The 109,113-nt window shown below is 36.5% G+C and overlaps 10 protein-coding genes and 1 long non-coding RNA gene across 19 annotated transcripts; 10 read left to right on the plus strand and 1 right to left on the minus strand.

Moving 5' to 3' along the window:
- Positions 1-14,349: 14,349 nt before the first annotated feature.
- On the plus strand, positions 14,350-16,705 carry LOC110734601. Its single transcript, XM_021914764.1, has 3 exons — positions 14,350-14,444; positions 15,234-15,905; positions 16,676-16,705. The coding sequence occupies exons 1-3, from the start codon at positions 14,376-14,378 to the stop codon at positions 16,703-16,705; spliced, it is 771 nt and encodes a 256-aa protein (XP_021770456.1). The 5' UTR covers positions 14,350-14,375.
- Positions 16,706-18,797: 2,092 nt separating this feature from the next.
- Positions 18,798-25,295, plus strand: LOC110734330 (mitochondrial inner membrane protease subunit 2-like). 2 transcript variants are annotated; one of them, XM_021914442.1, is made up of 5 exons: positions 18,798-19,046; positions 20,287-20,459; positions 23,653-23,836; positions 24,586-24,695; positions 24,797-25,295. In XM_021914442.1, exons 1-5 carry the CDS (start codon positions 18,975-18,977, stop codon positions 24,876-24,878), a joined length of 621 nt encoding a protein of 206 aa, XP_021770134.1. In that variant the 5' UTR covers positions 18,798-18,974; the 3' UTR covers positions 24,879-25,295. The 2 variants fall into 2 exon arrangements, with proteins under 2 accessions (XP_021770134.1, XP_021770135.1); XM_021914443.1 differs by having other exon boundaries at positions 24,589-24,695.
- Positions 25,296-26,299: 1,004 nt separating this feature from the next.
- Positions 26,300-29,258, plus strand: LOC110734331 (rho-N domain-containing protein 1, chloroplastic-like). Its single transcript, XM_021914444.1, has 2 exons — positions 26,300-26,516; positions 27,862-29,258. The coding sequence occupies exons 1-2, from the start codon at positions 26,477-26,479 to the stop codon at positions 28,995-28,997; spliced, it is 1,176 nt and encodes a 391-aa protein (XP_021770136.1). The 5' UTR covers positions 26,300-26,476; the 3' UTR covers positions 28,998-29,258.
- A 7,128-nt stretch (positions 29,259-36,386) lies between these two features.
- Positions 36,387-43,726, plus strand: LOC110734332 (transcription initiation factor TFIID subunit 4b-like). 3 transcript variants are annotated; one of them, XM_021914445.1, is made up of 15 exons: positions 36,387-36,527; positions 37,019-37,092; positions 37,192-37,297; positions 37,740-38,287; positions 38,397-38,492; positions 38,592-39,482; positions 41,297-41,427; positions 41,527-41,614; positions 41,724-41,859; positions 42,000-42,055; positions 42,127-42,183; positions 42,279-42,419; positions 42,518-42,586; positions 42,662-42,932; positions 43,099-43,726. In XM_021914445.1, the coding sequence occupies exons 2-15, from the start codon at positions 37,054-37,056 to the stop codon at positions 43,269-43,271; spliced, it is 2,802 nt and encodes a 933-aa protein (XP_021770137.1). In that variant the 5' UTR covers positions 36,387-36,527; positions 37,019-37,053; the 3' UTR covers positions 43,272-43,726. The 3 variants fall into 3 exon arrangements, with proteins under 3 accessions (XP_021770137.1, XP_021770139.1, XP_021770138.1); XM_021914447.1 differs by having other exon boundaries at positions 42,521-42,586; XM_021914446.1 differs by having other exon boundaries at positions 36,394-36,527; positions 37,016-37,092.
- A 419-nt stretch (positions 43,727-44,145) lies between these two features.
- Positions 44,146-49,939, plus strand: LOC110734333 (probable E3 ubiquitin-protein ligase XBOS34). Its single transcript, XM_021914448.1, has 9 exons — positions 44,146-44,686; positions 44,816-44,930; positions 45,732-45,812; positions 45,948-46,036; positions 46,159-46,259; positions 46,400-46,487; positions 46,854-46,956; positions 47,509-47,594; positions 49,285-49,939. Exons 1-9 carry the CDS (start codon positions 44,585-44,587, stop codon positions 49,684-49,686), a joined length of 1,167 nt encoding a protein of 388 aa, XP_021770140.1. The 5' UTR covers positions 44,146-44,584; the 3' UTR covers positions 49,687-49,939.
- A 915-nt stretch (positions 49,940-50,854) lies between these two features.
- LOC110734334 (putative E3 ubiquitin-protein ligase XBAT35) lies at positions 50,855-56,305 on the plus strand. The gene is made up of 9 exons (XM_021914449.1): positions 50,855-51,403; positions 51,543-51,657; positions 52,595-52,675; positions 52,805-52,893; positions 53,010-53,110; positions 53,251-53,338; positions 53,935-54,037; positions 54,223-54,308; positions 55,421-56,305. Exons 1-9 carry the CDS (start codon positions 51,302-51,304, stop codon positions 56,066-56,068), a joined length of 1,413 nt encoding a protein of 470 aa, XP_021770141.1. The 5' UTR covers positions 50,855-51,301; the 3' UTR covers positions 56,069-56,305.
- A 1,515-nt stretch (positions 56,306-57,820) lies between these two features.
- LOC110734337 (putative E3 ubiquitin-protein ligase XBAT35) lies at positions 57,821-61,602 on the plus strand. 2 transcript variants are annotated; one of them, XM_021914451.1, is made up of 10 exons: positions 57,821-58,013; positions 58,116-58,222; positions 58,588-58,699; positions 58,873-58,953; positions 59,262-59,350; positions 59,465-59,559; positions 59,664-59,745; positions 60,308-60,410; positions 60,542-60,621; positions 60,891-61,602. In XM_021914451.1, the coding sequence occupies exons 2-10, from the start codon at positions 58,121-58,123 to the stop codon at positions 61,428-61,430; spliced, it is 1,284 nt and encodes a 427-aa protein (XP_021770143.1). In that variant the 5' UTR covers positions 57,821-58,013; positions 58,116-58,120; the 3' UTR covers positions 61,431-61,602. The 2 variants fall into 2 exon arrangements, with proteins under 2 accessions (XP_021770143.1, XP_021770144.1); XM_021914452.1 differs by lacking the exons at positions 57,821-58,013; positions 58,116-58,222 and adding an exon at positions 58,249-58,455.
- Positions 61,603-62,100: 498 nt separating this feature from the next.
- On the minus strand, positions 62,101-75,114 carry LOC110734336 (protein OBERON 3-like). Its single transcript, XM_021914450.1, has 4 exons — positions 74,822-75,114; positions 72,080-73,810; positions 70,327-70,898; positions 62,101-62,340 (listed from the first exon to the last, which is right to left on the minus strand). Exons 2-4 carry the CDS (start codon positions 73,782-73,784, stop codon positions 62,335-62,337), a joined length of 2,283 nt encoding a protein of 760 aa, XP_021770142.1. The 5' UTR covers positions 73,785-73,810; positions 74,822-75,114; the 3' UTR covers positions 62,101-62,334.
- A 5,129-nt stretch (positions 75,115-80,243) lies between these two features.
- Positions 80,244-87,030, plus strand: LOC110734338 (U-box domain-containing protein 3-like). 5 transcript variants are annotated; one of them, XM_021914454.1, is made up of 6 exons: positions 80,244-80,485; positions 80,604-80,659; positions 82,791-83,074; positions 83,966-84,100; positions 84,185-86,023; positions 86,603-87,030. In XM_021914454.1, exons 3-6 carry the CDS (start codon positions 82,796-82,798, stop codon positions 86,666-86,668), a joined length of 2,319 nt encoding a protein of 772 aa, XP_021770146.1. In that variant the 5' UTR covers positions 80,244-80,485; positions 80,604-80,659; positions 82,791-82,795; the 3' UTR covers positions 86,669-87,030. The 5 variants fall into 5 exon arrangements, with proteins under 5 accessions (XP_021770146.1, XP_021770150.1, XP_021770147.1 ...); XM_021914458.1 differs by having other exon boundaries at positions 83,966-84,082; XM_021914455.1 differs by having other exon boundaries at positions 80,244-80,659.
- Positions 87,031-90,393: 3,363 nt separating this feature from the next.
- Positions 90,394-93,995, plus strand: LOC110734339. Its single transcript, XM_021914459.1, has 2 exons — positions 90,394-91,161; positions 92,558-93,995. Exons 1-2 carry the CDS (start codon positions 90,488-90,490, stop codon positions 93,642-93,644), a joined length of 1,761 nt encoding a protein of 586 aa, XP_021770151.1. The 5' UTR covers positions 90,394-90,487; the 3' UTR covers positions 93,645-93,995.
- Positions 93,996-104,911: 10,916 nt separating this feature from the next.
- LOC110734340 lies at positions 104,912-106,852 on the plus strand. The gene is made up of 2 exons (XR_002513794.1): positions 104,912-106,001; positions 106,121-106,852. It is a non-coding gene; the product is annotated as an uncharacterized LOC110734340 (long non-coding RNA).
- Positions 106,853-109,113: the final 2,261 nt, after the last annotated feature.

A 109,113-nucleotide genomic window follows, 5' to 3' on the forward strand; every position in this document is an offset into this window, starting at 1 on the left:
ATGGCCTTCAGCCCGGGAAGTTCCTAGACTTCATGGTCATGCATACCCCGCAGACCTTGGAGGAAGCTCTGAATGCCTCGGATAAGTTCATCCGAGCCGAAGAATGGAACAAAGCGAAAACCCAACCTCAATTCGGGGGAGGGAAACAAAGACAAATACCCTTGTCTGAAGGCCAAGGCCATAAGGCAAAGGGAAAGTCAAAGGCCTCGGAGCAATCTTCGGCCAGCGACCCAAAGAAGGAAAAATCTGCCTCATACACAGGCAGATACGAATCCTACACTCCGCTCTCTCTTCCACGCGCCAAAATTTACAGCGTGACGAAGGAGGAGCAGAGTTACCGAAGGCCGAGACCACTCCCAGAGTGGTATCAGCGAAGAAATAAAAATCAGTGGTGCGAGTTCCACGAGTCTTCGGGACACAACACTGAGGAGTGTATCCAACTGAAGGACCAGATAGAGGACATGGTCCGGAAGGGATACTTGAAAAAATACATCGCGGATCACCGCGAGAAAAAAGAATCCGAGAAGTCAGCAAAGGACTCTCGGCAAGACCTCGACTTCCCCCGGAAGAACAGTAAAAAGCCGGAGGGGAAATTCCCTCCGATCAATGTTATCTCGGGAGGAATATACTCTCGGAGGGAGCACAAGCGACACCTTAGAGCTTTGACTCACCAGGTGAACAACGCTGACATTCAATCTCCCCAGTCGCCGGTGTCAAACATGACGTTCACAGCCGCCGACTGCCGGGGGATAACGTTCCCTCACGAGGATCCGTTGGTGATCATCGCCACGGTGGCCAACCACGACGTCAGTAAGGTCCTTGTTGACGGTGGCAACGGAGAAAACATTCTGTTCCGAAAGGCCTACAATCAAATTAAGCTGAAGCCCAAGCACCTCACGCCGTTACCCTACCCGGTATCCGGGTTCAACGGGGCTTCAACTTATCCAGATGGGAAGGTGACACTTCCTATCACCATCGGCTGCGATAAGGCAGCCAGGAACGTCATGATTGAATTTTTGGTCATTGACGCTCCTTCAGTGTACAACGTGATTTTGGGGAGACCCATAATTCATGAGATCCAAGGGGTCGTCTCAACTTATCATCAGCTGATGATTTACGTCTCAGACGCCGGCTTCCCCGAAAGGATACAGGGCAACCAAAAGGACGCCCGAAGGTGCAACTACCTCAAGCCATCCAGTAGTCGCCCAGATTACGACAAGGATGAGGAGGAGAAAGAAAAAGAAAGAGAGCCAAGCACAAAAAGGCCGAAAGGCCTAAGTGCTTCGGCTCAAGGATCTGAACCCAGAGGTAAAGGGCCCAAAAGGGAAAAGGCTAGCTCTTCAGCTGAACCGCAAGACTCAGAGAGCCAGCCGAAGAATAAAAAGACTGGGACACCTGCTGACATAGGCAGCAGGCCAGATTATGAAGAGTCCAGTCCATCAGCAATGGACATGGACCAACAGACTGAAACAGTTGAGTTGGCCGAAGGAGACGTTGAGAAATGTGTAACAATCGGGATGGACCTTGATCCGAACACCCGTTGTGAACTTATTCAGCTCCTTCGGGACAACAGAGATGTGTTTGCTTTCTCGGCAACTGATATGCCCGGGATAAGTCCAAACCTCATCTCCCATAAGCTTAATGTTGACCCAACGTGTCGACCAATTAAGCAAAAGAAGCGGAATTACTCCGCTAATAAGAACCGAGACATCGCAGCCGAGGTCAAAAAATTGCTGGAGGCAGGCTTCATCGAGCCCTGCCAATATCCAGAATGGCTGGCAAATGTGGTGATGGTTCAGAAGGCAAATGGTACCTGGAGGATGTGCGTTGACTTCACGGACCTAAATAAGGCTTGTCCGAAGGATTTCTATCCCTTGCCGAGGATCGATCAGCTAGACGATTCGACAAGTGGCCATGCCTTGCTTAGTTTCATGGACGCATTCTCGGGGTATCATCAGATCTTCATGCACCCTGACGATCGAGCAAAGACAGCATTCGTCACGAACGCTGGGGTGTACAATTACAAAATGATGCCCTTCGGATTGAAAAATGCGGGGGCAACCTATCAAAGGCTGGTGGATCAAGTTTTTGCCGATCAAAAGGACTGAAACATGGAAGTCTATGTCGACGATTCGATCGTCAAAAGCAAAACACCTGAGGACCATGTTAAAGACCTGGCTGAAACTTTCGCCACCTTAAGAAAGCATCAAATGAAGCTGAATCCGAAGAAGTGTGTCTTCGGCGTGAAGTCAGGGAAATTCCTTGGGTTCATAGTCAGCAAAAGGGGGATTGATGCCAATCCCTCCAAAGTCAAAGCAGCGCTCGACCTTCCTGAGCCGAAAACAAAGCGGGATGTTCAGCGGCTCACCGGAAGAATGGCAGCCCTCTCGAGGTTCATTTCCAGAGCTTCGGATAAGGGGTTACCTTTCTTCAAAGCCCTGAAACTCCCGAAAACAAAAGAGCTCGTTTGGGAGGAAGAGCAAAAAGACGCCTTCAAACAGCTTCGGGAGCATCTGGCTCAACTCCCAACGCTGGCTAGCCCGGCTGAAGGAGAAACTTTGTACCTGTATGTGGCCGTTAGCCCAGCCACCATCAGCGCAATATTGCTGAAGGAAGAAAGTAAAAGTCAGCAACCGATCTATTTTGTCAGTCATACACTGACGGATGCCGAGACTCGCTACCCTCTACTCGAGAAAGTCGCTTTTGCGGTAGTAGTAGCTGCTCGGAAGCTGAGGCCCTATTTTGATTGCCATCAGATAGTGGTCTTAACTGATCAGTCGTTGGAAAAAGTTCTCGGCAAGGTTGAAAAATCTGGTAGGCTAGCCAAGTGGGCTTTTGAGCTCACCGAATTCAGCATCAGCTACCGTCCGAGGGCTGCCATTAAGGCTCAAGCTCTAGCGGATTTCTTGGCCGAATGCTCATACCAAGAAGCACTAGACAGTGAAAAGAAAGTCTGGACCGTGTTTACGGATGGATCTTCCACCGAAAACGGTTCGGGGGCAGGAGTGGTGATAACTTCTCCCGAAGGCAAATCCTTTGAGTATGCACTAAAATTTTCTTTTAAGGCCTCGAACAATGAAGTCGAATATGAAGCAGCAATCGCCGGCCTAGAATTGTGCATCTCCCTGGAAGCCGATCATGTCTGCCTGAAAACAAACTCTCAGCTAGTTGCATATCAGATCAGCGGCAGCTACGAGGCCAAAGAGCCCTCCATGATAGCTTATCTTGCCAAGATCAAGTCAGTCATTGCAGAGCTGAAAACTTTTGACGTTCAGCTGATCCCAAGGGGTCAGAATACTCAAGCCGATGCACTCTCCAAACTTGCCAGTTCATCTCTTGCCGAGCTGAACAGATCTGTATATGTAGAAGTGCGCCGAGAGAGAAGTGTCGACGAAGCACCTGAAGTGTGCTGCGCTGACCCAGAGCCTAGTTGGATGGACCCCATCCTAGCTTTCAAGCTTCGGGGAGAAACTCCCGAAGATAAAGCTTTGGCCTCCAAGATGAAGAGAACCAGCTCAAGGTTCATTGTCTTCAGGGGGGAACTTCTGAAAAAGTCCTTCTCAGCCCCATTGCTGAAATGCGTGGGACCAACAGATGCAGATTATATCCTACGGGAGATTCACCTCGGCATATGTGGGAACCACATTGGGGGAAGGACCTTAGCCCACAAGTCATTGAGGGCTGGATATTACTGGCCCACCATGATCGCAGATGCTAAGGAGCTGGTTCGGAAATGCGAAAAATGTCAAAAATACGCTACAGTTATCCATCAGCCAGCAAGGGATCTTCAGCCGATCCTTAATCCACTCTCGTTTGCCCAATGGGGACTGGATATACTGGGACCATTTCCAGAGGCTGTGTACCAGTAAAAATGGCTGATAGTTGGTGTCGACTACTTCAGTAAATGGATCGAGGCCGAAGCAGCCTCGAACATTACAGAGCAAACTGTCAGAAAATTTATCTGGCAGAATATCATCACTCGATTTGGCATCCCGAGAGTATTTGTCTTCGATCATGGGAGGCAATTTGATAACTTACCGCTGAAGCGGTATACAGATCAGTTCGACATCAAACTGGCATATTCAGCGGTATGCCACCCGCAAAGTAACGGACAAGCCGAAGCTGCAAATAAACAGATCCTAAATGCCCTCAAGAAGAGGGTGGAAGATCAAAAGTCCAAGTGGCTGGAGGAGCTCCCTGGAACCCTTTGGTCCCTTCGGACAACTGAAAAAGAGGCAACGGGCTATTCACCTTTTGAATTGGTGTATGGTGCCGAAGCCGTCCTTCCAGTGGAAGTTGGCTCTGAGAGCCTACGAGTGCACCACTTCTCGGCTGAGAATGAGCAACTGATGAGGGAATCTCTCGATTTCCTTGACGAAGTAAGAGACTCAGCCCGAGACAGAATGGCCGCTTATAAGCAGAGAATCAGCAAATTTTATAACCGAAGGGTCCATGCAAGGCCTCTTAGAATTGGAGACCTTGTCCTTCGGAATGATGCTGCAGTTCAGAAAGGCCGAATCCATGGGAAACTCTCAGCTGCATGGGAGGGACCTTATGAAATCTGTGATGAGCTTCAGCCAGGGACATACCGACTCCGGCAGTTGGATGGAACTGAGTTGAAAAATCACTGGAACGCTGATGTACTGAAAAAATATCATGTGTAAACCCTTCGGGGCAGAACAATCTTTGTAAGTACATTTTGAACTAATGAAAGGCCTTGGAGCCACCATTTATATAAATGTTTACAACTTTTTATCCTTTCGAAGTTTTCTTGGTTCTATCTACTCTTTAAGGGTTTTTTATTCAGCCTCGTCTGAAACCTTCGCCTTCGGGTAACTGGGTTTCAGATTGCTGACAAAATCCGTCTTTTTAAAGAACACTAGTCTTTCAGCTGAAGTCAAGCTTCAGTAAGACTTGTTCTCCAAAGACATGAGTCCATGGACAATTCTGGGATATTTCCTTAACTGAGCCTTGTATCCCAGAGAGCCATTATCCGAAACATTGCCTTCAGTTGGCCCTGTGTTTCGGATATCCATTTTTCAATGATAGACAGAAAATCAAGGATAACAGCAACAGTTGAAAATTGTTTATTCAGCCTCGTCTGAAACCTTCGCCTTCGGGTAACTGGGTTTCAGATTGCTGACAAAACTCGTCTTTTTAAAGAACACTGGTCTTTCAGCTGAAGTCAAACTTCAGTAAGACTTGTTCTCCAAAGACATGAGTCCATGGACAATTCTGGGGTATTGCCTTAACTGAGCCTTGTATCCCAGAAAGCTATTATCCGAAACATTGCCTTCAGTTGGCCCTGTGTTTCGGATATCCATTTTGAAGAAATAAAGAAATTATTTATTCAGCTGAAGCCATACTTCAATTTCTGGGGGGGCAAGAAGCACTACCAGTGCAAGTTTATGTTCAGCAGAATTGAAGAAACAAAAAAGCATTCAAAAACAAAGCAGCTGAAGAAAAGAACATCAAATTAATAATTTATGCTCAGAAATTGAGCTACAAGTTCAAATAAACTGTATCGGCAGCCGCCCACAAGCGGAAAATAACAGCTGCCGAAATACGTACAGAAGCAAAAAATAAACTGTTTTGTACGACAAGGCAAGCTGAAGCAAAAAACAAGGCAAAAAATTCAGAAAGCGGCAAGTCTAAAGTTGAGCGCATGATGAACCGCAAGATTCTGAAGACGACTGCCCGAGTTCCTATGCTTCAGCCCGAGGATCAGACTGGTAAGCATTGTTGAGCCCCATGGTGGTCTCAGCCCCAGCAGCAGAAGAAGCAGGCTTTGCACTCTGCCGAGCCTCCCTTTCCCTCTGTTCAGCCTCCAACTCCATTCTCTCAGCTTCTTCTTCGGCTTCCTCAGCCTTAAGAATTTCAGCTTCGACTGGAGTTGCATACTTCATATGAGGGTCTTCGGGATTCTGGATCCATTCAGCACATTTGGACCAGTCCAGCTTCGGCTCAGCATGAAGGCAGACTCTTCGGCATACTCTGAACCCGTTTCTGAAACCCATTTCATATTCTTCCTGGGTATAGACACGGACTTTGAGTAGAGCCTCAGCATCAGCCAACTTCTTCTGGGTCTCCTCCAAGTCTTCCTTGGATTTCTTTAGCTCATCGGCGAGCTTGGAGGAGGAACCTTTCAGTTCATTCAGCTCCTGCTGAACTTGGGAAGCCTCTGTCTGAGCCTAGGCCACTTCTTCCTTTTTGGCCATCAGCTGATCCTCAGCCTCTTGGAGCTTAGCTCTCTGAGCTTCAGCAGCAGCAGCAGCCTCTGAGAGTTGGACATCCCTGGCTTGGAGCAGCTCTTCAGCAGCCATTCTGCTGGCTTCAAGAGCTTCTAGCCGTTGCTGCACTTCAGCTTGTGCAGCAACTCCTTCCTGGATTCGGCTCTCAATGGCAGCCTTGAATTTGGAGACGTCCACTCCCATGTGCTCTTGGAGGAATTTTTCCCCTTCCATCAGTGGAGGAAAAACTTCCTTCTCCATAGCGTCGCAGAAGGTTCTGAAGGCTTCAGCAGCCTTTTTCTCGTATTCCTCACCCTTCTGCTGCTTCTCTTCAGCTGCTGCTTCTCTTCAGCTGCTGCTTGCTTCAGCTTAACAAGCTTTAACTCCTCTTCGGCTACCTTCTTGTCGTGCTCGGCAGCGTCTACCCTATCTTGTAGGGTATCTATCAGCTCTACAGTGAGATTCTGATTGTGCACGAACTGAAAACAGGAGCACAAGTTAAAAAAAATAAATAAAAATAGAGCTGAATTTTAGAGGAAATAAATGCAAGGAAAATCACTTGCATCATCAGCAGTTGGTTAGACCTGGCTGGGTCAGGAACTGATCTGCTGGATTCGCCCATCCCAGCAGTGGCCTTCAGCGACCAGATTCTTGCCCTATCTACTTCGGACATGCCAGCAAAATCGCCGAAGTAGGCTGCAGCACCTTCTCGGTTCTGACCCCATATGAGGTCCCAGATGTGATCTGGGATTGGAATTCGGGGGGCCGAGAAACCCATTTCTCCAGATTGCAGAGTCTGGAAGGAAGGAAAGGATGACGACGGAGCTTCTTTAGCTTTGGATGGCTCAGCATCATCCTTCTCAGAAGAGTCAATTATTATGACCTCTTCTTCTTCAGGGGTGAGGACGAAAGCCTCAACCTCTCTTCCAATGTCTGCCGTGAAACCCTCAGCACTGGGCATCACGGCATCCTTATTCTTGTGCTCAGCAGCACTCTCCTAAACTTCTTCTTGGACCCCTCCCTTAGACTCGGGAGTTTTATGATCCACCTCCATCTCAGGAGGTGGCGGAGGGGTCTTTTGAGGTGATTGAGGTTGTGGCCGGGGAACCCTCGGCGATCCATTGACTTCCTCGGGTTCCCTTATTTCAACGCGATGGTCATCGGCCTCCGCTGAAAGTCATGCGGGCCGATGATGGCCATTCTTCGGCGCCTTTTCTGAAGCGGCTGCTCGTCCATGTCTGAGTCTGAAGACTCTTCTTGTATCTGGTCTTCGGGACGAACAGGGGCTTTCCCTTCTCTGTGTCTGTTAATCTCTTCACACTGTAACAGACAGGGGGGAGGAAGAATGTGAGTACAAAAAAAAAAAAAAAAAAAAAAAAAGAGTTAAGTCTGAAAGCTCACCGAGGTCTTCAGCAAAGCCTCGTCTTCTTCAGCTGCCCTAGCTGCAGCTTCTTCTTCAGCAGCTCTAGAGGACCCTTCTCCTCCTTCGCAAGCTTCGATAACCCGTGCAACCTCTTCGGCCGTACGGGCAGCTTCAGCTTCTTCGTCCAGCAGCTGAAACCAGGGGTCTCTCTTCTTCCACCAAGGCTTCTGCCTCTGATACAGAGCAACAGCCTCAATTTGGAAGTGGGAAGAGTCTAGATGAACTTCCCTATGCCTCGGTTCAGTGATAGACGGGGCCCGATCAGTTACAACTCGTTCTCGGTTGACACTAAGACGAGCGTAGTTAATGCCGACGTTGGTCTCGTCCCGCTCTGAAAAAGAAAAGGGGAAAGGTCAGTTCAGTTAGGTTGGCACATCATAAAAAAGCGAAGTGAGAGGAGAAAAAGAGATAATTAAAAAGCCTCGGCCCCAGCCGAAGAAGCTTACCATCCTTAAACTTTCGGCTGAGGCCAACAGCTGCTAGCATGTTCTCTTGGAAAACATAATGCGTATCGGGGAGCCAAGTCTCCGGGATATGCTGCATTCAGCCGCTGCCCCCCCGATTCGGCAGCTTGCCGAAGATATTTTGTTGACTAAGATTTGGATCTGAGCCGTTATCTGCGGGGGGACCTAGACTTCCCATGTCGGGATCAGGCTCAGCAAGGTACTGGGGAGCGCTGAAGACGCAAGGGTGGCCCGGGTCCGTGGGTGCCCTAACCCAAATCCATTGACCTCTCCAGTCCTTTTCTGAAGAGTCGTTCGGCCACATGGTTAGGTACTGGGGCCGAGACTCAATTCGGTACCACCCAGAACCATGACTTCCGTGCCCACTTTGAATATTTGGCACTAGCCGATGAAGCTTTTTGAAGCAGTGCAGGTTCGGCACATACTTGAAGAACTTGCAGACCCATAAGTATGTCATCACCCTTCGGATGCTGGTGGGAGTTAGCTGACATAGGGAGATATTGTAATGGATCAGCAAGTCTCGGACGAATACGTCCAAAGGGAACCTCAGCCCATACTGAAGCTGTCTTGTGTACACCCCCACATACCCCGGGGGTGGACGATGGATTCTATCGGATGCCACGGGCATTCGGCACCAATACCCATCAGCTTCAAAAATGTCGTAATGCAACACAATTTGCTCGGCAAACCGATATTGTTCGGCATTCTCCACCCACCATGAGTAGGGGCGGTTCTTTATCATGGCCGAAGCTACTTCGGCATTCTCCCACTCTGAAAACCCGGGGAGGATATCCCAAAGGACAGCGGGAACTTCATCGTCCCGTCCAGAAGCGCTCGGCCCCTCCGTTCTCTGAGGAGGAGACGAGGAAATTGGAGTCGCCCTAATCCCTTCAGCAGGGTCAGACTCTGGCCTTTGTCCATTCCAGGTCCCAATCCTGTTCCTAGGATCGGGAATTGGCCTTGCTCTTCTTGGAGCACGGGCTCTACCCCTAACTCCTCTTGCCATTGATAATTTCGAAGAAAAAAGTCGAAAAAAAAGAGGGAAGGAGTTCGAATTCGAAGAGAAATAAACTGAAATCAAAGGAATTTACCTTAATCTGAAGCGAAAGTTGCCGATTTACGAGTTCGTAGTGGCAAGTCTCAGTTTCTAAGCTTAATGCTCGGGGAATTTGCGAAGTTTTGATGCGGGTTCTTGGGTTCTCTCGAGAATTCTGGGTTTGTGTTGGTGAATAAGTGAGGAGAGATGACGCGCCTCTGATTATATCTCCATAAATGGGAATACGGGGAGTCCGCGTTTCAATTTCTCTTAAATACCCCACTAAGTAACCGTTAAACACACGACCTTGCGATTAAACTGCCCATTATCCGCCCAACTTCCACAATCATCCGCCTTAACCGTTGTTATCTCATTAATTACGGTTTAAATTCAAATTTTTGGATTAATTAAATCATTCACTTCCCTCCTTTTCTGGTTAAATCAAACCCGACCCGTCATCCTTCCAAATCGGGTCTGGGGGGCAAGTTGTTTGGGTCCAATTTAGTCCAATTGGGCTTAGGCATTAAATGATCCAATTAAAAGCCCAATGTCAAGGTTCAACTCTCCAATTGTGCTAAAGTCAAAGATCAGCCCTCAAGGCAAGCCAATTGGGCTAGGCCCAACTTCTCCATGTATGAAGAGGTATAAAAGCCATCAATATTACATTTTTATGGAGATTCTCATAGATTCTGATATATTCTCATTAATTCAAGCAAAGCCTCAGGCAACAAATTCTCTTGCATAGTGTTCTCTTTCTACACATTGTACTGACTTTAGCATCGGAGGGGCCTTCCTCGGCAACACCCCCGAGGCTAGTTTACGTTTGTTTACTGTGCAGGAAACCTTCTACCCAACATTACTTGGACCGAATCTAGTCTTCTCCGTTTCATCGGACCTTCGGCAAGGTCCCATTGTTTTCACCCGAAACACTTGGTACTCCGTATCAAATAACAAAACTTTACTTCCGTTTCACAAATTTAAAAAAAAAAAAAAACTAGACTTTAGTTATTGGTGTTATTGGATTCTTCCCACTATTTAAATTCGACTGATATGTTATACTTTATACTTCCTATATCTTTATTTTCTTTGTCCTAATATATATTAGAAAAATTTATTAAAAGTTGATGTTATTTTATTAAAATAGTATGGGCTTCTGATGTTGGGCTAGCAGAATGCTGTGCGCAGGGCTACGTTGTAAGTTGGACTGCTATGGGATGATGACTTCAGTGGAACAACACTTTGCAACGTTGGTTTCTCTTGGCAATGGTCAAGCCACATTCTTTTCAACTTATTTTTACTATTTTTATTATTAATTAGGAATTATATTTTCAACTTATTTTTACTATTTTTATTATTAATTAGGAATTATTTTTCTTAAGGTGAAGCATATTGTACCACGTAGCTCGCTCCAAACTCGAACAATTGAATAAGCCAACATATATACACACTCAAACACTCGGCTTGCCTAGGCTTATTTGTGGCCAACGATTTTACGTCTACACCTAATTCCATATAAATGAACCCTTGCAATTAAAATCTTAATGTCTGAGTCAAAAAAATAAAAAAATAAAAAATCTTATGCTTTCATTTATACTTTATAGAGTTAAGATCTTGTAGATTTGTAGAGTATCAAATATGTCTACATTTCAAAGCTTATGCGTATACCATCTATCATATTCTTGATCCTTTGATTTGAGTAATTGGATTAGAATTTTATACTAGTAGGGAAAAAAAAAGAAAAAAAAAAGAAAAGAAATAGCTTCTCATAACCACATTTACAAATAACAAATGATGAATCGAATCAAATCGATTTTATAAGTGAAAGAAATTATACTAGTTACCTTTTAAAATCGATATACATACAAATGATGTTAATTTTTCTCACCATTTTTTTCGATGGTTCCGTTATTAATTAAATATACACAAACATCGCAAATAAGAAACAACAACTAATTATAACGGGGTAGTGATACCAAACTTGAAATCAAATTCTATCTGCATCGTCATTACCCTTGCGGTTTTCTTTAGACAAAACTAATGAGGATTAAAGAGAATTTCATCAAATCCCATAAACAAAAAGCTATCAAAAATTACAATTTTTGCATGATATTTCTCATATCACCCCCTCTACATTGTTATAATTTTCTCTCTCCTTTGACCACCATACAATCTCAAAACTTTCAGGTGCCATGAACAAAAGAAGACACTCTATTCTTAATCCAATTCAACCCTTTTCTAAAAGAAGCTTTGACTTTACCTTCCATTGCATAAACCTTATACTTTATAACTCGTTTCTTCCGTTTCACCTCCGGATTACTGAGTCGTTTACCCCATCTCTTCCCTTTCTTTGATACACGACTCGGCCGAGTCAACTGCACCGGATACGCCGTTAACTCGGATGATCCAGCAGCGTGGACTCGTCCACTCGTCACCATCATTTTATCTCCCCGGTTATCGAACCGATAACTTGCTCCTAACTCGCCCATATCCACCGTACAGAAGATTGTTTATTTCGACCGGAGAAAGAAAGAATAATAATATTCAAGAATTTTGATGCAATGGTGTGAAATGAGACGTGGAGGTTTGAGGGAAGGAGGTTTATAAACACAAAGAATGTAAATGTAACGTAGAAATTTATTTTAATATATAGTTTTTAATTTAATTTTATAACTGATTAATACAATATAGAATCTTGGTTAGAGCTCTGTTTGGCAGTTTGGGTAATGGTTTCTGAACAAATATGGTACGGTTTAATGTAATACAAAGTATTTAATTATGAAAATCATATTATTATAAAGATTAATGAGTCTAAGCTAGCTGGATCATTTGAGGATTACTGATGAAAATCAGAGAATGAGACAGCTTTTGATTTTGTCATTGTTTATGTACATTTGATCCAAAATTTCACATTTATGAAACTTTGGAATTTTTATATTTGTTTGGGTGTCTTTTTTATATTCATAGAATGATAGAATCTTATGTTGTAATCTATATAGCTCAATCTTAGTTTAGCTCAATCTTTTTGTCTATATTTTGAATTAATACAGCCTTATATGATGTGTACAAATGTACAAATGTCAGAGTCATTTGGACATTATTTTCGGCCGATCAACGCCCAATGTTATTATATGTATTAGAACTGTGAATGATATTCATGATTTAATTCTCGTATTTAAAACAATGGTGCATGACATTTATAATTCAATCAAACTTTTATTGATTTTTTTGTATATTATGTTGTTATATATTGATATATTTTTTGCAATTAAAGATAAGTAAGACATAGTTCAATGGTTAAGTTTGTTTTCTAAATTTTTTTAAGGAAAATGCTATACATAGCCTTAAGGGCTACATATAAGCATTTAATACACACTAGAAAATCGTATAAATTTAGGAATCATAAAAACATAAATACTACTCCGTAATTACACTGATTTACGCGTATTTTTGTCATGAATTCCTAATTTTATACAACCTTTTAAGAATGTATTTAATGCTTATATATAGTCCTAAGGGCTACATAAAACATTAACATTATCCATTTTTTAAAGTGTAATGACGTGGATGGAATAATAGCGAAAAAAAGAAAACCGGGAGAGTGTCATGTGACATGTGGATATTCTTATTAGTTACGGAGTACGTATAAGTTAACATGTATTGGGTTTAAACATTTTATACGATTTTTCTTTGTGGATTGGCTCGAAAGATTGATAAAGATAAAAGTAGACTTTTTTTCAGAGAAATTCCTACTACGAATTTATCTGATATATACATAGTTGTGTACTTGTATGGAGGAGTAATGGAGTATAACAATGATAAACTTGTTAATGATTTCAATGATTTTACTTAAGAGAAAAATATAAAAAAATTACATTGACTAATGTTAATGTATTATGCTATTCGAGTATTCCTATTTATTTTTCTCTTCTTCTCTCTTAAGTCTCAGAAACCAATTGTTTGGAAAATGAGAAAGTTTATCTACCCATTTTCTTGTATTCGTGGAAGCTTGTACCAAGTAGCACATATTTGATTTAATGGTAAGGATTGTTATCTCGTGGTTGTAAGATTAATACCACTAAAGACAACGTGATATTGGAGGTTTTGGTCAAAAACCACTTGTTTGGAAAACGAGAAAGTTTATTTATCCATCTTGTAATCATGGAAGCTCGTATGTTACTAATTCGGATGGGATGCTCTAGTCTGACGGTAGAGCGTCTTCTCTTTACCTACCAAAGATAAAAATCGAATTTTACTGTTGAAAGAATTACCATATTGCAACAAACTTTATTAAAACCATCTATTTCGTATTACAATTTATATACTTCATATGAGACATGACGAAGTATACAATGTGTATCCTTTTAAACTTTATTAAAACCATATACTCCATATTACAATTTATACATGAGACATGACGAAGTATATAATGTGTACCCTTTTAAACCTACTTTCTCTATTCTTTTAATACTAAGTATATACTTTTAAATATACTTAGACTTAACCAAAAAAAAGGAAAAAAAATAAAAACGACAAGTGAAAAGGAGAGTACCTTCTAACTATGAGGATGGAGGTTCAACCCCCACTAGTGACAATTTTGGGGGTGAGTTTCCCTTACCTTCCATCTAGAGGAGATCAAAGTTAGCCCGACCCGATTTTGGGCGGCTTTTGGACATAATTTTTCGTCCCAAAATCGGGTTGGGCTCGGCTCGGCCTGATTTTTTTTTGGGCGAATTTGGGAATGCGTTTTAATGCATTTTTAGTTAATTTTTTTGGTCCGGCCCAAAATGCCCGCACGGTCCGACCATTTTAGGCGGGTTTGGGCACATAAATTCCGGCTCGAGAAGTGGGCTGATTTTTTTGACTTCAGCCTGGCCCGAACCTGACCCGCCCCGCCTAATAATCACCTCTACTTCCACCACTCTATCAAATTGTCTAGCTCATAACCCGAGCCTTGTTAACCCATAAGGGTTCCAATCTTACCTACCAAAAAAAAAAAAAGTCCGAAGGGTTTAAACGGTGAAAATTTGACTGTTCCCTCTATCACCTTGGAGGTTTGGAATCGAAGGGTTTTAGGAACTCAATTGCTAATCATCGCCCGCGAATCTCCACATAAAGCCCACAAAATTAGAGTGAATTGTCACTTTTGCCCTCAAAGTAAAAAACACAATTTCTTCTCTCAATTCTCTACTTCCACTTTCTCTCTCTAAAAAACTTTCCGAGCGATGTCGAGGCGGCCCGGCAAGGAAGTGGCGGCACATGCGGCGGGTGGACAGCGGTTTTCCGGCGAGAAGGTATTTTTTATTAATTTTGTGTTTAAAAATTAAAAAAAAAAAGGTCGGAGGCGGTGGCGGCGCCTAGGCCAGACGCCACCACCACGGCGGCGGCGTCTAGCCCAGACGCCACTACCACGGCGGCGGCGCCTAGGCCAGACGCCGTGACGGTGGCGGTGGCGTCTGGCCCAGGCGCCAGAACCACGGCACCGACGTCTGGCCTAGGCGCCGCCGCCGTGGTAGTGGCGTCTGGGCTAGACGCCGCCGCCACCGTCACGGCGTCTGGCCTAGGCGCCGCCGCCTTTTTATTTTTTTTATTTAATTTTTTTTTGGTTTTAAATTTGAAATTTAATTTTCGAAAATAATTATTTTTTTTTTGATTTTTTTTTGAATTTGTTTTTCTTTTTTTTAATTTTATGTTCTTGTTTATTGTTCTTGTTTTTTTTTTTTTTTGAATTAGTTTTTTTACTTAAAAAAAATTTTATGTTCCCTTTTTTTTGTTATAATTTTTTTTTTAAAATTTTGATGTTCTTCTTTTTTTAAGTTTTTATAATTTTATATTTTTCACTTTGTTTTTTCCAATTTGTTTTTTTTGGGTAATTTTTTTTTTTGCTTTGTTTTTTCCAATTTTTTATTTATTTATTTATTAGGTTATTAATTTTTTTATTTTTAGGTTGTTAATATTTTGTAATGTTTTTAATTTATTTTCCATCATATGTATATTGTTTTATTTATTTATTTTAATTACTTTTTTTATGTTTATATTACATGTTTATATTGCATATTACATGTGTTGTTATTTTGTGTTAGGCATCGTATTTTCGTTCTGGGGCTGGGAAGAGTATGGACATTATGAGAAGTACGATGAACTCAATGGAGAGCTCGGGGCCCAGACACGTTAGATCCCGTGGTATTTCGGCCTCGGCTCGTAGAGAACGGGTGCACTATTCTGAGGATGATGAAGATGATGATGGTGATGAGGAGGAGGAGGAGGAGGATGCAGATGAGGATGTGGACGATCAGAGTGGACCATATGATGATTACGGTCCATTCAGTCATAGGCTTGATGATGTGTATGAGACGCGTAGGGTAGACGTGCGTAAGGGTAGAGATGGTAGATTTGTTAGTAGATCTGGCACATCATCTGCGTCCACTGTGTCTGCGGTTAGCAGAAAACGGTCGAGGGCCGTTAATGATTCTTGGGTGGTGAGGGGCGAGGTGGCTGGGGGACCTATAGACGGGAGTGTGATTCCTAGCTTTCTAGGACACATCGCTACCCGTATTTGGGAGGACCAAGAGCGGGCTTTGGATAGCGGCATTTTGAAATGCCAAACCCGGGAGAGGACTTGTAACTTCTTGTGTAGTTGGGCTGAGGCTTGGCCGGAGGAGAGCGAGATGGTCGGCCGATTGAGGGCCACTAGAGTGAGCCACCTTCCTGCCACCATGCATGAGAGAATTGACTCGACGCTGATCACGGCTTTCGTTGAGCGATGGCAGCCGGACACGAACTCTTTCCACCTTCCGTTCGGTGAGATGACGATCATGTTGCATGACGTCGAGGCCATCCTTGGGATTCCCGTAGAGGGAAACCGAGCATCTGTTGTCACAGATGCGGATCAGGCAGATTTATTGGCGGAGCTGTTGGCGGTGGATAGGGCTGCGCTGTACACAGCGGCACTTGGTGTGTGGGATCACGGCGGTGTTAAGATCGCAGCAGTTTTGCAGCGATGTTTGCACCCCACTTCACGTAGGACGCAGGACACACAGCTGGCTGCATATGTTTTTCTTCTTCTCGGGTGTACCTTGTTTCCGGATAAGAGCGGAAACAAGCTCAGGCCACGCGACATAGTTGACGCGTGTGAGCCCGACAGAGTAGGCCAGTTTTCTTGGGGGTCGGCTACATTAGCGTACATGTATCGCCAGTTAGGATTCTCGAGCCGGGCTGATGCGGCAGGTATCACTGGATGTATGACGTTGTTACAGACGTGGATATACGAGTATCGTGAGATCGTAGAGGCGTACATGCCGCAGCGCTGTCTTCGCCAGCTTGGATATGTCCAAGTTGTTCCTCCTCCACCAGCATGGCCCAGTAAGGCCGTCCGATCTGCGTCGTTGAAGGAGTACGTCGTCCAATGGCCGGCAAGATGGGAAAGATGACGCAGTTGGGACACAGACTTTTTGAGGAGAGGGACAACATGACGACTGCAACAGGCAGAGCTGTTATTGATGAACTGGAACGGGCCCTTGAGCAGTGGCAGTGGGCGTCACAGAGAGATTATTGATATGTCGGCAGTGCATTTATAAAACATTTTCCTAGTTGTTTGTAAAAGTTAACATTATCTGTTCTTATAATTATTATTTTAAGTTCTTAGAATTTGACATTATATTTTTAGTTTTTATAACTTTTATTTTAAGTTGTAATTAGTGGGCATACGAAAACTAAATACAGGTTCACATTTAAATGGGAAAACTAAATACGAAAATTAGAATCCGAAAATTAAATAAATGGGAAAAACATAGCAATAGCAATATTAGGTCACATAGAAAAGGCAACTAGATTGTTCCACTGCTGCACCCGGTCATGATATAACGCATCCCAGCCCTCTACGCTTGCTGTACGAATGGTGTACCACGTTGGTATAATCGGTGGGACCGGAAAATCGGGTGACAGGTCCAGTCGGATGAAATGTCTGTATGACGGCCCCAGAAATCCAATAGCAACCTCTCTTACCGGTCTGGTGACGGTCTCACGCGAACACCAAGGCAGAACCGTGGTACACGGATAGTAAGCTCGACCATGCAAACCAAGGCCGAAATGCATCACTGCACAAATGAGTCACCTCCGATGTGTCTTCATCAGATTCAAACCAGTACAGGTAACCACGTGCTTGTGCCTGGTGTAGAAGCTGCTGTATAGGGTTCCTTCCCTCTGACCGTTCAAACCTCAATTTATGTCTGACGTTGTAGATGTGTCTTCGGTTTGGCTGGTCTTCAGGAAATTTCTCCAACACAGATGCTAATATTTTAGCAGGCTTCACTTGAGCATCACTCATTTCTTTTACAATTAGTTTCGCAGCAGGACTTAGGCCACTTAACTGTCGATGACCCACTTCATATGCGATCATCTCATGGTTGTGATACCCCCATTTACCGTAACTCTTCACTTCCCAACCGTCACCCCTTTGCTGTTGTCGAACCTTTACTCTGAACTGACACCCACAACCTTTCCGCTTTGTATCAAACCGAATCGCTTGACTGAAATCTCGTTCCTCCCTTTTGCGATAACGGTCGCATCTCAAAATGCGATCCATTCTACCATCCCGTTGAGATTTATGAGTTGCTACTACTAAACAAAAACCTGATCTAATTGCAACCTGTTTCGCCCAATCAACCGCTTGTTGAGCATCTTCGAACAGACCATCGTGTACAAAAATCCCACTATAATCATTTCCGTCTCCACCATAATCCTGCAACAATAACATATAAATATAATCACATAAGAGTAGATTAAATTAATACATTTGACACAACATTAGCACAAAAGCAAAAACAATAATAAATTATAAACAACAAACAAAGAAATAAACAAAAAGTATTCAAAAAAAAAAAAAAAACAAAACACAAAAATAAAAAACATAAACAAAACTTTAGATTAAATAAATAAAAATAAACCAAAAAAAAAAAACAAAAAAAAACATAAAACGAAAAAAATTGTAAAAAAAAAAAATAAAAAATAAATAAATTAAAAACAAAAACAAATTAAAACAATTAAAAACAAAACAAAAAAAAAAAAACAAAAAAAAAAGAAAAAAATTGTAACACAAAAAAAAAAAAATAAACAAATTTTAAATTAAATTAAAAAAAAAAAAAAAAAAATAGTGGTGGCGCCTAGCCAGGACGCCGCCACCGTGGCGGTGGCGTCTAGCCAGGACGTCGCCACCGTGGCGGTAGCGCCTGGCCAGGACGCCGCCACCGTGGCGGCGGCTTCTTGGCCAGACGCCACGGCCACGGTGGCGGCGTCCTGGCCAGGCGCCAGAGTTACGGTGGCGGCGTCCTGGCTAGGCGCCACCACTACGGTCACGGCGTCCCGGCAGGACGCCAGCCGCCAATTCGTGGTTTTAGATGGCATCGTACCTCCTTTTCCGGCGTCAACGGCGTCTCTCCGGTGCATCTACCCGACGTTGAGGGCTCTTCGGTTTCACTCGGCGATCCAGTCCTGCTCCACATTTTTTATGACTGAAAAATTTTATTTTCGGTAAAAATTAAAACAAGGGCAATAATGTCAACATTTTTAAAAAATGTGGGCTTTATGTAGAAAAACGCGGGCGATGTTTAACAAATCCCTTTAGGAAACCCAAAAAGGACAAAGAAAGTAAAAAAAAAAAAAAAAAAAAAAAAAAAAAAAAAAAAGAAGAAAAGAAAGGAGATGGCAGCTGCTATTTCACCTTCACCATAATTATACGAGTAGTTGAAGAAATTTCTCGTGTAGTTGAAGCACAAGTATTGGATTAATCAGAGACCCCCCAAAAAAGCGAATAAAATTAAAAAGCAATGGTTTCTGTGTCAACATGGTGCCGCTACATCGCCCACAAGCTTGAATACTCCATGGCTGTCAGCTGGAAGGTTTCCATTTTCTCTCTCCTCTTTCTTTTAGTTATCCAAATTCAATCTTTAATTCAATATTTCATTGTTTTGTGATTTGGTTGTGTAATTTTTGAGTATTTTGTTAATGGGTAATTTTTTGATGTTGGGTTTTGCTTATTTTCTCGAAAAAGGGTGTTCTTGAACCTCAATTTGAACCTGGGATGAATATTTTTTTTAAAAATTTGGTGTCGTTTTAATGATTTTGCTCCTAAATTATCGGTAAATTGATGGGATTTTTACTTGATGTTTTTGGGGTTTAGGGTTTATGATCTATAATTATTTGTTTGATGTTAAAGGTTTGATCTTTTCACATTGCTCATTATAATTAGCTAGATATCTGTAATATTGCAGTAAATACTTTGTGAATTATTGGGTTCTTATGCCTGCATTGAGTATAAGAGCTATATTTCTACTGTGATTATCAGTATGACAATGAAATAAGGGTGTAATGAAAGAGTCTTTGATAGATATAACTTGCAAAATATATACGGAGTAGTACATTTTATCCTTGCTCAATTACCAACATTCATATTCAGGTTTGTAAGAAGCGTATATATTTGAGAAGCTGCCATGTTTAAATCTCTTTGTTCAATTTTGGATTATATGTGCATTACTCTTCTTCGCATTTACTCACTCTACCTGTTTGTTTACGATGTGTTTGCACCCGTGCTCTTTAAGGGAGGGGGGAATGGGATCATATACTCCATTTAACTTGTCTTTTGGGGTGCAATAGAATTTGATAGTAATGGAGTGGGAGGTGGCACATTTGTTTACTTGTGTGTCTTGGAATATTAGTTGATGATTTATAAGGAGTGATATCAAAATTATTGTCCGTTGCAAAATTTTAAGTTGTACTACCTCATCTTTCAGGAAGAACTTTCTATCTCTTATAAACATATGAATTCTGTGGAAGAAGTTTAAGTATGGCTTTTCTTTCATGAAAACAGCCTCTCTCTGTCTTCTACAGTTTGTTTAGGGATTAGGTTGTATACATCTTAACCATCTATGTTGCCTCTAGTGAACATTAATCAGAAGAATTTATGTTGGGTTGTTGTTACTGATTCTCTGCATCATCTTTTGATTCTTTGCCTTTTGTAAAGATGTGCAAATGCCATGTTATTTCAATTTCTTGCATTTATTATTGATAGTGTTTAGTTTTGAGGTTACCAGCCTTCTTAGGGTGCATCTTTTCTGATTGGAGTGTTTAATGTGTTTGAAGAACTATAAAGGAGGTCGGATAACTGAAGGTCAAATAGGAGACACCGTGTGGAAAAACCTATTTCAGGGCAAGGTAACTTTTTTACATTGGAATAAAGGAGAGGAGATGGCTCCTACAATAGGGTCCAAAGATGGAACTCTCTTAGTTAGAAAAATACCAGTTCCAGGCCCAAGGTAATTCCAAATTGTCTATTTTTATCGTTCTTTATTCTTTTGGAATGCTTATCAATTTCATACCCTTTTGCTTTCGCATACTAATATATTGGTATTGTTTAGTTCTCATTTGTATGTGGGATGTTATCACATGTCAACCATATCTTTCATGGAGACCAGTGGGGCATGTTAATGCTCTTTAGCTTTACATATTTATTAAGTAGGCCTGATGTGTGAATTTCTTAATTTGTTGTTGTTTGCCTGTTTAGAGGTGAATCTGGGTAGATTTTTATCCTATGAAATGGTGATATTTATTTCTTTTCCCATCACTTAATAGAACTTTCGCTTTCTAAGTGCATGGACATTAAGAAAAAATTTAGGAGGTTGTTGAATGAAGAGAGAAAACTATTAACGTATTGTAGATATGTAGTTGAATGATAATAAAGGGTTGATGTGATGGATGAAGAGAGTAAAGTTAAGGTAATAAAGAAATGGGAAATTATTTCTGGAATCATTCCAAATAGAAGACTGGGAAGTTAGATATGAGGCAGTGGGAGTGTTAGATAATCAAAGTTCTAGCAGGTTTTTGTATGTACTCCGTAATATTTACCTCAGATGTGTCATGCGCTTCCTTAAGGCAATGTTTAGATTTTGCTATTATTGCTGAAGGGGAAAGATAAGCATGCTGTAGTGGTTATTAAACCTTGTGCAAGCATATGCTTTTGGTTTTATGATGTTTGTAATTGGTTGGGTTTAATGTGGAAATGTGTAAGATACTAAGATGTATTGGTAGCTTGGAAGAGGAGGCTGACGGCAAACTGTATTGCTGAAATTTGGAAATTAATTTATTTAGCTAGTGGTGAATACATGGAAAGAAGATAGTGGGCGCATGTTTTAGGGAAAATTCTTGTTTTTCATGGTTTTAAGCTCTCAGTCTTAAGGCTACAGTTAAAGTGGAGCTCTCTATCATGAACCACAGTTGCAAGCTTTTCTCTCATTGGTAATATAGGCTTATATGTGATGTCAGGGACTAGTGTTTTTTATGGTTCTCTTTGTATGGCTATGTGCCTATGTGATATCCCATCTGAAGGCGTGGTTTATTGTGTCTTCTTTAATAAGGTTGGCTTCCCTTGGTATTTATTTGATAGGAAAATCTGTCAGTAAATATTTTTTTTAATCAAAATGTGTGAGATAGCACCCTCTAAAATTATTTGTGAGAAAGTATATAAATAGTTATAGATACAGAGTATTAAACTTGGCACATTTTGGCCAGAATCTGGCCAAAGGATCAAACTTCCAACTGTTGATCTCTATTAATTTTCTACTGTCTGTATGTTAAGTACAATTTTCCCCCTCAGACCGGCACACTCCTTTTAATCTCTCTTATCTTCTTCCTCGTGCACCTGATTTTCTTCTCTTCTTCTTTCTCCCTCTCATTCTGCTTTACTTAAATTAGCAATACTTCTTTTCCCTCAAACTTAATGCTACAAAGCCTTGCCAAATCATCAATATAGTACTCCAAAGTCCAACCATTCAAGAATATGGGACTACATAAATAAAATAAAAAACAGGAAGAATACTGTCATCAAACACTCCATAATATATACGCAAATTATTCGCACCAAGCAAAAATGTGAAATTTCTCACCCCTTTATCTTGCTTGATTCTCCTCAACCAAAATTTGAAAATCAAATTGGGGATGAATATTATTGATTTTTACTCAATCAATAGTGGTGGATACTGGACCAACTAATGGTGAATTTTTTTTATTGTCTAAGAAACACCATAAGGCCCATTATGCTGTAAAATATTTTCTATCTTTTGAATTTGGGCAGTTTTTCACTGATTGCTACAAAACCACAAAATTATTGGTAAAGGACTTGGAATTTATGTATGACGGAGATACATCTAGTAAAGGAGATCGTGTAGAGGTCAATATTTGGGGCAAATTTCTGTTGAAGGGTGCTTTTTTAGGCATTATGTTGGTCTATTGTGAGAACAAAATTCAGTGAAAGAGAGAGGCAGTGGAAACACACAAGAAACAATTTAGAGGGAGGAAAACGAGTGGATTTTCCATAATGTCATGAGAGAGACCGGAAGAAGATAAAAACAAGATCAGTGGGCTTATAGAAGATGAGAGGTGAATGGTGAGAGAGGAAGAAGATGAGAAGAGATAAAGAGGAAATAGAAGGAGCAAGATCAATGGGAGGAGATAGAAGCAGCATGTTTGAGGAGATATTACAGGAGTAACAAGATTATACTTCAAGTGTGGGAATAGAAGGAAAGGCCAAGGGTAAAACAACAAGAAGTTTGACTTTTAGATCAGATTCTAGCCAAAAGACACTATTATTTATAAACATGTTTTATAAAATGATTCCCCACAAAAATTAATTATAAAAGGTGCTATCTCACAAAGTTTTTGATTTGAAGATTATTATAACAAAATTTCCTCTTAAGATATAGTTCCTTGTGACTTAACCCCTTCACTCCAAAAAAGTGCACATAACCTTAAGAAATTGGGATGGAGCAGTTTGGTAACTGACTATCTTGATTAAGAAGCTATCATGATGTTGATTGAGATCAGTCTGGGCTTTGAATTTTTCTGTATCAACTCTAATGATGTTGGTCTTGGTCATTTAAGTTTTTCATTTAGTCTTGAGCATCGACATGTTAGAAGATGGTTGCTACTCTTTCTTCACAATCTGTACCCAATTTTGTGCTGTCCAATCCATTGCTCCCTTTATCAAATGTATTTCATTCTTGTGCATATTTTACCTGTCAAGTATCAATTCTAGACTTCTAGCAACTGTTTCGTTGCTTGAGGAAATTGATTAAGTGACCCTTTCTCAAGATATCGAACAGATTATTGTATATGTATGGTTTCTCTTCAAAACTAGCTTGAGAGTTATCGAAAACTTATCTACTTTACTCTTCACTTTACATTATCCCACTTTTTGGTCAATTGGACATGGTCACACAGCTAAAGGTCATATATGACTCAATTTGAGTATATGTTTGATTGCAAACTTACCATGGCTAAAAACTTAAGTGAGGAGGACGGTTTTATAAATTAGATAACTTGTGTGGGGATCTGGAATTCTGTGTAATTTGGTATAGACTGATTATATTAAGAAGTAAGAACAGATATTTCTGAAGTTTTTTGTTATTGTTGACTTCTGGTTCAGATTTTTAAATGTTTATTTTACCATGACAGTCGTGTTTTCATTGGAGATGTAGTGGTCCTGAAAGACCCTGAAAGCCCAAAGGACTATCTAGTCAGAAGACTAGCTGCCACTGAAGGATATGAAATGGTCTCGAAGGATGAAAAAGAGGAGCCTTTTATCCTAGACAAGGATGAATGCTGGGTTCTTGCGGACAATGAAGCTTTGAAGCCAAAGGTACTGTCTTTTGCCATGTCTTTTGTAACAAACTTTGGCACTCTGCTCATAAACCTGCATTAGCTTTTAACAGAACAGTGTTTGAATTTCGTAGCATACTATCTAAATGTTGTAAAATTCATGTTATATTTAACTTTCATATGAATATATTTTCAGCTTTTCTTTTGCCATTTTAACAGACCCTAATTTAATCATTTCATTCCATTAATCATTGCACAGTTTTTTGCCGCCTGTTCTTGTTCATTCTGGATTTTCCTCCTTTCTATAGACTCCATCTTATATTATACTTCAGACTTGTTTTTGGCATTGAAAGTAAGAATAGTGGTGAGAGTAAAAAAGAATAAGAAAAAGGGAGCGGTAAGGGAAAATATACTTGAAAAGACAAGTCTGCAATTAGCTTGGGATTGTCAATAATGGGTAGGGTGCTAAATAATATGGGACATTGGGAGTAATTATGAGTTTATGATTTAATCGGTTACTGTTCCTGACCTTCTGTACAAGTCCTTTCCATATTCATTCCCATGAAATAAGGATGTATCTGTGTACATAGGAATGGATGTGATGTGGAAGCTTGCTCTAGAATTTATGAAAGTCAGAAGAGGCTTGGACTGGAGTGAGTAGCATCCTAAATAGTATCGTTTGTGTTTACTATTACTGCAATTTTGATCAATTTACCATGTCCTCAGATGCTAAGCAATTTCTGACTTTTATTATCCACTCTCTCCTACCCCCACCCCAACCCCCTGAAGCAGGAAGCCAAGGACAGTAGAACTTTCGGCCCAGTTCACATGTCAGACATTATTGGTAGGGTTATATATTGTTTGCGCAATGCTGTTGATCATGGTCCTGTGCGAAACAGGTATGTGCATCCATTTACTTCATCGTGTTTTGTTTATTGTAAATTTACCCAAATACCTTTGTCAACTAGCTTAGTAATATGTTGAAATATTTTTTGCTCAGTGAGTTCAGTGTCAAGAAGGATTTGCCCGTATTAGAAGTTGAGCTTGATGTTGAAGAAATGGCTAAGAATCACAAAACTTAAGTTGAATCAGCCAATGTGTTAGAGTTCGTTGGATGGGGTTATGCATAACCAACCCCCTTATAATTCGTACATCCTGGCAAAATTAGGGCCTTGCTGAATTGTTTTGTATGTACCCTCTTTTTTTTTCTTTTTTTTTTTTTACTTTCCGATCACATCTTTGTGGCGAAAAATATTCATTGTTTAAAATTACTTTATGGAGAGAAGAAACTAAAATAATGAAGAGATGATTCTAAGTTGCTGATGAGATTGACACTTTTGGTTAATATGGTGTTTTCTTCTTGAAAATTTGAGGATGGCCAGTATCCGATTTTGGATTTTAAACTGTAATCTGTGCGATAATGTTCTGAACGTTTAAGCGCAGTTGATTATCCATTCAATTTAAAGAGCTATCATGTACTACATGTCTTACATACCTCACTTTCTATGAAGAATTTAATGGAGCGAAGTTTGTATGTGGTCGAAGAGGTTAATTTACTGTGAATTAACCTTGCACTTCATTTTTCATCTCCAATGTTTTCTGAGCCAAGCAGGGGGTAAAATTATTTCATCTATTATTGCTATATATTGGAATGCATATAGAAAGACATATCTCAGCCATAGATAATTAGATTTTACAAAATTCAACGAGTGAATCCTATTTGTAGTCTAGAGGTTTGGCTAAGAAAATAAGAATGAGAAGATTTGAAGATAAATCGTGGGACGTGGGTTGAAAGAGGAGTTGGTAATTTCTAGTAGTTATATTATTCAGACTTAGGTACTTGTGTCAGATATGGATACGTGTCCAAGTGTCTAATTTAGCAATATTGTGAAATTATTCCATGATTTTGGCCCAAAATGAAGTATTTAAGTGTATATTTACATCGAAATGTTAAGAATCCAACATGAATACTTGAGGTAATAATTTTGTGGCCCCTTTGTAGCCAATGGAGTATTGCAGACTCCAGAATAAACATACCATGTAGCTTCTGCTTGCATTGTATTGCTTCTTCCTACTGAGGCAGAAGCCTTTACTTAAGCTCGAAGGACCTCTTAGTAATGCCTATAAGCTTCAGAATATCCCTTTAAAGACACTATGATATGAACAAATTATTTTATTAACAGCTAATGAAATCAACTCCAAATGAATACCAACAATAATAATATGTGAAATTATATAGTGAAAACATAGAAATATAACTGATATTTTACCATAATAAAAGTAAATCACATGAGTTATTCCATACTCTACTATTTTAGGGGCGGCAACTTGGTTATTTCAAAAAAAAAATAAAATAAGGTAATACAATAAGTAATAATGAGTTAAAATATGGATATTTATACTCGTATTACATACTCCGTATGTGATTTGACTCGTAAGTCATAATGTCTTATATGTTCTTGAGAATGTTACACTTAATTTGAGGCAGACATTTTTTTTTTTTCCCTTCCTAATTACGCCAAATAGAAAATACAAATCAGATATATAGTTAATTTTGTTTTCTTTAATAACCGGATATATAGTTAGTTTATTCTGCCGTCAATTTGCTTTCAAGTGAAGCAGACCTCCTAATCGTATACAAATGCGAAAAAACCGCCATTGAAATACTCATTTCAAGGTCATGTCTCGAACCCTAAATATCATCTCCAACAACGTTCAAGGTATTTTCTTTATCTTTTCTAACAGTAAAATCACTTATCGACTCTATTTATTTAATTAATTTCACAATTTTCTGTCTAGTATCGCCTTTAAATTGCCTATTTTCATCGTCTATGATCATTAGCTTCAATTTTATTTCTAATTGTTTTAAAATATTTATATTCCCTCTTCTTCTTGTTTAAATTTTATGTTCTTGACAAAAAGCAAAAAAAAAACTGGTTTTTGTGTTATTTTCTGGGTTTTGTTTCTTTGTTAATGACTCAGTAGCTAGAATTTCGTCAAATGGGCATCTGGGTTTTCACATATTGGTTATCTGATTTGTGGGAAGGTGTTGTTTTTCGTTGAAATGTGGTTTTAGTAGTGAATTTAGGTGTGTTTGGGAGTTACAGATTTTGCCCACCAGGTGTTTGATGAAATGACATTAGATTAATTCCTGTTAAAGCAGGGCTCTTTGATAGTTTTTGGGGCCATTCTATCAATCTAGATAAAATTAGGTGTATTTAGGGCTGCTTAATTTGGTAAAGTAGAATTTGTTATGGCTCATACGGGGCTTATTGCAATGAGAAATATAATGAGCAAGGATGGCTTATTGCGACTGCGTTGGTGGAGATATGGCATCAATCGCTCAAAACTCAAAAGTAGTGTTTTTTGTAATGTAATAGCAGTTCTTAGATGGGTGTATGTGTGATTTCGACAAAATTTTGGAGATGACATTGCAAGTCTAAGACCTTATGCATTGATGAAGGAAGAGATGGGAGTGTTGTCAATGGAGAGATCTTTGACTCATAATTCTTAGAGTTTACCAATTCAAGAGGAAATGATGAAGAGAAAGATGAGAGTAATGCATCAGATTTAGATTTTAATTGTAATGGACAGAGAATTTATTACAAACAAATCAGCTTCTGTAATTATGCCATAGTTTAGCTTCCGTCTTCGTTTGAAGTGGTTGGAGCCATGGAGGTTAGGAGAAGGGGTTGGGAGGACGGAGGAACTTGTTGGGTTATTGGGGGTGCAAAAGGTTTTTGAAGATGCAGGTATGCCGTATACGCAGTAGACATTGTGCAAATGATGATTGATTAATTGGGCTAAAAGGGGAATTGTTTTGCTATAGATGTGTGGGAAAAGCCTTGAATGGAAAGGATTTAAATCATTAAGTGCTGTACGGGTAAATTTTTCTGGAGATACTAGTGAGTTTTGACCAGATTTGGTTTGAGCTTATGATCTGATTTTTGACTAACAATTTGTGCTATAGTGCTGGTTAATTATTAGGTTTCCTTTTACCTATGTCTGGTTAAAATTGGTGTACAGAACTCATGTGTTATTACCTCTCTTTTCTCCATTTTGTAGGCTATGGACCATCTGAGAGCACCTCTCTCCCGTGCTTGGGAGTTTCTGGAAGGGCAGTCAGTGTATCAACTTGTCCTCGAAATGAATATAAAATTTCTCAGGTGAAAATAATATCGTCAAAATGTTCTTTGAAACATAGGTCTTTTATCTGCCAGGCAAATAATGGTGGTTATAGAAGAAATCCAGACTTCCCTAGGCATAACAGGTCTGGATACTCCCGAAATAGGAACCGGTTGAATGAAGAGAAGGACAGCTCTGAGAACCTTGATGAATCTGAGTTCTTATCAACTAAAAATGGGCCGTTACTTTCTCTTTCTAATAGCCCAAAGTCCCAGGCTACTGCTACCCCAGGACCAAGAGAAAGGGAAATAGTTGAACTCTTTAAGAAGGTTCAGGCTCAACTTCGACAAAGAGCAGTTGTCAAGGAAGAGAAGAAGCTTGAAGCTGTCAAAGGGCAAAATAAAGAGAGCGAAACAGTTGATTCTTTACTTAAGCTTTTGAGGAAGCATTCAGTTGAGCAAGGTAAAAGAAAAGTGAATGGTGGTGGTGCAAATGATTTCAATTTTGATCATCCAAGACAGAGTGGGCAATCCAACGAGGAAAAGAGCAAAAGCTTTTTCAGTTCCAGTAGTATTGTTAGGGAAGAGCCTCAAGAAACTAATAAGCCTTCATTTACACGCCCACCATCTGAATTCCGGCGAAGGTCTCCAGTTCCTAGGATCAAGTATGAGCCAATTGTCTCACATTCAGATCTTGATGTAAGGACGGATGAAGAAACTCTTAGTGAACTTGACCCTGAGGCTGAATCAGATTCTGATCTGGAGCCGGATATGGATCTGGAGTCAGGGCTAGAGCTAGAACATGAAGAGGAGACAGAGGAGGAGGCTGAGGTAGATTTGGAGGTGGAAGCTGAATTTGTGGAAAGTCCTACAATAAGTAAATTGTCGGAGGCTGAGCTTTTAGATGCCGAAGAAGATTTTATTGACGAGGAAGATGCAGAAAAGGAGCATACTGAAGACTTGAATGCTATGAAGCTAACGGAGCTGAGGGCGCTTGCAAAATCTCGAGGCATGAAAGGGTTCTCGAAGTTGAAGAAGTCTGAGCTTGTTGGTTTGCTCAGTGACGATTCCATGTAATCCTTGATGAGTAATGCACTTGTACTCGTCTAGAGATCAATGAGATTTCTCCTTTTTGGCTTTGCATATCAGTGTTCAGTTAGGTGAAATGAGTTATTTGTTCTTTAGGATAGGCGCTGATAAATTATTTCCCTCCCTCCTGTCAAAATGTTTGAATCTGGATACCAATTTGTTGTCGGTAAACTTGCTATTTTAGTTGGTTTTCTGTTGGGCTAGGAAGGAAATTCAGGATTTGTGACTGGATTTTTCTTGTTTTGCATACTTGCTCCCAATCTGAACTTGTTAGAATTTATTAAAAGAATGCGATAGCCCTTGTCATAATTCAAATTTTTTGCAAGAAATGAGATCTTAACATGCCAAGCCCAATCTGTTCTTTCCTTGGCTCTGCTCACTATGTATAGTACACTAAAATAATCTATTATCTATATAAACCAAATAAGTCAAATTCAAAATAATAAACTTTCAAGATAATTATTAAAAAAAAACTAAAACAAATCAGTCGAACATGCTTACGAAACTAAATGAGTATAGACTGTAGAGTAGTATCCCAATTCCCAAGGCATTGTGTGGGTCAAATACTAATTAGTAGCTTAATTATTTACAGCCAAAAAGATTAGTAATAAAACAAGCTGGCTCGGGTTTGAATTCCTCTTAGTTCAAGTGATTTGGGATAAAATCAATTCAAGTCACTTTGAGTATCGAATTACTTTGATTTGAGCGCAATTGATTTGGGTCACTAAGTATCGAGTCATAAGATTGGAGTATATAATCTATCACCTTTGTAAAAAAGTAGTCATCAATGCAACTAAAAGGCTATAGAAGATATCAAGCATTATTTATAACATTATCATTCATAAAGTAAAAATACTTAAATAAATGTCAAAAAATTAAACTTATAATCTCAAATAATATGTGTCATTATGTGGTTATAGATTTTTCAACCTAAATATTTACGAGCCAGACACTCGAGAAGAAGATATGAGGTAAGAAGCTTACCAAATGAGCCAACACTTTATGGGTCCTTATAATCTAATTATTGGGCACCTAAGCTAGTTTTTCATAAAGTATAAATACAGTTCATTAGCATGAAAAAATTAGGGATTTGTTAAACATCGCCCACAAATTACTACATAAAGCCCACAAAATTCACTTGGTTTGCCAAAATTGCCCTTGACCTTAAAAAAAACACTCACACTCTCATCACTCACACTCTCATTGCTCATCTTCTTTCAACCTCTCTAAAAAAAAAAAAATTCAAATAACGGCAATGTCGAGGCGGCAAGGCAAGGAAGTGGCGGCGGCGGCGGAGGGAAGGATGTCCCAAGGAGGAAAGGTACATTTTGTTTAAAAAAAAAAAAAAAAAAAAAAGGGAAAAACCGCCGTGAACGCGGTGGGGCGCCCTGGCTGGACGCCCAGCCAGCGGTGGTGGCGCCAGATGCAGACGCCGCCACCAGTTGGCTGGCGCCTGGGCTGGACGCCATAGCCACGGTTGTGGCGTTTATTCTAGGCGCCGCAGCCGTGGCTATGGCGTCCAGCCCAGGCGCCAGCCAACTGGTGGCGGCGTCTGCATCTGGCGCCACCACCGCCGGCTGGGCGTCCAGCCAGGGCGCCCCCCCCCCCAATTTTTTTTTTTTTATTTTTTTTTTTTTTAAAAAATTGTTTTTAATTTAATTTTTTTTTTTTTGTAATATAATTTTGAATTGTTTTTATATTTTGTTGTTTATTTTTATAAATTTTTTCAATTTCGTTGTATTTTTTCTACGTTTATATTTTGTTTACAATTAATTGTATGTTTTTAGTTTATTTGATTTGCGATGATGATTATTTATCGTATAAATTTTTGTATGTTTATATATTTTAAAATTTTGTGTAGGGTCGTCATGGTGCGGGGAAGAATATAGAGCTTCTTAGTAGAAGTTATTCAGTGGAGAGGTCGGGGCATAGACATGTCAGATCCCGTGGTATTTCGGCCTCAGTTCGTAGAGAACGGATCCACCGTCGGGATGAGGATGACGATGACGATGATGATGCTGAGGAGGGTGACCAGGAGGAGGAGCAGGAGGAGGGCGCAGATGAGGATGAGGATGTGAACGATGGCAGTGGACCGTATGATGATTACGGTCCATTCAGTCAGAGAGTTGATGACATGTACGAGACGCATATGGTGGAGGTGCGTAAGGGTAGGGGTGGTAGGTTTGTTAGTAGATTTGGCACATCATCTGCGTCCACTGTATCTGGGGCAAGCAGGAAACGGTCGAGGGCCGGTAATGATTCTTGGGTTGTTAGGAGTGAGGTGCCCGGTGGGCCTGTTGACGGGAGTGTGATTCCTAGCTTTCTAGGACACATAGCTGCCCGTATTTGGGAGGACCAGGAGAGGCCTTCAGTTACGGGGTTGTTGAAATGTCATACCCGGGAAAAGACTTGTAGCTTTTTGCGTACATGGGCTGAGGCCTGGCCGGCGGAGAGCGAGATGTTCGAGCGACTGGAGGGCACTGGGGTGAAGCACGTTCCTGCCACCATGCACGATAAGATTGACAGTACGCTGATCACGGCTTTCATTGAGCGATGGCAGCCGGATACAAACTCTTTCCACCTTCCGTTCGGTGAGATGACGATCATGTTACATGACGTCGAGGCCATTCTGGGGATTCGTGTTGAGGGTAAACGACTTTGTGCTGTGGCTGATGCGGATCAGGCAGATTCGCTGGCGGAGTTGTTGGCGGTGGACAGGGCTGCACTGTACACCGAGGCGCTAGGTGTTTGGGAACACGGAGGTGTGAAGATCGCATCCGTGTTGCAGCGGTGTTTGTACCCGAGTGCACGTAGGACGCCCGACGCACAGCTGAGTGCTTATGTTTTTCTACTCCTCGGATGTACCTTGTTTCCGGATAAGAGCGGCGGAAACAAGCTCAGGCCACGCGACATCGTAGAGGCGTGTGACCCCGACAGTGTAGGCCATTTTTCCTGGGGATCGGCTACGTTGGCGTATTTGTATCGCCAACTAGGATTTGCGAGTCGGGCTGACGCGGCACGTATCACTGGGTGTCTGACTCTATTGCAGACCTGGATATACGAGTACTTTCCTGCATTGCGACCACATCGTGACCCAGTTCCTATTGATGAGGGGATGTCGCGTGCTTGTGCGTGGAGTCCGCGCTCGGAGAAGAAGTCCGTTGACCGCCTCCGATCGATACGGTTATTGCTGGACAGGCTGTCCCCCTTAGAGGTAACGTTTATTTATAGAGTCTACATTTTATTATTTGCACATATTATATTCATGTTATTAAATTTTATATGTTGTTATTGTACAGGTGAACTGGATGTCTTTCGGCCCGAACCCTAGTGTTAGGGTACCCAGGACCCTGTACACGGGACTCATTCAATATCGTGACATCGTCGAGGCGTACATGCCCCGGCGTTGTCTTCGCCAGCTTGGATTTGTCCAAGTTGTCCCTCCTCCCCCGGCGTGCCCGATGAAGGCGGTCCGACCTGCATCGTCGAGGGAGTACGTCGTGGAATGGCCGGATATCATGACCGGGACGTGGGACCAGTTTCCGATGGTGGCCCGCTTATGGACTGCGGAGTTGCAGCGGCCGCCCTCTGGGGTTACTCCCATGTGTGACCATTACTACATGGAATGGTTCAACCGGTATTCGCACCCGAGGTTGATCGCTGATCTCGACCGCAGCGATGATGATTATGTGCCACCACCTACTGCCACGGAAGCGGTATGTCTTTTATTATATTTATCGTTGTCTTTTAATTAAGTTTTATTTGTTGTTATTGTATTTCATCTTCTGTTTTTTGTTGTATGCAGTGGATGGGAAAGATAATGCAAGACGTACAGGAACTCTCTCTTGAGAAGGACAGCATGAGTGCAACATGGAGAGCTGTTGTTGATAGTCTGGAACAGACCCTTGCGCAGTGGGAGTCGTCGTCGAGGAGGGATTACTGATGGTTATTGTATTTTATTTATAGAGATGTTGGACATTATGTTGTAAAATTGTAACATTTTAGATTGTTCTTTTAGCTTCCAACTTAAACATATTATCAGTGCTGTTTTTAAATTTTGATATAACCGTTCGTGGATCCGCGCAACTTACCCATGCAACATATAGAATGCAGTAAGCAATACAATATAAAATATTAATGTTCTCATTAAAAGAGCAACGTACAAATAAGATTACAAATAAAGAATGTAAACATGAAAAACTAAAATGCAGCTAGGGTGTTCCATTCGTGGATCCGGTCATTATATAGCGCATCCCAACCCTCTACGCTCGCTGTGCGAATGTTGTACCACCGAGGTATAATCGGTGGCACCGGAAAATCAGTTGACATGTCTAGTCGGATGAAATGTCTGTATGACGACCCAAGAAACGCAATAGCTAGCTCTCTGACCGGTGTGGTGACAGTCTCACGCGACCGCCAAGGGAGAACCGTGGTACAAGGATAATAAGATTGACTATGCACTCCCAGGCCGAAATGCATGACTGCGCATTTGTAAATGTTTGCAACGGCAAACAGATCTAGGGGCGCGTCAAAATAATGATTTTCGCCGCAAGGTCCACCTCCCCACCGGATACGCCGCAGAGCGCCATCCAAGTCATCCTGGTACACATGACGATAAACATTTCGGTTAGAGGCAATTTCGCTGTGCATCAACTCACGCACCAAACCGTAGTTGTCTTCGCCCATTTGAAAAACATCAGCCACGACCCGGAATCCGCAGTTACCATCTCCGATTACATCATTCCACCCTTCCAAGTACGACATGATGATCGCAGGTATCCTTTCCTTGTACGGAAACTGATCAACATCGTTTCTTCCTATTCACCATATAATTAATTATAGACAGTTAAGAAGGCAGGAGTAACACTTTAAAACTATGTGCAATAAAAACAACCAAAACGTACCAGTTCTCAGGGGCATATTCACAGACGATGAAGATTGACTACGACTAGATGACGATGTCCGACCACGAGAACGACCACGACCAAGACCACGGATATACTCAAACGCACTCCTGTTCCGCCGTTGTCGACCTCGAGGACGGTCAACTCCTTCGGGTTCCTCATAATCTAAGTTAGACGGGTGGAACATGTCATGAAGTACATGAGTAGCGTCACGAATAATAAAAGGATGGCTGGAGGACACTCGGTCGTACATCGAACGGAATTGCTCCAACTCCTCCTGTTCACGGTCGGCCGTTTGATTGTCTGCATGCTCACCTGATGTCGTTCTTCTGAGTTTCAATTGACTTGTTCAGTCTAGCGAACAGTGTATCCAAAGCAGCGGTCGATGAATCAATCCAGTCCTTGGTAGCTCTATGAGCGCTCTCAACTCTACATGTTGTAGTGTTCCCAAAATGAAGTACCTGGTTTGTCCAATATTTGACAAACTTTTCCCTGTGAGGGACCCATTGATGCATCACATAGTCCACCAGTGCCGGACACCACTGGTACGAATCCCTGAAGTTAGCCAATGCTCGCTCATACGCTTCCTCTGTGGTAGCCTGTAGGATCTTCCGCCACTTACCATTCACCAATCTCTCTGCCATTTCCAAATTCTTCTTGAAAAGGTTGTAGGCTTTCACTTTCACGCAGTTGTTGATGTGCCATGTGCACAATAAGTGGTTCGATTCGGGAAACAGCTCTGCTATGGGGGCAAAGAGACCTCCCTCACAGTCGCTGACGATGGCTGCTGGATGAACATTAGGCCCGATGTAGTTTCTCAGCTTCTCCAACACCCAATAATAACTTGGAGCCGTCTCATCCCTGATGATTGCATGACCAATCAGAAAGTTCTGGTTCGTTGGAGCCATCCCAACCATCTCAACCAGAGGGAACTTGTACTTGTTTGTCTTGTACGTTGAGTCGATCAAAATCACAAATGGCCAAGACTTGATCATATCAGCACAATCAGGATGCACAAGGAAAAGATGAGTCACCTCCGCTGTATCTTCATCAGAATCAAACCAGAACAAGTAACCACGTGATTGTGCCTGGTGTAGCAGCTGCTGTATAGGGTTCCTTCCCTCCGACCGTTCAAACCTGAGTTGCTGTCTGACGTTGTAGATGTGTCTTCGGTTTGGATGGACTTCTGGAAATTTCTCTAACACAGATGCTAATATTTTAGCAGGCTTCACTTGAGCATCACTCATTTCTTTCACAACTAGTTTCGCAGCAGGACTTAAGCCGCTCAGTTGTCGATGACCCTCTTCATATACTATCATCTCATGGTTGTGATACCCCCATTTAGAGTAACCTATCACTTCCCAACCGTCACGACTCCGTAGTTGTCGAACCTTTACTCTGAACTCACACCCACAACCTTTCCGCTTTGTGTCAAACCGAGTGGCTGTACGAAAATCTCTTTCTTCTCTTTTGCGATAACGGTCACATCTCAAAATGCGATCCATTCTACCATCCCGTTGAGATTTATGAGTTGCTACTACCAAGCAAAATCCAGCTGCAATTGCAACCTGTTTTGCCCAATCAATCGCCTGTTGAGCTTCTTCGAATGGACCATCATGTCCAAATATCCCACTGTAATCATTTCCGTCTCCACCATATTCCTGCATCAATTATATATTACAATAAATACATTTAACGGATAATACATTTAATTTATATATTTCCACATAATTAACACAAAAAAAAACATAATTATATATAATCAAACTTAATTTTTATAAAAACCCAATTCGAATTTTCAAACTAAATTTAAAAATATACCATTTCGAATTTTCAAATTTAATTTTAAAAAAACCTATTTCGAATTTTCAAATTTAATTTACAAAAAACCCATTTCGAATTTTTTTAAAAAATCATTTTCGATTTTTTTTTTTACAAAAAAATTAAATAAAAAACAACAACAAAATCAAAAAAGAAAAAAAAAATAATTATTAAAGGTGGCGTCTGCCAGAGCCGCCACAGCCACTGGACTGGCGCCTGGCAGGGCCGCCTCACCCAGTGGAGTGGCGTCTGCCCAGGACGCCACTCTGGTGGTCTGGGCGTCTGGGCTGGACGCCACTCTGGTGGTTCTGGCGTCCGGCTTGGACGTCCAGGCTACGGTTTGGGCGTCCACCCTAGGCGCCGGAGCCACTCCGACGGTAAATCGTGAATTTTAACGGTGACTTACCTCGTTTTCCGTCGACGACGACGTACCTCCGGCGTCCCCCGCATCTCCGGCCTGCCATCCGGTCTCCCCCGGCGAGCCAGTACGGCTCCACATTTTTTACACCGAGATTATTTCAATTTTAGAAAAAGGGCATAATGGTCAAATCATATCATATTTGTGGACTTTATATGGTAAATTGCGGGCGATGTTTAGCGTTTCACAAAAATTACGGAGTTTTTAAAAAACTGAAAACTCCCCAAACAATTTCCATTAAATTACTCGTTCTGTACAAGTTTAGAGCTCGGCCAAAGGCGTCTTTCCTCCTTCGTCAGAGCTTAAGATCATATTCACAATTTTGTAGTAGCAAAATATTTAGGGCATATTCAGAAAAATCGAATCACACGCTAGGTAAATCATCGTTCTCCTATTTTCTTTCAAATTGCTCTATTTTTTCGTAGTTTAGTTGAATTTTATATAATTGTTTTTCCCTTGGCAAGCTCACTGAAATTTTCCGATTTGGTTGTTTTTAATTAGGCTGCTAATTGTAATTGGCGAAAATTTTTAATTTATGGTTGAGTGTGGTATCTAATTTGAACAGAATTAGGTTAAGAAATTTAGAATTGTTGATTTGCTGATTACGAATTTTTACTGATGAATTAGAAGTTATGAATTTATACCCGGATTTATTTTCGTGTTCTGAATCGAATAGGGGGTTAAATTGGTGAATTGGGTAGCCATGATTATCAAAGTAATCACCTTGTAGAACACTTGGGTGGGGAAGTTGAAATTATATGAGAGAAATCTAGGGATGCACCAATTTCAACTTATTATTGATTATTTGTTGGTTTATGACTCTTTGTTTGACTATTCGCTTTAATTCTTGGTATTTTGATCAGCAGTTTGTTGTAGTTTTGATTAAGTATATAGTTGTGCAATGGATCCTTCTATCATGAAGTTACTCGAAGAGGATGAGGTATTTTATCCTCTCTTGCCAGTGATTTCTAAGTATGTTACTTTGTGTTGTAAATTTCTAACGATTGTCGACATTATTATATGGGGGAATGAATACTAGGACGAATCGATGCATTCTGGAGCAGATGTTGAGGCATTTACTGCTGCTCTAAATAGAGATATAGAAGGTGACTCATCCAGTTCTCGGCCTGTACATTCAGATATTTGTAAGTCTTCCTCTTTCTTAAAATATGTGTTGGATATCTAGAATCTATGAATAATTGCAGGAAACCTACATGCTCGAGGTTTATTATTTGAATTTGTTTGGTTGTTTCTTGTAAATTTAATTGAAAACTGATCATTATTGTTTTCCATTATGTGAATTGTAAAAGGGAGAAATGTTCACGGATGTTAGTAACTTCTGTACATATGCTTCCTGTCTTACTTGTCCCTAGTTCTTCATGCTTTTCCTTACTTTGGAGAACTAATTAATATCATAACTAGATGATAGATTTTCATATATTATGTCGTGTTATTTTAATACTCCGTAATTGATATCCCTGCAAACTGTGTTTCTTGTATTTTCTTTAAATTATTTTTGAGCGTTGGTTATCTCTTCTTTTTGTCTTCATTTAAATACCACATTTATATATGGTGAAATGGCTGCAGCATTTTCTCAAGAGAACTGTCAAACTTCAAGTCAGATGTATACGCAGTGGCAGCCTTCTTGCCAAGATGAAAACAGTGGCAACCAATCCCAGCAGCAAGGTTTAAGGAGTCAAGAGCAACAGTCATCTGAAGTGGAGATGAAGGAACATGGATCTAATATGGAGATTCAGCAAGAAGTCAATGAAACTCAGGCACCTAGTGCTTCTCATTCGCAATTACATAGGCCTGTGCAAGTTGATGGTCAGGAACACCCTGTGGAACCTAAATCCGGAGAACATCCTCAGGCATCAACGCCAATGCAACCACAAGTATCTGGGTCAAGTCACACTCAGGCTCATGAAACAAGCAGAATGCTGAATTCAAATAGTGAATCTCAATTCTCAAATATGCAGAGATTTAGTAATCAGCCAGTTTCAGCACCAGAGCAGGCTGGCACCTCATCAAATCGGTCAAAGCAAATCCCTTTCGGCAGTTTGCTTCCGATCATTTTACCTGAATTAGACAAGGACAGGGCCATGCAACTCCAAACTCTGTACGGAAAATTACGGGTTTGCTTCTTCTGTCCATGATTTTTTTTTTCCTACTGTATCAGTGCATCAATGCTGTGTAAATTGTATCTTTTCTTGTTTATCTAAGCTTTTTTTGGATGATTACTAGAGAAATGAGATACCCAAGGACACATTTGTTAGGCTTATGAGAGGCATTGTGGGGGACCAAATGTTGAGGTTGGCTGTAGTAAAGATGCAGGCAAAGGTATGTTGACTTTTGATTCTACTGTCTGCTGCCAGCTTCTTGCTTCCAGAGAGGCAGTTATTATTCAGGGTATGAGGACCTAATTAAATTCAGCTGCAGTCTCAGAATCCCGGTCAGCAGCCACACTTGAGACCTCCTACTGGTACTGCAGCTCAGTTCTCTGATCCTTATTCATTTGGACAGCTACATCAGAAGAGCCATAGCACTCCTACTGTGACGCGAACTCCTGCTCCAGTCTTGCAACCAGTTAAAGATTCGGGACATCAAATAGCTGACAGCAATTCGCTCAAATCAAGAGAGATGGAACATTTGACAGATTCTCACGGAGTGCAAGCAAATCAAACATCTGACCGCTCAGCAATTTCAATACAGGGCCTTTCAAAGCAGCAACAACAGCATTTGCACTTTCCACAGAGTTCCTTTCCCATGTATGGAGCCAGTAGCTATCTTCCCTACACTAACACAAATGTCAGTACACCCTCAACATTAGCTAAACCTCAACCTCATGACCCCCAAGTAAAGCAAGGTCAGCTTCATCAAGGATTTGGTGCTGCTTATGGGGATGGTACCAGCCAGGCCATGAATGTGATGACTACTCCTAAAGTTGAGAGGCAGAACTCTTTTAATGACCCCAAAAAAGTTCCTGGTGTAACCACGGCCAACATGCCCACTTCTGTAACGCAACATACTTCCGTGCCATGGCAGGTAAGTAAAGAGCAGAAAATTGGAACTTCTCCAAACATAAGCTATGTGAAACAGGAGCCCTCTGAGCAGGCTCTCGAGAGACTACCAAAGCCCCAAGTTTCTTCATCCCAGGGGCCTACCTTTTCAGGCGCTGTACTAGTTGATCAAGGAGAATCACTTCCAGTGGGCGCAAATGATGAATCGTCAGAGAGACATAATTCTGGAATCGCCTTTCAATCTTCATTGAGGATCACAACTATGCCAACCATGAGTTCTGGTTCATCCCGCATGGATACTGACTTCCAGGTAAGTTTTGGCATGATTATAGTGGTTTGTAGATATACAATTACGGGCGAACGATGGAAAATTGAACCCGCGCATGGTGGATTCACAATCCACTGCCTTGATCCACTTGGCATTTTCCAATTAGGACTGCCATTACTGTTGTTAGGAATGCATGAGCTGATAGTATGATACGCTCATGAATTGCTTGTGAACTTGCTCAGTCGAAACATGCTTGTGCAATTGATAAACAGGGTCAAACAAAAATTTTAATCTTGTTGAGCCAAACTTGAACAAATAAGGAAGGAAAGGAACTGGAGGGGAGAGAAATTGAGGGATTATACTGTAAGCAATATGGAGAGATTTGGAAAGAAAATTCATCATTTTTCCCTCCCCTTCTTTATCCACACACACTTTTAGGGATGGGTAATGAAGGATTTCCTCATTACGATTGGATTGCACCAAGGATGGATTTACTTTTCTTCTTCTTTTTTTTTTTTTTTTTTTTGTTTTGTTTTTTGTTTGTTGTCTATGAGATGTTGTGGTATATGCTTTTTGTAGATGGTATTGTATTGAGACTAAAGCTGGGGTTATGCTAAGGTGGAGTGATGTAGACAAAAGATAGCTACTTTAAGGGCAAGACAGTAAAATCAAGTACGTGGAATGTCATTTTAGTGCTGGGAGGGAGGAGTAGCGAAGATGTGACACAAGTTTGTACGGAGCTACCTGTGAGTAGATTTTTTTAGTACCTTGGAGGCTTGGATTGATATTAGAGAAGAGTGGAGATATATAATGATGTAATTCATGGTGGAGAATCGACTGGTTGGTAGTAATCAGCTTGCCTGGTTGTGAAATCATTGCGTACTGGTAAGGTTAAAGGGATAATTATATAGGATGACTATTATTCTGGCGTTGTTATATGGTTTCTATGTTCTGATGGATGTGTAGCTGTGTTGCAACACTTTGAGAAAGTTGGAGTTGTGGATGTTGAGGTTAAATATGGGAGAATTTGCTACGGTGTTATGGACATGTGAGAAAGATCGGAGGATGCTGGTAAAGATGACTTGGATAGAGGGAATTGAAAGTGACACGGAAAACTGGGTTTACTAGAGCATGTAGTGCAATGAGTGAAGCAAATGGAGGAAAAAGATTTTTGTGACCACAGAAGATAGCTGACCCCATCATTTTCGGAATATGGCTTTGGTTTTGTTGTTAGTTGTTTGATATCCAAAGGTAACTGGTTGATTTCTGGAAAGAGCAGATATATGTAGTTTGTAGCTAGATTTTTCTTTCTAATATGGAAGGACAAAGGGTGTGGACTCTCTGGGGGTGGGGTGTTGGTGGTTTAATTAGTTTATTTCCATTCTAAAATGGAAGGATGGAGGGTATGGACTTAATGTGGGGCATGCACTGTTATTGACAGGCATCATCTGGATTATAGGGTTGTACATATTGCAGTTTTGGACTGCAACTTTGAACTGATATGTTTCATTATCTCGCTACTTTCTCTGATGTTGAACTTATTCTCAATGAATTTAAGCTAGAAGAAAAGAACTTTTAATCTAGCCAACAAGCTCAGCCTTTCTGTGTATCTCTGACTTTTATTTACTACTTTTGATTTCTCCGCCATATTTGAAGAGTATTTCTATTTGTTGCTCCTTAGTTTTCGTTTCTTTTTAGTAATGATACATGTCATACATTTAATCTTGTTCCATGCATCTTAGTAATCAGTCCCTTCTCTATATTCGCTTATGCTTGTTTGTATACTATGCCATGTATTCCTTATTCTTTGGATCCAACAAGTAGAGCACCTGCTTTATATATTTTCTGATTATTAGGTAGGGTCTCAAACTATTTCTGCTAGCCCATTGGGTGGGATTGGGAGCAATTCCAAGGTATCAACTAAAAAGCCATCTAGTGGTCAGAAGAAGCCACATGACGCACTTGATTCTTCGCCACCTCTACCCAGGTTAGCTTTAGATTTGAGACTGAATTTACAGATCTGGTTATCAAGTGTCTGTTTTAAATCCTAAGAAATATTCTTTCCATCATGATTCATGCCTTGTAGTAAGAAGCAGAAAGCTTCTGGGGCATTCTCTGATCAAAGCATTGAACATCTTAATGACGTTGCTGCTGTTAGTGGAATTAATATGAGGGTATGGCGTTTATCTCCATTGCTGCTACTTATCCCAACTCCTGTAGCTGATTTAGCATTGGTTTTGCCTGGACCCTCAACCCAATATCTTACATGGTGTGATTTGATAGGAAGAGGAGGAACAGTTATTTTCTGTTCCCAAGGATGATAGTAGAGTATCAGAGGCTTCTCGTAAGGCTGTTCAAGAAGAAGAAGATAGACTAATTCTGCAAAAGGTTCCTCTCCAGAAGAAGTTAGCAGAAATAAGTTAATATTCGATCATCTTTGTTTTTAGAATTCTGTAACTTTGCTAGATAATAGTTTAGTAGGGGTAAGGTTGTCTTGTTGCTTATAATTTTTTTTTTTTTTTTTTTTTTTTTTTTTTTTTTTTTAACTGTGTCTGACAGTGACAAAAAGTGGGTTAAAGAACTTGAGCAATGATGTGGACCGGTGCCTCTCACTAGTAAGATTCTCACTGCTTCATCCTTCTGCTTCTCCCATGCTTTCAGTATCCTTTAATCAGTTTCTCTTTAGTGTGTAGAGGAAAGACTACGTGCCTTGATAAGCAATCTGATCAGAGTGTCAAAACAGGTATTGTTTCTCTTCTTTTTTTTGTCAAAGTAATTTTATTTTATTTTTTCTTTGCCTGCATCCTGAGTTAAATAAAAAAATCTTGGTTCTAACAGCGGGCTGACTCTGAGAAGTCAAGGCACGCTACTGTTGTCACTTCTGACGTCCGAGAACAAATTTTAGAGATTAACCGAAAAGCTAGAGAAGAATGGGAGAAGAAACAAGCTGAAGATGAGAAACTCCGGAAACAAAATGAAGTGTGCATCTTACTATGCTTGCATTAAAATTACCTTTTTTTTCCCCAATGATGTAATTGAAATTCATGATTAAGGTTAATGTATATATATGGTCATAGCAGCCAGATAGCAGTGCTATAGTTGATGCTGACAAGGAAAAAGATGATGGGCGTGCAAAGTCACTGAAGGTATTACTACATAATTTTAACATATACCAATATACCATTGAAGAGTTATATTAAGTCATATAATTTTCTGCACAGATGCCAGTGAACAAAGAGGAGGATGACAAATTGCGCACTACAGCAGCAAATGTTGCTGCCAGAGCTGCTGTTGGAGGTGATGACATGTTGTCCAAATGGCAGCTTATGGCACAGCAGGCTCGCCAAAAGCGTGATGGTGGACCTGAAATTCCAACTAGTTCCCAGGCAGGTAAAGATGCAACTAATAAGCAACTCACAACCTCTGTCGGGAATGTTAGGGAAACTCGAGGAACGGGAAAAAGGGATACGGCAGCTGCTCTCTCTGCATCAGGTAACACACACACTTTGTTAATACCCGATCATGGAAATTAAATCTCACTTACCCTTCCTCGTGTACCTTTTTATCTCTATTACCATCCCTATTTACACCCCCAGGTCAACTCCCGGAAGAAAAAGAAATAATTGTTTGAATATGTAAACCTGGTTTATTGCTGTAGGAGTGGGGAAACAAGGTGGTAAAAGCCAAGTCGCTGTGCCACCTCCTAGAGTAACTCCACGTATCTCCGTCAAGGATGTGATTGCTGTGCTGGAAAAAGAACCCCAAATGGCAAAGTCCACTATAATTTATAGACTCTACGACAAAATGCATTGTGATCCTGCAGCTGAGTGAAAGGCCAGGGATATAGACTTAACGGTAACTTCTGATGGAGCTTCAACCATGCTGATCTGTTTGCTGTACAGTACCTATGCAGTTTTGTCCTAGCCTCCTTAGGGCCCTTAATTCTTACATTTCTGGTTTATTGGCGATCAAACGAATAATCATAGATAGTTTGTAGTTATGTTTACTGCTTTGCTTTTATGTATTTGTATTTGTTTTCTTGGATAGGCCCTCTGAGGTTTTATGAATCAGAAGCGTCTCTTGCCCTTTGTAAACGTAATTGTAAGGGATATGATGTAGCAGTAAGCCTTGATTTTACCTGTGCTGCTGGGTTCTAGCCGGTGACCACGGGCGGGTTTTGTAGCTTTATAAAGTTAGTATTATAAGATGAGGATCTTGCAACATTAATCCATGTTACTAAAAATATAATCAATAAATCATTTGTATGTAGCTATCCAATATTCCAATCTGTAATGGTACTTTTTTTTTTTTTTTTGAAAGAATGGTACTCTATATTTAATTCTTCTTATTTTTGCAAATACTATTTCCTAAATTTTTTTGAAATGATACTCTACTAATATGTACCTCAATATGATAATGATCTCCAAAGTAGTAACAAACAAATTATCAGAAGATGACATTATTAGGCAAGATGACGTCGGTACCAATGTTGGGGGAATGGGCTGGGTCTCGGCAGCCCGCTGGCTGGGGAGGTTGTGCTAGTGGGAGTAAGAGTGGTGGGTTAATTTTTAAAAAAATTTCTTTTAAATTTTTTTAATGTTTTATAACAAATTAACTAATATCACGTGACATATTAACCTTAATGACTAGCGGAGTTAATTTTTTTATTAATGACATTTGATGACATTTTTGTGAAACTCGTGGGTATATTGTGAATTTGAAATTTTTTATGAATATCTGGTGAATAGAAAAATTAGGGTGAAAATTTCATATGATAGGGTTACTTCGTATGTACTTCAAAGAAGATAAGATCAAATTATATCAAATCTTTTTATTTGTATCATATAGCTAACTTTAAATTTCGTAACTTAAAACCTCCGTTTCACAATAATCATCCAAATAAGATTCGGAGCAATAAAGAAAAATCCGCATTGGAACTTCACAATTTAATTTCAACCATGTCAAATTAAACGAAGCCGCGCAGATTAATGAAACGTCTAAGTCCACACTCATCCCTATTTTCTAGTGCCGTTCAAATCCTTCATCGTTAAGATTGAGGCCACTTGAAAAAAAAGCTGAATTCTTGAATTTATTTTTCTGGGTATTTCATCAAAGTTATTATTATTACTCCAAAATATGGTAAAATGGGTCAAAAAATCTCAAAAGATGAATTGGTTTATCAGCAAGTGATTGAAGGAAATATTAATGCCATTAAAACTCTTTTCACTGGAGGTGCTCGACTCGAGGTATCCCTCTTCTTCAATCTTGTAGTTATCATTTTCTGGGTTGTTGTTTTGATTTTTAGTGGATAGAATAATAATTTAATTTAGTTTTTTTTTATGTTATGATCATAATTTTCTGGGTTTGATTTATAGTGGATTGATAAAGAAGGGAAAACTCCATTGATTGTGGCTTGTATGGATCCTAGACTTTATATTGTGGCCAAGACTTTGATTGAACTGGGTGCAAATGTTAATGCTTATCGCCCTGGTATGTTTTTTTAATTGGACCCTTTATTTGTTTGCACTTAAGAATTGCTTTTAGTTTGCTAGAATCAGTTTATGGTTGCAAAGTAGCTACATTGGGTTGAAGTCGGTCTCAGGTCATGTGTACCACCCTTGATACTTTAACCAACTGAGCTAGTTGGCATTTAATAATTGTATATTTTGCTTAAGTTAGATTATGATACTTATTGGATGTTCTTGTATGATTTGATTTATTAATTCCAGAAATTAATAATTTTTAGTAGGGCTATAATCACAAAATTTGTTACTTAATTTGGCTGAATCACGGTAGGTTGTTTGTTAACCAATAATGTACTGTCACATAGATGTTTGGGAGTGGTTTGCTTGTTCACCAATAATGTACTTAGATGTTTTAAAGTGGTTTGCTTGTTCACCAATAATGTACTTAGATGTTTTGGAGTGGTTTTATGTAACGCGCCCCCTTCCCCTTTGTAATGCGATGGGAACTGCGGGTGAATCTATGGAAGCGTGATTGCTTTGGGAGTAAATTGATATATCATGAAGATTGAGCTAAGATAATTAGAATTATGCTTCCTTTGACAAAAATAATTTGTGTCTTTTATAGTAATGCTACTAGTGCACACTGGTCTGGTCTTTATAGATGTACCCTCTGAATTATGTATTTATAGAATTGCATTTCCTACAAGATTATGGAGAGAGTTGATTCAGTATATTAGCATACGCAACTCAAAGTATTCTCTTGTGAATATTTCTGTCAGAAATTATGTCTCTTCGTTGATCTTAATCATTTCCATTGGCATGTTAGGGATTCATGCGGGTACGCCTTTGCATCATGCTGCGAAAAGAGGCCTGGACCACACTGTTAAGTTGCTTCTCTTGCATGGAGGTGAATATCATAGTAGTCACTGTTTGACTGTTTGTTCTAGATATCCTTCTGACATAGCGTTATTTGAAACATAAAGTGAGCAAAGATTTTGGATTGCCAGACATTTATGATAGGCTCTGTTGAATAAACTTGCAGCAAACCCTTTTGCAAGTAATGATGATTGTAAAACACCGCTAGAAGTAGCAAGAACAAAGGGTTACTGCAATGTTGTCCGTGCAATTGAGGTTCTTTCTTTTTGCTTGATCTTCATAAATATACATTCATAATTTGAAGATATACAGCTAAATACGGTTATCTCTTTATGCCCTACTTTTTGTCCTTCGGATTTTTCTCCCCTTCATCACAGGCACATATATGCTACTTCTCTGGTGAAATACGTGAGATTCTGCAGATGCCAAGCATCCTTGGTTCTTTGGTGCCTCATCGATTAGCTAGAAAACGCTCAAAGTAATGCCTCTGTCATCATTTGCACTTTGCATGTTTCATTTATAGCTGCTCTCTCTATCTATTTTATTGAAGAGGATCGGGAGTTGAATGTATTCTTCGTTGTAGCTACAGCTCTCTTACCTTTTTCCTATCTTTTCTAGGAAGAGTTGGGCGGTGGTTGTTCCTTGCAGCCTCCCTAATACAGGAGGGCCTATAAGATTGGAGCTTGCTGTGTATTCTAGTGCGCAGGTATGTAACATTATGACTAAGTGTAACATGAATTATTGTTTGAAACTATAGAGTTTGCTTCTGAAGATTATCATATTCGATTTTGCCCGTGTGTAAGAACTCTAGGATTGTGATTAGGAGTTTACTCTTTAAACAAATATTTTTTTTTTACCTTTGTGTGTGTTTTTGTCATATGAGCCTATCTTGTTCAGTTCCTCTGTTTAAGGCTCGAGAGCAAATGACATTAAGGGCTTGAGTGGTGTAAGCCTGACTTGACCTTAAATACTGTTGCCAATTTGCCTTACATGAACATATTTTTGTATAAAAGTCATTTAGTAACTATATTAATGGCCTATTACATCTTCTAAAAATGGTATTAATGAACAGGATACCCAGCCTCATACTGTCATTCCTCTTTGGAAGTCCAACATCGTGGAACCAAAGTTTCGTAAGTCAGATCCCTCCTTGACAATCTTCAACGAGTTCACTGGTAAGCTTGTTACTATTAATTGTTTATTGGCCGAACTCACTTTTTGGCATGCCTGCTCTATGTTGTCCTGTGATGAAGGGATATCCGATTTTTATCTATTCTAAAATCTAAGCTAGTTTCTACTTCTAAATTTTTAAGTGATTTATGGTTATGCCTCATACTGTAAGTTACTATATGAGCAAAAGACTGGGTAGGAGTACCATGCATAATTATGTCATGCTTGTTAGAAAGCTTGTAAATTTTTTAATGTTGGAATTAGAAAAGCGGTATAAAACGTCTGATAATTTCTGTCACTGGTCACATAAATATTGGATGCATCCTTCTATCAGAGATAATGTGCTTTGGGTTCTATATATTTGGAGAATTTTTAATCATGAAGTTTATTGGGCTTGTCGATGAAAAATAATTAATGGCACTATCTTTGTGGTAGCTCTATGCTTGTACCTGTATGTGAATTAGTAATCTGATGAAGTTTTTTGTATTGAATTGTCAGCCCTATCCATTTTTTTGCTGAGGTCTCTCTTACATACTTTCTGTTCTGACGTTTTTCAGGGTCCCGTTTTAGATTTTTATCTGTCATCAAGGGAGACAAGCAGCAACTTGGTCAGTTACACAGTGCTTGCAAAGGGTTTCTTAAGGTATGTACTAAGTAGCCTAGTATTTTTTTGGGATCAATTTCTGTCTTGTGGCTTTTGCACTCTGGCTGGCATACCCTTTTTTTTTCTTTTTTCTTTGGCGACTGAAATTACTTTTTTATATTGTTTGGATAACTCATGATCTTAAAAAAAAATTCTTAAAGATTTAATTTGCTCAAATTTATATAGTATTAACTGATTAGTAGCTTTGGAGATTTTTATCTAACTTCTGTAATGGCACCACTAAGCATTTTTGGTGTGTAAAAATGTAACTAAATAACATATTAGGTTGAATGAATAGAAAGTAAATAAAAATAGCTTTTAGTCTCCTAACCCTATCACTGAAATCTGAAACCATAAACCAAGCTTCCTCTCTATACATAATTACCTCCTGCTACCTCTCACCTCTTGAAAAAATTGGACCTGCATGTCCTAGTTCTGAATCCTATGACAGTTATGAGTACCAAGCTTAATACCTATGAATCTTAGGTGGTCAGCCTGTCATCTAGAGTGTGCATCCCATGGTCTCTGAATCCCTGATGGTCTCATGGAGCTTACATCAAATTATTGTAACCCTGAGATGATGTGGCCTACAGCTCGGGTGTTTAGAGGTTCTCCTTGGTTGAAGTTTCAGAGCATGCAGCCCACAATTCAAATGCATTGGAGAAAGACAGTAGCTTGTGCATTAAAAAGTATTGATTGCTTAAACCCGATGGCTGAAGTCTATAGATCAGACTCATCGGAGCTCTAGGCTGCTCATGAGTTATTGCCTGTAAATCCCAGCTGAGCATTTGCTTACAGATCCAGAACCCATCAAATAAAACAATTCACCTATGTATCTCAATTATCCAACATTGGTTGTTGTAGGGCAGAATCAATGATATATTGCTATAGCCAGCTCATTCCCAAACAGTGTTATATGATACATAATTTGATGATTCCAGAAAACCTTGATGCACCCTTTGGAATAGTACCAAAATCTGTACTCTAGCTACTAGTGAGCTTTGGCTCCCAACTCTCTCCACGCCTCCCAATAATACACAGTGATGATTAATGAATGACTATTATTCTTGTATTACTGAAGTTGAAGCCTGCATTCACGGTAGGTTGGGTTATGAGATTACTAAGGCTTCCTTCTGTTGAAGCCTATAGCTTCTGATCGTGTGATAAGATCCTGAAAATGGCTCATATTAACTACAGAGTAGGTTCAATTTGATAATAATTTCAAACGTAGCTAGGATCTGGAGTCTACTCAGCTCTGTATGTAGCTAGAAAAGTAATTTCTAGCCTCTCTTTATGTAATGTACTTGGGAATCTCCTTGATTCTTATATTTTGAAGGACTTCTGATTCTCCTTATTTGCAGCTTCTCCTTTACTGAGATTTTCTTTCTTTAACTATCATCACTCACTACTTGGGCCAAACTATATTATGTGACTATAATGATTATTGAGGGATTTGACATAAAGACATATAAGGAGAACATATTTTGGAGGATTTTTTCCAAACTTTAGGAGCAAAAAATTGTACTAGTGGCAGCCATTTTAATTGAATAAAGATATAAAGTTAAAGATACATGCAAGAATAGTGGAGTTATTTATGCAACTATGTTATGAATTGCACTGCATTTCTTCAGTAGATTTTTTGCAACCTTAACTCTTTGGATTCTGACCACCTCTGAATTTGGCAATCTAGGTTAGACCTTCCCCTCAGCTGTCCAGCGCCGGAGATTCTGCACAATCTGAAGCTAACACAAGCAATCAGCCAGTCAATTCTACAGCTGTCATCTCAGCAGCAATTCTTTCAGCTCCATCAGCTCCTCCCTTACCCATGGACGGTGTAGTTCATGGGCCTATTCATCATGCAGCAATCGATATGGATCGTGTTGACTTGTCTGTTACCAGTAGCAAAGAAAATGGTAAAACAGCAGCGCCTTGTTGTGTGATATGCTGGGAAGCTCCAATTGAGGGGGCTTGCGTTCCTTGTGGTCATATGGCTGGCTGTATCTCGTGCTTGTCAGAAATCAAATCCAAGAAAGGGCTTTGTCCGGTTTGCCGAACCAAGATTGACAAGGTTCTCAGGCTATATGCTGTTTGAAAGAGGCTTGACTTTTTTTTTTTTTTTTTGATGTTTGCCAGTGTGGAATTTTATTCTATACTTGTGCAATGAGAAGTGTGGTCATGTTATTCAGTTTTTTGTGAAGTTTTGCTAGTCTATCTATTGTATAGTCAGAAATCAGAATGTTTACAGGAGGAGAGTTAGAGTTGTGCTGTAGATATCTACCAAGTCATACTTTTTTGAAAAAAAAAATTTCAATGAGTAAATAATCAATTTTGCCACTTGCTACCAATTTTTTTTTTTTTATTATTATTTTTTTTTTAAATTATCTTTGAAACCATTTAGGTCCCATTTCCTTCAAAGTCTTCATTTGAACTTATTAGAACTTATTTTTGTTATCATTTGAGCTTTGAGAACCTTTATCAAAATTTATTTTACCTGATTTTATCTTATTTGAACTAATTTCTCTTTAAATAAGTGAAGATAAGATGAACAAAAAAACACTCATTGCTAAAGTTAAATTAATTATGTTAAATTTAAATTACTTTTTTAAAATGACAAAAATTTAAATCGTGAACTTTTATTTGCCGGACTAGTATATATATGTATATATGGTCTTTATAATCTTAAACAACATTTTGTGATCCCAAGATGCATCTCTTAAATCATGACATTGTTCTTCGCATTTTTTAAAACTAGAGCTATATGCACGTGGTGCGTGTGTTGATGTAGTAAAGGCAGCGTATTTTGCAAAATTGATATTATGACTTTGATGTTTTTCCACACGCACTTGCTTTTACGCCTTTTGCGTCTTGTTTGCATTTCAAGCTTGTGTTTGAAGTTTAAAGCCCTCTCAATTATTTGTAATCTAATTTTATGAGGTCCTTGTTCAATATTTTATGAAAATTCTTGATTGCATAAAGGTTAATATTAATTTATACTACTATTATTAGTAGTACTTTATTTGATTTTATTTTATTTTTTTAATATGTTGAGTTTCCTTTTCAGACCTTTTTTTATTTTTGGAAGATTCTAAATTGTGGTTTAATTTAAGAACTAGCATTATTGTATAGAATATTATAATTTTATTATTATTTATTCCTTATTTATTTTTAAAAGATTTTAGGGACAATTTGGGGAGTTCAAAAGTCGGACGCCAACTTTTCACTCATCCTTCCCTTGATTTATATAATAAAGATGATCTATTTTATTATTGCCTATTTGCCTTTATTTCGATCTATTTGGTGGCCTATACCAATTACTTCACCAATAATATTTTTTTTTTTTGCACTACAAGCCTATTTTTTATGAGAGCTTTACGAGACATGGTAAAATATAATAAAAAAATAAAATAATAGTAGTGACAAGTAGTATACACAGCTCATAAGAAAATTCCTTAATATTGGAGCTCCCAAAATAAAAAAAATAAAGAAATCAACCTTGGAAAATAAAAAAATCCCAGAATTTCCAAAATTTCAACCAAATCAAACCAAACGACCCCGCGCAGATAATTGTCTGAGTCCACACTTATCCCCATTTCCCAGTGTTCCTCAAATCCTTCATCGTTAAGATTGAGGGCACTTGGAAAAAGCTTAATTCTTGAATATATTTTTCTGGGTATTTCATCAAAGTTATTAATCAAAAATATTGAAAAATGGGTCAAAAAATTTCAAAAGATGAACTGGTTTATCAGCAAGTGATTGAAGGCAATATTGATACCATTAAAGCTCTTTGCACTGAAGGAGCTCGACTCGAGGTATATCTCTTTATCAATATTATACTTGCAGTTATCTGGGTTGTAATTTTGATTTTGATTTTTGGTTAATAGAATAATAATTTAATTTAATTTAATTTTTTTGATGTTATGATCATAATTTTCTGGGTTTGATTTATAGTGGATTGATAAAGAAGGGAAAACTCCATTAATTGTGGCTTGTATGGATCCCAGACTTTATATTGTGGCCAAGACTTTGATTGAACTTGGTGCAAATGTTAATGCTTATCGCCCTGGTATGTTTTTTAATTGGACCCTTTATTTGTTTGCTATAAAGAATTGCTTTAGCTCTGCTAGAATCAGTTTATGGATGCAAAGATAGCTACATAGGGTGGGATTCGATCTCAGGTCTTGTGTGCCACTCTCGATACTTTAACCAATTAAGATACTTTAACCAACTAAGCTACTTGACATTTTATAATAGTGTTTTTTGCTCAACTTTGGTTATGGTACTCATTGGGTGTTCTTTTATGTATTGATTGATTCGTTCTAAAGTTTTAGCAGGTCTATAATCACAAAAATTGTTACTTGATTTGGCTGAACCACAGTAGGTTGTTTGTTGACCAATATAGATGTTTGGGAGTGGTTTGCTTGTTGACCAATAATGTACATAGATGTTTGGGAGTGGTTTGCTTATTGACCAATAGTATACATAGATGTTTGTGACTTGGGAGTGGTTTGATGTAACGCGACCCCCTAGCTTCCCCGTCATAATCCGATGGGAACTGTAGAATCTATGGAAGCATGTGATTGGTTTGGGAGTAAATTGATATATTATGAAGATTGAGTAAAAATATATAGAATTATGATTCCTTTGGTATAAAAAATTAGTCTCTTTTATAGTAATGATACTAATGCACACTGTTCTGGACTGTATACAAGTACTTCTGAATTATGTATTCATACAAGTGAGTTTACTATCAAATTTCAAAGAGAAAGTTGATTCAGTACATTAACATACGCAACTCAAAGTTTTGGAATAAAATTCTAAAATGGCACTCTATTTTAAGTTTTTTTAATAATTGCTAAATAGCAAGGACTATAGAGTGGTTGGTTACATCTTATATTATATATGCCGTGTAGAAGCATTGAAGTGTTCTCTTATGAATTTAGAATTTATTGCCAGAAATTCTCTCTCTTCATTGATCTTAATAATTTCCATTTGCATAATAGGGGTTCATGCGGGTACGCCTTTGCATCATGCTGCAAAGAGAGGCCTGGACCACACTGTTAAGTTGCTTCTCTTGCATGGAGGTGAATTTCATAGCTGTCACTGATTTTTCTAGATCATCCATCTGAGATAGTCATTATTTGAGACTTAAATTGAGTAAAGATTTTGGTTTGTCAGACATGTATGATAGGCTTTGTTGAATGAACTTGCAGCAAACCCTTTTGCGAGAAATGATGATTGTCAAACACCATTAGATGTAGCACGAACAAAGGGTTACTGCAATGTTGTCCGTGCAATTGAGGTTCTTTCTTTTTGCTCGATCTTCATGAATTATACGTTCATAATTTGAAAATATACAGCTAATATAAATTTTGTTTTATGCGCTGTTTTTCTCCTTGGAATTTTTCTCCCCTTCAGGCACATATATGCTACTTCTCTGGTGATATGCGTGAGATTCTGGTGGTGCCAGGCATCCTAGGTTCTTTGGTGCCGCATCGATTAGCAAGAAAAAGCTCAAAGTAATGCCTCTGTCATTGTTTGCACTTTGCATGTTTCATCTAGAGCTGTTGTCTCTATCTATTTTGTTGAAGGGGACTGGGAGTTGAATGTATTCTTCAATGTTTTTATAGTTCTCTTACCTTTTTGCCTTCTTTTCTAGGAAGAGTTGGGTGGTGGTTGTTCCTTGCAGTCTCCCCAATACAAGGGGGCCTCTAAAATTGGAGTTCGCTGTGTATTCTAGTGCACAGGTATGTAACTTTATGCCTTACTCTTCACCTTATTCTCATTTCTTATAACTTATTCTTGTTAATAACAAATCAAACCAGAACAAAAAAAAATTCCCGACTAGACCAGATTAGATCTTCTTAGTTCTGTTTGCTTATTGACATGTATCTTTAATTTCGTATTTTTAAAAAATTATGAAAATTATATACTTGAAAAATACACATTGAGACAAATCTAATAAGATCCCATTTGATAATGTTGTCTCTTATACATTGGCCTACTATTAAGATTAAAGTTTAGTCAAATTAGACAATCAGATCAGAAAAACTCAGACTAGAAGACTTTATTTCAGGTGAAGAGAACAAAGCCTAAATGTGACCTGAATTATTGTTTGGAACTATAGGTTTTGCTTCTGAAGATTATCATATTCAATTTTGTCCATCCGTTGGAACTCAAGAACTGTGATTGGGAGTTTACTCTTTAAACAAATATTTTACTACCTTTATGTGTGTGTGTGTGTGTACTGTTTCTATACATGTACATTGATTTTTGTATAGCATTCATCTTGTTACCTTATAAATGACCTATAATATCATCTAAAAAAGGTTTTAATGAGCAGGATCCCCAGCCTCGTACTGTAATTCCTCTTTGGAAGTCCAACATTGTGGAACCAAAGTTTCATGAGTCAGATCCCTCCTTGACAATCGTCAATGAGTCAACTGGTAAGCTCGTTACAATTAATTATTTTTTTCGCCGAACTCACTTCTTTTTGGCATGCCTGTTCTATGTTTGCCTGTGATAGCTGTATGTGGATTAATAATCTGATGAAGTTTTTGTATTGATTGTCACCCCTGTCCACTTTTTTTCTGGGTCTCTCTTACATAATTTCTCTTCCTGCGTTTTTCAGGGTCCCTTTATAAATTTTTATCTGCCATTGAGGGAGACAAGCAGCAACTTGGTCAGTTACACAGTGCTTGCAAAGGTTTACTTAAGGTATGTACTAAGTAATCTAATATTTATTTGGGATCAATTTATGCCTTGTGACTTTTGTGCTCTGGCATACCCTAAGTTTTTCTGCTTTGGTGACTTAATGACTTTTTGTTATAATATTGTTTGGATAACTTATAATCTTCTTGCAAACTTTGTATTGAAGATTAATATGATCAAATTTTTAGAGTCATAAATAGGCTTTGGAGATTTTTCATTTAACTTTTCCCCACTGCTTATACTGAAACCAACGTGTACCGACTAAAAAAGAGTAGAAAAGTTTGGCTTTTAATGATGAATGGAGCTGAATTTTATTCTTATCCCTTTGTTTCCATTGTCTTTGAAATAGCTTTTCATTCCCCTAAGCCCTTGCACTGAACTTTGAAACCACAAACCAAACTTCCTCTATACATTTTTTTCCAAAAAAAAAAAAAAAAAAAAAAGCTTCCTCAATACATAATTACCTCTTGCCACATCTCACCCCTTGGATTGGGGTATCACTGGAGCAGCTCCAGAAAATGGACCTGCTTGTCCTAGTTCTGAATCCTATGACTACCAAACTTAATGCCCTTGAGTCTTAGGGTGTTTGGCCTGTCATCTAGATTGTACTGCCATGGCCTCTGAATCTCTGATGGTCTCATTGAGCTTACATCAAATTGTTGTAAGTCTGAGATGATGTAGCCTATAGCTTGGGTGCTCAGAGTTTCTCCTTGGTTGAAGTTTCAGAGCATGCAGCCCACAATTCAAATAAATAGGATAAAGACAGTAGCTTGTGCATCAAAAAGTATTGATGCTCCAGGCTATAGATCAGACCCGATGGCTGAAGTCTATTGTCAGACTCATCAGAACTCCAGGCTGCTCATGAGTTGCCTGTAAATCCCAGCTGAGCAGTAGTTTACAGATCCAGAACCCATCGAAGAAAACAAACCTATGTATCTCAAATATCCAACATTGGTCGTTGTAGGACAGAATCTATCCTGTAGCCAGCCTAGAGGGCACCCTTTGGAATAGTACCAAAATCTATCTTCTGAATTGCAGTGCATGCTTTATTTCTCTTCAGTAGATTTTCTGCATCCTTAATTCTTGGGTTCTGACCACCTCTGAAATTGACTATCTAGGTTATGCCTTCCCCTCAGCTGTTCAGCGCTGGAAACTCTGCACAACCCGAAGTTAACACAAGAAATCAGCCAGAACTTTCAGCAGGCTCGAACTCTCAATCAAGTTCTGCTACAAATGGTTGGAGTGACCTTGATAGTAATGTTACTCATAGTGAGTGCGGCCAATCTAGTGTCCCACCTCCCACTAAGGCAAGCTGCAATGGATGGGCCAATGAACCTGCAGCACAAGAATTAAATGGATGGGCCGATGAACCCACAGCACAAGAATTAAATGGATGGGCTGATGCTAATTCAGGTCCATCCATGCCCCCAGTCAATCCTACAACTGTCGCCTCAGCACCTATCCCTTCAACTCCATCAGCTCCTCCCTTACCCATGGACGGTGGAGTTAATGTTGATGGGCCTATCCACTATCCAGCAATCGATATGGACCCTGTTGACTTGTCTGCTACCAGTAGCGAAGCAAATGGTAAAACAGAAGAGCCTTGTTGCGTGATATGTTGGGAAGCCCCAGTTGAGGGGGCTTGCATTCCTTGTGGTCATATGGCTGGTTGTATGTCTTGCTTGTCAGAAATCAAATCCAAGAAAGGGCTTTGTCCGGTTTGCCGAACCAAGATTGACCAGGTTATCAGGCTATATGCTGTTTGAAAGGGGCTTGACCTTAATATTTTATTTTTTTTTTGGCCAGATTGTGCAATTTGTATTTTATACTTGTGCAATGAGGTGCATAAAGTTATGCTAGTCTGTCTATTGTATAGTCAGAAATCAGAATGTTTACAAACAGAGAGTGTTATAGATGTGCTGTAGATATCTACAAAGTCATATACTTTGGAAAATTTAAAATTTGTTAATTAGTACCTTTTATGTAATCAATTTTGCCACTTACCACCTTTCCAGTTTCATTTTTTATTTTTTGGGTTTCTGAAAATTATTCTCTCAGAAACCATTTACATTTATTACCTTTAACTGGTTTTAAGTGATGTAGGTTAGTAGGAATTATTGCTTAATATATGTGATTGCATTGATTAAACCCCTAATTGTCCATATCATAAAATTTGAAACCTTGCTTGTCAAATCAAGGCTTGATCTCAACCTGTACAAGCTAATTTCAATATTAAATGGAAAACTAATATTTTTTTCAGAAATTAATTTAATACTAGTATATATTTATAACATTAAATATTAATTTCAATTAAATTTGTTGATTAACTTATTATTAGATATGTTTGTGTTTACTAATTGTCCATTTTGGCGTAACTTATTTTGTTTTCTAATCGAAAAAGGTTCCGCTTTTTTCACTAAATTTTCTCTTTCCTTATACTTTGTATTTTTGATTTTGTTACTATAGTACACGTAATTTGGAATGAAAAAAAAGTACATGAATTAAATGTCACACTATTATTACGAAGTATTATTATTTGATAAAAAGGTTTCATGTTATTTTTTATTTTAGTGATAAACTGATATAATATGTAGAAGTAGGACGTTGCGCCAAAAAAATATATTTGAAAGTAGCAATCTCTTTACTTTTTATTTTTTTGAATAGTTAGGAATCTCTTTCTTGGTTAAATCTTTCAACGCTTAACATTTGATATTGTACAAAAACGCAAGTTCCTCAATCTTAAAATTTAAGTTTTGCGCAAACAAGGCACCAAGCAAACACCGAGGCACCAAGCAAGTTCATACCTAAACACTACTAATTCTTGTTTTTATTATTATTAAAGAATAGCTGTTATACATGTAACTTCTAGATATTATAATTTGGTTGACATTTCAAATTTTGGTGTATCCTTGACCTTGAAATTATGAATTTTCCTACACATACATAGTGACATAGACCTCGATACCTCACACGAAAAATACTAAGATTATTATCCGTAAACCATCATCAAATTCATCCGTTTACTTTTACTAATGGAATAATGGTCTAACTCCCTTTGTTTTGTAGGTGTTATACTAATCTATTGCGGTCTTTTTTTTTTAAGTGTTACACTTTTTTTTTAGCAAACAACTACAATACTTTTTAATATTATAATATTTATCTCCTCTCAAGGTCCTCGTCCATACCAAAACCTTTTTTTTTTATATTATTTTTTTTCTCATGTATCATTTACTTTTCAATAAATTATTACCCCCATTATAAATATAGTTAAAAATAAATTTCGATGAGAGAAAATTTATATAATTATACCGTAATACACCTTATGATGGAACATAAAACATTATGGAACCTTCGCAGAATTTTAAATCACAAAGAATGCAGTTCTATGCAATTGCACTAGTCCAAATTCCCAACATGACAACATTAGAAAATGAAGTATTATAAACTTTCATTTTCAAAGCCATATTTCTTTCCTACCCAAAATATTATTTTCATAAATAAAATAAAGCTTGAATTGTCAACCTTATGACTAAAAAAACCCGCCTGTTTCTCAATCTCTAATATTTTTCTGACTCTTGCTTTATTCAATACAATCACTTTGTCTTTACCTGCGAATTATTCTCTGCTTTCATACCTTAACTAGTTAACTCTATTACTTCTCCTACATTATTAATATTCTTACACCCCAATTTTTAAAGGATTTCTCTTAAGGTTTTCCCCTTTTTATGTAAATTTTTATTGTTCTTAGTTAATTTTTTCCTTTTTCTTCTTTGGATTTTTGTTATTAATTTTGTTTTTTTTTTTTGAGAGAAGTAAAAATGGGACAAAAACCATCAAGAGATAAACTGTTGTACGATTATGTTATTAATGGAGATGTTGGTGGTATTCAATTTCTCTCTAAACAAGGCGCGGGTCTAGAGGTAATTTATCTACTGTAACTTATTTTCCGTGTACAATAACATATCGTTTTAATTAGGTATACGATGAGCACTGTGCACGGTGCATACGTGGACCATCTATATCACACAAATTACTAAAGTACTGGTGTAGTAAGTTGTGTTATGCATATAATTGTTACTTGTATTTTGATAGGACGACTTATATTATCAAGTGTGATCGCGTGGAATCTATGTTACCTGTAGCCTATTTTAATGTAACATAAAATTATTGCTGATTTTTCTTTTGGGTATAGTTGTAGCTAATATTATGATAATAAGATGCTTGTGAGTTGATGATTTTTTTAAATTTTTTTTTTTTTTTTTTTTTTTGTTGGTGATTTTGATAGTGGAAAAAAGAAGGGAAAACTCCTCTTATTGTAGCAGCCAAGGATCCTGGTCTGTATGATATTGCCAAAACTCTCATTGAATTGGGTGCTAATGTTAATGCTTATTGTAAAGGTAAATTTTCTTATGTTTTTTTCAAGTTCATATTTTTAAGGGTTTTACTCAACTGATAAAAATGATTTTCCAATGTCTAAAAAATATGATCATCCTAATTTAGACCTTGTTTACAAGATTTTGATGGTCAAGAAAGTTACTTTAAACCCGGGATTGTTTTCCATCATATACAGAGAGTCATGGAGGAACACCACTACATTATGCAGCAAAGGAAGGACTTGATAACACTGTTGCATTACTTCTTACACATGGAGGTATGTCTATCTTTAGAAGTACTTCGAAATGTACTACTGAGTACAGGATATGTCAAACTAGTCAGTCGAGTTGGGTTTAGGTTCATCAGCCTATTTCTTTATCCGGGGTTTGAAGTATTTTTGTACCGATTTTAGTGTACTTTTGAGATTTCAAACCAGCCTTGGTTGACAGTCGATCAGTAACGCTAGTTTTTGACATTCGATCAGTACTGATGGTTTTTGACAGTCCATCAGTACTGTTAGTTTTTGACAGTCCATCATACTGATAGATTATAACAACAGATTAATGCTCTTGTATGAATGTACAGCCAATGCTTTTGTCAAGAATCGAGAGCGTCAGACTCCACTGGATGTTGCTAGGAAGAATGGTCGTAATCTTGTTGTTAAAGAGATTGAGGTTTGATTTGCTTAAATTTCATCTTGTTCTTGCTACAATACTGTCATAGTTAAGCTGTGTTAATTAATACTTTTTGTTCCTCAATGTTCTTAATTTTTTCTTTTCCCTTTCTAGAGCCGTATTTGCTATTTTGCTGGTCCAATACGCGAAACTTTGGGCCCAGGATTGTCTGATGTACCAGCTCCACAATCATCTTCAACAAGAATAAGGTCAGTAATTTTACTTGCCTGATTTTTTGTGTACTAACATTCTTTTTTCGCGTGCTCTGCTCAAATGTGAGTTTTACATCAAACTATATCTTGTTCTTGTGCAGTTGGGTTGTTGTAGTACCTCGCAGTCCTCATAATCCTCCAAAACCTCCGAGAATAGAGCTTGTTATCTACTCAACTGCTGAAGTATGTTTTTTCTTTAAATGTTCAACTACTAGTATCACTCAAATTTAATAGTAACTATATATGTCAAAGAAGGCAGGTTTGGGTCTGTCAGTCTGTATTTTGAGGTTAAAGTGCATTTTTGAATCATTGTTTAGTGATCTTTCAATATGTTCACTCAGGTTGGGTCAGGTTGAGTTTCGGGTTGAGGTGCAAATATGCAATTTCGAGATATAATTATCATGTACAGTGAGGTTCGGGTAGCTTAATTTTCAGGTCTGAAATGTACTTCGGTTCTATGTTGAGCTGTAATTGGCAAATTGGCTAAGCTTTGGGTTGGTCAATTTAGTTTTGATCACATTTTCTCGGTTGGATTCATCTTGGGTTAGTTTTGTTAAAACATTTGCTTGTTGGTGGAATTAGACTGCATTGTTCCCACATTTATGCTAAATATTGCCTTATATGCATTGGTTTTACAGAAATGGATCGAGTTTAATACTTTCAGTTATCAGCGCTGTAATCTGCTTGCGCCATTCAATTGTTGCAATTTTAACATATTAGTGTCTCTTCTTAATCTGTTGAGCAGGATGCTGAGCCACGTAAAATTATCTCTCTTAGTCGGTTTAGTATAAAAGCACCAAGATTCGATCAACCAAGTCCTTCTCTGATAATTTTCAACAAACAGACCAGTGAGTTCGTACATGTTCATCTTTTGACTACCCTGCCCTTATTTTCTGTTTAGCTTGATATATCATGAGTTTAAATTGAGGTGAAGAAGCTATTGGAAAGAAAGTATACTGATCTTTGTTTTCTTGTTCAGAATATAAATTCTCATCAGTTACCTACAGCGACAGGCAGCAGCTTCGACGATTGTACAATGCTTGTAAAGGAATCTCTCAGGTATTACTTGGACTGACATGATTTGTGATATATATCTAGCTATAATACTGACAACCCTCTGTATGAATTGAGCTCAGTTGCTTAGGCGAAACTTGTGTGCTGACATTCAATCATCTCATGAACTCTTTTCAACTAGATTTTGCTTATTTTAGCTTACTTAAGCAAAATTAAGTGCAAAGGATTGAAAACTTTACAAGATTTCTAATTTACCAAAACACACAAGCTTCAACATGAACTTAAGCTTCATTTTCCAAATGACATGTATGCAGGTTATGCCAGCCTCAGCTCAGATGATGATCTCCGATGCTATTGGTTCACGGATGCATACAGCTTCCCAAATCAGTAGTCCTGCATGGAGAACACCCAGTAATTTATCGCCTCCCATGACACCACACAACAACGTTTGGGTGCACGAATCACATAGATCACTATGGTGGCAACCACTGGGGTGTACACAACTGAATCCTGTACCCTTGCAGACACCTGACAGATTCTTCCAGACACCTGATAGATTCCCTGCAGTGGCAGTAGCTTCTCCTCCGATCCCCTCAGCTCCCCCGATCAATAAAACTTTTACTAGTGTCGATGAAGTTTCCAATCCAGCTGCTGAATCTGCAGGACAAAAACCTGTTGTTACTGAATCGACAGTGTGTGTAGTATGCTGGGAAGCTCCAGTTGAGGGAGCGTGTGTCCCATGTGGGCACGTGTCTACGTGTATGTCTTGCTTGAAGAAGATTAAGGACGATGATGGAGGTTGTCCCGTTTGCAGAGCTGAGATTGATCAGGTTGTAAAACTCTATGGTATCTAAAGTTAAATGAGAGATATATAGAAAAGGAGGTAGGATTTTGTACATAAGACTGAGTGGATCATTGGTGATTCTTATTTTTTTTTTTTTTTGGGGGGGGGGGGGGGTGTTCTCTCCTGGTGATCTTGTTATCTCAAATTATGCAATAAAACGTAACAAAATATTGCTGGTCCTATATATAATTTATAACATGTAGATACCAACTAACATAATTAGTTAAAGTCTTAGGGGGTGATATCCAAGATCTGAAATCGAATCTCGTCTACATCATTGTCTTTATGATTCTCTCAACACCGCGGATATATTGATAAATACCATAATGTCCGTAAGGGATTAGATCAATATATCATCATCACAAGTACATACAAGTATATTGCATTTAGGATTCAAGAGCATACAATGCTAGAGAATTTTTTTTTATTAAATTACTATGCTCTTAACAGCTTGGTGAAATTGTTAAATTCCTTATAATAATTCAGCATATTCTTGATTGCGGAGTTGCTGTTAATGCCTGGCTACAGTTTGTGCCCTGTGGTTGAGGCTACATACCAGAAACAGCAATGTTTTTTCTGAATATTATATACTTGGAAGGGTCGTATAGATTACTAATAATTTACGAAAAAGAGTAGTTTTTCTAAACACCAGATGGTCCAAATCTAACAACATTTATGGGTTGAATTAAGTAAACAGCTAACAATAATGAACAACTCAACATTACATAATACAGAGTACATATACAAGTATATTCGATATAGCATTCACTTGTCTCTTCATCTTCCCTAATCACTTCAACTGGTTAATCTTTCACTTCAAATGAGAAACAAAGAACTCTTCACAAACAACAAATAAATTAAAAAGAAGACATGCAATTCAGAAGAAAGGGCCATAGAAATAGATTATAAGATTATCAGACCCACAGCTGCTTTGTGGCCTCCATTCTTTCAACTAAACTGCTAATTTCAGCTTGCATTCGAATCTTCATCTTGTAGTAATCAGAGTGAGTATTCTCAAGAATTCTTAGCTCCTCTAATCTCTTTCTTCTCCTTTCTTCAACCTCTTGCAAGCACAACTTTGCAAGCTTCTCACTATACTCTTCATCCAGCTTCACAGTTTTTGTCTCTACCATTTGACGATATGTATCCACCTCTTTTCTTGCTTCATCTGCTCGATTCTGGAACATCCTGGCTTCTGTTTCCTTCAAGCGGATAATACTTTCCATGCTGTCAAATCCATCCTTGTTTGACAATTTCCCAGACCACTCGATAGCTAGTTGTCGCTCACTTGATAAATTTGGCTTGGGACTGCTTTGATGGAAATCATAAGAACGCAAACCTTGCAGCATGGTAGCAGAGTTAATGAAGCTAGACTTTTGAGCCAAATTGGAGGATGGAGAAGGGACCACATCATCTCGACGACGCCCTTGACTGGCTGTAAGTTCGTTTGCCCCAATACCGGTAGCAGCAAAATCTGCTGTGTCCTCCTTGTCTGTGACAAAAGAAATCCATGAACATTTAAGTAACCAGTTGGACAATAATCATCGAGTAGACAAGTTTCATATTAGCTTGCATAGATTTGATCAAAAGCAGTTAACAATGTAACCTCTGTCAAGCACAGAAGTTATGATGAATTCAAACCTTTAGCTAGTGGTACAGGGCCAAGAGCCACCCATCAGAAAAAGTATGCTGGCAACGTTTTGTTGGTTTTTCCAAGAAGAGAATAAACTTTTATACAACATCAATTATTCAATCCCTAGTTATAATATTACATTTACCAGAAGTCAGACATCATCAACGTTGGCAAAGAATGGTCCTAAACACAAAATAACAGTGATATAATCGGAAGGTTGATTTACTCTCTCAATGAAACTATATCCATAAAATCCCATGAAGATTCTTATAAAACAAAAAAAAAATAAAAAAAAAATAAAAAAAAAATAAAAAAAATCATAGAAAAACCATCAGTATTTCACAAATTGTGCATACATAGATGAACCTCGACTCTTAAATAAATGAGTTTTTAAATTCCTGCCAACAATTGTACAAATCTAATATAACAAGACTAATGGAGCCTCTCCCAGTTTAAAACACCCTCCTCATCCCTTATTAAAGCCTCTCTAGATAATCAAATTGCTTGGCAGCGATAGCCATCTTTGCTTACCAGCGATAAATCATCCTATTTTAGTGATTTGTTTTTTCTATTCTATTTTACACATACAAAAAAAAATTAACAGAGACCACATTAAACATTGATCCATTTCTATCACAAATCCCCAAATCCAAAACAATGGATCCCATATCCAAACCATTGCTCACAGCCTCACATGACAGTGGAAAATAACTTTCAGCTATCTACTGCAAGTAAAATAGCCTATAGAAAATTACTATTCCCAGCACTTGGTAGACAGGAGACTAACAAGTACGCCATCTTAAATACAAATTGAGAATGGGACAAGCAGAAGACATTGATGAAAAACAAAGGGTAAAAATAATAAAACAAATTAGTTTTTAAACAGAAATTTGTTAGGACTTTTACCAGACTTGGTTTTGAAGAAGTGAATAATGACATGGCAGGCATCTGACGGAGATATCGCCCTTCTTTCAAGCCTTGTGAGCAATTCAGCAGCTTTAAGATATAGCTCTTTGCCTTTTAGATCCTCACTTCCTTTAAAGATTCTTCTAACACAATCAAGCTCCTTAATCAGTGTTTGTATACCCCAATCTTTTGCACAAAAGATAAACACATCTTTGACAAATCCAAACATTTCGGAAGCATGACCACACCCGAGACAATAGAACTGCATCTCAGTTTTGCCGGAGGATCCCTTCAAGCTAGGGCCAGGTCTTATTAAATTATTCTCAGCACCACAGGCAGCATGACACCAATGAGAGCAAGCGTCGCATCCAACCCAACTACAGGTATTGTTGGCACAATCATAGTTATAACAAACAGAACACATACACTGGCTGCAAAATCCCTTCTTTGTCGAGCAAATCTTACAGTCACAGTCATCCACAGGCAGCGAGGATTTACAGTTTACATTTCTACATCTCTGGAAGAAGAAAATTTCAGCCAATTCACTGGTTGGGAGACGTGCTTTCCCTGAAACAAATTCATTAAGCCCAAATTTTACTGCAACCAGAATCTCCGATTGTAGCCTATCAGACTTAGAAAGAGTCTCCATTGTAAGGTCTGACCTTTTTTCGAGCAAATTTTGCAGATAAACTAACTCATCTTTTTTCTCAGGTGATGCCATTAGACAGTTCAAGTACTCCTTAGCTGATTCAATAGCTTCAGCAGGAAGCTCACGAGATAATTGTGACATAACAGTGGTATGTTCCGTAATGACATCACGAACAATCCTTTCTCCTCTGGAAAGCTTGTGTCCTCTCATATCCTCCAAATTATTCAGCCCCTGGTCCATTGATTTACTCATGGAGTCAACGGCGCACAAATCAGTTCTTGGCTTGGCAGGCAATTCTGAGGGGAAAAAAGAACTAGTATCTGAGGCAGCCGCCCTATACAGACTGTTACCTGGATCCCTATTTAAAGTACGGGATCTGTTCAACAAAGTATAAGCTACACCACTACCATGATTTGATAAAGAGACCCCATCTCCAATTGGCTTAAAACGACTATGAACAGAACCATTGGTTCCTTCACCACAATTCCAAATTTGATCAGTCTCCCTCCTACAACTACCAACCGAATTCTCATAATATTCAGTAGAATTGTGAGTTAACGAGCAGCTAGGGTTATGTGAAAATGGGTGAGAGTAAGAGTATGATAACGAAGCAGCTGTAAAATCATCAGAGCATGTTACTTGGGTGTTGTTATTGTTATTATTATTTGAAAGTGTCAAAGACGGTACACTCCTACACGGCATAGGACGCACAGCAGCATCACAATTTGGTGGTGCAGCATTTGATGCAGAAAGTGAAAGGGAAACATTAGGCAGAGCTAGAGACAGGTCAAGTGTCTGTGTCTCAAGCTTAGGCTTCTTCCAGCCATCTCCCTTTCTCCTGCCATCCTCCTGAGCTTCTCGTTTTGACGTACCGCCATCACTGTTGCTCAACTGTAGAAAATCCCTCTCCACCCATTTTTCCTCCTGGTTTGAATTCTCCTCCTGAGCAAGGGCAGGAGGGCAGCCACTGGGCCCAGGGAGAAAAGGACCATTTTCATGGTTTTGTTCTGACATTAAAGGGTTATATTATAAACCAAAGCCTGCAACACATTAGCAATTAAGAAGAATCAAATGTCAAAGTAGAATCGAAGAATTATGTTAAAGTCACCTTACTTAAGGATCTGAACAGCAAAATATAGCAACAAGATCGCTCGTTTTAATCTTTCATAATTTCAGTACATATAACCTATAGTTCAATAATCCACCTCGGGGAGAACCCTAAATTGACTATAAACTCTATATTGACATGTAAATAAACAATAAACATTAGATTGTGAACTTGATATTCGATGATTATCAAAAGAAAAGGAAAAAAAAAGTCTCAGTAGCTGTTCAATTGAGGAAATGAGGAGAGAAAGCTCACAAGCCGCTTCAAAGGAAAATTCAGAGTACACTTCACTGGAAAAATTAAACATAAATGTGATAAATTGAAAACAATAACAAAATTGATTGCTAAAAGAAAAGAGATTCTTCAAGGCAAACATAAAAACAATAACTAATGACGTCATAAATTATGGCAATAACAATATGAAGGGAATCATATTGAATAGACAACTAAGACATGCATTTCAAATTATCAATGCATAAATGGAGGTATTATCAATTATTCTACTTTTGAATTAGTGTATAATTCGATTATCATTATGAATTTAAGTTCCAGGACACCGACACCACTCAAACCCCTGTGCATCAACAACACTCTCATGAGCACACACAGCACACTGCAGACATCATCAACAGCAATAGCAGCCCCAACATTGAGGTAGCTTTGAACTTGCTGCACTTACATAGCCACACGCACACCCACTTAAACAATCCCTCACATGCACAAACTTCGACACCAAACTGCTAGTAAATCTAGCAGCATGAACCAAGAAACAAAGAAAACCAAACAAGGTCCCAACTCCACCTATATACCATGCTCATTAATACAATCAGAACACAAGCAGTCAAGAAGATGATGGTGACGGTATCAAAACACCAGACATGGTAAGATGAAATTTAAACATCAAAATAATATCATTGCCATATACTTGATCACTTTAATTAGGAAGCTACTCAAATAATCAGAAGGATATGCAAGTAACATATTAAGAACCCTAAACAGTACACTATTATTCATGAAATCATATAACACGTATTTTATAATAATCTTCTTACCAGAAAGATATATATCAAATCAATCTAAAATTAGGGAAAACTTCTAGTTACGTCGTCCAAACAGAGGAATGCAAAACTATTAGAGACTTAGGGCTATTCACTGGAGTAAGGACTGGAAAAAATACAAAGACTATTCCTAACATATTGAAGTAAAATGTAAACATCCTAGAGTTTATAAATAATACTTCCTCCGTTTTTTTTAATTGCACCATTTGAGTAGAGCACAAAATTAAACAAAGGTATAAAATAGATGATTAAATAAATAACCATCTGACCACAAACAAAGGAGAAAAAGTAAAAGTGAGGTAACAAAGGTAAATATCAAATGTGAGTAGCAGAGGAGGACCTTCCACCAGGGCTATTTGGGGAAATTATTATGATTACTTAGTTAATGAAGATAAATAACCTTATTTTACCTATAAAATATTAGGACATAGCGATTAGTTTTGAATGAGAGGTAAAAGATTCAAATTCCAGCCCCTCTAATATTGTTGGCCAAGATTCGCCACTATGAGTAAGGGTAAGATAGGTATTTGGTGTGCAAACACAAACAAAAAGTTATGAAAGTATACCCATTATAAAAATGGTGCAATTGATATGCAACTCCCCTAAAAAGAAAATGGTGCAGTTAACAAAAAAAACGGAGGAAATATTAAACAAAATGTTGGTCCTGTCCAAGACCGGTTGACTAAGGTTGGTTAATCGGTTTTTTAACTCCCTTAACCGAGTCCAAGTAACATAGCCCTTAACTACTCATTTTTAGAAGTGCAATTGTACTCCTCATTTTCATTTACTCCCTTGCTTGGAAATCTAGCCGACCAATAAAAATCCAAGTAAGAGGAAGCTCTAAGCTTAAAAGCATTACTTGCTTTAAAAGAAGAATGTTGCGTAGTCTCAGCCAGTCAACCAACTAAAATAACAAAATGGAGAAATTGGAGATAGACTTCATTCTTATTCTCAGAAAATAACATTCAAAGAGGTGAACTAGTCAATATTGAAAAGATATAATGAAGTCATCCAAATCCCTTCCAATCATACACCGGTAACATTTGTGACGTTAAAGAGGATAACATATATAATAGTTGAAAAAAAGATCAATCAAAGAAGGTGGAACTCTTGATATAAGCTATTCTTGAAATATCAAAAGGACAAAATTCCTCATATACTTCACCGCCCAGTCCCCCACTCACAAGTCAAAAGATATGCAAATGAGCAAAGCACCCAACCCAAATCTTAGGCAAACTATAGAGGAACTTCAATCCACTGCAATAATTTCACTATATTTCTCCCAATTCCCAACCAAAGAGAGCCCAAATTTATATTAGGATTATTAGTTAATCTTCAAATGCATTCACCCGGTATCTCACAGCTTAACCAAGATGAGCTACAACATTTATACGAACTTCAATTTCCAAAAAGGTGATGCTAATAATTTGATATACAACAACCTGGAAATGCACAGTAATAAGTCAAGATTCCCAAAACACCCATGTGGTAGGCTTTTAGTTGTGAACTAAGTATCTCTATATGAAGAATAATCTAATGCTGACCCTTGAAAAAGACGAATTTCTATATTCTGTCATTAATAGCAGAGAATGGATTAAGATATAGTTGGCTAATGCCATTTCAAGCTTAAATCAATGGCACCTCAATTAATTAGTGAGACAAAGAAAAGTCCCTAATCAACTTAACAAACAAATATACTATGATAATTCGTTAAATGAATCAACTTTGTGTAAAACCCCTAATTGAAAGAAATCAACTTTATTTAATACCCAATTCGTTAATGGATAACCTAGTTCAACAAACACATCAAGTGATCCTCAAACTAGAATTATATTAGAAATTAGAACCCTAAACCCAGAACCCAATTCAATTAAATAAACCCACAATCATATAAATCAATCAACAAGATAGACCTAAGATAAGAAGTAACAATGAGTTTACTAAATCAAAAAACTTAATAATTCAACTTCCATAAATCCTAAATCCAAACCCCAAGCAATATCACATCATCTAATCAAAAATAAATAAATAAATAAATAAATAAAAATAACAAATCACTAAATCAGAATAACTTACGTTAATGACATGAAATCAAGAGAGCTGAAATCTCGAGATACAACAAAACCCTGCTGCTCAAAAACGCGGGTCAGCGGAGAGAGAAAGAGCAGTAACCAAAATCAACGCAGGCCATTTTCAATTTTCAAGAGTTAATTTTGTTTTTTCTTTTTTTTTTTTTGGTAACGTTAATGTTGTCTGAAAAGGATTGACAATAATAGCGACAGTACTGAGTACTCCGTAGTAATTTGTGTACATGTCATCATTTTTCAATTAATATCAATTGGTTGTTGGTGTAGTGGTGATTGAGGCTGTACTTGGTAGGAAGGACCGCATGTCCGATCCCCGCAACAACAATTGAGAGGGGACTGGAACTTAACCACTCAGAACCGATCCCCGAATCTGGATTAGCCCAAAGGGTGAACCGGGTAGAACACCAAAAAAGAAATCATTTTTCAATTAATTAATAAATGTATAAATATGTAAGAAAATATAAATTGCAGTCATCCTCTAAGATATTATGTGTAAAACTGTGAAACACCTTAAAGGGAAGAGAAACGTTAGTCACTCTAATTATAACATAATTAACGAATGATGTGTAGTAAATCTTATAGGCATTTCAAAATTAGTAATTAAAAGGGATAATTCGTATGTGCATAAATTTATCTCTACCTTTTAACTCATCTACATATGGTCTTTGTGGCTCTCTCAATACCATATATAAAATCATCATCGTTCATCACAATTACATATCAAGCTAAGCTTGATCTAGTGGTAAATATTGTACCTTCCAATCTAGAGGTTGTAATACATACAAGTACTACGTATATTACAGTTAGGAATGCAAGAGTATATAATGCTAAATAAAATGAATTATGTTCATAACAGCTTGGTGAAATTGTTATATTGCTTATAATTCAGCAAATTCTTGATTACAAAGTTGCTGTTAATGCTTGGCTACATTTTATGCCTGTGGTTGAGGTTACATACCAGAAACAGCAATGATTTTTATGACAGATAAAACTTGCAAGGGTCATATATTAATACTAGTACTAGTGATTAAACTTATGACAGATTCTTTACTTGCAAGGGTCATATAATTATTAATATAGTACTAGTAATTAAACTTAGAAACCATAAAAGAAAAACATTACAAGTAATCTTCAGTAGTTATGTTTCTAAACACCAGATGGTCCAAATCTAAGAACATCTATTTAGTGAACTGCTAACAATGATCAACAACTCAACACTACATAATACAGAGCACATATACAAGTATATTTGAAATAGCATTCACTTGTCTCTTCACCTTTCCCAATCACACTTCAACTGGTTAATCGTTCACTTCGAAACAGTCGAGAAACAAATGACTGTCTTCACTAACAATAAATAAAGAAAAAAATTGCTAATCAGAGTTATCACCCTTAAATGCAACCATCGCCATTACTTAAATGTGTCAAGAAAGCGCCATAGAAATAGATTATAAGATTATTAGACCCACAGCTGCTTTGTGGCCTCCATTCTTTCAACTAAAACGCTAATTTCAGCTTGCATTCGAATCTTCATCTTGTAGTAATCAGAGTGTGTATTCTCAAGAATTCTTAGCTCCTCTAATCTCTTTCTTCTCCTTTCTTCAGCCTCTTGCAAGCACAACTTTGAAAGCTTCTCACTATACTCTACATCCAGCTTCTCGGTTTTTGTCTCTACCAATTGACGATATGTATTCACCTCTTTTCTTGCTTCATCTGCTCGATTCTGGAACATCCTGGCTTCTGTTTCCTTCAAGCGGATGATACTTTCCAAGCTGTCAAATCCATCTTTGTTCGACAATTTCCCAGACAACTCGATAGCCAGTTGTCGCTCACTGGATAAATTCGGCTTGGGACTGCTTTGATGGAAATCATAAGAACGCAAACCTTGCAGCATGGTAGCACAGTTAATGAAGCTAGACTTTTGAGCCAAATAGGCCGATGAAGAAGGGAACACGTCATCTAGACGACGCCCTTGACTAGCTGTAAGTTCGTTTGCCCCAACACCAGTAGCAGCAAAATCTGCTGCGTCGTCCTTGTCTGTGACAAAAGAAATCCATGAGCATTTAAGTAACCAGTTGGACAAAAATTATCAACGAGTAGACAAGTTTCATAATCAACATATAGACAAGTTTCATAATCAATATATAGACAAGTTTCATATTAGTTTCAATCAGCAAACAATGTTGCCTCTGTCAAGCACAGACGTTATGATGAATTCAATCTTTTAGCTAGTGGTACAGGGCCAAGAGACACCCATCAGACAAAGTATGCTGGCAATCTTTTGTTCATAATTGCCAACAAGTCAATAAACTTTTGTACATCAATTATCATACAAGCCCTATGTTATAATATAACATTTAGCAGAAGTCAGATATCATCAATGTTGGCAAAGAATAGTACTGAACACAAAATAACAGTATTATAATCAGAAGGTCGATTAACTATATCCATAAAATCCCATGAAAAATCTTATAAAAAGATTTAATTAAATAAAATAAATAAATTAAAAAAGAAAACCTAAGAAGATCATCCGCATTTCACAAATTGTGTACGACTAATGGAACCCTCTCCCAATATAAAACACACTTTTCACCAACTTGCTTGGCAATGATAGTCATCTTTCTCTCTTATGACTACATTACTTTCTCAAAATGGATTATCTTCTTACCAACGAACATGAAATCGGTAGTCCCTTGTACATACACCCCAACACAGACTACAGTGGTCTCATACATCCTACTAACCATACTTTAGAAGTTTCCAACCATATTGGCATATAGATAGGATTTCCAGCCCAAAAACCAAAACCAGTCCATATAATGATGTCTACACTCTACATAGGTTGTTCTGTCAGTTTTGTAGCCCTATGCCATGTAATAGTGCAAAGTGCTTTGCTTACCGGCGACAAACCATCCTATTTACTTATTTAGTGATGAATTTCTCTTCTAATTATACACATACACAAACCAATTAATAGAGACCAAAGGATTTCCATATCCAAAACATTGCTCACATGCCAGTGGAAAATAACTTTAAGCTATTTAAGTAAGTAAAATAGCACAAATAACTATTCCTAGCACTTGGTAGGCAGGAGACTAACAAGTATGCCATCTTAAATACAAATTGAGAATGGGACAAGCAGAAGACATTGATGAAAACAAAGGGTAAACAAAACAAAACAAATTAGTATATAAACAGAAATTTGTTAGGACTTGTACCAGACTTGGTAGTGAAGAAGTGAATAATGACTTGACAGGCATCTGACGGAGATATAGCCCTTCTTTCAAGCCTTGTGAGCAATTCAGCAGCTTTAAGATATAGCTCTTTGCCTTTTAGATCCTCACTTCCTTTAAAGATTCTTCTAACACAATCAAGCTCCTTAATCAGTGTTTGTATACCCCAATCTTTTGCACAAAAGATAAACACATCTTTGACAAATCCAAACATTTCTGAAGCATGACCACATCCAAGACAATAGAACTGCATCTCAGTTTTGCCAGAGGACCCCTTCAAGCTAGGGCCAGGTCTTATTAGATTATTCTCAGCACCACAGGCAGCATGACACCAATGAGAGCAAGCGTCGCATCCAACCCAACTACAGGTATTGTTGGCACAATCATAGTTATGACAAACAGAACACATACACTGGCTGCAAAATCCCTTCTTTGTCGAGCAAATCTTACAGTCACAGTCATCCACAGGCAGCGAGGATTTACAGTTTATATTTCTACATCTCTGGAAGAAGAAAATTTCAGCCAATTCACTGGTTGGGAGACGTGCTTTCCCTGAAACAAATTCATTAAGCCCAAATTTTACTGCAACCAGAATCTCCAATTGTAGCTTGTCAGACTTAGAAAGAGTCTCCATTGTAAGGTCTGACCTTTTTTCGAGCAAATTTTGCAGATAAACTAACTCATCTTTTTTCTCAGGTGATGCCATTAGACAGTTCAAGTACTCCTTAGCTGATTCAATAGCTTCAGCAGGAAGCTCACGAGATAATTGTGACATAACAGTGGTATGTTCCGTAATGACATCACGAACAATCCTTTCTCCTCTGGAAAGCTTGTGTCCTCTCATATCCTCCAAATTATTCAGCCCCTGGTCCATTGATTTACTCATGGAGTCAACGGAGCACAAATCAGTTCTTGGCTTGGCAGGCAATTCTGAGGGGAAAAAAGAACTAGTATCTGAGGCAGCCGCCCTATACAGACTGTTACCTGGATCCCTATTTAAAGTACGGGATCTGTTCAACAAAGTATAAGCTACACCACTACCATGATTTGATAAAGAGACCCCATCTCCAATTGGCTTAAAACGACTATGAACAGATCCATTGGTTCCTTCACCACAATTCCAATCCCTCCTACGACTACCAACCGAATTCTCATAATATTCAGTAGAATTCTGAGTTAACGAGCAACTAGGGTTATGTGAAAATGGGTGAGAGTAAGAGTACGATAACGAAGCAGCTGTAAAATCATCAGAGCATGTTACTTGAGTATTATGATTGTTATTGTTATTGTTATTATTATTATTACTATTGTTATTATTATTTGAAAGTGCCAAAGACTGCACACTCCTACATGGCGTAGGACGCACAACAGCATCACAAATTGGTGGTGCGGCATTTGATACAGAGAGCGAAAGAGAAACATCAGGCAGAGCTAGAGACAGGTCAAGTGTCTGTGTCTCAAGCTTAGGCTTCTTCCAGCCATCTCCCTCTCTCTTCACATCCTCCTGAGCTTCTCGTTTTGAAGTACCACCATCACTGTTGCTCAACTGTAGAAAATCCCTCTCCACCCATTTCTCCTCCTGGTTCGAATTCTCCAAAACCCCCTTCCAGGCCCTTCCCTGAGCAAGGGCAGGAGGGCGGCCACTGGACCCAGGGAGAAAAGGTCCATTGTCATGGTTTTGTTCTGACATTAAAGGGTTATATTATAAACCAAAGCCTGCAACACAATTGCAATTAAGGAGAATCAAATATCAAAGTAGGGTCAACAAAATTCATTAAAATCTTCTTGCTTAAGAATCTGACTAACTAAATATAGCAACAAGATCGCTTGTTTTAATCTTTCACAATTTCAGTGCACATAACCAATAGTTCAATCATCCACCTCGGGAGAACCCTAAATGGACTATACAGTCTATCTCTATACCGACAGTTAAATAAACAATCAACACTAGAATGAAAATTTTCACTGTATTTCTCCCAAGACCCAACCAAAGAGAGCCCAAATTTATATAAGGATTATTAGTTAATCTTCAAATGCATTAGCTTAATTAAGATGAAGTAAAACATTTATGTGAATTTCAATCTTCAAAAAGGTGATATTGATATACAACATTCTGGAAATGCACAGTTATAAGTCAAGGTTCCCAAAAGACCCATGTGGTAAGCTTTTAGTTATGAGCTAAGTATCTCTGTATGAAGAATAATCCTAATGCTGACCCACGAAAACAACGAATTTCTATTTTTTATCATTAATACTCCGTAGCAGAGAAAGGATGAAGATATAGTAGGCTAATACCATAACCAAGCAATGCCAATTCAAGCTTAAATCAATGGCACCTCAATTAATTAGTGAGACAAAGGAAAGTCCCCAAACAACTTAACAAATATACTATAATTCGATAAACGAATCAACTTGGTGTAATCCCCAATTCGATTAGTGGGAAACCCAATTCAATAAACAAATCAAGTAATCCCCATATCAAAATTATATTAGAAATTAGAACCCTAAACCCAAAACCCAATTCAATTAACAAATTCTCAATCTTATAAATCAATCAACAAAATAGACCTAAGATAAGAAATAACGATGAATTTGCTACATCAATCAAGCAAAAATTTACTAATTCAACTTCCATGAATCCAAAATCCAAACCCCAATCAATTTCACACCAGCTAATTAAAAAAATAAAAATAAAATAAAAAAAAGTAACAATTCAGAATAACTTACGTTTGTAATATCAAATCAACAGAGCTGAAATCTCGAGATACAACGAACCCAGCTGCTCAAAAACGCGGGTCAGAGGAGAGAGAAAGAGCAGCAACCAAAATCAACGCAACGGTAGAAAAATCAAATTGTGTTTTAAGCCATTTTCAATTTTCAGGAGAAAGAAGAGTTAATTGATTTTTTTTTTTTTTTTTTTTTGGTGCAACTTTAATTGAATGTTGTCTGAAAAAAAGGCCCAAATTTTACATGTTAATATGTGTGTGTTGGGCTAGTGAACATTGGGCTTTTCATCAACTACAACTCTACAAGCCCATATGGAATATGTTGAAAACAGTGTCATTTTTCAATGAATGATATGGTAATGAAGCACAAAGTGATTTGTTAACCTTAAAAATAGAATATACAAGTTCAAGTACTAATTTTGAAATAATAAATTTACGCACATACGAATTATCCCTCTGAACTATTATCTTTGCAATGCCTATAATTTTGACTGCAATAATCAATTACGTTAGTCACATAGTTTATATCATAGTTGTCGAGCCTTAGTCAAAGCTTACAAGAAGAGAGTCTACCCACATACAAGTCAAGTGAGGTTTTATCATAAATCATGAATAAATAGGAGAAATATCTCATAAACTTCATATGCTACTTATATTTCCACCAATTTGTCAACGAGAAACAATTTTCTTCACAGGGACACAACATGCATCCGACAACGATTAGTTTGCCTTCATAACATGCATCACACAAGCTTTGCTTATAAAAGTTATGTGTGACATTATATACATATTTTTGTGTAGATAAGGAAAAAAAATCAACATATCAAAATATGTCACTAGCTTTTTTTTTTTTTTCAAAAAGTAAGATATGGGGGAGTCCCCTCACCCTATCACAGGAGGGGGGGTGAGGATCAATCCCCCAACCACTTGGGAAATGGAGGGACTAACCATCCCTCTATCTCCTATGTTCTCACTTGTCTTGAGCTAATTGGATGAACCTTTGACAGTGAATGAAAAAGATATGTAAATCCTCATTTCAAAGTGCAGCTAATGGGATTTAATCTTGCATATTGATGCTTTTGAAATACTCCATACAAATCTTTCCTATGAATGAGCACATAGCTACGATAAACAATATGCTTCGTATATACTACATATATCATTATTTGTCTTTATCTTAAAATACAATTCTTGTATATATACACAAAAGATCTACTTTATATTATACAAGTAAAATTGAATAGAAGATCAAAATGTTGAGTAGGACAGTAATCTTTTCTCCAAGAAAGTCCACATGGGGTGTGCACCCCTTTCATTAATTGGAGCTCCCCTTTTGGAGGCAGGATGGCGTAAACGGCAGTCAATATTTATCATGGGCCCCATCTCTATTTGATCCCCTTAATCTTTGTGATTTTACGATATCCACTACTTACTAGAGTGGAACCGGGAAGTGCTAGGCAGTACCATGGAGGCATGGACTTAGTCTTACATACAAAGATGTGGTTGAAAATGCCCTTCATTTCCCCGTCAAAAAAAAAGAAAATGCCCTTCATTTTTACTCGCGTGTACTCAAAATTTTTAAGTCGTAAAAACAGTCGAAGTAGGATAAATAAATAAAAATATTTGTAGATATGTGTATAAGTCCATTTGTATAATTGTATACAATCAATTTAGTCACTCACACTCCCATGCATACCTAAATCAAATATAATACTCCATATTATAAAAATTTACTTTTATACAATTGGAAAATTTGGAAGTGATGTTTAACAATGATCATGTATTAAACGAATATTTATAGTTCAATTAATTATAGGAAAATGTTATACATAGCCCTTAAGACTATATATAAGCATTAAATATACTCTAGAAAATTATTTTAATTTAGAAAATCATGACAAGAATACACTAATTACACTGATTTACGCGTGTTTTTGTCAAAAATTCTTAATTTTATACAATTTTCAAGAGTGTATTTTTATACGCAGCCCTAAAGGCTACATATAGCATTACCCTTAATTATATTACCTATTTCGAGATAAACTTAATGCTCTAACTAAAACAGTAGAGGGGTGAAATAATAAATTATATATGGAGTTACATACCATTGTGTAATAAGAAGTCAAGGCACAACTAACTCAACTAATCATGTTAGATTAAATTAATTGTAAGTGATTGTTCAACTGTAGAGATAATTGTTTTTAAAATATATAGCACTACTTTCATTTTCCAAGGGTTTGGTTTAGTAGTGGATTTCAATTATTGTACTTATAAAAAGCAATAATGATTTATTCATATACTATCAAACCAATTTCATCTTTGTGGTGTGCAAATTTTCACTATAGCCATAAGTAGTCCATAACAAATGTTAAATATGATTCAATCTTTATTTTATTATATTATTAGTGTTAAAAAAAAAAAAAAAAGTTTTGGACATACATACAGAAATGTATGTGGTACCTACATGCTTACCAAGCTCCAACCTTGAACCCACTTTGATTATTATATGAAAATGGGATCTTAATATTTTGAAGCCAAAAATCATTGCAAGCCTGTCATAGACTCATTACGAATATAAACGTACAACCTCATTTAACTTGGTGATATTATATTATCTACTTTTAAATTCGAAATCAACAACCAAACAATGAAACAAATATCGACATATTTAACCTATGTTAGATTGTTAAATGGTGAGGAGGTTGACTATTATACAACCTTTGTTTAATGATAGTCTTGCCTAAACTTTTACCATCAACTTTCAAATATCATCAAATGATAGATTGACTTTGGCAAAATTACTACTTATTTAAAAGACAATATACCTTTTCACTTTTTTAGTTATGAGTTTCTAGTCTAGTAAAGATATATTCGTTTTATTATCCGATATTTATTATTTATGTGTGCATATTCTTCTTTAAATGATATTTTAGTTGTAAATATAAAGGGAATACAACAAAATATTTCAGGCACAAATTTTGAATATTTCTGATTAATTTAGTAGCATACTACTCTTATATATGGAGTCATATCAAGAGTGGAACGTCATTCCAAAGGATGCATATATTTTGCCTTGTAGCATTTTATTAGCAAAAAGGTTAAGGGAATAATTTTTATTTATTTGTTTTTTTTTATTAATTTAAATTCCAAAGGATGCATATATTTTGTCTTGTAGCAATTTATTAGCAAAAAAGTTAAGGGAATAATTTTTATTTATTTGTTTATTTATTAATTTTTTTACAAAAAAAGGTCTAGGCAATAATTATGTGAAAGACAACTACTTCTAATTATCTGTAAATGAAAAATAAGCGGAATTATTAAGCATTTGACCAAATAAAGGGAAGACAACTGGATAATATGGTGACAATTTTGTGGATGAGATAATAATAATATCACTTGCTAATAAAGCCTTATAATTGGCTATTGCTAACCTAGTTAATCATATAGTTATGTTTCCTCTTATATTAATTAAAAACATACTTAGAATTGATGAAATTTTATCTGTCGTTTTTTATTGTTAGGGGAATGAATTCCAATTCAACTATCTAAAGTTGTTTGTATACATATGGTATAGGCCAAAGAATAAAATGTATTTTTTTTTTTTTTTGAAGGGAGAATAAAATGTAGTTTAAACATTATTGTGGACAAATATATTAATACTTATATAATTTAATCAGTTTTTTTCCCTAAAAATTAAGATACACATGGAATTAGGTGCATTTCTTTCTCTTATAAGATTGCCATCTAGTAACTTAAAACAGGGTAATTTTATTTTTCAAAACAAATTACCACTCTAACTATAACATTTGGCAATGTAAAAATTTGATCATTTATATTTGTAATTATCAATAAGTATAAATTGTATCTATAAAAACTTATTGTTCATAAATAATCATTAAAATGATCAAATAACAAATATTGATTCAAGTGATACGGAGTAAATGCATGTAAAATAGTACAAACATCAAATTGATGCATTTGTTTTGAAATGGAAGTAGGCCCTGTTCTTTTGAGCTATTCTACTCTGCTCTAACATGCTCTACTGAAATCTGCTCTGCTCTACCCTGTTCTGCTTAAAAATAATATTAATAATTATTATTAATAAATAATAATAATTATTATTAACATTTAATAATAATAACTAATATTTATAGATAATAATAATAATAATAATCAACTCATGAAGAAATTGGTAGATATATATTTCACGAAGGTTACTGCTTCTGCAGAATCCGCCTATTCTTTGTCTCCTCGGCAATCAGCATTGTGGAAATCGCAGCAGGGAGATCACACCTCTGCTTGGCTTCGGGCAGTCCCTATTTCTGGGTTGGGTCAGACGATGAATCCAAAGACCTACCAATGTGTGTTGTGCTACAGGATGGGTGTTCCATTGTTCTTTATCTCGACGCCGTGCTCTGCTTGTTCTCGGGTTTTTACTGGGGATATTTTCGGTGATCACGCGGTGTCGTGTGCTGGTATTGTGGGTATAAAACATCGGCATAATGTTGTCTGGGATACCCTTGTTGATATCTGCTACAGATTTGGGATTTCGGCAAGAAAGGAGGTTGACATAGGGTTGTCTGAAGGGAATGACGGGGCCCTTACACCTGCTGATGTGTTACTTTATTCCTGAGATCGTGGTCGCGATGTTTGTGTGGACTTAACAGGGTCTTCTCCTTTGACACAAATAAGGCTATTTGACTTTGTCCCTGGGCGGGTTGTGGCTGATGCGGCTCATTGGAAGCGGGTGAAGTATGAAGCTAGCTGTCGGCTGATTGGTTATGGTTTCATTCCCTTCTCCTTTTCTTTGCTTGGGGAATTAGAGAAGGAGATTGTTGCGTTGTTGAAGTGGGTTCAGAGATTCTCGACGATGCAAGACATTGGGGCTCGTGCTGCAGCTTATATCTTCACTAGGGTAGGGTTTGCTATAGCTAGAGGAGTGGGGGTCCAGATTGTATCTTGGCTTCCCACTAATTTATTGTAGGTTGTATAACTCTGTCTGTTTTTGAGATAATAATAATAATAATAATTATAATAATAAAAATAACTAATATATAATATTAATCGATAATAATAACTAATATTTAATGATAATAATTAATATTTATATTATTTAACACATTTTTTAATGTTATAGAAAGAGTAAAAAAAATCTTTAAAAAATCAAATAATAATAATAATAGTAATAATAATAATATCATAAATAATAATAATATTTAAAATAATAATAGTAATAATAATAATAATGCGATAATAATAATAATAATAAATAGTTAATGATAATAATGCGATAATAATAATAATTAATGATAATAATGCGACAATAATAATAATAATAAATAATTAATGATAATAATGCGATAATAATAATAATAATAATAATAATAATTTTGAAATCTGCTCTACTCTACTCTATCAGAAGCTCAAAAGAATAGGTTTGTGGTAACGTAATAAGTGCAATACATCTATTGAAAAACAGATAAAGTATAAAAAAATATTCACTCATTTGTCATGTCCAATACAATGTGGGCCAATCTGTATATTTGCCCTAAAACAGAAAAACAAAAGAAAAAAGGTCTTCCTCCAACTTCTTTAATCAAAAAACACAAAAGTACACTCACCCTCTTAACAATTTTCTGATTACCATGAAAGCGTTGTAAACAAGGTACATATGTGAGGGTTTTCCAGAAATAGGAAATTTTTTAGGGAAAATTGCTAAATATATAAATTTTATTTTATATATAATTTCAGACTCAACAAATTTTGTTATTTCATGCTAACAGAACTTACCATTTCTGGGTCTGTTAATGCCTTCACCTACTAGCTTCCCCTGCATCAGGTACAACCATTTCTTGCATTTGACCTTCCCCCCTTTTTTTTTTCCTGCCAATTTTTTTCTGGGTTTTTATATTTTGTTCAATTTTTTTTTTTTTGTAAATAATTTCATGATTTTAGGATTGCAATATTGTAATTATTAATGGGTATTTTGCCATTGATATAATTTGGGTTGTTAAGAATGTTGTAACTAAAATTTGTTTAGATTAGAATTTAAATGGGTTTTGTTGTTCTTGGTGTTTTACAGCTGGGAATCTCAAAAAGATTGAAACTTGATGATGTTTGTGCTATGAAATCAGGTGTTGCATGTATTTGGTGTCAATTTATTCATAATTATGTAGCTTTTTTTGTGTTGTTTGAGAGGAATTTTGGATTATGAAGTCTTATTTGATGAGAAATGCTCTTAAATCATCTGATTTTGTTATCTCAAGTGAAGAAAGAACTCTTTTTCTGAACCTAGCTGAGTTCTTAGATGTTAAAGGTTAGTAACAGGTGTTTTTGATGAATTGGACCGTTAGTTTCGGGCTATTGTAATCATTATCTATTTGGGAAAGGGCTTACCTTTCTGTTTGAGCGAATCGCGTTGCTTGTTTTGGCTATAAAGTAGAATGTAGATTTGATTTTAGTTGTACTACATTGTATAAATGTTTAATCCTGGATGGATGAGTTGTTGGTTACATTTTGATCGAGGCTTGTGCTTTTCGAATTGATGTAGGTAAGATGTTACACATCAGTTTAGTAAAAATGCTGAATTATTTGAGACTTGACCACCAATTTGTCTTATTGCCTTTTTTTTTAATGAATCTTTTAATATGCACAAAATATGTGGTTTATCTAATTAGGGGCCTAATGACACTTCTCTTTTATTCTTAGTTTTAATACTATTGTTGCTGATTGACCCTAAAGGAGGGAGGGGTGGGCTGTTGAACCCGAACCTTCATTATTCTATACATCTCCCAATGGATATTTGAAATTGATTTGTTATTTACAGTCTATACTAGTGTGAGTTGGGAACAATGTACAGTAGTTATGGGATGGGAGTGGCTTCAAGGCTTGGAGCCAGCTGTTTCTGAGATTCGTATCGCCTTTCTTCTATTTAAAGTGTCTGAATGCCTTATATAACCATGTTTAGGATAATTATTGTTACTGAACTTTATGGATTCGTACAAGAATACAGTGAACTTTCTGGTCATAAAGGTGCAAAACATAATTTAGCTTTTTAATTGTAAGGTCATCTACATCTATTAAAGCGCATGTTCTAACCTTTTACGCCATTACCCCACACTAACTCAAGGGACATAAGCAGGGGCTACAGGAAAAGTTGTCATAGACTAGTTTTACATGATTGCCTTGCAGACTAAAACTTGACTTCAATAAGAGATTTGGGGTTACAATTTCTGTTTTTTTTTTCTTTTTTTTTGCTTTTATGGTTTTCTCATTCTTTTGTATCTATCGCGCTGAGATATGTGTGGTTCATATATGTCAAATTGACGAGAAGGAAAACTTTTAATTATTAGTTGAAGGCTGTTATGATTAAGTGCTTGAAGCTTAGGAACTTGGTCTGATTAAGCTTGCTTTAGATGTAAATTTTATTCTTCTGTATTGAGATGGCATGTATGTTGGGTTAGATTGATGTCTGTAGGAGTTTTCTATGATCTATCTTTTGGACATGGAAGTTCCATGGGGCCTCACAGTACAGAAGCAATATGAAATTCTGTCTCCTTTCTTCCTGCTGAACTTAAGAAACTTGATTCTCTGCTGAATCTAGTCTGTTTGTCATTGGTGTCAAAGTTTATGTTCCTATCTTTATTAGATTGAGCCTCTCCTTTGTATGTTCTTTTTTAGCTTGGAGCTTTCTGCATCAGATAGAACGCTTTCCAAACTGACTTGTAGGGCAAGTGCCCGTCTTTTTTTTTTTTTTAAAACATAGGGAAATGAAGAGATCTACTCTGTTGAAAGATGTCTTTAGCTTATGAATTATTAGCACATCAGTATGTCTAGTAACCCCTTTATCTTAATCATGTTGTGATTCTTGTAAGGTTGAGAATTAGATTTCTGTTCATAAATATATGGTCACTGGTACTTTTAATTGGCTATTAAGTATTCTTACCATATCATTTGTTGTATTTATGCAGGTGAAATGGAGACTACATATATGAGATGTCTGAACAACAGTATTTCTCGATTCATTCATTTAATGTCATGTCAGACATCAAAGGCTATGCCTACTCAAAATGATTTTGAGAGTTTGGCTATTATGCTGAAACATTTGAAACCTGTCCTTGATGAAATTAATGATGATGACAAGATAGCTTCAGAAGGAAATTTATGGAAGGAGTGTGAAGATTTGGATGCTTACATCAATTCTGCAAGAGAATTTATGGAACGATGGTCGCTGAAAATGAGCAAACTTTTGACTGTGAGTGGATGAATTCCTTCTGCTCCTTACCCCCCCCCCCCAAAAAAAAAAAAAAAAAAAAAAACGAGACATGAAGATGCAGTTTTCATTGAAAATTAGAAAAACATGAAACCTTAACCATAAATCAATCATCTTGCTTAGAAATACCCCCCCCCTTCCCCAACTAAGAAACCTGAAGATACAGTTTCCATTGAAAATTAGTAAAAACACGAAACCTTAATCCATAGATCAATTATCTTGCTTAGAAATATAAAGTTTTGTGTTTTATGAACAATATTACTTACTAGTAATTGTTAGTTTGCATTATTTATTTATTTTTTTTTTATTTTTTTTTGACATGGGTATTACAAAGAAATCATTTTTTGGACTTTCAACATCCATAGGAAGGAATATGTTACTGGTATATAAAGGAAGAGGTTCCCCTGAGCTTCTTCAAGTTTCGGGAGTTTCCATTAAATGTGACCATCTATAGAGTTTCAGTGCACCATAGTTAAGAATCTTAAGATATGCTGAAGGTGCTGGTACCTTTGCAATAGGTGTTGTAGTGGTTTACCAAATGGTAATGGTTTAGACTGTAGTTACTTCCATTGTTAGGTTCATTTCTCCAGAATATAGGCTTTTGTTACTTGTTTCTCGTCACATATCCTTTTTTATGTACTTGAACTATTTGCTATAAACTGCAAATTTCTGTTGTTTGTGGGCTACTGTATTTTGTAATCGGTTAGTCTTCTTCGTTATAAAGGGTGTGCTCTCTGTCCTTTTATGCTGCTCTAGTTTTTTCTGCAATCTTTTTGTCTCTGGGGTGTATATTTGTATTCTGTGCTAGATGTTGACATTCTTCATCTTTTGAATATACCTTAATATCTTATTATAATCAATTTTAACTGTCAGGTTTCACAAAGTGAGCAATTGCTGAAAAGAATCAGGAGTTCTTCCCTTGAGATATGTGGTATATTATGTAGGTTATTACGGACATCATCGTCTTCATCTAGTTTTGCTGGTGTGCAAGTATGTACCGAGATAATGGTAGCTTGAGATAACCCTTTATCTTATTATTTAATTCTACTTTCAAGCTCTTGGCTAGTCTCTAACTTCTGTAGGACATTTTAGCATTGTGTCCAGGAGCTTCAAAGCTGGCAGCCGGAGCGGATCTCAGTACACATTGAACAAGCTCTAAAAATAAAAAACGACAGCCTGATTTCTTGCAGTGAACACTTGGCAGAAATCGCGGAGTCTCTGAGCCTAGCATCAAATCAGGAATTACTTAAAGAGAGTATTGCTGTTGAAAAGGAAAGGGTGAAAGTTCATGCGAACAAGTGCACAGAAAAAGTGGATCAGATTAACCAAATTGTGGATCTCCTGGCTCTTATTCGTGATTATATGCTAACAAACGGATGCTTTGGAACAATGAATGGCATTCCTATCCCTTCATACTTCCGCTGCCCTTTGTCATTAGATTTTATGTTAGATCCAGTCATTGTAGCTTCTGGACAAACATTTGAGAGGTCGTCCATCCAAATATGGCTTGATCATGGGCTAAACACTTGCCCCAAAACCCGCCAATATCTTTCGCACACGAATATCATACCAAATTACACTGTCAAGGCACTGATAGCAACTTGGTTTCAGGAAAATAATCTGAAGCCTCCAATTAGCTCTGACAGCACTAATGCCGATGACAGCACCAGTGCTCAAGATGTAATCCGTACTGATAGTTTCCGTTGCTCAGTTCATAGCAGTGACTCTATGTCTAGGTCCTCCTTAGAGATTGGAGATGCAGTTGGAAGGCTAAATATCGATGATCCTTCTGTATCTGATGAGGTGAGCTCCAGCATGTGCCAAGGTTTGGAAGCCAAGAAGTTCAACAACAGTTCCCCTGAACACTCATATGCTCATAGTAGGACCCACTCTGCAACAAGTGCTGTTTCCAGCTGTGATTACATGCCTTCATCAACAACTGAAATATCAAGGATATCTGACAGGCATGAAAATGTAGGCGAGATCATGTCAGAACGTTCTACATGTAATTCTTTATCAGGGAGAGGATCTCAAAGTGCAAAAACGAGTTCTGAGAATGGGAGCAATAACTATTCCAGAGTTAACTCACTTTCATTCTCTGACTCAGGACATGATGAAACAACTACACCATCCCATGTTGATGAATTGGTCGAAAAACTAAAAAGTCCATCCAATGCACTGCAAACTGCAGCTGCAGCCGAGCTACGACTTCTTGCTAAGCACAACATGAATAATCGCATCATTGCTGGGAAGTGTGGGGCCATTGGCCCTTTAATCTCACTTTTACAATCTGATGTAAAGATAACCCAAGAGCATGCTGTGACTGCCCTTCTAAACCTTTCACTTAATGAAGAAATCAAAGCAAGGATTGCAGAAGCAGGAGTAATTAAACCATTGATACATGTTCTTAAGACAGGAACTGATACAGCTAAAGAAAACTCAGCTGCAGCTCTTTTTAGTCTCTCTCTTCTTGAAGATTATAAGTCAAAGATTGGGCGCTCAGGAGCAAGCAAAGTGCTGGTCGATCTTCTTGCTAGGGGGACCGTCAGAGGGAAAAAGGATGCTGCAACTGCCCTGTTTAATCTCTCCATCTGTCATGAAAATAAAGCTCGAATAGTTCAAGCTGGAGCAGTGAAGCATCTTATTGAGCTTTTAGACCCTCCCACAGGAATGGTTGACAAATCTGTAGCCCTTCTCGCAAATCTATCCACAATCTCAGAAGGGCGTATGGCAATTGCTAAGGAAGGTGGTATACCATTGATTGTTGAGATTGTTGAGTCAGGATCACAAAGAGGAAAGGAAAATGCTGCTTCTGTGCTGTTGCAATTGTGTCTCAATAGTCCCAAGTTTTGCAACTTGGTACTCCAAGAAGGTGCTGTTCCTCCACTTGTTGCTCTATCTCAGTCGGGAACCCCTAGAGCTAAGGAGAAAGTAAGTGATATTCTTCTCTTTCGTAACTTCTTTCTCATATTTTTGCTGCCGCTGTCTTTCTTTCTTTCTTCTTCCTTTTTTTTCTTTTTTTTTTTGGGTGGTAGATTTTGAACTTAAATGTCGCAGATAAGTCGAATTTTGCAACATTGCTGTATCGATATTGTAAGTGCCATGTATTCTAACTTTCCTCCGTTTTTTATTAGATGCATCACTTTTAAATTGCGGACTCCTAGGCAATTTTTGGAGTAGAGAGAGATAGAGAGAAAAAATAAAGAGGGTCCATGTGATATGAGAGAGAGAGAGAGAGAGAGAGAGAGAGAGAGAGTATTTATTGACTAAAAGAGAAAGTGATGCATCTAAATTGAACTTCCATATAAAGAAAGTGATGCATCGAAATATAAAACGGAGGAAGTATTGTCTTTCCTGTGTCACTAAGTCACTTGAAAGAAAGAGCTTGGCATTGATGTTTTTAAATAGTAGCTATTTGAAACTTTTAAGTGCTTACTAGGAATTTTAGTTCTCATTGAGTTACATGGATCGTTGAAAGTATAATGCAAGGTTTTGTTTATGGATTTGCAGGCTCAGCAGCTTCTAAGTCATTTCCGTACTCAACGTGAAGGGGCTGCAGGCAAGAAGAAAAAGTGAGACAACATTTGCTACTGCTTTATTCTTTGTTTTGTATTTTCAGAGCTAGGCCATTTGCGTTAGAAAATCCATGTCCATCATGTAGATCAGGTATTCTTTTCATCGTAAATCTTTTCAATCAAGTATGCCATCATTAAATTTTTGGTTTGTATAGTACATATTAGTTTCTAGTCAGGTAGGGGTTTGTCAGTAATTATTTCACCAAAATTTCATTAGCTGTCGTGATGAGCTTGTTCTTGATTAAGGATTACTGTGTATATATGTGTAATATAGAATCTTGATGTTTGCTATGCATTGTTCTGTTTGCTTTACATATTCATGTAAAGATTGCAATGTTTAAGCATTCAACGGCTTTTTAGGCATGCTTGTAGAGAGCAGATTTCTTGTTTAGATTACGATCTTTGCATTATACAGGGTGGCTCCCAATTACTGAGCAAATCTTGCATACTTCCATATCTCAAAATTCAGTGATTTTAGTTTGAGACGTGGATCCATAAATTCAGGAAGTATTGTATTGAGTTTGGATCTTTTTGAAGGGTCTTTCAAGGTACTCTGGTAGACAGTAGAGAATGCTCCGTTAAGAGTATGTGTTTTTGGGAGCATGATATGATGACTTCCTTACAGAGGTCATATGCCTATCTATCACCGTAGACACCGAAAAATTTGTAACATAATAAAGGGTCTGCACTGTGCAGTGGGCTGGACTTGAGTTTGATCATTGAATGGTCTTTTATTGCTAGGTATGGGGTTATATCTATTCCTTTTGGTCAGACTGCCCGGTGCTCTACTAGGCTTCTCGCAGCAAAACAGAAATACTGTTTGGACATTAAAGGGACTGAGGAATTGGAGTTTCAACTTTAACAGCATTTCAAATTTATTACTAGTACAAACATACAAATTATATTTCTAGAGTAAAAAATATTTGCAGCACGATTGGCTTCTCTAAAACGATAAAAGTAATATCTCTTCTTTACAACACATGGTTACTTGATGCAACCTTCGCAACTAATCATTCTTCTCTTTCCCGTATTTTGGAAACTTTGCTTGCTTTACGTGTACTATGTGAGCCTTGTGAGGTGCGCGTTATTGGTGCACATATGTAATGTGCCTGCATATGAGGTGCATGTTATTGGTGCACATATGTAATGTGCCTGCATATGAGGTGCATGTACTATACATTACACACTTCCGATAGGAGTATTGATATGACTATTCAACAAAGGCAAGTGTATTCACCACAGACCAGGTAAACGGTGGTGCAATGAATGGGTCTACAGTGGGCTGGACTTGAGTTCGGCCCATTGGATGGTCATTCACTGCCGGCAGACCAGCCGAGTACATATATTTTTACTTCCACAAAACAAAGAAGAAAGTAAATTTAGTGTTAAAATCTCAACCAAAAAAAATAAATCAAAAGCTGGTGCATGAATCTGGTATAAACTCTTGTCCTTGTCAAATGCAACTAGGTTTAATTATGGAAAATGAAATGTTGGTATTTCATGCTATGGTCCAACTATATGAAGTCAAGCATTTTTTTTTTTCCTTAATTCAATGGACCCTCCTTTATCAATGTTTGGGGGATTAGGCATGTGATCACGTCATTGAACTGATTTATATTGAATTTAATCGAGTTACTTATTGATTTTTATAGAATTAAATCAATTGAAACCTATTAAACGTGAAATTTGTTGTTCAGAGCTGGTATTTATAACTTCCACTAAGAAACTTCTTTCTTTTTTTTTTTTTTTTTTTTTTTTTGGTGCCTATTCAATAGTCACTAATGTCTTCCTCAAATACTACTAATATTTATTATTGAAACTGAATTTTTCTACATGTTGAAGAGAACAACACCTTATTTATTACGGCGTGACTTTTAGGATCTAAAAAATGCAACCATAAAACTTATAATGACTCTTTCGTTTTTTGGTAACTCATAAATTAATTACTGCAAATTATACAAGTATTATTCTTTGAGCTTTATAAAACCTCTCACTACCCTAACACCTATACAAGATTACTTAATAAGTATAAAACTTATTTAGCTACAAAATTTTATGTATCACAAGTTTTAATCAGCCATTAAATTCAATTTACATTTAATATTTCAGAAAATCTTTAACTTTAATTTGAATGGTGTTGAATTGAGTTCCAACAGTAGAGACATAGTGGTAACAGTGACGGTGGGCCGGTGTGGACTAAATGCAGTGAATTCTTCGTATATACATAAGAAATTTCTTAAATAAAAACTTCTTGGGTTCTAAATTATGCTTATTTAATTTAAAATTCTCTTCGTACTAAGCAAAATTTTAGCATTTTATGTAATGAACATATGATATTTATACTTAAATAGTCATATTTTTTCAGGTGCTATTACCTATGCTTTCTCTCTATATTTAGGAAGTATAAGGTATTCCATTCTTAGAAAAAGTTGTCTTAAGTGTATAATGGGTTAAATTAGATTGTTAGAAAATAGAAATGACAAAAGTTTCTTAGTTTCCGAGATTTTTAACATTCATAAGTACATTTCCAATGCAAGCACAAGAAACTCTAGATTATTAAAAATCAAGTGTTATGGCGATTTTTGTTATGTTGGAAAACTATGATAACAATACATAATTTTTAAAAGAGTTTTTTTTTTAGAAAATGCCTTAAATCTGTTTGTCCCGCGTATATATATATAGTACTCTATATTTTCAAAATTTGATAACAATATGCACATTAGTAATAAAATAAGTAACACTAAATCTAGAATTTTTAGTCAATCTAATATTTATACTAAATTGGGTTTATGTGAAAATTGTCTCATATGTTTCCCAATCTATTGATGCGTAGATTATTGATACTCTGCTTAAGTGTTTAAGTAACCTCGTTTGTGAAATTAACTAATAGCACTATCTAGAAGATGAACTATATATTTAAAATCAAAATTTTATTTTGAATCCTAATTTATTCAGGCATGCGTCGTATATAACACTTTTAAGATCACATAAAAAAGCTAGTGATATGTGTACATTACGAACAAAAAACCATTTAATGTTGGAATTTCAGTCAATTTTAATTGGGGTCGTTAAATTTATGAGAAACCCGTTTCAAAGGCTATTGTATCCCCTCTTCGACATGTATAGTAGTCTCTAAGTAAAATTTCTAATACATTTAAAATCACATAATCTATGGTGCAAAATTAAAGCTTCCTAACTAGAACAACATTAATTAGAAAAAAGAAACATCATATGTATGTTCACCCATGGGATAGTTTCTTAAGAGAAAACCGCCTCAAAGTCTACTAGTCATATTTCACCCTAACAAGACATTACATGTGAATTTTGTAAAAAAAGTAAATACACATCAAGGTAACATTTCTAGTTAGATTTCCCTTCCTCTTTCCCCATGAGAATAAGAGTAAATTGGTAAAACCATCAAGTTCAACTTGTCCCAAACTTAGAGAAGAAACCCTTGAACCCCTCCTCCAATGTAAAACCTTTTTCAAATTAAACCCACAAACACAAAGAGACAAACCTTTCACTATACCAATTTTCACTTGCTCTAACAAGTAACACCAATTCTCTTTTACTTGTACTTCTTGCATTTCTTCTTGAAATCAACCACACAATCACACATACATACATGATACATCCCATTCTATCCTTCCTCCTCAATTATTTATACACCCCACACTCCCCTTCTCATCCCAAAATTATTCCATCCTTAACTAAATAACACCTCTCTTTTTCTCCTTTAAAAAAAAAAAAAAAAAAAATCAGCAACCCTAAAAAGTAAGCAATTCAAAAACTAACAACAACAACAAAGCTATTAATTAACATGGATCATCCAATCTCTCATCACACATCAAACAATAATAACTCAACATCATTCTTCCTTTCATCATCTTCTTCAACTACTAATAGTTCTACTACTCCTACTATCACCTCTTGTTCTTCGCCCTCGATCTCTACATCATTAAGTATCCCAACCACTCCACCACCACCAAGCAGTAGCCGATACGAGAACCAAAAGCGGCGAGACTGGACCACCTTCGGACAGTACCTGAAGAACCACCGGCCTCCCCTGGCGCTGAACCGATGTAGCGGGGCCCACGTATTGGAGTTTCTACGGTACTTGGATCAGTTCGGCAAAACTAAGGTGCACAATCATATGTGTCCGTTTTACGGTCACCCTAATCCTCCTGCCCCCTGCCCGTGCCCGTTGCGTCAAGCGTGGGGATCGCTTGACGCTTTGATCGGACGGCTCAGAGCTGCTTACGAGGAAAACGGGGGTAAGCCCGAGATGAACCCGTTTGGGGCCCGCGCTGTACGGCTTTACTTAAGGGAAGTTAGGGATTCTCAGTCTAAGGCCAGAGGCATTAGCTATGAAAAGAAGAAGCGTAAGCGGGTCCCACAGAATACGAGCTCGAATAATAACGAATCGATGTCGATGATGCCGCCGCCACTGGCGCAGCAGCCATTGCCACCTCCAGCTGGTGCTGTTAATATTATGTAAGGATGTTTTGTTTTTATTAGGTGGTGTTATGTGCGTATTATTAATAATTATGAGGTATTTGTGTATGTATTTATATTTGAGGTTGTTGTAGTAGTAGTAGTAGAATGAAGTATGTTATGAATTATGATGATGTTGAATTGGGTAGTTGGTTGGTTAGGTTTTGTAGGGTTACTACTATTAGTATCATCTTATGGTCAATGTTATTGCCTTCTTAGGGAAAAGTTATCGAATTTGTGTTAATTATGTGCTACTCTTATCTGTAGACTAATTAGTGTAATAAGATGATATGGCAATTCAAATAAAAATGAATTAATTAAGTCAAGTCTTTGTAGCTAGGGTGGTCAGCTGGTGCCTGGTGGGAGTCGTTTAATAATGTTATTTCTAATTATTCTGAGATAGTTTCGTATGGAAAAATTTGTGATATGATTTTATATTTGTGGCGTTGACTAGATTCATGGTATATATCTAATTGATGAAATTAACAAATGGAAATGTGCATGAGCTTTGAAATTCCCAGGTTATTAAGTTGTGGTTGATTATATGCAGTGGCGGACTGGGCCTTGTGCCTGGTGGGTCAAATGACTCACCAGGGCCCAAAAAAAATTTTAAGTTTTTTTTTTTTAAAAAAAAAATAAAAATAAAATTTCTAACTTCTGAGTTAGCCCTAGCCCACTTCGCCAGTTCGCCTCTTCCTCAGTTCCTCTTCGCTTCATCTTCCTCTTCGCATAATCGCATCTTCCTCAGTTCCTCTTCGCTTCATCTTCCTCTTCGCTGGGTTGCTGAATAGCACTTGCTGTGATTCTTTTGTAAGTTTCTAGGTTTTTATTTAATTTTCTCCTTGTGTATATATGATTGGGTGAGTAATTATAGATTTATCTATTCAGCTATTCTTTGGGCTAATTGGTTCTCAATTTTCTTAATGGGGGAAATTGAGGGGTAGTCGAACACTATCTTTTATGATGTAATTATTTTCCAAGCTTTAACATTTGTTTTTCTAATTAATGATCACACGGATCTAATTTGACATATGGCAGATTCTTAATCTTATCTTTGCAGTCTAATAGTTGATGATGATTGGTATAATGGCTTTTTATAATGTTAATCTTATTCTAGTTTATTGCGGTTTATAAGAAAATCTATACTTTTTTTTTTCAACATTCTAGGCTCTGACCATTATCATGTCGCTGGAATTACTTTTGCTAATGTAGACAACTGATAAACACAAATTCCATTCATGTTTGTTATTTTTACATTACTATATCTTGAGATATACACCCGGGTGTTTAATCGGATTTTCTACGGGTAAATCCTAGTTATTTATTGGAGGAAAACAATCTCTATCCATGGTATTAGAAGTTCCTAGTTTGTTTGATTAGCCGCTTTTGTGTGTAGGGATATGGGGATAGAGAGAGAGCAGAGTAGCACATCCGAAGCCGAAAGAGAGGAAAAAAGAATTGTGATGCTGGCATGGAGCGATGAACGCTTGCCTTCGGAAAGACTACAAGGTGGTACTCAATTATATCACACTCGTGCAGAATTTCACTCGGTGGATCTGAAGCACAATATATTAACTCGTTCTTGCTTTCCTTCAATTATCATGGCTAAGTTCTTTTCATCTGCCATGGTGTCATCTTTGAATAAATTTATCTACTTAGTGGGAGTGGGAGGAGCGCGATTATCTGTCGTCCAATCATCTAATGAGTCTTCCTCTTCCAACCACACATTCTACTCCGGCGGTTCATGTCTTGACATGTCTGATGAGGCTCCAGTGTGGTGTCCAGCTCCTGTCTTCTTTGAGGATAACACTTCTCCCAACTATGTTAGCTTTCTTGGCAATATTTACAACTTTGGATCTGTTTGCCTTGCGCCCCAGGTTCTTGAATGTGGTGCCCTTGGCCACTGTAAGTCAATTCGCTCTCTCCCTATCCCTCAAAGCCTTGCTGGTTGTAGTGTGTCTGTTCCTGTACTTCCCGACCCTTCCAACAAACGCATTCTTATGCGCCTCTATGGTGGTCCCCTTTCGTCGCCTTCCCTCTATGCTTTCACTCCCGATCCTTGTGCTGATGCTATTGGGACATGGGAATGTCTCACCTCTGATTTCCATCTTTGGGCTCATGCTGCTGCTGTTGTTAATGGGGTCATATATTTTCACTGCCATAAAGTTCCATCTCTTCTTTGTGCTTTTCATATAACCAAGAAAATATGGTTGAAAGTCTGGTGGGATTCGTGCTTTAAGGACAATGTTAATATGAATGCCGAAACTTTTAATTTCGATGCAATGCTTCATTTGGGCCACAATATTTTGTGCTTTGCTGGTTGGACACCAATATATTCCCGGACTGCTGTTTTTACCATCGAAGTCATATTTTACAAGTTCCAAGTGTTGGTCACCGGTGAAACTGTAACCGTCAAGGTCTGTGACTCCTACTCATATGAACTTCCGGGAAGTACCAATGTGTTTCATTTCCTCCCCATTTAGCAGGTACTCTTCTCCATCTAACCATCTCTTATTCTTGCTATTATTCTGTTACTTACTATCAAGGTATTTTACTGCCTCTTTTAATGTGGATTCGATTTATAATGCTAAATTTGTTCATCAACTTAGTTGTAAGAGGCATTGTTGGATAAATTTTCATTCCCAAAAATTTGGTTGTTTGGTAAAAAATTTTTTTACATATTTGGTTATCGATTGTGACTCACCAGTCGGAAATTCCTGGGTCCGCCACTGATTATATGTAGAAGATAATCTAATATATGTTACAAGTAAGATATATAAGAAGAATCTTAGTACTAGTACTAAGTTGAATACAATCTTAATTCATTAGTAAAAGCAATTGTTGTTTGACTGCATTATATATGTTGAAGATCTATATACAGTACTAGGAAATTTTGTTATGAGTTTGACTACTGTTTAATATACTGCTTAAAGTGGAAGCTAATAAGCTTTGATTTATTTAACCAACATAATGAAGAATAAAAAAGTTTAAATTAAGAAACAAAAGAATATGTTATTACTTTCTTTCAAAGGAAATATTAATTTCCATTACTTTATTTGGGGTAGAGAGTACTTCAGTGTTTAATTTAAATGCTGTTTATTATAGTCCCTAATTGAATTTGGGACATACATATGCTTAGGGTTCTGCAATAATATGTTTCCATTATTGGGAAAAATACAAGTAAAAAGTGAGCCCTTTGATTATTACAACCTTATAATTGAATTGATTTAACCTTGTTACGCATTAAGGTCCTATTCTATTCAATTTATTTTAACTTTATTCGAACAATATAAGTTCAGTTAACTTCATATAACTTCATATTTATATGGGTTGAGAATAGTTTTATTTGATAAGTTAAATAAATTCTACTATGGTGAAGATTAGATAAATTTAAATAAATGCAATATAAGTTCACATCAATTTAAATTAATTTAATAAACCCTAAAACTTAAATGCAATGTATAAATATTACTGACCAAGACCATGCATTATATTTTACACTATAGTCTATAGCTAGCACTTAAAAAAAAAAAAAAAAAAAAAAAAAAAAACAAATGAAATCTCTCCTTAATTAGTCAATTCACTTTGATGCCGTATATGAATTAATTTCTTGATATTTTGTCCATAAAAGGGTTGTTAGGCAAGAATTATTGAAAACGCCCAATCTTTAATCAGGGAATGCTACCCTATTATTCAGAGCAGCTCTTAAATTTCAGTCTGCTTTGCTTTAGCTTAGTGCAATATTGATATTTGTTAGAATTGAATTGAAGGTCTTCTTTGATTGAAAGACAATGATTTACCTAATATTTAGCATTTAACTAAGTTAAAATGTTATCATGCTTGTTTGATAACTTTTCATTTAGCATTTTGTATAGGAAATGCTAACTTTCAAAATGTTTTAAAAGTTGGAATTTTATATTGGAAAAACAACATTTTGGCCTACAAGGTCATTACCAAACACTTTATTTCGAAGATAACCGTTAATTACAATCTAATTGTATATAATTAGATGTCATAATTTCTAATTTAAAATATTAAAAGTGTACTTTTATATTTAGGGTATCGATACGGAGTATTACTTAAGAAAAAGTTATACTATAGAGTATTATTGATTTAGAAACAATATCATTATTCTGATTGTTAATACAATGATAGTACTTGTGAGTTATGATTTATTAACAATAATATTCAAAGTTGATATGTCCTAATCTGAGAACCCGGCCTAACCTAAGTGACCGGATTTAGTTTTTGATTTACATGGACACATACAATAATTTATAATGACTCAAATTTAAAATGATCCATCCATTGACACCTAATTTCTGAAATTTATTAAGGGGTCACCCCTGGTAGTAATGCATAATTGCATATGCATTGATGTTGGTCAGATAATCGATCTAATAAACAAAGCATAGTCTCTGGTTCTCTGAGAAATAAGATTGATAAAAGTTATCTACTAACTATAAATGACTTGGTCTATGAGCTATGAATAGTAAGTTGTCAGACTACATAATTTTTTCAGTGCATATGTCCATTAACTAGGTGGTTTTTGCCTTGTGGATATTAATTTGTGTGATCTCTATTTCACTAATGGAATTTGAATGATTATTGGATCACAAAGTCACAATGCAAAAATGCATATTAAATTAACACTTATATGTGTACAAATAAACCTCATATTAGGGATGGATGTAAACACCAATCTCAAAAATCTTTGACCCATTTTTAAGATAGATTACATCTTTGATTATATGAAGTATATGTGTATAGTAACTTCAAATTGATTAAGTACATAATACACACTATTAGAGCTCGCTAGCTAGATAGTAGAGTTCGTTCATCATTTAATGTTACAAATCATACATATATTGCTCCGTATGATTTATGAGTATAATATAAATCACCTTGTAGAATTTGGAAGTAGTGTACAATTCTTTCATATTAGGATAACTTGATCGAGTCACCATCCCTATATTACTTGTAACTAATCAAGCATGTCCTATGTTATACGAAGTACATAGGATGATTTCCTAAGAGAAAGGCATGATTGAATAAATCTAAAATTAATCAGTAGTATAATTAAGCCGACAAGTTCTCTATGATTGGATAATTATGTTTGCTAATCCTCGTTGAATTTCGTAATTACTAATAATTGTTTGCTTTTAAAGATATGATAATTAGGATGACCCTTAAGGCCTTGACTATCTTGGTGAAGCTGATTAAGAAATTGCTAAACCGTAGGACCTTTTTCTTTCACTTTAAAAGATTCCAAGACAGCCACTTTATAGATAAAAAGTAATCACTTAACTAATTACTTGAAGTTTTGAATAAAGGTAAGGTTTTTTTTTTTTTTTTTTTTTTTTTTTTTGTGTGTGTGTGTAAGTTAATTGAATCCATATCTCAATTATGATACGCTAAATGAATTGTCCACTTCTTTCTATCCTAACTGTAAAAATGATAGTCACATATATTACTTGTGAATGCTAAGATATGGTAGCTTTGATTCTTAATATAGTCTTTTGATTGATTAGACATTCTATAAAATGCTACTATAAATTGTTTGATAAAGATTTAAGGAAATAATAACCCAGCTATCTTTAAACTATTCCATGTCTTCAATTTGTGAGTAGGACCGATGTGATGATTTTTTTTTTTTGGCAGAATATATAAGTATTACTTAATACTCAGCTCGCTCTATTATGATATTGCCCTTTTCGCATGGCAGAGACTCGCATCCATACATTGATACATACTTTATTTATCTCTTTAGGCTAATACATGTCAATTATGTTGCAAATTTTCTCATCACCATACACCCCTTCTTATTTTATAGGAAGTATGATTTTGATATATACTAATGTAATATCATTTACAACTCCCTACCTCAATTAAAGTTATTAGATTGATTTAATGCATAATTCGTAAAATCGTAACCAATTAAGTATATGGTTTTTTTAAAAAATAGATAGTTTAAACTGTCTATGCGAAGCACTTTGTTATTTTTTATTAATTTTTTATTTTCTGTATTTCGAGATTTTTACAAATTAAAATGGATGTAGGAAGTGTCTCCTGATGTCATAAAAGTTGATTAGGAGTCTTAATATATCAATTAATAAATCTATTAAGTCTTGATAATAATTGTAATAGTAGTTTAGAGTAGCAAGCGATAGTTCCAATTCTTAATTAAGTGTTGTGAATCTTTCATACTCAATTAAGTGTTGTGAATCTTTTATTGACTTATCAAAACAATCCACTTAGCTAACAAAAGCACCATCCTTCCAATCTCAACTCGATTCAAGGATAATAGGAGGAACTTTTCCCTTGCACCGAGCCCTTTGTCTTGCTAATTAATTAAATATAGCACAGCTTTATTAATTAGTTTTCTATTATAAAATTCACTTGTTGCAACTTTATTAATTAAGGGTACGGTATGAAACTATGAACTACTACGAAGGGACTATATCAAAAGGAACAAGCTAAGGATGAAGCAATATATTAGGGTTTCATTAAAATTTCCCTACGAAGGCTTTAACCCTTCAGCATATAATATTCTATGTGAACAAAGGCCATGTATAACCGTTTCTAAACTTACTTGAGCGTACAAAATTGCTTATAAAAAATAGGTGATATTCGCTTTATCTCAAAATAATTGATATGCCTTTTTTTTTTTCAACATTCATGTATTAAATTTTATCATGAAAATGTTATTGAATAGGTATTATATATATTAATGTAAATGTTTATAATAGCAATTTTTTATGTTTTTATTAGTACTTAATTACATATATTTAAGGTTAAACTAGCGCATTGACATACTTGGAACAAAAAATATTATAGTTTATTTTTATTTTGAACTTTATAATCCATTATAATGAGGGTTTAATTTAAATTAGTCAATGGTCACGTACTCACGTAGACCCGTATTATTAACGTCAATGATTATATGGCTCAAAATTTGTCACCTGTTTAAATAATTTATCAATTTAGTACTCTTAGCTTGATTGTTATTGGTTAATAAGGTGAATCGTCATTTGTCCCCTTGATGTGATCAAATCATCAAAAACGTTGCATTTATGGAATCACACATGATAGAATTATAATGGCAAAAATAGCTATGGTATCAAGTAAAGGTATTATAGAATCTATGTAAAAAAAAAAATAGTATTTAGGCAAATATTTATTGTACTATAAGCTAAAAAAATTTAACTAAACTAGCAAAGAAAGAGGTATATATATTGAAGTTAAAAACGATGATATGTAATTTGGGTCATATGATTGTTCGATTGGTTGTCATAAAAATGATGATGATATTGAAGAGATTCTTTGAAAGAGTTGTCTCTTCAAAATCAATTAGAGCAGCCTTTACTCTCTTATCTTGTTAAATCAATTGAATGACAAGAGAGAAAGGAGTGAATGAGGCCATAAATCGCAATGAGTATATAAATGTCAAATCAAATCATTTCTAGATTTGTGGAATTGTTAAAATTGGCTATAATTGTTTTAATACATGCAAATTACTCTTGAATTTCTACGCATATCTATACTGCATATCTATACTTAGCGTGGAATTAGAACTTCCCATGTATTATTGCACAAATTTTTGAGAATTAAATTCCTATTATTAATTTATGGGAATTTTTTAAATTGTTTGGTTAACAATAAGGGAAGTAACTTTTTATGGAAATTTCTACTTACCTAAAAGGGACTAGGTAAGTAAATTCCTACCCTATATTTTGTGGGAACTCAAAATTTCTAGAAAATTTCATTTCCCCCATTTCACCAAACTTTTGTCAACCAAACAACACACAAAACTTGCAATTTTGAGGAAGTCTCACTTTTCATGGTTTTTTTTTTTTTTTTTTTTTTTTTTTTTTTTTTTTTTTTGTCAACCAAATAAGCCCTTATAATGAATTATTTATTACTTCCTCTGTCCCGCCCTATTTGTTTGCCCCATAGAAAAAATGTGTTTTATTAAAAATTGAACCAAGGTTTGCAAGTGAGCAGGGGGTATTCTTGTCTTTTAAAGTTTTATGAGTGTATGCAAGTGGGGTTGGTGGTGGAGACAGTATCAAATAAGGAAATGAAGCAATCTTTAAGGGACATTCAAATTTATTAACCTATGCTAAAAACAAATATTTCCATGACACTTCTCATTACTTTGTGATAAATTTTCCCGCCTTTTTCGCTTTTTTTTTCGCAAAATCTTTAAGTAAACTATTTATACCTTGTGATATTTTCTGTTTAGTTTGACAATCATATTCCATATACACCCAAATGAAATATTTTTGAATATCTTTTATATACTTTATGTATGAAGTAGCATTTTGTAATATTATTGTCAAAAATATTTAACAACCGTACATTGCACGGAATTTTAACTTAGTATGAAATATAAATCAAACAATTAGAAATAGAGGGAGTACTCCGTATCAGTTTTTAATTGGGTTTGTTTGTTTGTTTCAACTACTTAACTTGTCCTCCTTTAAATTTACTTTGTCAAAATTTTCTTAATTAAAGGAGGTTAAGTTAAGTAGCTGAAAACTTGAAAACGGATAAACCCAATTAAAATTAATGCTTTAAGAGAGTGAGGGATGATAGCTCAAGTGGTTAGATATCCCTTATCAATTTCAAGAGATCTTGGGATCGATTCTAATCATATTTAGACATACGATATTTTATGTCGCTTATCTATATAATAGTGTACTTTTTGTTATTTTATTTGTAAATAGATATCTATGTTATTATTGATTTCGAATTATTTTTATTGAATTTAAATTAATTTTATTGAAATGCAAGTATTTTTTACCAAACTAAAACTATTTTTACCGACTAAACTTATTTTTCCTTATTCACTGTTTTTTTTAAAAATAAATTAAGTATATAAAAAATGGATCTTATTTTAATGAATTTTTTAAAACAAATTTTATGATGGAAATAGAACCGAGTAATAGCATATTTATTGAAAGTTATGATTAATTTTGTATACATGAAATATTAAAAGTATATCGATAATAAAACATTATACATTATTTTTATCTTACAAAATCTATCCAAAATTCGCTTACGTAGCATCATATGTGTCACAATAAAATCAAATCTATTTGTCGCCTACGTGGTTCGACACTTGGCGAAAAACTAAAATGCCAAATGTCGTTGTCTCGTGGCCTGGCTGCGAGACCGGCTTTATTTATTAGTGATATATGATATTAGATTAGTTAAAGGTAATGTAAATATGTATTCAATATTAAATGTGTATGGATCAATGGTATGTTTGGTATAACTTGCTCGCTCTTTCGAAACTTGACAACAATCCTATTAATTACACTAACACAATAATATTTTTTTTTTTTGACAATAACACAATAACATTTTTTATAACATCGCGTATATACAAATAATCTATTGAATTAATGAACCGCTAAACGGTAATATTTGAGACTTGCGTAATAAATTTAATCAATACCATTGACTTTTATGCAAAAACTAAAATAACATACAAAGTAATTCCTAAGACACCATGATACATACAAAGATTTCTTCGTTTCTTGATAAAATTTTATTTGAAAGATTTTAAACGGGCCAAAAATCGGGTCGGGTGGGCCCAAGAAAGAACAAAAAATGGGGAAAAATGGGGCAAAAGTGGGGTCATTTGCACGATCCCGCAATCAACGGTCAATTCAGATGGGACGTTGGGTTTGATATGACGTCTCTGCCCTTGTCCCACACGCGGGTCCCACCAACCGTGCGGAGCCCTCTCATTTGTCCACGTGCATTTCTGCCATACATGTCGGTTTTAATATCTCATCTCCCTCGTACTCCTTTGTATGAAAATAGTTGCATCAATTTTAATCGCAAATTATTTAAACCTAACTATGAGTAAAAAATTCAATGATTCAAGGGACTGTAAATTATGCAAGTCCAAATAAGGTTTCTTCAAAAAAAGCATAAAAGTTCAAATAAGGTTTCTTTTTTATGACCTTAGTTCCGCGAAAGTAATAGGTTCATATGAATTTTTAAGTAATAGACTAGATAGATTAAATGTTTAGAAGACATGTTTGTGGTGATGTCATTGTTCTCATTTGATATTCGTGGTGATGTCATTGTTCTCATTTGATAAAGAATACAAATACAAAGTATACCATAGTACATTGTCTATGTACTCATTATAGAGTACATTGTCTTCATCTTAATTGTAAATTTACATATTTAAACTTAATTTATGAGTGTTTATGAATTTCATTATGATTAAAATAAAGCATTTATCTCTGAGTAAAATTGTCGTTATAAAAAGCAATGCTTTCTTTTTATAATCAAGTAAATCTGATCTATTAACCTATACTAAAAGCAAATCCTTCCACGACACTTGTTATTACCTTGCGAAAATTTTTCTGTCTTTTTCGCTTTTTTTTTCGCAAAATTTTTAAGTAAACTATTTATATCTTATGTATTTTCTTTCCAATTTAACAATCAAATTCCATAAATACCCAAATGAAATAATTCTGAATATCTTTTATATACTTTATATTTTGTAATATTATAGCCAAAAAATTTAACAACCATGCATTGCATGGGATTTTAACCTAGTTCAATAATAAATTAAAGTAGAAAAAATCGGGATATATTCAACTGTTTTCTTTTATCTATGAACTTCCAACCTCTTCAAATATATATTAATACTTCGTACTAAATGTTCCTATCAATCTCACCCTTTATTATCCCTTACAAAATAAAACTACTCCCTCCGTTCCTTAATTTTTGCCCCATTATCATTTTTTTGATCAAACTTTAAAAACTTGACTATAAATTACCGTTAATTTATGAAAGATAATATATAATTATGAGTGGCCTTGTTAGATTTGTCTTATTCTACATTTTATTAATATCACATTTTTATAACTTTTACATGTATAGAAATAAAGATATAAATGTTTTAAAACACGTCTTGAATGTGCACAGTCAAATAAAGAGAAAAAAAAAGGGATAGATGGAGTATGCACCACCAAATCCATGGTTTAGATCAATGTTGATACTCCATTATCATTATTATTCAACTCTTTCAAATGAGTGCAAAACCGATGTGTTGGACGACGATTTTCATTGGATATTTAGTTTTAAATGGTTTTTATAATAAAGTATATAGAATAATTATAAAATTGAAGGAGTAAAGAGTAGAGTACGTACAAAATAGGGGGTCTCAATCTCAATAATAAGCAGTCAAATATGTCAAACTCTTCTGGTAAGTGTGGGCCACAAATTACTGTCTGTTTTAGGCAGTCGTCTTGGACTGTTCTTTGTATGGAAATCACAATTATCTCTTTAATTATCATAAATTCTCTACTGCTAAACATTAATCTATTAAAAAAAATACTAGTATCACAGTGGCATAATATATTTGCAGTTAAAATCATTTTAACATCTTAAATAGTTTGGCTATTTAAAATATCTCTAAAGAATGAGAGATTATTATTATATAAACTCGGGTGTATGGTAGATATAGTATGAATATTTTATTCTCATTTTTGATAATTATTTTTATTTAATTAATCATAAAAATGAAGAGTAAAAATAAGATTGAATAATTAGTTGAATACATGGTGCATTCGGAAGTATATAAAAAAGTTCATTAGAGAAAAGGAGAGTTTAGTAGAGAGATTACATAAATAATTTTTAAATATGTATTTAGTTGTGATGATAACTAGAGCCTCAATTTAAGTTGCTGAAATTTTTCTTTATTTTTTTTCTTTAATTTTTTTTTTCTTAAAAAAACAAGATAAATGCTTTGCAAAATGCCCTAATAAATTACAATTTCATGTTATATACGTAGTACTTCTTATATTTCTCTACTTATTATTAAACAAACCCTATATGCAACCAATGTGAAGATTATAATGCATGGTACGTATATGATGTTTCCTTATAACTTGATAAATGGATGTGAAGGTTTTAGATGTATGTTAATTATTTTAAAGTGTTTATGCATATAAGTATATTATGGGTGTAAAAATATCAAGCAGTATTTCATTAATTTCATTTACTATGTATATCATTAATTTCAATTTCATTACAACTATTGCTACTTAACAAATTAATTTTGACATAAATATTAAATAAAAAATCGGCTAAATATAAATCAGTATATTTGTAGTCATTTAAGGATGACTACCATAGTATTTTCAAACAAAAAATGATCAATTTTGTTTGTCGATCACTTGAAAAACTAACATAATACAATATCGTGTCAATTAATTGGTAATGTTAGTTGTTGGCCGGTATAATTATTAATTGGTTGTTTGAGTAGCTTAATTAGTTGTAACTTGTAAGCAACTATATATTGATACATACATAAACTTGGTAAAATCAAATCAATCTTCGGTTATCCCATATACATGCCTAACTATAACAAACAAACAAAGAGCGAGAACAAGCTGCTGTAGTCTTTCCAGATCGGTTGAAAGTTTGAAACACAATTCAACGATCACAAAAGTGAAAAATCTAAAAGCCAAAAGACAACAACAAATCTAACATGCAAAAAGATATTTATAAACTAAGGCCAATGTTAGGATCTTACATAATTATACTGCACTATATACTTCGTACAGTATTTCACTATCAATTTACATAAACTTATTCTTTTTTTTTTCTTTCCTTAATCTCTTTATCAAACCATTTAGGTATAGTAGGAGTTTCTCTTTATCAATTGACATAAAAAGGTATCCAAAATGGAAAAATGAAGTAAGAGTTACCTCAAAAATACAAAGAGCTACTTCACACTTTTTTTTTTTTGTTTTATTTTTAAAGATGAATTATCTTATCTAACCAAAACCATTCACAGGACTATCCAACGGAGTTTGCGGGCTAGACACAGGGAAATGGTATGGAAAATCCTTACCCTCGACGCCCTTAGTGGAGATTGAACCCCATCCTCAAAGAGTCATAATTAAAATGCTCAATTCTTACCACTAGGTCAAACTTTAGTCTTTTACGGAGTATAATATTGCCGTACTTTTTTAGAATGTACGGAGTATTTTATTTTAAATTTTATAAAATTTAATTTATATCTAGAATAATAGGAAGGTAAAAATAAGAGAAAAATGGTAAAAGAGAGGGAAGTACTTAGGTGAGCAAGACAAGTCAAATCATGATCATAAAGGGGTAGTGAGGTCAGTGCCTCCACTGGTTTTTCGGCACTTGCATTTATCAATCATCTACTCTTCTTTCTTTCTTTCTTTCTTTCTTTCTTTCTTTCTTTCTTCTTCCTTCTTTTTTTTTTGTTTTCTGTCTTTTGCATTGCGTGTTCCCCTCTTATTTTACTCTACCAGGGAATTCTATTATATGTGGTCTCTATTTATACAGTACATAATTTAATTACCACTGAATTAGTAACTTAGAATTTTCCACATTTATCAGCTCTGTACGCCATTTTTCTTTTCTTTACAAAATATGGGATACGAGTACAAATAAATGTCTTACTTCACACACCATGCCATTTTTATTTCCAAATCATCCTTTTTTTTCTCAATTGATCATATTTTAATTATTATTTCTAAACTAATTAAGCTATATTTTAAAAAAAGAAATATATTGAAAAACACAATGACATACATATGAATATATGATATGCATCTCATGCACACGTTGTAACTAAGCTAACATCCGTCTCATAAATAAGCGCAAATACTACACACCTCACTTAATTAGGTTTTATTCTCTTCAACTTTTCTTATTATAAAGTATATAAAACCAAGGTCAAATTTCAACCAAATTAGAACAACACAAATTCTAGAAAATTAAGATCAAAACATTTTTTTTCAGGTGAAAATTCAAAGTTTTATATGAAATACATGTTACACTTGTATAATAATAATAATGCATATGGCTAGTCGTGTAGCTCATGTACAAGACACAACCAACAACATATTATACATCAGTTTTATAATTAAGCGCAAATACTACGCACCTTAGGTGACTTGTATAAGTGGTATGTGCAACAACCAACGACACCAATCTCATAACCACATATTTGATGAGTACAACACATATTAGTGAGGTCTATCTTGTTATTAGCCTTATTACTCCTTCATTCACTCAATTGCCCCCATTTTCCACGCATAAAAACTCACACCCCTCCAAAACACTCATTATAAACCCTTCAACCTTAACCCTTTTTTTTTTTTACCACAAATATAAATTAAACCCACCTCAACTCTTCCTCTCTTCTTACTTCATTCCTCCAAAACTCACAAAAAAACAACCAAAATCTTCCTTCTAATTTTCTCTCTTTCTACCAAAAATGGAAACTTCATCAAACATTACAACTCTTCAACATTTCAATAACCCTACTACTACTACTACACTCCTCTCAACCTCCTCCTCCTCATCGATAACCCTCTCTCGATACGAGAACCAAAAGCGGCGAGACTGGACCACCTTCGGACAGTACCTGAAGAACCACCGGCCTCCCCTGGCGCTGAACCGATGTAGCGGGGCCCACGTATTGGAGTTTCTACGGTACTTGGATCAGTTCGGCGAAACTAAGGTGCACAATCATATGTGTCCGTTTTACGGTCACCCTAATCCTCCTGCCCCCTGCCCGTGCCCGTTGCGTCAAGCGTGGGGATCGCTTGACGCTTTGATCGGACGGCTCAGAGCTGCTTACGAGGAAAACGGGGGTAAGCCCGAGATGAACCCGTTTGGGGCCCGCGCTGTACGGCTTTACTTAAGGAAGTTAGGGATTCTCAGTCTAAGGCCAGAGGTATTAGCTATGAAAAGAAGAAGCGTAAGCGGGTCCCACAACTAATTCAAAATACGGAGTAATACAACAGCAAATTAACATATATTTGGTAATAATTTTATGTTGTTTATTGTTATTTTTATTAGCTAGAGTTGTAGTGAACTAGTAGTGGTGTTGCTGTTATAGTTTGTTGTTATAATTTGTTAAATTATACTCTGTCCGTTTCAGAATGATGTTTGCTCCGGTCGCGATCTCAAAGTTACATATTGCAAACAGGGTGATCGATTATGTTAAGAGCAGAAGGCCCGGGAAGTGGTATGGGGTGGATAAGTGACTTATTAGGGTTAGGTTATTATCAATGGACATAAGGAGTTATTTGAATGAACAATCCAATGTTTGATTTATGGCAATTGTAATTGTATCTTCATCTAATATATCTAATTAACTAGTTAGAGATCTTTTTAATAAAATTGAATGGTTGCTTGTTGTTTTAATTAATCAAAATTAAAAATCAATTGGAATAATTAAACTGACATATTTGTGTGATAGAAGAATTTGAAATTCATGGTAAAAAGTGACAAGACAAGTTGGGTAAAATGAGGAAAGTTAAGAAAGAAAAGAATAGATGGATACATCCGTAAGTTTGTCAGTAACAAAGTACTGCTCGTAGAACAACAGCAGCAGAATTGAAGGGTAATCCATTTTTTGGTTTTTCTTTTTATTTTCCCCCTTCATTTCTGCAAGTATGTCTACCTTTGCAATTTTTTTGTCATCATTTCTTTTTGATTTGATGATCTAAATTGTGTTGGCTTGATGGGTAATTTAGGCAATATTGTCTTCGTTTTTGCATTTATTAAGGTTTGGTCTGATCTAATCTGGCTTGAATTAATTTGATTTGATCCGAAGTTAATTGGTGTAATTTTAACCATAAATAAACAAAGAATTGGTCCGTTTGATTGTTGAAGCTGGTGATAACATGTACTATGATATTCATTAGGTCTAATTTCATTTACGAAAAGTTTCACAATATTTCTTTGTTTCAATTCCCAACTTTATAATTTATGAGGCCATTACGAGCACAAATCTTTATCTATTCACATCTTGTTCTAATTGAGCAATTTTAATTTCATCCACCTTTAAGGTCATTTGTAAGGATGAACTAGTGGGGACTTGTTATGAGGTCCGAGTTAGGTTTTTGTTTTTTTAATATATACTTCCTCCGTTCTAGTAATATTGCAACAACTTGACTTTTGTACTATTCATGCTTGTTTGACCACAATTATGATTTATACGTAAAGTAAAATATAGTTATGTGGAGTCTTGTTAGATTTATCTCGTAAACTACTTTCACAACATCAGCCTTTTATAATTTTTACTCTTATATAATAATAGATATTTAATATATAAAATGTGCTTTGGAATGCGTAATTTCATTCTTATTGCAATATTTGTGGAACAGAGGAAGTATCAATTACAAAGTACTCCGTAACACATAGGGAATTGAATTAGGAGATTAATGCATAGCTTGATATGATTATCATTAGGTCTTATTCATCCAATTTTTTTCGAAGTCATTAACTAATTAACCCCTTTAACTGATGATTTGTGATAAAGATTTTGTTGTTTAATTAAGAACAATTTCCTGGAACTTTCAGCTACCTAAAATTATAATTGTATGTAGTAATGTCTAATCACTTTGGAGAATGCGATAATGTGCCCTTTTGTACTGTTATCCAACGAAAGTTAGTGGTTGTTAGCTACTCTCATAACCTTATTACTAATTGGTTAAGTACAACAATTAGATGATTTATTAGCTGATTAAAGAGCAAAGACTGAATATAATCACATAATATTTTTTAGTCAATCTGGCCGACAACACTTTATATCATCCTATATATTTGGATGTGGCACTATATTATTGTTGGGTTTCATGATTATGTTGTGCTTAAAGTGTAAATCCAGTTTAATTATTAATTAATTTCTAATGTAAGTGAAAAAAAAATTAAAAAAAAATAACACTTCGTTTTTTTAGATGAATGTTGATACTCATATTATGCTATTCACACATTCTACTTTTTCTAATTCTGGTGATTTATACTTAAAGAATAGCATAGTTATGTACTTGAAATCTTATTTATACGTGTAACAATGTACATTAATAATTATACATTGACAAAAATGGCAAAATAAATATATATTGAAAGGCCAAGAAACTAACAAGTCGGGACCATGAAGGCAAGTGCCCCTCTATGAGGAGAAAAGCCCTACAAATAAGTGGGGCGTACTCTAATGAAAAGGGACACTTGAGTTTCCTTAAACCCGTCAACCATTAGGAAGGCCCTAAAAAATCCAAGCTTCCAAAGGTTGCTCTCTTAATTTTTTATCTTTACTCAGCTTGTCTGAAATCTTGAGGCCAAGCATATATCAGCTTGAAATAATATGTATGATTGTATGTAATTGATTATGAATACATTTATATGTTTCGTTATCTTTAACTATGATTAATAATGGATAATTACATGGTTTTATATATGTACTCTGTATTATTTTCAATTTCATCCGAATTGTGAATTTGAACGAACATATATATACTTTGCTATTCTAAATTTTGTTAGATTTTTTTTTTTTTTTTTGACATACATATGCTTAATAAACAAAAAGCAAAGTATTACATAATATGTAAAGACTTCGATAAATTTCTTGACGGAGCCATATCAGCGCTCCTTTAATATGTTACAAAGAGAACAAATTAATATGCTACAACTTTCTTGCTTAATCTTGACAGTTTGAAAATTCGATCCTCTAATATGCGTTAAGTATGCAACTTGAAATACGACATTATATATCTTAATCCTTGCATCTCAATTTCTAGTGAATTTGGGGGATGTATGGGAGGACAAAGAGCAAACAATTTTTGACAATCATTTTAACGAGCGCAAAAGGACATCAAGTTATAAATATACGTTTCATAGTATTGCAATATGTAGATTTATTGCGATGTTATGTGAGCTTAATGAAAAATAATTTTGATCAATAAAAACATTTGGACTGGCATACTTTTTTTTTTTTTTTTTTTTTTTTTTTTTTTTTTTTTTAACGTGGCATCCAAAAGCATTAAATATTTAGGAATCATCCTTCAAAAAAAAAAAAAAAAACATAAAAAAAATTTAGGAATCAAATCACTTTTGATTGGTATTTATTCAAACGAAATTCAACTATAC

The sequence above is a fragment of the Chenopodium quinoa genome, unplaced genomic scaffold (genome assembly GCF_001683475.1).
Source record: "Chenopodium quinoa cultivar QQ74 unplaced genomic scaffold, ASM168347v1, whole genome shotgun sequence".
NCBI lineage: Eukaryota > Viridiplantae > Streptophyta > Magnoliopsida > Caryophyllales > Amaranthaceae > Chenopodium > Chenopodium quinoa.

What these genes read in the sequence shown, in the direction of transcription:
- LOC110734336 (XM_021914450.1), bottom strand. Translation starts at nt 73,784, where the DNA reads ATGTCAGAACAAAACCATGACAATGGACCTTTTCTCCCTGGGTCCAGT. An exon ending in CTTCTTCACTACCAAGTCTG is followed by an intron (nt 70,899 to 72,079) that starts GTACAAGTCCTA and finishes CTTTTGTCACAG; the next exon opens with ACAAGGACGACGCAGCAGAT.
- LOC110734333 (XM_021914448.1), top strand. Translation starts at nt 44,585, where the DNA reads ATGGGTCAAAAAATCTCAAAAGATGAATTGGTTTATCAGCAAGTGATT. An exon ending in CTGGAGGTGCTCGACTCGAG is followed by an intron (nt 44,687 to 44,815) that starts GTATCCCTCTTC and finishes TTTGATTTATAG; the next exon opens with TGGATTGATAAAGAAGGGAA. An exon ending in AATCTTCAACGAGTTCACTG is followed by an intron (nt 46,957 to 47,508) that starts GTAAGCTTGTTA and finishes GACGTTTTTCAG; the next exon opens with GGTCCCGTTTTAGATTTTTA.
- LOC110734330 (XM_021914442.1), top strand. Translation starts at nt 18,975, where the DNA reads ATGGTTTCTGTGTCAACATGGTGCCGCTACATCGCCCACAAGCTTGAA. An exon ending in CCATGGCTGTCAGCTGGAAG is followed by an intron (nt 19,047 to 20,286) that starts GTTTCCATTTTC and finishes ATGTGTTTGAAG; the next exon opens with AACTATAAAGGAGGTCGGAT. An exon ending in ATGAAGCTTTGAAGCCAAAG is followed by an intron (nt 23,837 to 24,585) that starts GTACTGTCTTTT and finishes AACCCCCTGAAG; the next exon opens with CAGGAAGCCAAGGACAGTAG.
- LOC110734331 (XM_021914444.1), top strand. Translation starts at nt 26,477, where the DNA reads ATGTCTCGAACCCTAAATATCATCTCCAACAACGTTCAAG. An exon ending in CATCTCCAACAACGTTCAAG is followed by an intron (nt 26,517 to 27,861) that starts GTATTTTCTTTA and finishes TCCATTTTGTAG; the next exon opens with GCTATGGACCATCTGAGAGC.
- LOC110734339 (XM_021914459.1), top strand. Translation starts at nt 90,488, where the DNA reads ATGGATCATCCAATCTCTCATCACACATCAAACAATAATAACTCAACA. An exon ending in GCTGGTGCTGTTAATATTAT is followed by an intron (nt 91,162 to 92,557) that starts GTAAGGATGTTT and finishes TTTTGTGTGTAG; the next exon opens with GGATATGGGGATAGAGAGAG.
- LOC110734332 (XM_021914445.1), top strand. Translation starts at nt 37,054, where the DNA reads ATGGATCCTTCTATCATGAAGTTACTCGAAGAGGATGAG. An exon ending in CTCTGTACGGAAAATTACGG is followed by an intron (nt 38,288 to 38,396) that starts GTTTGCTTCTTC and finishes GATGATTACTAG; the next exon opens with AGAAATGAGATACCCAAGGA. An exon ending in GGCGTGCAAAGTCACTGAAG is followed by an intron (nt 42,587 to 42,661) that starts GTATTACTACAT and finishes TTTTCTGCACAG; the next exon opens with ATGCCAGTGAACAAAGAGGA.
- LOC110734334 (XM_021914449.1), top strand. Translation starts at nt 51,302, where the DNA reads ATGGGTCAAAAAATTTCAAAAGATGAACTGGTTTATCAGCAAGTGATT. An exon ending in ATGTTGTCCGTGCAATTGAG is followed by an intron (nt 52,894 to 53,009) that starts GTTCTTTCTTTT and finishes TCTCCCCTTCAG; the next exon opens with GCACATATATGCTACTTCTC. An exon ending in CTGTGTATTCTAGTGCACAG is followed by an intron (nt 53,339 to 53,934) that starts GTATGTAACTTT and finishes TTTAATGAGCAG; the next exon opens with GATCCCCAGCCTCGTACTGT.
- LOC110734601 (XM_021914764.1), top strand. Translation starts at nt 14,376, where the DNA reads ATGTCGAGGCGGCCCGGCAAGGAAGTGGCGGCACATGCGGCGGGTGGA. An exon ending in AGCGGTTTTCCGGCGAGAAG is followed by an intron (nt 14,445 to 15,233) that starts GTATTTTTTATT and finishes ATTTTGTGTTAG; the next exon opens with GCATCGTATTTTCGTTCTGG. An exon ending in CGACGCTGATCACGGCTTTC is followed by an intron (nt 15,906 to 16,675) that starts GTTGAGCGATGG and finishes GCCCTTGAGCAG; the next exon opens with TGGCAGTGGGCGTCACAGAG.
- LOC110734338 (XM_021914455.1), top strand. Translation starts at nt 82,796, where the DNA reads ATGGAGACTACATATATGAGATGTCTGAACAACAGTATTTCTCGATTC. An exon ending in AAATGAGCAAACTTTTGACT is followed by an intron (nt 83,075 to 83,965) that starts GTGAGTGGATGA and finishes TTTAACTGTCAG; the next exon opens with GTTTCACAAAGTGAGCAATT. An exon ending in AAGTATGTACCGAGATAATG is followed by an intron (nt 84,101 to 84,184) that starts GTAGCTTGAGAT and finishes AGGACATTTTAG; the next exon opens with CATTGTGTCCAGGAGCTTCA.
- LOC110734337 (XM_021914451.1), top strand. Translation starts at nt 58,121, where the DNA reads ATGGGACAAAAACCATCAAGAGATAAACTGTTGTACGATTATGTTATT. An exon ending in AACAAGGCGCGGGTCTAGAG is followed by an intron (nt 58,223 to 58,587) that starts GTAATTTATCTA and finishes TGATTTTGATAG; the next exon opens with TGGAAAAAAGAAGGGAAAAC. An exon ending in TTGTTGTTAAAGAGATTGAG is followed by an intron (nt 59,351 to 59,464) that starts GTTTGATTTGCT and finishes TTCCCTTTCTAG; the next exon opens with AGCCGTATTTGCTATTTTGC.